Source organism: Prorops nasuta, unplaced genomic scaffold (assembly GCF_024137725.1).
Source record: "Prorops nasuta isolate Cenicafe-Biocafe unplaced genomic scaffold, Cenicafe_Pnas_1.2 PNAS00010, whole genome shotgun sequence".
NCBI classification, from domain to species: domain Eukaryota; kingdom Metazoa; phylum Arthropoda; class Insecta; order Hymenoptera; family Bethylidae; genus Prorops; species Prorops nasuta.
Genome location: NW_027116807.1, coordinates 6,409,888 through 6,554,066, shown reverse-complemented (window position 1 = coordinate 6,554,066; position 144,179 = coordinate 6,409,888). Strand labels below are relative to the sequence as shown.

Genomic DNA, 144,179 nt, shown 5'->3' with positions numbered 1-144,179 from the left:
ATATAATTAATACTTGTTTTCATTGAGCGTAACATTTATTTACCTGATTAATCGCTGGTGGCTCGATCAATCATCCCGAATATCTCTCGATATCGTTGAATCTGAAAATAAAAATATTTCTCCATCGATCTTATTAGCGCCGAGTAATAAAGAGGAAATAAACTATCGATCGGGTGACTAAGGGAAAATCTCTCGTCTGCTAGAATCTCCATGCTACTGCGCATATATATATATATAGCGCTGCGAAGATTCGCGCGCCTTTTAACGTTAATAGAAATTTAGCTCGGGCGAAATATAATTGGCTGAAACAATCAGTGTATACATATATATATATATATACACTGATTACATAGCTTAGAATTAATCAAAATTTCCAGCTGCACCGATAGCCAAATTTATCCGCCCGATAATCGCACACGTGCACGAGAAGTTAGAAAAAAAATCGGTAGATGAAATCGTGGGTCCGTTATTCTTTCAATGCGCAAACTGGTTATCCCTGTGATTTGTAAATCGTAATAAATTTTATTTATACTCGATATCTCTCCGAAAAACGTGATTGAGGAACATTATAATAGGAAATTGCTTTATTAGAGCCGCACTTTGTTTTACTCGAGTGAATATCAATCTACAGGGGTATAACGAGTTCGATACGACATTGATTTGCGACCGATCTGCCAAAACTGGATTGCGTTTGACACAAGGACATAAGGGAAACGAGCGATTTGAATATTATTCGATCCTTTTGCACGGTGAGACTATTGGAAAGGAGCGATAATAACGAGCATAAAGACGATAATGAGCGAAAGAATGGGAGGGTTCTAGCAGTGGAACGATAGAAAGGCAAATATTGGCAGAAATACTTGCAAAAATATTTGCTGAAATTTTTATCGCTCGCGTGTTATCGCTGAGAAGCTTCGAAAGCATCTAATCGTCTTACGTAACGAATAGTTGAATTCATAGTTGTTGCCATCAGCTATATACACATCCAACGATTGTATCTCATTTAAAGTATCTTCTGTCGATAAAAGCTTCCGATAGCCTCTCGATCTCGAGCCACGATACGGATACGATTGGAAATAAAAATAACCTTGAGATAAGCGACCGAATCACTGGCGATTAAAGCGTCAGCGTCAAGTCTGCTGGGGAGCGATTTGCATTGCGGAATGGCTATATGTTCTTATACCCAACAACGTTATTCTCTCTGAAAGAGTATTAAAGTATATATATACGCGTTAAGATGGGATTCGCGGTTATGTACGCTTGATAGGGTAACAGCTTCTTTGGAAAGAGAGAGTTGCTGATGCATATAGCGTATGTGTATACACACGGTTGTATATATATATATATATATATATATATATATATATATAACAATAGCTTATTCCAATCAAGTGGAAAAGATTGCGTGCTCGCAGCGGAAGATAAATAATAATTAGCCGGGGTAAGACAAATATAAGCCAGAGTCTCGTGCATTAGAATAATTTCTGATTAAAATCCAAGTTTGACGTCTGTTGGACCAGCAGGGAGCCTAAGGGTCAGGATGGACTAGACACACGCAAGGGCTATATAGGTGGAACGTGAAAGCTGGATGGTTTTCTAAAGGTAGAGAGAGAGAGAGAGAGAGAGAGAATCGGTGTAGAGAAGGGTGGTTTAGGGGTGGCGAGGAGGGGTGCGCGCGGTACGGAGAAGAGAGAGCGGCCCTGTGGCGGGGGGGGGGGGGGGGGAAGGGGAAGGGTGTGCGCGAGAGGGGCTTGCAGTTCCTGGGACAAGGAGGAGGCGAGCGAGGGTCAGTGGGGCGCCAGGGGGTGCGTTAAGCCACACCCGCAAAAACAGCCCCCTGCAACGCCGGCAGCGACCGAGCGCATCGACCGACTGGCTTCGCCCTCCTCCCCTCCCCCCTCCTCACCCACCCACCATCGCCAACCATCGCATCGCCACCGCACACACCACGCAAGCGACAAGTTCGACTCGCGCCACTGCAAAACCCCAAGCAAAAGCCTCTCAGATACACACCTCCACCCCCCCCCCCACCCCCTCCACCTTCATCCACCGCGCCCATCCTCCTCGATCAGATCTGCGTTAATTCCATTCCACTTTACTCTCTCATCCTGCATCTACTATATATATATATATATATATATATATAGGTACGCGACGCGATTATCGCTAGCTGAAACGACCAAAACGCACCGCGCTTTTCTCCTTCGAACTCTCTCGCGAATCTTCGCCAGTGTATACATACGCTTCTTCTACTTTCTCTACCATTTCTCTTGTTTTTTTTCATATGCCATATATCGTCTCTTCTTGGCGTGACTGATGCTTTTCTCTCAATCTTCTCTCCTCGTCATTCCCAATGGTATACACACACACACACACACACACATATATATATATATATATATATATATATATACAAACCGATACTATCAATCCACGTTCTTACACGCTCGAACGGCTCCGAAAACAACACGGTCCTACCGCTATAGCCGGATCAGCTTAATGCGAGTGAACAGGGGAGCTTTGCCGTATTCCCGATTCATTTAACGTTATTTATTATATATGTATACAGCTATATCTCCGTTCGGAGCTTAATCGCTTCTCCTTCGTGATTTCGCGCCCACTCTCAATACAAGTGTATATATATGTATGCATGTAAATACCCAGGATACACTTATCTCATTGCCATCTCGACTCGCTGAACCCTTAACGCGGGAAATCTTTTTACGCGCACTCGTATCGCGATGAAAAACTTTTCCCTTGGACAAAAACAAAGCCACCGTCAGAGAGCGCGTGTCTGTTTACGCTCGATGGACTACCACGGCTTTTCTCCAAAGACTCCTGCTGTATATATATACGAGGCAAAAAATTAAATGGCGCAAAAATTCTACGAGATCGATCGTGTAACTGCAAAAAATTATTGGTGCAGTCGAATCGATCAGCTTGTGGAATAAGTGAGAGAGGAATTATGTTAAACTTGCAGAAATTACGAATTATTGCATAATTTTGTTTATATAGTTAATTTGTTATTATTATACAAAAGGCAAAATTTCTTTTCTTTGGCAAATGAAACGATAGATTTCATCAAAAAATATGACTAATGGGGCGAGAGATCAGAAAGTAGACAAAGAGTACCCTGCAGTAATGGGAAAAGCCATTCCCTAAAATGTTCTCGCTGAAGATAGTTAGCAAAAAGTATACGAAGGAGAAAAATAAAGGATTATACGTAGAACCGAGCAAAAAAGTGATAGAAGGGCTGCAAAATTCTACTGGCTTAGAATAATAATTTTCTTACGAAATTCCAAATCGAATACGAGTGATAACATTGATATTCTGAATTAGAACTAAAATTATTAATAAACAATGATTGAAGCGACTGTTTAGACGTTTCGTTTCGTAGTGGATCTACGTTAAATTCGCAGACATTTCTTGATCGCAGGACCAAAGTTTTTGTCTTTAACAAAAACCTTGACACTATCCTTGTAACAAATTATTGCAATCGCTGAATGTAGGAATTTTTTCGATATTTCTAAAACCTTGCAAACTATTGGAGGGTCCAAAAGTTAATATAAAAAATACCGCTAAAGGAAAGCATAAAAATTGTAAGAATAAAACTATAAGATCCCAATGGAGTAAAATAGACGTGGAGTAATATTTTCAAGATGGCTGAGAAAAGTGACAAGTTTTTGGGTAGATCGAGGTGGGGCATCGCAGCTAGGCTTATGCGAAGTTGCAAGGGTCAAACAAAAGGGTAGGGGGAGAGGGGAGAGGTTTAATTAAGGCAAGTGGAGGAAAGAAAAATCCAGGGAGAATTTATAGAAGTCGGCAGGCGGGTCTGCCGGCGTATAAGGGACCGAATGAAATGAAACGGGGGTCGACTCTAAACTGGAAGGATCGGACCAAGGCAATTTAGACCTTCGGAATGTTCCTGTCAGACGAGAGGGCCTAAATGCCTTAATGCTAGGCCAAGAATGCTACATTAATTTCCTTCCTCGATTAAAATACATCTGCAGTATTAAAATACGTACGTACATATATATATATATATGCATGAAAGATAAGCCGGTGCAGTTGAATAAATGTATAGGATACCACTGTGTCTTATCGCCAAAGCATTTATGGAGCAACTATCTTCTCGACAAATTCCGACGTTGACCCTTTAATTACATCGATGCTGATAAAACGACTGGCAATCGGAGAAACGAAGGAAAAGATATTCTTTATAGGAAAGCGATATAAGTGGGAGTTTGCGTATTTATGTTACATTTCCGGCACGCGTAAAATCCCGGCTCGTTGAAAAATTCGAGTTCTCTCAGTCGTGTACAGAGAACGAGAAGGATATGTGGGAGTGGGAGAACCGATAAAAAGCCCAGCATCAGCAGGAATGGGCAATTGAACACGAGCCCCTTGCCTATTGAGTATAGCAACAATAATTTTTCTCACCTCCCTTTCAACACAGAGAGACATTTTTTTATATTCACCTCTAAACTCTAAACTCTTCCATCGCCAACCGTATATATTTCCCTCGACTCTTCGATATACGTGTTTTTCCTATCTTACTATATATATATATATATATATGTATATAGATTATCCGATTCACCAATCCAACTATCAACCTCTCAAAACAATAAGCAAAAGTTGCTTCGAATTTTCTCATTTCTTCGAATAACGAAACCTATATATATATATATATTTTCTTCAATAATTCTCACATTTCGACAGAAATAGTAACCAAGATGGATTTGTCTTTAAGGATTACATGCTTATATGGAGAGTCATTCTTTTAACTTTCAAGCAACGATGCAAAAATTCCTGTTGGACCAGGTATGCCGCTTGATATGGAGCGATTAAGCGTTGATTAAACGCAGGCTGAGTTGCAGTCAAAAATATCGATCCTCCAGCTTGTCTCAGCAAGCATATATATAGGCGACCCCCCTGCACCTTTCCACCGCTGCACTCTGTGTATACGTGTGCTCCCCTATCTACCAGCCTCATGCTTCGCAATCACGACTCTCCAGACAATCTTACAATGTTTGGTAGACGAAATCGTGGTGGCCAACTATACTCTATGCTGTTTCATATTGTAAACACGAAATTCTTGAATTATTTATCATCGACGTAAAACGAAGTCCACTTGTCAATAAAGATTCGCAAAGGAACCGAGCGATTGGAACGTACGTCGTGATTCACCAGCTTTAATCGATGTGTCGTCGGTATTTCATTATCACGCAGTGACTTACGATTGATCCCTTATTATTGTTTATTTTGAAAACAAATGCGTGAGATCGACCGAGATTCGGATATATTTAATGAACGATTCCTTGAGAAAAAAGAAATGGTATATATATGAACTTGTATATATAGGACGAATTATTGAATTATCGCTATGCTTCATATGCGTGAGACATTATCGCGTTGAGAATTCTTTCCAATTCTCCGTCCTTCTCTCGTCCACTTATCTCGCGCACGCACATCACTTTCATGTACGAAGATAGTGAAACATTATTATAACACGAACAAGCATATGTTATATATGTATTGATTTATTTGTGGAATTTGATTGCAACCTCGATACCGGCCAGAGAAAATGAAAGTGGACACATTATTGACTCTGTGAAAACGATAATGAGTTTCGAAAAACTTTTCAATGAATGATGAAAGCGGTGTTGCGCGAACCGCAGTGGTATTACGCTTCGTCAACGAACTGCCCTTCGAAAAAATAAAGCCCTAAATTTAAAGAAGAGAAGAGAATCGAAGAAGAATTAATAACATTTTATGAGGGAATTTAATAAAAATTCGACACAGTTTTTTAGTACTTATTAACGTGTAAATTATTTCTTCCATTGTGTTGTTACACTGTTTCCAAAAATGTTCTCAAAATTAATACATTTCTCTCGTGAATTATATAATATTTTTAAATTGCAAATTGCACTTTTTTGTACGCATTACGTGCTTTCAAATCTCGCGATTATACGCATAGGCATCAACAGTATTAACAAATTTCTAATAAATATTATCGTTACAATCTGCATTTTTATCACCCGAACTTTAAGAGATTTTTTTCTCTCAACGACAGAATTTATTCTTAAATTTCCATTTAAGGTCTCAATCAATCTTTCACGTTATTTTCATTTTTGAGCTCAATCCCTTTAATATGGAACACTTTATTAGAAAAGAGCTGCTACCATATAAAAATCTCTGTATTTCCTCTTAATTTTATAGCGATCAGAATTTTCCCCGATTCGAGAGAGCATTGCAAAGTACCAGAAAAAAATGTCTAATATTTTTTATCGACAAGTCCCTTATTCAACTATCTTGAAGAATTCGCGATGAATCTTCGTGATAAGATTAATGTATGAATGATGGAGTCCTTATTGTTACACGATAATAGAAAATTGTTTAAGGGTTTTTCGCTAAGAGAGAAAGAAAATAGAAGAAGAAGAATACTGCATAGTATATATACGATGACAATTTTCCAACGACAAGAAAGAAGAACCTGACGAGCGAGAGGAAAGGTTCTCCACAATTATTACATCAAAACGGGACGCACGGATGGTCGGAATAGATCGATACCAGTGAAGTGATATCGTATCGCAGGTTGCACGAGAGTCGCATCGAGGAAGATATACATATGGCGCTGTACCGAGCGCGCGCACTAATATATACATACCTATATATATATATATATATATATAATATTTAGGTATATTTGTGCAGGGCCGTGTCGTTCGTGTAGGTGCATGTCCGTGCAAAGAAGTGGACAGCCTGGCCCTGACACTCAGAAGCACCATCAGTTATACAGAGGTCGGGTAGACTGGATCGCGAGGGAATGGAAGGGGAGGGGGGACGTTCACACACGCGGAGGAAGAAAGTTGTGTTAGAATTCAGAGATAGAGAGAGAGGGGGGGACACACGATGAAGCACGGATTGTTGTATACAGGGCCATAAGAGGACCGTGGGTGGTTGCATTTTTAAATCTAGCCATCGAGAGGATCCATCCTGGGCTGCAGGCTGAATGGCCGCGCACGCCGAAACCGATCTAACGCGCGACCGTATTTGTTAACCCCATCCAGAAACCCTCGGAACATCCGCAAACACACATCCACCGAGCTCTCTTCTCCAAATTCAATTACCGCCCATTCTTCCGGTCCCGTTTTCACGCGCGCAACACCTGCCTCGCAAGATTGCTACATCGTCGATGTCGTTTCTTGCACGATGCGCACCTTCCGAGACGAATAATCCACGTCGCTGACACGTTCCACGCTGGTGCGCGAAAAAAGGAGCGTGTGCCGGAGGCAGAATCGATCGAGTTTCGCGAAATTAACGACGTTAATATAGTTTAACTCGGTTATGGCTTAATTCCCAGCAGTCGACCGTGCAGAATTTGCATGGGGTCGCGCGAATCCCATTTCTGATTCTCCCGATTGCTTTTCGGCTATCTTCGCGCGTGAGAGGGGGTGGAGAGTGGCCGGGGCTTGGATTTTATTCATTAATGTTTGATAAAAGGCCGCGAGTCGGGTAGTTCCTCGCTGTAATGGAGGTCCTGCTGTTTTTAGTTAGGTTTTAGCGCTCTTTCTTCCCCATCCTCCTCTTTTCGCGAGAAGCCACATTTTTCAGGTTAATCGAGAGTCGATCAACCACACAACGCTCGACTACTGCCATTGTTCATACGCCGATTGGTAGATGCGATTGAAATTTTCATCGCGCTTTCCTTTTTTCCACGATTCTTTTCACGATGCCGCTTATACGTTCATATATATATATATATATATATATATGTGCGCAGGTATACAACGCATACCATATGTATATAAAATAAAAACCCAGCGATATGAAAGCTCTACAAGCTTCCATCAATGAAAATTTATTTAAAAGGCATCATATCCGCGGTACGCGCGCACAAATAGTATGCCTAGTGCAGAATTTCCCTAAAACTGGGGGGAGGGGGGTAAAGAGCAAATTTCATTTTAATCCTTGTCCAATAAAAAAAATACAATATTTATGTACAGCCAGATATACGCGGTTCTCGGAAAAATATAATAATGTGGGCTTGGAAAATCACGCACGCTGCAATGTCAATGTCATAACGTTGCGCTTGTGTGGCGGAGGTTGAATTTCGCAGGAATAAAGCGAAAGATCGTTCACACGTATCTTACGTTTTAAGTCTGCCTTTTGAGTCCGCGGTTGTTTTAATTTCGCACGCCCGTCGAGAGAGAGAGAGAGAGAGAGAGAGAGAGGCTGCTGCTGCAGAAAAACTGGTAGAAAGTGTAATACACCGCAAGAGAAGCTGGGCAACAGGTGGAGGAGTTTTTCCAGCTCGGCCGAGAGAAAGAAGTGGATTTCTTGGAGATTCGAGAGACGCGAGGAGCGAGAGGAAGGATTTATCTTCTCCCATCGTTCATCTTTTCCTCGGTAAATACTTATCGATCGATCGGAAATGTATAGGAATAAACACTCGAATGGCAAGAATGTTCTATTTACTCGAGAAGCAACTCGATAAAAACTTGCCGGCTCCACTATCGTAACAATTGCAAAACACAATGTAAAGTCGATTGTTCGCCAAGTGCTCTTTATCGGGATTATCCGAAAGGGATATTAGATACAAAGTCAGTATCTTTGTAAAAATTAGATCGTTGATCAATTTTCATTATTGATGTAATCGTTACAAGCGACTTTTGTATGCATGCACACTGCGAATGGTTGTTGTGTGTGTGTGGAAAAAGGAACTGCGTTGTGTATATGCGCAATGTACGTATCACGCGTTCTATTTGCTAATTGTTTCGCATAAAATAATCGCGTCAATTATTTATGAGGAAAGGAAAGATAAAGAGAGAAAAGAAAAGAGAAAAATACTTTGTTAATAAAGTATCTAGCGAGTAGGACGGGGAGGGTGGGGTGGGCGAATTCTAGACTACTTGTAAAGTGAAAAATGTGCGACGGAAAAAAAGAGTGGTCGAATTTCAAAGCTGCTTTTTGCTTTATTTCCTGAATCAATCTTCGGACCAGATTTTTTTCTCCACCAATAAAAAATAGTTTATGTCCACGGCGCTTTTAATGAAAATACATACCTGGCAAATACCCCTCCTTTTTAAAGCATTTGCCAGCCAGCCAGCTACAATTGGCTTTCGTTTTCGAAACTGTGAAAGTATTGTTATCCCATATAAATACTGATAATTTTCATTTATCGTTGGCTAATAAATCCATTTATGCCCTCATAAAATTCGACCCAGTATTATTTGCGGCTTGTAAAATAGTACGCCGAATTGGCAAACAAACAAAGTCGCATAATTGAATCACTTTCGCGTTACAAGTCCATCGATTTTGAATAATTCTAGCCTCTGTGGGTGGCCCGCTGTCATTAGGACAAACTCGTTGAGAAATAAGTCTGCCGAGTGATTTTCATGACTGGTGCGGCCCATCTATAATCATTATCCCATCGACAATTATTGCCAGAGTAATTATTTATCCTCCTGTATCGTTCATTTAAGGTCAATGTTTACTCGCGACTTTGAGAATAATTTTGCAATTTTTACCCTTGAAAATAATATCCATCGGATATGCGCCAGTAATTATCGTCCAATCAATAATTTATCAAAGTACCATAAATTTTCGCGTCAACGTTCAACGTTGGTTTTTAGAGCCGTAGAAAAAGCTTTATCCCTATCTCGACTCAATCGTGTACGAAATTGATAAACATCATCGATGGATTTTCATTTTTCCTTCAGTGTATTAAAACTTGTTTACTATCACGTGCACTCGAGCAAAGATAAATAAAGAAAATAGTATATACGCAAGAAGAATTATCAGAGAGTCGAAGCTAATTGATATATTCTCTTGCTTAATTTATGAAAGTCGTGTCACACCGAGGGATCGACACCTGGATCATCATTACTACATATCGATAAGAGCTATTCTTTCTCTCCTCGACTATTCCACAATTTCCCTGCTTTCTCTCTCGCTCGTACATCCTTGAGAATATTCACCGATGATCCTCCTCGTGGGATAGTTTTCTTACTACCCAATTCCTCCAATATGATTCGACAAATTCAAGGGTGTGGAGGCTGGACGAGTAAGAAAAAAAGGATGAAGAAGAAGGTGTGTATAGTTCTAAAGAAGAAAAGAGTGTAGTTTACGTGCGTGAGCGTTGGTTGGTACGAGTGAGAGTAAAAGAGAGAGAGAGAGAGAGAGAGAGAGAGAAGGGGGCGCCTGGCAACGAAACCGGCCGGGGCTTGGCGCAATGACTTTCGGAATCATTTTTCAAAATGTCTGCTGCTGCCTCGAGGGGAGTCCGGCCGAGCGAGCGGGCAGTGGGCGTGGGGGTGGTCGACCCCCGTTGCGTAGGGTGGCAAGATGGCGCCGTACGGTAAATCGATGGAGGCTAGTCACTGCAGGCGCGCCTCGCTTTCACAAGCCCCAAACTCACCCCTAGGCCACCCTTCTCATTTTCGAGCTTTACGCAAGCGCTCGCAATACACCCGAGATGTTTCCTCGTCTTTCCCCAATATCCGAATGCCCTCTCCTATTAGGTAGCTCTGCGTATATCTATACACTACATCTCGAGTATACACGTACATCTGCACTGTCTAGGATAGTCGAAAACCAACAACACCCCCCTCCCCTTCCTTATTTTCCAGAGGAAATTGAAAGTTATAAAGTGTTTTTTTTTTTTTTTTTTTTTTTTAAATACGCAATTTTCTTCTCTTCCGTCTTCCTCCTCCAGTTTGACCTTTTCTCGCCAGAATTCGTGAAAGCTCGGTCTTGTTTTACACGCACACAGAGGCGATTTTTAAACGTCTGCGATAATTGAGGAATATCGGCCGATATTTCACGCTATAGGTATATATATATATATTTATCAGATGCGTGCCGGGCCGATATCAATCGCTGCTGATTATTCAACTGCTGTTTGACATTGGTTCCCCAATGACAACACAACGGGATTAGCGGACAAAAGTGCGGTCGTCTCTACAGGCAATTTTTAACCCCCGGTCGTGATGGCAAACCTATAACCTCTATCCATGCTACGTATATACGGCTGCTCCTATTTAATTCGAGCCGATGCTAATTGAAATATATCACACGTATATATATGTATATACGATAAACCTACATTTCTGTCCAACGATCGCGCGCACGATCCGGTCTTTACAACTCGAAGTTTTCTTCTTCGAAATGGGGCCCATCGGTTATATTCTTATCTCGAGATAATTATTTTTTGCTCGTAACGATAAAATCATTCTTCTTCTTCTTCTTCTTCATCATCCTCTTCATCCTCGTCTATCCGAATTCTTGGGAGATTGGATTTTTATTTTACCAATCGAGGCACGATCTCGGGAGATTATCAGCCAATTGAGACCAGTCACGCCCTGTTGCAAATATGATCCTTTTATCTTATCGACTAGAGTATTCGAATCGAATGCTTTATAAGCCGGGAGCACACTGCTCTTCGCAGCACTCGGCACGACAATAGCTTAACGCGGTAGCTCGACGAATATGAGGCTCCACTTTCTAATTGGCTTCCTGCTCGTCTGCTTAGCAGCTGGTAAATAATACAAAAACACGCGTACTCTGTTAGCTCGAAGAAAACTCACCGTTGCCCTCGCGTTTCTCTTTCCGAAAAAGTTCATTGACCCCACTCTCCATTCTAACGTTTAACGATAATTACAGGTCTGCCAGTGGATACGGAGGAGCCTAATGGGATCCTGACAGCTGCGGATTTCGACTACTTCGCCGATAAGGAGTTTGCAGTTTACGACGACAATGGCAATTTGGTTACGGATACCCTGGATGCCGGAAGCTTCGAGCTCCTGACGCAAGAAGACTACGCCGAGGAGATCATCGACAGGAACATGGAGAAACGTATAATGTTCTTGCTGTACACCGATAAGAACAAGGACGAGGCTCAACCCTTGTACCTCAACAACGACGAGGTCCTCCTCAAGTCGAACTTTGACCCCTCCAAGCCAACCAGGCTAGTCACCCACGGATGGATGAACTCGAGGAAGAGTGCTGCCTGCACTCTGATTCGCGATGGTAAGAAAATCACCATCGGATGATTCGCAGCGAACCATCTTTGTCGGTTTAGTTGTATCAGTGCAGACTTGGCGTTGGAGAACATTTGGAGAACCAAGTGGAGGTTGCGGAAGAAAATTAAGAAGTTATTTTTTGATCCCGCAGGATATTTGAGAGTCGGTGGTTACAACGTTATAGTAGTGGACTGGAGCAAGATCAGCTGCAGGGGTTACGTATACGCCTCGTCGCGGGTTCAGCAAGTCGGAATCTTCGTGTCGCGTTTCATCAACTTCCTGGCTCGACACGGGATGGACATCAGTGACACTACGCTGATCGGACACTCTTTGGGTGCCCATGTCATGGGCATGGCTGGATATTACTCCAATCACACGGTTAACTACATTTACGGTAAGCACGAACCTCCAGCGTTCCATTATATTATTATGGTTGTAACACGTGCATGTATATGTATATGCATGCTGACGATACGTGTCGAGGCTCTATTCGAGTTGTTGGAGCGATATCGCTGAAAAAGAAGGGAGGGAGCGTTCTATAACAGACTGTACTTTTCTGACAATCTTGTTAAAAAGTTTCACCTTTTTCTAAATACATATATATATATATATATATATAGGACTGGACCCAGCTTTACCTGGTTTCCTCACGGCCCGTCAAGGTTCCCGTATCTCTCGAGGAGACGCTCACCACGTGGAGATCATCCACACGAACGCTGGTCTCTTGGGCTACTTCGCCGCCATCGGTGACATCGACTTTTACCCCAACGGTGGATCCAGACAATACGGTTGTCTCATCGACCCTGGTGGTGCCTGCTCCCACGCCAGATCCTACGAGTTCTTCGCCGAGTCCATCAACAGCAAAACCGGCTTCTACGGCAGGAGTTGTTATAACTTCATCCAGTACACTTTGGGACTGTGCAAGAGGAAGGAACTCTATTTAATGGGAGGTCGAAAGGTCACCATAGAGAAGCACGGGACTTTCTACCTGACCACGACATCCAAAAACCCCTACGCCAAGGGTATCGTTTAATTTTCGAGAACCACACTATGCACCAATTCTGGTCCGCAGCCCTCGACGACCATCATCCGATCCTCCATGTCTTCTCTTCGAGTATATATAACAAACCTTTACCCTGTCATCGTTCACGGCATTGGAGATGACGAAGATCCATGCGAGAAGCTGCTGCCAGCCAGTATATCACCGGAGACTATGAACAGTATTAAAATCTTTGTCTGTTTCTCTTTATGACTTGACAGCTTCAACGCTAATCCGGAATATAAAGAAATTCGTAAAATCAGTTAAATTCTTAGCGATTCGCGCCATTTTTCGTCAATCAGAGATACCAGATGTGTAAATAATTAGATTAATTGGTTTTTTTTTAAGATTTTCGTAAAGTTCCATTGTATACGGATCAACTGCGAATAATTGGCTGTTATGAAAATTTCTATCTAATCGCGTTACTATATCTATGTTTGTTATGCTCTGTATTTTTGTTTTATTGAAAAATATACGACACATTATGTTAATTGCATTTCACGATTCCTGCCTTCATTCTGCCTCTGGTCAATGTTTGTTCTTCTTCTTGGAGTCCTCCCACGCACGAATCATACGTGCTGCTGCTGTTTTAGACTTTTCAAAATAAAGATAATCAAAAGCCATTCTTAATTCTACCGCGAAACACAATCCATACACACACACACACACACACACACACAAATTTCTCTATATATACTACAGTGCTTCCTTCTTATTCTTTGCATGCAGTAGTGTGCGATATATATGTGTACTATAAACGCTATATATCACCACCTTTGTCATTTTTGGGGGACGTTTGTATACATATACATATATATATAAAATTACACGTTTTCACTCGATCATCTTTCTAATATTGAAACGTACGGAGAACGAATGGCAATGAGTCGTTGATCTGGACGATCGATCTACTCCTCCCCCAAACGAGCATCAATCCTGTAATTAAAATTATCACGTATTATTTATTATTTTTGCAAATTAGCACATGGGATGGCACATACTCACACCATGAAAAGTCTCGCGTGCCTCTTTAGCCGATTGACGCGCAGCGTGAAAAAAATTGTTTACAATAGGATTAGGGTGTCTGTACGAGGAGGGTGGAGGGTTTCACAGGGACTCGAGGAGAGAGCCAACCTGACCCGAAAGGAGCTATCGAACGGATTTACAGTGTTCAATAATGCAAGGCCGATACGTGTTATACATGTTATACGTCGAACCAATGGATATTTTAGCTCGTTTGTTGGTACACTTAATTTCCAAATGTATATAAATATATATACACATATAAATTCCATCAAAGTTATAAGAAGTAACCACGGTAAAATGTCTCCTTTTCTATTTGAGCAGATTCGCAAGTGTCGCGAGTGGTGCCTATGCATGCAGAGATGATGTAGATCATCTAGGAAAAATTGGGCACAAGCTAGGTGGAGTTTATGCGCGCTGGCAAAGTTGGCGATAATTCTTTCGTCCGTTCGACGCGTGCTGGCGCTCGCAGGTCAAGATTAAAATCCGAAATTGATGCCGAGGGAAAAATTAAAGTTGTAAAGTTTCGCGTATCTATCAACTGGAGACGGGTCCATGCATCAACGAATGGCCTCTACTTTCTATCCGCTGGACGGCGAAACTATTGACCGTCGGTGAATAAATATTTAAGAGCCGTCGAGTGGACAATAATTTAGCCGGCCAGCCCACCCAGCCTGCGATTTATTCTTCTGATGGGAGAATTGATGTCGAACCAAGTCTCCCGTTTTGCCCTCCTATTACAGACGAGTCTTTGCTCATTCACACTTCAATGGAAGCAGCTTATTTTATCGCATATTTTTCTCTTTATTTCTATCCTTCCGCGTATTTTCCTTTCTTCCTTCCTCGCAATTATTGCTCGTCGCCTGCAAAATAAATCAATTGCTTCTCGATCCGTACGTGCCCATTCATCGAGCAGTCCTTGCGATATCGCACATTTTCTTGGTCTTATTATTTGCTCCCATTTTTTCCTATAACTTATATAGTTGCACGAGGAGCGAAAGCAAAATCAAAATTTGCCCCCAACTAATTTTTCCTTTCTTCCTTCCTCGCAAATATTGCTCGTCGCCTGCAAAATAAATAAATCGTGCCATTCACCGAGACTCATTGCGACATCACACATTTTCTTGGTCTTTGCTCGCTTCTATTTTTTTTTCTAACTTATAGTTTTTCGAGGAGTCACAGCAAAATCAAAGTTTGACCCTAACCAATTTTTCCCTTCTTCTTTCCTCGCAAATATTAATTGCTCGTCGCCTGCAAAATAAATCAACTATGCCATTCAGCGCGAGACTCCTTGCTATGCCAGACATTTTCTTACCCCCCCCCCAGTGTTTTCCATTCTTTTCCAACGTATAGTTGCACGAAAAGTCACACCACGATGAAAATCTATCAATTAATTATTACCATCGGAAAGACTGGAAGCTTTTCTCGGCGCGTGTCCGATCGCAATCGAGCAAATCGTTCAATTTTTGCTTGGTTCGACGTGCCAGCACAAGTACATATATCATTTACATTCTATGCATATATGCATGAAATTTCACTAGTACATTTTCAAACAGTTTTTCCCTCTTTCCTCTTTCTTCCCTATATTACTATAGACGAACACCATTTTTTCGTCAACGTCATTGAATCATGTTTGGTACATATGCTAAAGTAAAGAAAACGTCAGGGAGCAACGAACGGACGGAAATCCGATATCTCGACAGTTTCACCATATACCAAGTTTTATATCATATAATAAGATACGACCGTTCTAAATCGAAATTAACAGATGTTTCGCTTCAGCTATCTCGAGTTACCTATATATTTACAATCGACCACTTTTTAAGACTCGAGGAGCCAGCCCTTTTCAAACAAATCAACTAAACGACGAGCCATCTCGTTAAGAAACTTATCAGTATATTATCGCATCTACTTAATGAGAAATTCATACATGCATATATATATATATATATATACGAGAGAGCATAACGAAGGGGAAGGCTAAAGTTCCGTAGGCGTAAACAAAAAACGTCCGATGAACGACGAGTGAAATTGAAATAAAATTTCTTTGACAGTTTTGCGTTGTCGATGCTTGAAAAGGAGAAATCGAGAGAAAAGCGCATGCAGGGAGGGTGGTTTGTCTTAAAGGTCAAATATTGACCTATCATTTATCAAGCGACCAAGGCTTCGTTCGGCTCACGCTAATTAGCTTTCCTTCCCATTATTTCTCGAATTCAGCTTCCGTGACGCGCCTATTATGCCTGTAACCGGAGAAAGCGAATACCGCTCCTTTATTTATCGCGCGTCTATCCGATCGCGCTACCGCGCGTCACTCTCTCATTCGAAGAATTAACATTCTAAAGATAATATCTCATAATTCTTATCGGAGAGCTACGTGAAAAATTTCTATTAACCTCTTGCTCTATGCAAATCTGCCGCTCTTTATCTATTTACTAATATATAAATCTAGGTATTTATGTGAAATAAAACTTGGAAAATATTATATTAATTAAGCAGTATCCTTGGTAATTTATGGTGGAGATCAAATTGTGATTTGAAAGCTCTATTTTTAGAGGACGAGGGAAATAAAGAGTTTGCGGATGAAGAACGATCTTATTCTTCGACTTTTCACGACTTTTCCTTGTATAGAAAAATAGAAAATAGTGTCATAATAAAGTTCGTCTCAAGCTTTCGGTCCAAAAGCTGCCGAAACTGATCCTACATCACACTTTTCGAACGTTTAAGAACGAGTGTGTCGGTGGAAAAAAATTGCGCAATCGCCATAAATTTTCATAGAGTTATTCGATGAGGAAAACACATTTCTTTAATACGGAATGAAAAATAGCCAGTTTGAGCGAGCCATGCATAGCATACACATATGTATATATATATACTGTTATTGGTTTTTATACTTTTAGACGCACCGATTCGAACCTATCGCAATTAGATTTTAATTAGAATTACTGAACGGTTGCAGGACCGTTGGAGAATGCAGGTATGGATCGAGGGAAATGGAATTATCTTCTTATGAGACAAAAATCAGTGCAATTGCTGCCTCTCTCTCTCTCCTCTATGCGGAACTATGCAGAATGCTGTCAAGTAATCGGTCAGGAGTACGTAGGGGATAAATAAAGGAAAGAGTTTTAAAAAGAGGAGCAAAGAAGGACGAGGCAGGGAAAGTAGAAGGGGCGCTTCTGCTCGAGAGTGACGGTTCCATTTTAATTGAAAACTCAAGTGCTCTCGCGATCTTAATTAAGGGTTGAAAATTTGCAGCTCGATCGATCGGATAAGCGAGAGCGACTGGTATCTATCGACTACCGCCACCCCCCCCCCCCCCTTCACGTTCAATGCTCACTTGTACTTAATCCCGTCTATTTTATTCCACTAATGTAAGTCAGCGTCAATTATTTGTTCTATTCCCTGTATGCAATCCCATGACTCGAACCCTTCGAACTATCTACGATACTCGCGTTAATGAAGAATTCTTCCCCCTAATATAGGTCTCTTCGTGGTGTAACGCAAAACTCTTTATACGTTAGCCTTAAAACTTATTAACTCCACACGCGAGTTTCATCATTTTATAATCTCGTGTCAAAATTCGTTGCTATTTATCAATTTCTACGTAAAATAATCATTTTTTATATCAAATCTATATTTTACAGTGCAATATTTCTTGTAGGAAAATTAATAATCATAATTATTTTCCACTTGACAAAGACGCGAGAATTTTGTGAACGATTGCTACACTTTTGGAATTAATTTCGAATTCTCGATTAGCTCGTTGCATTCATTAATAGCTCGTTCGTTTCCGGGGGTCTTCGTCCGCGTGCGACGACGCGAAGGAAAAAAGTAAAATGAAAACAAAAAAAAAAGAAAAAAGAATGATATTGATCTTGTCAGAGATCCTCGTTATCGACCATTCGGCTTTTCAGTAGAGAGATTCTCTCTCTTTTTCCATCGCTCTGCGCGCGCAGGCTTGGCTACTTGTCGGTTCGTCCGCATGGCAATAGATGGCAGCAGTCGCCTGCTTAAAACGTGGCCAAACTATTGGCCCTTGATTCACGCAATCCCGAAGCATCGGAAAGCTTTTGTCCATCCATTTTTTTTTCGATAAAAAACGCTATTGCAGAAAAAATCCGAGAAATTCGAAACTAAAAAATTTCGAGAATCGTATAAATCGGTCGACATTATTATTAGCCATTAAATATATCATTAATATGTCTTTCCCCTGCAATCGCTACATGCATACGTTATATATTACATATGCATGCATGTTATTAGCGATCCATTTAACGAAACGTAACATGATCTAAGTTTACCGATAGAGTTGTAATTTTAAATCTCGAACAGGTAGCAATACGAGTGTGTGTGTGTGTGTGTGTGGGACGGTGATTTTTGATATTATCTCAATTGATAATGCAGAGAAGACATATATATACTCGTTATATTGAAAAGAATGGTTTTAACAAGACTGAGAGAAATTTTAGAAAATTATATTATTTAAACTCAAATTAAAAAATAGAAAAAAATTGAATATTGATTAATTACTCGAATTGACAAAAGACAGAAAAACATTTGTCTTGCCAATATATATATATATATATATATATATATATAGTACATTTGGAAATGAGTAAGAACGAAGGGAGTGCAGTACAAGAAGAAGGTCCTGACTCTGGAACGAGGGTGCATTGATCCAGAGAGTTCCACCCTCTATCTTTTTCAGAGCTAATGAATTCTGCGTAACGTCGCTTCGCTGTGTTACTCCACACACTCGCCCACGATGAGTTTTATACAAATACAAACATCGTGTGCGCGGAGAATCAACAATTTCCACGGATCATACTCCCCAATGCACTATTTAATATTTTTTTGCAATACGAGCCCTGCATGGCGATAATCGTTTATTCCATCATGAACGAAATAGTGAAAAATTGTTTAAAAGAAAAGAAAAGGAGAGATAGAGAGCGAGAGAGAAAGCAAAAAGTACGAAGTAGCGCATGCAGAGTGCATTATGTAAAGCCAGTCATGGATGAACACTTCCTCCATTTGTCGAGATCATTAATAATCCAGAAGTCTTTAGTGGACATCAGAGCACTTTGTAGCTCATATCCAGGACATTTCTGGACTTTTGAGCGCGGAATAAAATATGTGCAGGAAATTGGCAGGAAATGGCTGGATCGACACTGGTCATTTTCCAGAATAATTCAAAGTTAGGGCTTTGAAAAAGATTTCGCTGGAAATACAGGGGGCGGAAGCTTCTTCGAGAGGAAAGCATGCTTTTATATCGACGCGCGGTGGCTGGGATATATCCCTTGGAGGTGGGGGAGGGACATTATTGCAGCAATGCCAGTTACAGTTACGTTTTATACACGATCGAGGTAAGACAATAAAGGCGGGATTGTACGAGAGGAGAGATATCCTCTCTCCGTCTCTCTCGGCCCATACAAAGTTACTTCTTTTCGCCGGTTGTTTCACTCGGAACTCGATCCGATTCTTTTTATCGCTCGGAGGTTATTACCATCCGGCACCTCGACTTATGCCACTTGCTAACCTCGCTTTAACGCCTTCTCTCCGCGCCAAACTTCTGCCATAAAACATTTCACGGCGCGATCCAACTCGATGCTCGGCATTATCAAAAATGGACAAAAATCGTACGATAAAAAGTCTCTTCTTGGCTCACCGCGACTACGCGTAGTATCGAATTTTTTTTTCTTCCCACTCAAGGTGCTCCACTTTTATATACTCGCGCGTTATAAAAAAAGTCAACGTGCCGCGCCGCGAGTTTTCTTAGCGGCGGGGCTTCGCTCTTGCCCGTCGTATCCGGATCTCAGGATGTTTGCGGGGGATCAATTTACAGTAAAACAAGGGAGCTATAAAAGGGGGGAGTCTCAGAGAGAGAGAGAGAGAGAGAGAGAGAGAGAGAGAGCAACGCGGCGGGACTTTGAAAAGGAAGTGGAGCGAGGCCCGCGCGAAACGACGTGCTGTACACACTGGTATAACTACAAAACGAAAAGGCGTCCCGGAAATAATGCGAATAAAGCGAAACTTTATCCGACGACGTCACTTTTCCATCCCTCTTCCAGAGGTTTTACTATCGGACTCGCGTTCTCCTTCGGGAAACGGCCAATTGTGGGGTTGCCACCGCTGTTGCTTTTTTTTCATCCCCCCATCTCAGCTTTGACTCCGCGACTCTGCGGCCAGCCATCTCTCGGCGCGCTGCTGCCGTTGCCGCTGTGCGGGAGAATCGTAGGAGGATAGCGCGACGCGCATAAATACGGTGCTGAAGCCGCGATGTACGGCCACTGCGAGTCGAGATCTTTTTTTAACGACCCTCGCTGCGACAGAGCCATGCCGGAATAAAATCTTGTCGCTTTATCCGTTCCTCTCACACCGACCACCCCACACCTCGTTCCTTATATGTATATATATATATATATATATATATATATATATATATATATGTGGTAGAACAAACTTGCTCCATGGAACACTTTAATTGCACAGCAATCTTGTATATATATATATATATAGCCCATTTTCGACTGTTCCTTGATCGTCCAATAACTCGATAGCTCATCCATCTTCGATATTGAATCATTATCATTAATTTTGTACAGCCTTTAATATTTTCTATGCCAATTATAAGTAATTAGGTTTCTATATTTGTATAATGGTAAGGATGCGGTGGTAATTTGCTAGTATAGGTTGATTTATCTATCCTTGTGCAGTGGGAGGGAGAAATTGAGAAAAAGAGTAGTTTTTAATGGGGATAAGAGGTGGGGGAGGGGATCCTTTGACGAGGAGGACCCGCTTCTCTTGCAAATACTCGTTCGTTTCTTTTTCTCACTTATTCCTGTCTTTCGTTACACGGTCATTTTAAAAAGTTGAAAAAGTTTGCTGAAAAGTACCATCGAGCACGTGGCTAATCTTCGTATTTGAATTCGAGCTATTTAACTCTTATCAGTAGTATATATATGTACGGCTTGACATCTTATCAAATTAATATAGCACGCAGAAAGACATTTTATTTTCAAATGGTATATATACACACGCGGAAAGAAATTTCTTGTAAAATTCAGCGTGCTAATTAAATTTAGTTTAATTATTCGAAATTTTTTAAGAGTAAGTTTTTTTTTTTCATAAAATTCCTCTCTGTGCATATGTATATGTTTTGGTGACTGGTGGGTTAACTAGTCGACAAATATTATTCGTTACAACATAGCTTGCGTAAGAGTGCGCGAGATATGTCATCATGCTCATCCTTATCGATTAATTTATTCTTTTAACGACTCTGATATATAAATTTATCGCTAGAATTGATACGTACTACATTTCAATCTGTAGAAATATAAGAGTAAGAGCGAGGGAAGAAACGGCATCAGATATTATTACTGCGTAATATCGAGCGATAGGTGGACTGACGAAAAAACATTATTTCGTCCAATCAGATTTGACCACAATGCGTAAGCATTATCCCTTACCTGCGAATTTTTAAATGCACGAATTTTTTTAGAAAGAGCGACAAAGATAACGCACTCGATAAACTGAGATCGTTAGGATTACTCATTACGAATTAAAAGTCAGAATATTAAAATATAAAATTTCGCGGTATCTCTAAATTTAAGCTTACGGATTCCAAATGGTGATTACGTATTAATTATTTAATACATTTTCCATTTTGTTACTGTTATAAGCCTGTACATAGTTTAAAAAAAAAATGATGAAAAATTCTTTCTGATAACAAAAAATATTATGTATTAGCGAAGCCAAAAAATCTCGAGTATTAAAATTCGACAGAATCTGAAAGAATTTTACTCTTTCATTCCTTACTTTGAATTTTCAAATATTTACTTCGTTATCATAATCAATCACACATCAAACCCTTCGAATAAAGTTTCCCAACTATAATTTCACTACTCTCACGATACATTCTTAAGGATATAAACTTAAACTCGCGCAACGACAATAAGCGGTTTCATTCAAAATCAAGGATAGAAAATATTAGAACAGTTACATACTCGAGATAACAAGTACTTTGATTGATCGATTTAAATGAAAAATTAATTACAACGAATAAACAACTTTATCGTCCACACAATTCAACAGAAAATTGATTTAGTCTCGAATAGGATCACAGTATAAGAGTATACATATATTACAAGTAGGTCGTAAAACACAGTCTAGTCGTTGAGGTTAGGCGTTGTTTAAGTTAATTCGCGCGCGGGATGAGAGAAGACGTTGGGCGAAGGCATAGGGGGGGAGGAGGTGGTCGCAGCAACTGAGAAGAGACACAGCTTGGCTGGGTCGGGGTCGGGTGGCCTTGCGGTGTTCCTCGCTGGTCGGTCAGCCCTACCCTCCGGCTTTCGTAAATCACGACACTGTCGCAGATCCAATTATCTAATTGTCCGGCACTTTAGTCTTAGTCTAGTCCGTCTAGTCGGTGAGGCGCGAGCGAGGCAGCCGCGCGCACTCGACAACTACGCCGACAAACAATGATACAGCCTCGCTCGGCGTAGACGGTTCAGACGCTTCTGAGACGAGTTCCCGTTCCTACCACTCCACTCTTCAGCCTCGCGGTTGGTTCGCACAAAACAATGAAGAACAAGGTTCACTCGAAAAGCATAATATACAACGATAACCAAGATTTGTGAAATATAAAGTTGAATCTTGAATATATAGCTGTACACACGAGTTTATCGATGTTCGCAGCGAGAATTAGGTAAGAAGAGTACACGTGACGTAGGGAACTATATAGGATCACTATATAGTGTGCTTACTTGGAGGAATCCCGGAAGCCTCGCGGTTGGTTGGAACGATTGAAGAAGAAGGTTGATTCGGAAAGCACGATACAAAACAATAACCAAGATTTGTCAAATATAAAGTTGAACCTTGTATATATAGAGCTGTATACACGAGTTTATCGACGTTCGTAGCGAGAAATAGGTAAGAAGAGTGCACGTGACGTAGGGAAGTATATAGCGTCACTATATATATATATATATATAGCGTGTTCACTCGGGGGAATCCCGGAAGCTTCCGAAGAGCGCCAATCTGCACCGCAGCTAACAACTAAGGGAGCGGAGCGATAGATCCTGCTGGGCAAAACCGCGAAAGACAGGAGGACGTTAGCAGCAAAGATTTATCACTTGGATACCACGGGCCAGGCTAGCCAATATCCCTCGAGACCCACGTGTCTCGCTCCTTCCACCAAACTTTCGGATAACAATTTGCCTTGCCAGTGATCTAGACGAGCTAACTTAACACCAATCGGACGCCAATTACATATATATATATATATAGTATAAATTGTCTGAATTATTCGTCACTTCTCTGTCGAGAGCAATAAATTCGTTAAACCTTGTAGTGCATTTTTTTCTCTCCTCTTGCCCTTTCTCTCTCTCTCTCTCTTTCAGCAGGAGACTCGCACGTTGCTGTAATTGAACAGTTAGCGGCCTAATGTAAACCGGACGTGCGTGTTGTGCAAGTTTCCGTGTTATTTCTAGAGGGTAACACGCGTCACACCACTGTACACTCTCTATCGATGCACGCGACCCTTACCTGCAAGACAGAATGATGAAGGAGCTGAGGTGATTTAATGCGATATGACAGAATGGACCCAAGTAAAAGTTGGACGAAAAACCAGTAAAATTAATTGAGAAATATAGTGATTTTATAATAGTTTGCATACTAGGTAACGCTTCTCAGAAATGTAAAGAAAAAAAATGTATCTTAATGGTTTGCAGAAATTTAAGAAAATGAGATTTTTCTTTTCACTTTTTATCGTTTACTCCGGAGAAAACTCGAGATACGCGTTTTACACGGAGAACAACAAAGTATTTTCACGGAATTTGGTATAATCGGTCCGATAAGCGAGAAAGAGATTCAGTTTTTTGTAAGGTTAAAAGAAATTGCTCGTCAATTTTTTAGATATTACTTTTATGAAATCATGTAAAAATAATTGAGGTTTCAGAACTTTAAAAAACTGTAGCTTATTGAATTATCGACTGATTTGCACTGATTTCAGCGAATATTATAACAATATACCTATTCTTTTACCAGTGACCAAATATGCACCTCTTATCTTGATTAATTAAAAAAAGAAATAAAGAATTTTTAAAACTGACCTCTTTCATATCATTTTAATTAATAGATAAAAAGCTCTTTTGGCACATTAGTGAATAATATGCCAACTAGCAAATGGACTAAAGTAAACCCCTACGATTATAATCTTAATAATTGTTTTTCTCTATATTTAAGTATATACTCCTAACGATACGATGCTTCCTAATTATACTTTTGTGTTACCAGCTGGGACGTTCCTCTTCTTCCAGCTTGAAACCCTGATCGAGCTTGCTGAAAATATATCGTTATCGAAAACTGAATCAGCAAATAATGATTTTAAAGCTTGGACAGCGATTACTGGGAATAAAAATCAATTTAACAGTTGGGAAGATTTTAATGAGAAAAGTGAGAGATGATTGAAATATTGCAAATGCAGTTAAAAAGTATTTTTATCGTTTCGCTTTGTTTTCTAATAAAGAGTAAAAAAAAAAAAATACTATTAATGTACTTCCCGGAGTAATTATCAGGAGTATCCAAACACCTCTCGTAAACATCTCTTGTCTCCGAGATAACCTCGCGTTTCCAATAACTCTATCGCTCGGCACGTATGGATATATAAGTCAAGGTATAAAAATATTGTGCAATGACTCAGAATGGAAATACCACTCGAGCTACCAGCTCTCTATCCGTAACTGATTAAGCAAACCGAGGGATTGATGAAGTTTGCTACAAAGATGGAAAATTGGTAGATTACGTCAAATGAAAAAGAGAGAAAAGCGAAGACCAACGGATGAGCGAAATTGAAGGTGCATTAACCAATTAATTGAATAATTCACGTACCTTTGGTTATCGTAATTCATCCTGATATGTTAGTTTATAGAAACGGAACGAGTTTCGAAATGAAATGAAAATTTCAATCGGCCTGATTTTATTTGTCAATCATCGATGGCAAATTCGATCAATTATTTCATTGAAATGTATTATGTAATTTAATACAGCTATAGCGTTGGTTTTGAATCGAGCTTAATTCCGTTCAATTTCAGCACTGTATCGGCTCCGCGGTGGATTGGATCAGAAAGTATCGTATGTGCGAAATAAACGACCGAACGCTAAATAACCGATTGGCGAACCGCAATTATTGTCGCGATTCACGAAATTAGGAGCTATATGTATGGCTTTTTGCATTTTACTCACAGTACCCCCTGCAGCCTTCGAAACAGTGACAACTTTCTTAACATTATCCAAATGTCGATAGTATAGGCAGGTCATCGCACCGTAGAGGAAACCTCTCTGACTTTAAGCTTAGGGGAGCCGGCCAGCTTTAAATTCAATCTCGCCTATACTCGTCGATTACAACTGAGCAATCTGCATTAATTATCGCAATCGAACAATTTTATAACGATTTTTTATCTAATATATCACGAGACGGACTTTATTTTCAAAATAATAACTTTGTATTTTGGGTAATTGCTGTATTTTCTCTTTTCGTAGGGTGAGGCATTTCCTAAGAAAAATTCATGAACAATTTATCTAGGTGTTTGAGACGTTCAGGAACATAAAAGTAAGAAAACATTTCTCATCGTAACTATAACAGATATATCAAAGTTTATACAGGACCTTTACAAAACTCTTTTCCATTTGCATTCTGTGGTCATATGAAAAATCGATTTCTTTTCTATATATAGTTACTGAAATGAACAAATTTTTATATCCCAACTTTGGTGGTCTGAAAAATTGTTCACCTTAGATAAATCATTTGATGCTCGCCAAATAAAATGACACTGAGTAGAAATCTAACACTGCTTCGTTGTTAAGAATAAGAAGAATGAAAATATGCAAAGATATATAGGAGAGGCGAGAGCATTTCTTTCCTTGTCACTCTTATCATCGAGCAGGATAACAGATTAAAACAGAGAATGAAATAATTGAAAAACCGTATGTGAGAGATAGGAAAGTTCCTTTTTCCGCTTCCTTACCTCGAATCAATTAAATAGTAATCCGACAGAAGTTGTATATATAACTATTCCGAATGAAAGTGGTTTAACGAAAGAAACAATTGAAGGTCTCAGATGGCGTCTGTTTGGAAGGAATCACGGTGTAAACCGAATCGATTATTTGCGGTCTTCTTTAAAGATTACCGATGCAAGGGAGAAAGAGCAATTTCCATCACGGTCGATGGCTTGCCAAAAATATCCGGATGAGGAGGATTCTCTCTCTCTCTTTCCCTTCGCCTCTCCTCCCTTTCCCCTCCGCTCACCTATTGCTCTCCACATTCTCTCTCTCTCTCTCTCTCTCTCTCTCTCCCTCGCCCCCACCGAGGGCTCTAACGACAATTGAATCAATTCAGAGAGCGGTTTTGATAGGCTGAATGACACGTGAGCGTGTTATACGCTAGGTGTTCCGATACATAACGCGCGTGCGACGCCAATTATCGTCGACGTCATGCAGGAAGTACAATGAACCATTATTAGCTCGCAGTAACCACGATTTCCGGAAATATGAGCGAGGATAAAAATTTTGCAAAGTCTCTTTAATTTTAAGAATTACCAAAACTTGATAATATTCTGCTTGCGTGTATATCCAGCGTGTTCTTCTCTCCCATATGGCCCGAAGCAGAATTAACACAAAAGCCTCGTTGAACCGTCGGACCATTGGGATTTTGCGAAAATTAGTGGCCTTATGCGAATGTCAAAAAATTTAATACTATATTTCTTTTATGTTGCTTTAATAAAATTACTAGGAGATTCTTCGGTGGTTCGAATGTTAACAATGTGCTCCTTCTTCCGTAATTTTTCGGTAGTTTAATTACTTACAGTTTTTCGTTTCGCGTTCTTTCAATTTTCCGGAGAAATGGTTAAATAAAATATTATATGCACTTTGAAAGAGTTTGCGTGCATGCGTTTGCTGGAATAATCCGGCTGCGGCCGACGTTACCTATTTTAGTAAATCATACTTGACCTCGTATGATATATATATATATATATATATATATATTGTCGAATGTTGCTCGAAAATTAATTAAAATATCTGTTAATCAGAATTATATCTCTGGCAGTGATTATCTGCGGAGCACTAAATTTTGTTTCGGTCACCATCTGATCGGCAGTCTTTAATATAAAAGCCGTTCCATTCACATTTTTGACAAATTAGTTTCATATCTTCAGCGCGGTACACGAGCTCCAGAGATCGGTAAGTGAAGATCAATTTCTTCAATTTGTATAGGAGTTGTTATAAAAAGGTTGATTGTCCGTGAGAGTAAAAGTTCTTTTTGGTACAAGAAATATATATTTACAGCTTTTGGCATCTTGGTACATACAGCTATACGTTAACTATAGGACATTGCAGTATTTTTATTATTAAAGAAATTACTGAGACACTTTTTGTCTACTAAAACAGCATTTTCTTCGATCTTATTAATACGACCTTGAATAGAAGTATCTTAAAGTCACACGAAGAGGATCTTGAGTTTTTCAAATTGGACCATCGATTATTTTATCGTATATAAATATTCGTTCTTGTAGAAAATCTGACAAACTTTCCAAAACCCAGTATTAATTTATCATTATCATCCGACTCTTCATTGGATATTTCGATTTGAAATTAAAAGTATGTGAGCAACTCTGCGCATATACACATAACGACCCCGCACCCTGCTCCAGCCAAACCCACAGCATATGCAAATTCAAACCGAAATATCTAGCGAACGATGGAACGAAATGATAAATTAAAATGGGCTTTTGAAAAGCTCTCGAGATAATCTGCAAGAATATAGAATAAAAAATAGGGCCGAATACTATTTATACAAAAAATCGCTGTGATCTTTGTAAGATCTTCAAGATACTTTTCAAGGTCATATAAATACATATAATCACGAGATAACAATTTTAAATTCCTTAACAGTTGTCTAATTTGCTTATTACGAAATCTTATCAACCATAAATTAAGTTGATTTTTGGCGAACCACGTGTTTACTGTGTGGACTGTTAGGTACGAGAGCTGCAAAAGAGTTCTGGATATTTCTTTTTTTCTAAGTAGATGCTCCGTAATAGAATTTGCAATATTTTTCTGTCAACGCGTGAATAACTATATTCAAAGACTACACATATAAATTTTATAACTGAAATGCACATTGAAGAAGGAATCGTTTCATTGGATTTTTATCGACCTGTCCAATTTTCTTTTATCGTATAGAGCAAAGATAAAAATAATTTACACCGAGCAACACAGCAGCATATCACCAGCCAGTTTACATAATGAAATGACACGCTTTCTTCCAGATTATCTCTTCGTAATGTGCAAAATAATTTTATTCGTTTGCATTTTGATGATCTCCATGAGTCTAATTGTGGCAGTTCCCTCTCCCAATCATTTCTCCGCGCAAGATATTATTTGCAGTCGTGAATACACTCCCGTAAGTATGTTATGATAAATGCGTTAACGTCGACCAAAAATGAATATAATTATAATTTGCTTGAAAATTAAAATGTTTCTCCACGTGTGCCTTTAGTGCGATAATGACTTCGACTGCTGCAGTCCGTTCACGTGCGATTCGCTTCTCAAGGTGTGCGTGGCCTAACCCTGAAGAGAAGAGGATGAAACAGGACCGGAAACTTGGCCGAAAAACTTGTACATAATTCTTATTAATTCTATTATTCAATGTGTCATAACAAATACATTCAAATTTTATACAACAAGAGCTATAAATTTATTCCTAGAGATAAGAATATTTTCGTTGGTATCCGGTTTTCTCGAACAGAACCTATACCTATGCAAATATATCACTCGATTAAGCAGGGATAAAAGAAAAACTGCGAATTTTCATCGTTCTTTAATTGCAGAAAGTGAAAAATATTTGTTATGGATGATAGTCACGTGTTATTAAGACGGCACGATTGTTTAAAATTCTCGCACGTTTCTTAATTCAACGATGCTTTCTTGGACATCCCATCGAGTCTCGTCAGCCTCTTCCGAGAAAGTCCTTCTTCTTGCGAAACCCCACGAAAATTCTACAATCCCTATATTTATCCATAATTATTACGTAAAATGTTTACCGCGATAAACCTCCGGTGCAACGATTAACCTTGATAAACGATAAAATTCAATAGCGATCTTTTCAAAATACATAGTCAAGGTGCAAAAACACGATCGCAGTGGAAAATTATCGATAGATCATAGTATAAATAGTGGACTCGCTGGAGAGAAAAGGCAGAAACTCAACGAGAGAACAAAGGCGAATAACATAAGCAATAAGTTCGGGTATTTGCAAAGGTAATTAGAAGAAATTTATTGCGAGAAAACAATTAGTAATGTTACCTGTAAGAGCGCGAGCATTTGTACAAATCATTGATAATTTTTCTTTCGTTTTTTCCCATTGTTTAGAAGAGAAAAGAAGAAAAATGGCAAAACTGTTGTTTTACGTTTGCATCGCTCTATTGGTGATCAGCTGCGTGATGGCTTGCAACCCACCAGGCTTCCCAGTGAGTACACACAGTCGATGCTCGCGCGTACTCTACTATTAACAGCTGATAATAAATTCCGATAAAATTATAACGCCATTTATTTCGTTAATTGCCGTTTGATCAATGGAAAAAAGTCCATTATGCAAACGCGTAACAGGTGTTACATTATTTAGCCAGGGCGAATTAAAACATAACCCCACATTCATGAGTCAATGCCTACCGGTGTCTCGTTGTGTGCACGCGTGTCCGTGTGTGTGTGTGTGTGTGTGTGTGTGTATAGTGATATTGATTCACAGGTCATTTTTGTGTAATTACGAGAGATAGCCTTGTTAAACACGTGGTTACTGGCGTCTGGTTTTGCGGCCTGTTGCGTTAATTAATCGAGCCTTCTTTACATCAGTAAAATATTTTCATTTACCAGTGCGTCAGTGATGATCAATGCTGCCTGAACTTCATCTGCAATCCCTGGGCTTCGCGTTGCACCAAGGCACCGACCACTCCTCCTGCCACGGGACCAGGATCCGGTCTGGAGGATGCCTGATCGACCCTTACGACGATGGACCAATGTACCTATGTTTTATGGACCCAAAATTTATCGATTCTTTAATAATGCACTTCTTGATCTTGAGACGATCTTCTTGCCATGTACGATGAATTTGTTAGATAGGTTATAAAGATTTATCGCAAAATAATTATTTTTTTATTCGTACCCGAACCCAAGCCAACCATATTCCAAGTGAACTGTGTAACCAAAATTTTTGGGAAGTTTGTTCGATCGAAAACATTAATTAAAAAGTCAAACGGTTCTTTTTTTCTCATAACCATTATAGCATCGTACTATATGGTAAATAAGCCAATAGCGCACGATGGACGAAAATTCATTAAAACTCTTATCGTTCGAAGCTTGAACTATTTAAGACTGTAGAGATGTAAATTTGATAAACTTCAAATGCATCGATTGCTCAAATAAAAATAGTTTCATCCGTATCTTCCTATATGTTTAATGTAACGCAATATTAATCTTTAAAGTTGGCTTCTTCGAGTGTAGAGCATATGTGGACTCGAGTTGGCACCTGAAATTCGATATTTGCGAAATATACAAATTTGAAACTTTTTATTAACTTTTCAGGCTGGAAAATTGAACATTTTATGACACGACAAAGACTGCGATTTCCATGAAGAGAGTTTTCTCTTTTTTCAACTTGATATTTCCAATTACACGCGATAATAACGCGAAAAGTAACATCATATTGTAAAGTTTAATTTATCAGGTGTGCCGGTGCAATGTAATCATTGTAAATTGATTCATAGGTTTTTTCTATTGGTATACATATAGATAATGATCATCAATAAAAATCTTACGTTTAATATTTGTAGATGACGTATGAGCATATCTGTCTCGACACTTGTAGGCATCGAACTAGTTGACAGCTATCCGCACGATGGTATATAAATACTGGATTGTCATCATTTCTCATCAGTCGTTCACTAATACAGATTCCAATTCATTCTTAAGCAATAAAAGTGAGTAGCTATAAAGTAACACCAATTTTTCTAGGTTCTTCTTCAACCTAGAGTCAATTCTGAATACTTGCCTCGTTTGCTGTGTCATATATATATATATATATATTAAAATTTCTATTATTTTTCACGAATAGGCAAAATTTACAAAATGGTTAAGATTATCGCATTGTGTTTCGTCGCCTTGATTGCGTTGGTTGCTGCCAGGCCACAGAAAGAAGCGGTGCCAGCAACAGCCTGCAGCCCTCCTGGTCGTTATGTTAGTACTACTTTAAAATAATTAATTTTTATTTAGTAATTAAAAATGCCATAAATTTATACTTGCTATAAGTGTTAAAGAATCGATGCTAAGATTTTATTAATTTTTTTAGTGTAGAACCACATCTGATTGTTGTCCTGGTTTCCATTGTTTAACCTACGCTGCAAAGTGTGTGACCGGATCCCCAATTCATCCAGCAACCATTCATGATTCGGACACGTATACCCTCGAAGCAGAAGAAACAGTCGAATAATGCCTGTATATTTGCATCATTCAATTTCCCCACCAATTTAAATAAGATCATCGTGTTTTAAGAACCATTTTTGACTAAAATTATATGACTCTATAGTTGTATTTTGTTTTACAAATTTCATAAATGAAATAAACTTTTTCAAACCAAATTATCATGTCTTGTGCTTAAATTTCCACAAGGGCTCTCTATAATAAATGGTTTATACCTATTATATATAGGTATGTACGTAGAATTATACTTTTTGAATGCCTTGATCATAGACAATCATAATCAAAAGGTTTTATGGTAAAGAAAAACTTTGCCACATTTTTATCTTAATACACTGAGAGATATAGTTTAGTTTAAGAACAGTGTTTCGATCATCGGGATGATATCTTTATTTCTTACAATATTGTAAGCATTTTTAAACTCAAAACCGTTAGAAATCTTGCATTTTCTAAAATTTACAAATTTTCTAAAGAATTATAAGATGCTCTAAAAATGTATACGCAAGTGTCTTTCGATAAGTCCTAAATAGTAAAAAAACTTTCAGGAAAATTAAAAAATGATTGGATCCGTGGACTCGGTAGTTAGATATAGAATGCTCAATACAGACGGTCAGATGCTTAAAACGACCCAGATCATAGATATAAAATTCTGTTTATCTTCGTAACTATAAAAGAGATATCAACTTTTTCTATAAGACCTTTTTATGAGTGCAACTCGAAAGACGCTTCAAGGTTTTATACAAAAAATTGATATCTGTTATGGTTACAAAGTAAAACAGAATTTTATGTCCATGGTATGGGTCATTTAATATGGCGACCCTGTACATAAAATTTAGTTTTTTTTTCGAGTAAAATGATGTAATCACACGTGGCTAACATTGTACATATATTTAATTACATTAAGTATGAGCTAATTAAAATGGTATAATATTTTATGAAAGTAAGGAAAAAGTTAATTAAATCAACTGAATAAACGATTTCTTCGATTTACTAAGTCATTTATTTATCCAGAAATTAATAGATATTATAAACCAAATTATCAAATGAGCAAAAATAATAAGATGTTTAAATTAATCAAATTAATTGAATAAAAGGAATATCGAATTATAAAAGGCATAGAAATATTCAGTTCATTTTTAATGGCAATATTGGTTTTAACAGAAGAAATATTTATTAATTGAAATTAATAGTTAATTTTTTTTATCCATGTAACTTTATTTATTTTTAAAGATATTTCGTGGATTCAAAGAAATGTTTTCTTATTAGAAAATAATGTTTGGTTATAATTCAAATAAATGCTTTAATTTGATTTATTTCTATTTATTTTTTGAAAAATAAGTAAACTATATTCCTTGAATGTTAATGAATAATTCAGACGAGGTTTCCTTCGTCCAACGAAATCAAGCTTCAGGTGATTCCCCTCACTATATCCAAATACCATAATAATTTACAGAATCGACCTTGACACGTTGACTAGGCAAAATCGGTTCAGCGATCAAATTAAAAAAGGACAAGTTTGATTAGGTTTGAGCAAGTATTTAGCTGTGAGGACTAAATTTTAATAACAAGAAAGACATTCATGTAAGACGTGATACAACAATGGCAAATGATTTCATCATTGATCACTATAGCGAACGTGGGAATAAGATGAAATACAAATATTATTATAATCAATAAAACATTGAAAGACACATATATCCACACAATATTAATTACAGTATAGCAAATATTATCATTGTTACAGTACATAATTTTAATTCAATTAAATAAATACGATTAATAGGATTAATTGCAATAATCGATTGCAGGAATGCTCTGGTTATCATATCTTTCTTTGCATCAATAAAATAATTCGATCAGAAAAAAATAACTAATCTATTTAATCAGTTAAATAAAATTTTTCTTAAAATAATATGTGATGGTTTTCGTTTAACTAACATTTTTTTCCATTCTAATCTACCAATTGCCTTTTTCGAAGAGTCAAAGTAACTCGTTATTTCTTTTAAACGAACAATCAATATTTACTCACAATGATGAAATAATTTAGTTAATTTGACGAAATTTTTCGATTGAGCGAAATTTACTTAAATAGACTTATTTATTCAATGAATTCATTAATCATTTCTTTCAGTGTATATCACATTTCGTCGAGTCAATAATATAAATACAATTGGAAAAACTAATTATGAACTCAATTAAATGCATTTAGATGACGTTTAAACCATATCTTATTCTCAGATTAGGTGCATAAATGCACAATGTAATCTATTGTAACACAATTCGTAGTTTTTTCCGTTGATATCCATTGATAATCATCATCAATAAAAATCTTGCGTACAATATTTGCGAATGACGTATAACGGTATCTGTATCAACACTTGTAGGCATCAAACTATTGGACAGCTATCTGCACGATGGTATATAAATACTGGATTGCCATCATTTCTCATCAGTCGTTCACTAATACAGATTCCAATTCATTCTTAAGCAATAAAGTGAGTAGCTACATATAGTAACACAAATTTTTCTAGACTCTGTTTCAGTCCTGAGTCACTTTTAAATATTTACCTTGCTCTCTGCTATGCTATATAATAACATTATTATTATTTTTTTACTAAAATAGGCCAAATTTACAAAATGGTTAAGATTATCGTATTATGTTTGATCGCCTTGATCGCGGTGGTTGCTGCCAGGCCACAGGAAGAAGTGAAACTAACATCTTGCAGTATATCTGGTCAATATGTAAGTACACACACAAATCCAAAATTCTTATTAATTTCTATAGACTATTTATATATATATATATATATATATATACTATATAAAAATTTCTATTGACCAAAAGCCAAAGAATCGATATTATTTTTGTATTAATTTTTTTAGTGTCTTACTACATCTGATTGTTGTCCTGGTTACCACTGCTTGTCCTACGCTGCAAAATGTGTACTTGGATCTCCAATTCGTCCAATGGTGATACATGCTTTGGACTCGAATACCCTAGAAGCAGAAGAAACACTCGAATAATTCCTGTTTTCATGCATCAATCTGTTTCCCATCAGCTTAAATAAGTTCATCATATTTTAAGAAGAGCGTTTTTGACTGAGATAACACGACTTTATGATTGTATGTTTTGCTTCACGAACAACATAAAAGAAATAAAAATTGTTAAGTATATTATTTTCTTGTAATTAGTTTTTAACAAGGTACCTTTATAGTATATAGTAGTAATTAATTAATAGATATACGCCCCAGGCTTGAGATTACTTTGTGATCTTCTTTATTATAGAGATAGTCTAAACTAGATGATCTAACTTGAAGGAAAAATTCTCTGCATCTTATCTTAGTAGTTACATGTATATCTTTAATCAATTACAGTGATAAATTGAAGTATAAGGGTTTCTACATTTTTTTCCAATTGATTTTAATATGGGTGAATGCTTTAAAATGTGCATCAGAGTATATGTATGTTAAAAATTAGTTTTCAAACTACTAAGTTTGGCGAAAATAGCAAAGTATGAAAACAGTTGTTAGATTTTAAAAAAAAATTGTAACAAAACATACTGTTTTTCGATTCACACACTATCGACTACCACATATATTTCTCTGTATTTGCCAGCAATTTATGCATTCAACAAAATTTATTTTATGTCTCAACACAGCTTTACCTTTTAAACATGACAATTATTTAGATTTATTTGATGATATCGTTGTTTTTCTCAACTGATTTAAATCAAAATCTCTCATGGTAAATCCAGATTTCTTTAAATACATGTAGAAAATCATACAGTTATTGCACAAAAATTATAGTTTCTTATCTAACTGTCGTTTTCGTGAGCTACTAAAAATTATAAAAAATGACGCAATTTTGCTGTAAAATAGATAATGATAAGGAAGGCCACACTGTCAACGTGTGGAGGAAAGAAAATGATTAGACAGTAAAAGGAAAAAGGAAAAAGCCAATAAAGAGAAGAAAGTGAATTGTCGTGGTACAAATTAGTGTGTGTGTGTGTGTGTGTGTGTGTGTAATGAGAAATAAATAAATATTAATTAGAAGGAAAGAAATAAGTGCACTAAGACAAAATAATGATTCATTTGTAAACGTGTCAGATATGTGAGTCATGCGAGACAACGGAGCAATTCTCACAATGTCCGTTTTTATAACTTGTCGGAATTTAAACGTTAACTACGATTGGTCAATTGTGCGTGAGTGAAATCTCATCTTCGTATAAATGTCTCGCAGCAGCAAGACATGCCAGTACGCTCTTAACCGTTCAGAAGGTCAAGACAGTCAGTATATACGCGTTTTCACTTCTATCCAATCCAGTGAGTAATAAAGAACCAGCGATAATAGTACAAAGAGCTGTGAATAAAAGCAAACGAGACTATTAGATCAATTTAAAAGTAAATCTTGAGAAGTAAAAAGTGTTTAGAATTTAAATCTAATTTTACCATAACAGTGCATCCCAACGAATTGAATTAATATTCCTTAAAATTAAAATTAAATTATAAAATATGCCTGTACAGTGTTTTATTAACACAAGTTTAAACAATTACCGCAGATTGATAGATACGTCCAATTTTAAGTGTGGCCCTTCGTATTTAAATTCTTACCGTTCGCAGTAATTACTTTACTCGCATTAGAGGAGCGTTATTAATTATTGCGTGAATTCGTTTTTGCTTTTTCAGATTAAAAACAACAGAAAAATGAAGTTTCTCGTATTGGTACTTTCCGTCATGCTGATGACGACTCTTATCTTGGCTGACTCGAATAACAAACGAAGCTGCGGTCGGCACGGTGACCCCGTGAGTCGATTTAATACTCAATAATATCCAATAAGACGCAATTAATTGTTTAAAGATTCGTTAAGCCTCCTGCTGTGTCTCTTATCGTCGAATTAAATGACTTATTGCGTTATTTTCAGTGCGTCTCTGATTCGGAGTGTTGCCAATCGATCAAGTGTCACAGGTATGCGAATCGTTGCCAAGTTCAGATTACACCGGAGGAGCTAATGGCCCAGCGTGAAAAGATTTTGAAGCGAAAGGGCAAAGATTATTAGGCTCCAGTTGCCATGTGCTGATGATGATGCTCAGAATCTACTCCACTATCCTCAACAACGATGACGTCCATATTATATCCATCTGAAAAAATCATTCATAGCTTTAAGTCTCTATAAAAGCCCTGTAGTTCAAACTTCAACTTTATAAAATTTTATTCGCGAACAAAACTTATTATGTTCTCTTTATACACGATCAACTTGAATTATGAGACGAATCTCTTTTTTTCTAAAATTACATTTACACGAAAAAACAACTGGTATTGTTAACTCTCTTATGACCTTCTTTTTCATCGCCTCGTAGTTGCAGTAAAAGCTGCAGCAGGGAAAAATAATTTTAATACTTTGAAAAAAGACTTGTGGGATCCGCGAAGTTTCAAAATTCAAGGCTTAAAATGAAATCGAACGATCAACTTGAATTGTGAGACAAATCTCTTTTTCTCTAAAATTACATTCCCCCCCCCCCCCCCCCCCAAAAAAGATGGTATTGTTAACTCTCTTATAACCTTCTTCATCGCCTCATATTCGCAGTAAAAACTGCAGCAGAAAAAATATTTTTAGTAATTTGAAAGAAGACTTTTAGGATGCGCAAAGTTTCGAGATTCAAGGCTTAAAATCGAATCGATAAAACGTACGAAGGACAGTATACGCGTGATACGCGAGAAAGGAAGCGAGAATCTCTTTGGGTGACACACGTATCGCTGTACGACAGGTGCGAGGGTGTTTTAATTACACCGACTTATCTACACCGATAAGCCTTCAACGAACCCTGCCATATGGCACAATCAAAATTGTTCGTGAGATATTCTTTATTTCTGCTCTCTCTCTCTCTCTCTCTCTCTCTCTCTCTCTCTCTCTCTCTCTCTCTCTCTCTCTCTCTCTCTCTCAGATCCCTCCACGATAACCTAATGATACTGTCGCTACATACACCTTCGCTATTACTTTTATCGCGATGATTCCTCGCGCGAATCTCAAGGCAAACAAGCCTCGCCCAAGTAAGCCCCTAATCATTTAACAAATATCTTTTTATATCAGTCGCTTGTTGTTGGATCGTTCAATCGACCCAAGCGAGAGGCAAGAATACGATTTACCGCAGGATCATTTGTTCCTCGACCTACACACACATTCGCACGAGCTGATAATATAAATAATACCGCGATACAAGGACGCTTTTCCGCTAGAAAATAGTCGATACGAGTTTCGATTAGCTGGCTTTTGGAACGTCGAGCATGGATTCTCGCGTTTGCTCCTGCACGACGAGGGTTCTCGTTCCAAGTGGATTTTTCAAAATTAGCGTACTGCACTATATATATATATATATATATATAGGTAGACGCGCGCGCGCGTGGTGAGATAGGACCGATGGAAAGCGTCAGCAATGCCGAAAAAAATTCGCTAGCTGCTTCTTCCGAGCAGGGCAAGTGGTGCCTGCTAAATCCTGACGTCCTGACGTGGCAATCCGGCCTGCAGGATTGAGAGAAGACACGGAAAATTGAGGGGGGTTGGAGGGGCACGGGCTAATCTCGGCACATTGCTGTGTGCCCAGCGGCTTACATCCGATAATGTTTTCATATTGTGCCCACTTGCTGCCAGCGTTTACCGTTTCTGCATTACCATCTTTTGCTTCCTTCAAAAATCCCTAACCCACCCCACTCTGTACTCCACGTACACACACTCTCAGCACCAATCCCAGTCCACCCATCGAGGCCTTGGGTGAGATAAACGTCATCTTCCAACTTCTCTTCTACTTCATCAGTTATCAGCTTTTCTTCGCGCTCTCCTACCAAGCCTCAGCCAACATTAACGCACCTGCTTAAAACCTTCCAATCACGAACCTTGTCACGTGCCACGTTTTCGTTTAAGCTTGTCGTCCACTATTTTCAATGATAATTCAAAATATAGATAATCGTGGTACGAAGAATCCGTCCGACAGAGTTTCTATCTTAATTATATTCATTAATTAATCTTGTCTAATAATTTCCGGATCAACTTGCAATTCATTTTCTCTGTGACTCTTAAACAGTACTTGTGAAATATGTTGAGAAAAAATTTATAACGTTTATAATTAAAGATTCCGTATTCGACTGTGTAAAATAATCTTTTATTATCGTTTGCAATGTTTTTAGATTAATTCTGAATTTTTATTCAGAATCTCTTTCTCCATATAAAGGGCAAATTAAGAAAAAATAGGAAACAATATAGTTCTTAATAATTTATAAATTTGCAATCAATTGTTTTTTACTTGGTTGTATGGAACTCTTCAGAATGATTCTCTGTACAATGTAAAATAAACTTGAAATAATTTTATGAAAAAGCTGTATTAGAATACCTCTATTAAAGACTTATTCTTTTATAGAAGTCACACAAGAGGTAAAGGTATAATATATGTATATTTTAGATAAATATAAACAGCTACAGATTATTCACAGTAACGAAATTAAATTACGTCACGAAGACTGAAAATTTTTCCATCTACTGTAGAATTTAAATTTTATATTACATATAACCAAAAAATACCACTGTAACATATCTTATTAGTAATTTGCCGTTGTCTAACAAAAGAAGCACTCTGCCCTTGCTATCTTTATATTAGGATAGAACCTAACCTGTGCACACGACTCACTTGTGATTCGAGTTTTCAATTGTCATCGAGTTATCTCGCTAAATTTCTGAGTACTCTCCGCAATCATAATGCATTTTATCGAGAATTTGGTGTATCAGTCGTTAAGTCGAGTTAGGGCTTCCTTTATCGTTCGAATTTTACGTGACTGTGTCCCCTTTTATTGTGTGCTGACCCTCATTGTCAGAGCTGCCTTCCCCTTTGTGTCGTAAGATTTAACGTTACGCAGTGGAGTTGCTGTTTAGGTTAGAGATTTTTGCGGAGAGCCAAGTTGGATCTTTTTTCTTCACTTTCGTTTATATTTTCACGTCTTTTTAATTATAGATCTCTGAATATTAAAAAAATAAATACCGCATATATATACAGAAGCTAATAACAAAAACAGAACATTTTATCTCGTTTCATATTAAAATTAATCGTTATCTCGAATAAAAATCAAAGTTAAATCTCTTGTGTTCCAATTTTTCATTTGATACCACGTAAAAGAGCCACGTAACAAACTATTGCTTCACTCGATCTCACGATTCCTAATATTATACCTTACCGGATCAAATTCTTCATCAACGTCTCTCAACGTCCTCTCTTTATCGGAATGAAAAGAACCATTCTGCCTTACTTACTTAAAAGCAACGAAACAAAAGCTTGCAGTAGAATAAGGTACCGCGCATTACACGTCACAGCGAGGCATCGAGAGTACTTAGAACATATGGTACTTCGAGTAGAAGTAGATAAGACAAGCTCGACAAATATTTGTATCTCATTGCCTATATCTACACGTACGTTTTACTTTTACATATATAGTCCATTTATGCTTGCTCGTCGTCTTTTCACTCAAGATTTTTATTATTTCGTATATATACATATATATATATATATATATATATACATATACAGGAGATATAACGACTCCGGGAGACGAAACGACTGGCCAGTGGTCAAGTAACGCGAGGCAAAAGAGTCGGGTATAAGCCGTCGCTAATGAGACTGTGCGCTGAAACGGTTGCTGTAATTTTGCGTAACGATCGGAAGAAGCTTTCGCTCTTTGACTCTCGGAGAGTCCGGCAGCTACTTTCAAAAATTCCAAAGGCTCTTAGCGACGAATCCCGTACAACTCCTTTCAATAAGACAACGAAAAATAACAAGGTGTGAGGGGGGGGGGCAACTTTCCACCCCTTTGGGCTTACGACGAGCGAGGTAAACTTCTAACGAAGCTTTTGCGACGAGCCAAAAAAGTGGGAGAGAAGAAACGATAAGAATGAATAGTGTGATGAATATAAGGTGAAAGCGGTAACAGGGCAAAAATGGAATATATAGCCATTTGGGACAGAGACTGTAATATACCACACACACACACACACACACATATAGTATATAGAATACGTTGGCTCACGCGACGCGACAGATCTTATCGGAGACCGTCTGGGCACAAGCTCGGTCGCCTACGGTAGCTACATTAACCATCCTTCTACCACCATCACCACTCAAAAATTCATTTCTCACCAATCGTTATTTTTCCTTCGAAGCATTTGCACGATTATTATCAGGCACGCTATGCGAGAATCTCGTCGTTATACCGCTGAAACAGGAGAGATAGTACATACATACATGTACGCTTATGCAGTGTATACTACACAGCATATATACATATATATATATATATATATAGGTGTGTACAGAGCGCAGGGTATAACTGGTCGCTGGACGGGTTTTTGGCAAAAGCGAGCAAAGTTCTGGGTCAATCAAAAGTTTCGCGGGAGATGGTTAGCAGTTGGCGAGATTCCTTGGGTAACTCGGACGCGCGGTGCTTAGGGCGATGGGTATATGTATAGGTGTATATATATATATATATATGTACATTGTGGACGCAGAGTATCCTTGGGAGAGGGGGGCGGTGGGTTGGGGTCTTGGGAGTATCTCGCGTCGAACTTAACAGTCGGTTAAGTCCGTGCGGATAGTTGCAGGAGGGGGGAGGCCGTTTGGCTAGTCCGTTTCAGTCCCGGGGCATGGAGAATCGTATAAGCCACTGGCCGGAAGGCGCCCTTGCAACAGAGACTCACCGGTCTTATCTCGATTTGCATAAATTCATAGTTTGCCTCCTCCGAGCGCCTTGAACGCTAAGGACCTCGCCAACTTTCCGTCTCGCTGCCCATTACGCGAGATCCACCTCATCCTCTCCGTCCATAATACGTGATCCCCTTACAAAAGCCGCGCCGCTGCTCTCGCTGGTTCACCTTGCGCGCCATTCCCCGCCAACAATTTCCCCGCGCGACGCAAGGAATTTTATTTCACTCCCTGCGCACCTTCGCTATACGTCGATAGATATATGTATATACGCTCCGACACGCGAGCCGTTAAGTGCTGCTGCTGCTGCTGCTGCGACTTTATGGAATTGATAAAATATTAACGCTAGGCGCGCCACACACTGACATACGGACAGTGGTACGCGAGAAAGTAAGGCATATTCTAATAACGACGAGGCACGCCACCTTGTGTGTTGTCTCCACCGCGCTCGTACGTGACTCCTATCGCGAAATCGGATCGGAAAATGCCGCGCTCCGAGCGATATAAATAAGATAAATAATTTAAACTCACCTTGTGCCTCGTGGCAGCGCGCGCGCGCAAGGCGCGGAACTCTCGCGAAACTTTCAAAGTCGCGTGATGCACGCTTTTTGTCGCGGTTGAAAAAAATGGGCTCCGATATGGGACTGCGGCTTCTGTGGATTCGTGGAGGAGCGGCACTCGAAGGTCGTTTGCCGATAGAGTTCTATATATATATATATAGAGTGCTGCAAGGGGGGAGGTGGACATTTTCGTAATCGAGGTCCGAACGTAATAATAAGGCAGGATTGTTTTTATGTCCATCAGTCGCGCGGGGGCTGCCTGAGAGGAGAGTATGGGAGCGGAGGGTATGGGGGATCCGTGGGGGATTCAAGGGGTGTCCAGTGACGATCGGTCTCCATGGCAACCGACTGTGCCGCTTCGCAGTCCCCCTCCCCGCAGGCTTGCATACCCCCGGCTGCAATTTGAGTTTGCGAGCGAAACTGCATCCTGCGGATAAAGGCGGACGTAGAAGGGGGAGGGGGATGAATTTCGCTGGATAAGTGAGGGTCGTGCGCGCTTCGCGGAAGGGCGGCCAACAGACAGTCCTACGAACTATATACTACCTATACCTATACCTTCCCACTTGTACTGATTATCGCGCGCGTATCCACAGATTACCAAGAACCCCGACCCCTTCTCTTCACCACTATTGCTTTTCTCCCGCCAATTTTGATGAAACGAAAACCTCGAAACCCGCGACTCGTTTTCAATCGCGCGTGCAGCAGTTTATTTTTCAAAACTGCTCTCTCTCTCTCTCTCTCTCTCTCTACCAGAGATCAATTTTGTCTTCCATCTTTCTTTTGTCGGCTCTAAAATAGCCGGTGTTTCACGGTTTTTTTCATTCGTGAAAGAAAAGTTGTCGCGCGCGAAGATAGACTCGCTTATCTCGGCACGCGAGACAACGGTTTGACTGCGATAAAAGGAATTGACAAGAGATCTAGTCCAATTGATTCGACGAAAGTGTAAAAAGTGTAAATCGACGTGCGAAATGTACGAAGCGACCGAGCGCAGCTCGTCTTCGATCGATTCTGCACAGTTTTGTATTTTTAAAATTAATCCGGCTAAGTAGACTTTGCCAATGAATCTCGCGCCAGCGATCGATTTGTCATTACGCGGCAATATACATATATGTATAAATATATTGTTGATCGGAGGTGTGTTGGTGCGAGCGAGGTCCGGGATTCTCGAGCCGCTTCGCTCCAACGCGTTTTCCTTACTCTGTTCCACACTACATACTTTGGCTGATCGTCTCCAGATGGCCGCCTCGCGGAGCTTTCTCGCTAGTCAAAACTTACCAGGCAGTATTTCAGCATGGTCGAACCGCACCTTGGTCGGTTTTCTCTTGACATTATCCGTGCAGTTGGGGGATCCTGTTCTCCTATTTTTCTCTCTTCGTAAAGTGCTCGTACCATAGGACTACAGGACCCTGCTCCTTTAACTTTTACAATAATCCATCTACGTATTCCACTTTGGTTGCGCAATCTTCTTCCCTTCCTTTTCCCAACTTCCCCAATTCTACTTAAATTTACTCAGGAATATCATACCGGGTCAAATATCTCACAAGTGTGTATATATATATATATATATATATATATTTGCATGCCTCGTCTACTCGAGTCGCTTATACATGGGAGAGGAAGAAAAGAGAGATAAAAAGCTTATCCCACAGGATACAGCGTTCGGAGAATATGTTCGGTGACGAGTTTTCGGCAAGGCTCGATTGAACAGAGGGAGCGTCACGATCGATTATGAAACGGTGGTGCGTTCTCCTAGCCGATCGAATGGTTCGGGCTGTGCTTTTAAAGAGGGGGGGGGGGGGCAAGGGTAAACCGGGGCGACTGACCCCTTTGAACGTGGAGTCGAGTCGAACGGACAATCGTCCCGGTGGCACAGTGACCTTGCCTCTCTCCGCAGTCCGTCCACAGGTGGGCCGACACGCGCGAGCCGCCGCGAAAACCCGTCGATACCGATCAGATTGCCAAGACTCCCTGGAGCGCGCGATCCCCGAATGCCTCTCGTCGTTCCTGCGACGGGACCCTCGGCCGCCACCGCACCGCGCGTTCCCGCGGCTGCGATGCCAAGTCTCTCCAGCCACGCTGTTCCACGGTGCAACCCTCGTGCACCCCCATATTTCCAGCAATATTTATTTTTTATTTCCAAAATTCACCGAGCTAACTCTGTAAATACTCGAATCAGTCTCTCCTCGAGTTACGCGAGCACCAATCGTGTCTCCAGCTTCTTGCCACAGTTCGGGGAGGATCGATCGGCTCTTCGGAACTCGACGCTTACGTTACGTTCGAGCTGGGAGCTAATGAAGCACGCGCTGCTGTTTCGCAATCCTGTATATACGTGCTGCATATATATATATATATATATGATATAGATATAGAAAGCATAGGAGCGCCAGGCGCATTTTGCCTTGGGTAAACGTGCGCGTGAAATCCGTGCGTAGGACTGCCTACGCGCTTAGCGCGAAGCGTACGTCCACACCCCCCCCCCCCCCTCTCTTCCCCCCGCGCGGTCATACCAGTGCACCCGCACCGGACGGCGGACCGGCTGCGATCCCATGTTTATTTCCACAATCAGCCGAGTCATAATGCTATTATCAGAGGGTGGAGGACCATAGGGTTGCATCCCCCACTACCCCTCGTCATGAATGCGTTCGACCCACTGATACGTTGACCCTGTTAAGTCTGCACATATATATATATATATACGTATGATCCTATATATAAGCGCGTTCCGCATCGCCGCACCGGAGACTCGTCATCGTCAGGATTCGCTACGGGATTCGCCAGTTTCCTCATTTTTCTCCTTCCGGGTCCTCGAACCGCGTCCACACATATCGACCGAGACTTTGGTGGATATAGAAAAATACGTATACTGGCGCGCGCAAACACACTCGGCTAATAGCGGAGTTATCTTATCGAACCTTGTAAATATATAGTCCGGTAAAAACCGTTGAGGAAAGTGTCGGAAGGCGAAGCAGCGCACGAGCGCCGTGTCCGATAAAGAGCAACCGTCTTTGGAGATAATCATCGAGCGAGACCAAGGTATGCAGTGGTGAGAGGTAAGAAAATCGTTAAGAAAACGATCGGAGCGTGACCAGAAGTGTAGGCTACGTCTATCTCTCTCTCTCTCACTCTTGGAGAATTATCGCAGCGAGGCGAGCCTCCTTGTGTACGAGCGATATTAATCGTGGGGACCACGCGTGTGCACCTGTAGGGGGCCGGCCCCCACTCGAACCGGAAGTCCTGCGTATTTTAACGGACGCGTATAATTTGTTCACGACGCACGGTTATTTAAACTCCTTACCGGTTCTCTCGTCTGATTTCTTTTTTCTCTAAATGCTCTTATGCAGGGCTCGGAATTTTTTGCACATTTCGGTAGTTTACTATAGTCGCTAATTATAGGGATTTCTTAGTAGTGACTATAGTAAACAACTGAAATGTGCAAATAATTCCGAGTTCCGCTCTTATATATAGTTAAGACATTCTATTATTGTTTTTATTTTTATTCATGCGAGTTTCTCTTTTTTGCTACTCGCTGGTTTACTTCTTTGCAGAATAATTAAGCTTCTGGCGATGATTGTAGTATATATTTCAGCAATCGAACGGTTAACTGGCTGGACTGGTCATGACAGGAGTATTAGAATTTCCGGTCGAGCCCGCAAACTTTGGATTTCGAGTGTCGAATAATGGAAGGAATGAGAGTACAATATAATAGATATAGCATATGTTAATTGGAAAAGCCAAAGAAAAAGTTGCAGTGTCAAGCGAGGTTATGATCGATCGATCGCGATTGAGGCTTGAAAAGGTTTTTGTTTTTTTCTTTTTGCAAGCAGAATTATCGATCCGGCAAATGTGGGAATGTGCGGTGTGTATTGCCAGAGTGTGGAGTCGAGTTCCGGTCGGAGGCTGTGTAAATTTTGCTAAAAGTCGTCCATAGACGGCGACACTCTCGGGCGGGAAGTTTGCGGCTTCTATAGACGCGAATTGCGGCTGTCATGAAAGCTTTTAGAATAGGCACTGGGTTTGCCATATTAGGGTGCAGTTAGATTTTAGTTTAATGATTTCCGGCGGACAATGCCAGCAGTAATGGCGTCCGAATCCTGCCCACCTTGTTTTGCCCTGGTACTATTCTGCGCGAATGCTTCCTGCCCTACGAACTCATAACACTTTCCTCCTCTCTGCTCCTGCATTTCTATATTCGGATCGAGCGTTTTCAGCTTAGAATGCACTCGGAGAGTCTACTCTGAATATATTGCGCTCGAGAATGTTCTTAATATCCTACCCCCCTCCCCCCCTCCTCCTCCTCCTCCTCCTCCTCCTCCTCCTCTTTTTCCCCTGCCAATTGTCTCATTTTATTTGCATCTGTATCGACACAGTCACTGGACGATTCGTCTAATTTACTATGAGAAATTTTAATAAAGCTCCGATTAGAATTCAGCCGAGGAGGAGAATATTTTCATTAGGAATTAATTAACAGCTAGCATTAACAACTGCTAATCACCGTTCGCTTACGGCGCGATCAATGAATAACGAGATGTACTACAAATTGGTGATCTATCGGCACGAACAGTGATCGAATGGGAGACAACTAATTAGTCGAATACACAAGCGGAGCGGTATCACAGACACGAATTCCACATGGCGATAGCTATGCAAATTGAAGATTCTCATAGAAACGCTGGACTTGCCGTATACGATGTGGAAGCTGCGCTGTCCCAATCGCAGGAGCCACGCGCCGGTATCAATTTAAATAAGAGAAAGGAGAGAGAGAGAGAGAGAGAGAGGATAAAACGGAGCGAGAGAGCGAGCAAATTACAAAGGAGGACCAAAGGATAATGAGTCGGAGTAATTTTCAACGCGAGGTAAGGAAGAGTCGTTTGGTCCAAGTTTGTTGCGAGGGGGTGGGGGGGGGGTGGAGGGTCGAGGCTCGTGAGTCGGTGTAGGGGGACGGGACAATTGGAAGAAAAGGTTTGTGGCGAGAGAAGCGAAATAAAGCTGAACGAGGCCGAGCGTGCCGGACGGACGGACGGACGGGCACCTCCGAAAAAGAGGCAAAAAGCCGGAAAAAATAGTGAAACGCTGAAGCTCGTTGCTCTCTTTCCACTTTCTGCTGTGGTGTGGCGTGGCGGGGGTCGAGAGAGGGAATGAAATCGACAGGGCGTCCACCTATCGGTCCGATGCCACGCAAACGCACACCGCTCCGCACATTCCTTTGTCAATGAGTGTCTCGATACGGGGTAGGGTGCCACACTCTCTCACGCACCAACACGGCCACATCCACGTGTGTGTCGATCGCATATACGCCGACATAACTAAACAAGCAACAAGTGACCTTAAAATCTGCGAATAAAAATACCGGCTACTGATTCGATATCCCAGCTGCATCCCCTTCTCCTCTCCCTCTCGTCTTTTATCGCGTCCATCAGCAAACCCTCTTAAACACCCAAACTGCTTCCCGCTCTAATATATACCAATCTTATCCACGCACTTTGGGAAGGCGTGCTATTTCGTTGTAACGACTCGACGTTCATTAGGACTAATTTTTTTGCTAAACTAATCGCGTTTTATTCTTAGGAGCAGTTTGAGAGATTTTTTTTTAAATTGTGTGCTGGAGAAAAAATAGTTGCGAGTTATTCGACTGGACTCTGGAGAAACTTGGTTTTTTTCTGATTTGTATAGATCGATGAATAAAGGATACGTGTGGGTTGGAAGGAAGGTTGATCAGCCAAGACGTTAGTTCGGATGCTAGCCGTCTAAGCAAGAGATCGCCACTGTCCAGCCACCCTCTCGCCAATACCCCAAGAACCCCTCCCCGGACACCCTCCCAAGGCCAGTCGAACGTTTCAAGCTCAGCAACGATATACCTCGAGGCTAAAACTGACTCATCCCAATATCGCTGAATAAGTCGAAAGTGCAATCCATCAGCAATAAGAGATGCACATTGAAATTAATAAACACTGATGATGTTCCACACAATTGAGAGAGTTTCGCAGAAAATCCTCGGCGTTAAATTCCTACAGGAACATGGAGAATTTTGAGAGATTGCGAGAGAAGATGGAAACATTGCAATATCCTCGTTCATCCCTCGTAATTTAAAAGTTATAAAGATCGCTTGATTGTAGCGTTGCTCGATCCACGTAGATCGCAGCATCCTGATGGATCCATCGATGGAACGAGACTCGAATGAAAATATTTGATCCACGATGACTCTTTAACGAGGACCAAAGTTTCTATATACACACAGCGAGTAACACGGTCAATAAATTGTTTTCACATTCGAGACAAATGGAGCATACTCCATTTATTAGCTGCGTATTTACAAGGCTGATGGTTAACGAGATAAAAATTTGTATAGACGGTATGCGCGTTCCTCGAAAGCTGATTACTACTCCGAACGATTACGACGGTGAGTAATAAGATTTTCAGTGGTTATATACTTGTATCCGCGTATTAAGCGAGGGATGCAGTTTTCGCGCTTGTGTGTGCGTGCGTGTGGAAGATCGTGGTGTGCTATTGGTAGATCGCGGGCTGTCCGTTGTAGGTAGTATTGTCCTGTTGCGCGCGATTGAAGCTCGTCGATCAGCCGTTCGTGCAAGCTCTTCGACCAGGGTGCGCGGTTTTTTTCACTCGACGCGCGGCATCCTCGGCGCTCGGTCGAGTTCGGGCGGGCTCGTGTGTCCGGTGGTCCTCGCGTTTCCTGCCGGCTGCTTCCTCCCAGATCCCGACTCTTTCCCCTCGCCACATTAGCCCGAGCGCCGACAACGTTTCCGTCGCGAGCATCTAACATCGTTGCTCCACTTTCCTTCGATTCGCATCAAACAAAGTTCCTAAATTTTTACCAATTTACACTTTCAACTCTCAGTGCCGATCGACGAGTGCTCCTCGGAGAGAACCCCATCCTCTCTCCAGACTTTTTATTAACCATCGAACTTCTTCGGCCCAAGGTGAATGCATTTCTACATGTATTTGTAGTGGTGATTTTTTTCGGAGCTTTTTATCGTTCGGTTCTATCGATGGTCCTCGAGAGGATTTCTAATTTGTGATACTTTGTGAACATCAAGTTTTCCTCCTTGAGCAATCGTGTAACCTGTGTACGCGTTTCTTACCAGGTGTTGTGTCGATTTCGGATTTATACGCTATAGGAGAGTCGATGCGCGTTAATTGTCTCTGCTTGTAGGCACACACACATATATATATATATATATATATATATACCATAAGCAGACGTTTGTATAGTCTCGATAGAGGGATCGAGTAAAGCCAAGTGTAAAAGCGACAAAGTCGTGGAGATTGAAAACTCGTCAGCTATAATAACTTCGTTCGAAGAAGTGAAACAGGTAGTTTCGTGTCAGACTCGTTGACCAAGAAAAACTCCATCGATTCGTACTCTTCTATTCTTGCTCAAATCTTTACAAATATACTAATACGCGAGAAATACTCAAATTTCGTTAGATTCTCATAAAGACGACTGGATCCAAAAATCATATATAGCTATAAATTAAATCTTGAAAAGAAAAAAAATTCCACTTTCCTCCTTCTTAAGAATCACTTGCTACCAGTAGAGCCTCTCGATCGCTCGAATTCTCCGAAAAACAGTACCGTCGCGCGTGATATTCCTCGAAAAGAGAAATTACCTTGATTCGCGAACAAACAAAGACAAAGGAAAAGGATCGCTCGAAATATATCCAAGAATTTGTATTGTTATAGAGGAAAAAAAAAAATATTACGCAATAATAGCTGGAACATAGAAGGGAGGAAGGTGATCGAGAGCCATGGGTCGCGGCTCCGTCGCGTCGTTTTAGTTCGGGTTGCAGGAGAGTCTGTTGGCTGATGGCGCCACCGTCCGGAGCACCGTGTTTCTCATTCTCCGCGTGCTCGTACGGACGGAGCCAGAGACGAGGCTCGCGCTGAGTTGAGAGCATATAGGGGGGGGGGGGGGGGGAGCATCTAGTAGTTACGTCGCGCTCGGTCGGGTGTCTCGTGGGGTTGGCGCGTCGAGTCGCTGCGCCTGCCCGGCCGGCGCCGTCGGCGGCTCGACGGCTGCGTCGTCGCGCGACTCTCTCGCTCCTCGCAGCATCCGCGAGCTTCGGGAGCTTCTCTCTCTCCGCCTACGCGGAGCGAGTGTGCCGTGTGCGCCAGTGCGCCCGCAAGCCCGCAAGTTCGCGCTCCACCACGCACCAAGCTCTACCGCGCCGATCGTGCCACGTTCGTCCAGCGGGCCGCCCGCAACTACGGCCGCCCGCACGCGAGGTCACCCAGGACCACTCGAGTATCTCTCTGAGCACAAAAGCACCGAAAAAAATCATCCGTCAGTTTTTACCCGACACCCCTTCTCTCTCTTCCCCTCCCCCCCTACACCCCCTCATCATCCTATCGACGAACGAACATCATCGACAGCGACGACGGACACTCCACGACCGACACCACGTAGTATATATACCACTGGACGAAAATACCTGACCTACCCCCCTTCTCTACTAAACCCTACGCTCTCTGCAAACTTTCTCTAATAAGGATTATATATATATATATATATATATATATGTGTGTGTGTGTGTGTGTGTATAGGCTTGTACATGGACTCTCTCTCTCTTTATCTATATATATATATATATATATATATATATCATCTTTTTTCGGGCTTTTGTAACAGTGCGTCAAGTTTACCGGTGAGATCCAATAAAAAACGTCGCTTTTTTGGATAGGAGACTAAACTAATCGCCTCGCTCGACCATTTGGACTTGTTCTTCTTCTTCTTCTTCTTCTTGTGATAGTGCCCGCATCGCCCTTGTCCTGGACCTCGTTATCCTGGGATAGGCGTGACACGGAGGTGAGTCCCGGTGAATTGTGATAATCTTTCTCTTTGCTTTCTTCCAGTTTTCCTTCTTGGTTTTTCGCTTTTTCCAAGTTTAGTGATTTAAAGCACGTACAACCTTTTCTCCTTCTTTTTCCGTTCTCCTGTTATGAACGCACGACACTGCGTCGTTAACGTTATTTTTTCTTCCACACCCGGTTGTTCTTTCTCATGAATCTTGTTCTCAGGTTATCAGCTTTTCCAACCTTTGATCGCGTCCGTTGCTTTGGGTATTTCGAACCACAACTGCATGTAAATGGTCCTGTTTCATCTCAGAGGTAGCTGCTTTGTACGTTTCACGGTTTCCTAAAATGAAAATTAAAAATCAAACGGAATTTTCAGAGACATGTAGCAAAGTTTTAGTTTATCAATGGGTGCCATCTGTCGCAGAGATATATTTTTCTCCTCTTGAAAATAATATTTTACAAATTTGATGAAAACGAGTCGCGCCGGTCACGCGAACACGGCTGTGTCAGCACGGTTTCACTCACTTATTTTCAACTTTGACCTTTTTTGGCAGTCAATTAGTCCGCTAAACATATTATTAATTTTATAAAAATTGTACTCGAGTAACACGTTGCATGTGCATTTTCATTTTCTACCTTGTGCCAAAACCGTTTCCCGCTGCTTGATTTCTGCTTATCGCTGTGTATAGTATCCTGCCCCTCTAGAGATAAAAGAGCATTTGTGCCAATATTTTGATCATTTGATTTCTTTTTGTTTCTGGAACGAGACACTTGTTCCTTTCATCCCTTTCGACTGGCTACGACCAGTTTAGCTGAAGCTTGTGTGTCGAATCGTGTTCAGTGGTGACTCGAATAGTGATGGTGTGTAACAGTGGTGCTGGTGATTATTCCTAGAAAATTTTCGAGAAATTCAGAATTTCCCAACTAAATAACATCGGACGCTCTTGTGGCAAGTGTTGATACCCTGACGAAATTGTGAAGCCCCACTCGTGTGATCCAACGAGCTTTAAAACCGTAAAACTTTACGATGGAACCTTTCGATTAGTCTAAATTTCAAAAATCATGCTGAACACCCAAACGAGAAATTCTTCGATAAAAGCGGCTCAGACTCAACGACTCGCTCGTTATAATCGTATCGAAAGCACACGAGAGCAAATTTTGACCGAACGATGCAAGACCGAAGCACTAAAAGTGTCCATCAAGAAAATCATGCTAATAAAATAGATTGTTAGAGCAGAGAGAAGACTGCACTTGGCAATTGTCCAATTCTGTTCTGGAAAAAAAGAGAGTTCGGTTAAATTGTTGAATTTAAATGTAAAAGAAGAAAATATTGAAAATACAAAGAGGGAGGGGGGCACTCGAGCAATCGCAACGATCAGATTTTTGTTGAATTTCAAGGGTCGAACGGGTTTTTGATGAAGGAGAGCAGAGTGAATTGGGGTCCGACGGCATTCACGCAAAAGGGAAGGCCTGCGCGTACTCGTCACTAGCAAACTATGAAATAACAAGTAATTTCCTCTCGATGATCAAACGAATAATGAAATTTCTTCGAGCCTTATAGCTTCCGATCGATACACTATTCTAATAAATCTGCATTCTGCAATGTTACATTGGAATGGCTGCTCTTTCACTTTCCAACAAAAATCCATCGATACCCAACGCTTAAAAGTATTAATTATATCAACCAGTGAAGTCTGCTCTCTTTCAATTTAACGTAAATGACAGCTATTCAAATCACTGTACTAATATTTAACCTAGCAATGCGAGCTTTGTGATGGATCGAAGCACGAAAACTATTATCAACCTCTGTTTATCAATGATGATAAATTCAAATCACTCTCAAGGTTCTTGTTGAAATCCTTACATTTCAGTTGACAGGTCAACATGATATTAACATGGTAGCGAACGTATTTCTGGCCTAACGATGCACTTTGCACAGTGATTCGTTTAAAATCGACGGGGCATGCATCGTGACGAAAGAGCATCAAAGGCACACGCTTAACCAATTAACGGAAAGAATTAAATCAAGTAAAATTCTAAAGGAAAAAATAGGAAGAATCGCAAGGACAGTTTTGGAGCTATTGATAAAATTGCTGGACACTTTTAGATGTTGAGCGTGCAATCGTTCGAGTTGTACTAAAGAGTAACGTTGTCCAGACGCGAGGGAGATTGGACTATAACCAGTTTCTCCGGCTCGGTAGAAGGGAAGAAGCGTCCAAGAGGGTGAGAAACGGGAGAAACTCGATCCGTATCACCATTGTCGTGCCTCTTGGCGAGTTTTGCTTCGGCCGTACGAACGATAGTCCCGGCATGAATAACTCGTGATCGAACAAACAGTGTCATAAACATTTCTGAGGCTAATAGTAAATGAAAGAGAGAGAGAGAGGGAGAGTGGTAGGGAGTGGGGCAGTTTGGTCGGAAAAAATAAGGGTCTAGGGGGGGGGGGGGTGGTGGTGAGAGTAAAAACAATTATAGATCGATGAAGGGACACACACACATTGATCAGAGGGGAAGGGGGAGCTGAAAAAATTGTTACGATCAACAATTTTGCAAATATCGTTCATCCCCATTTCTTACGTCACACCAAATTTCTCCACTGTTCTTGATAAGAATTACAGCTCGCTTCGATCATCGTCGCTGAAAGTCTTTATGCTTTCGGAAGTCCTTCTAATAAAACGTACATTTCCAGATCGTCCCATTTCGATACGTGATTTAGCCATACTCTCAGCTGGGTTTATCAAAGTCTTTCAATGATTATATATTTCCTGAGGAGCGGAAACGGTATCAATCGGTTCTTTCTTAGCCGACTACCTGACTCGATCACAGTCGTTATCGCGTAGTGATGAACTTGAAATAAATTCAGTGTTGTCCAGAGAATTATCGAGAGAAAAGCAGTCAATTAATTTGATTCGACTCGACTGTGATGCGATTCATTCTTACGGGATGCTCGCGCACGGTGTAGCACACTTTCCTTTCACTCGTGTATATTCATCTGTCAAGAGACTCGTGACAAATTCAGCGGCAAGAAGCTTTTGGGGAGCTGGCAGGCGAATTATCATAAAATTAAAGGCGACTGCGATGATGAAAGTTATCCAGCAATTCCCCACATTGTGCATGGGGAGAAGTGTCCCAGGTAGAATTGGAGCAAATAAATTTTGCCACTTACTTAGGAGTGGAGAGAGCCAAGCAGCTATGCACGTAATAATTGATTTACCCTCCAACTTGATATTCGTACCTCGTGGAGAATCTTCCACGCGAGGCTTATTGGTTGCGCGTCAGCTGAAAATATCCGATACGTGGAAAATGATGAATTCGTCACAGCTCATTGGAGGATAATTATCCCAACAGGTGTGCCATCGCGAAGAAACTTATAAAAATAGAGCAATCCACGTGACACAACATTCATCCCCTCATTTTCTCTTCAACGGCCTATAAATTCAACATTCTTTGCGCACCTGCCACTATAATGCCCTTCCTCGCGCTTCGCGTCCTAATATAATTTCCCTTATTTCACCTTTAAAGGCGCAAACCGTCTAAATATATCTTATCGATAGTCGCGAAATTTCACTTGACCTTTCGACGTTCGCTCGTCGTAAAGATCAAATCTGCGTCTGTTTTTGATCAATCGTGCGTAAAAATTTAAAGAGAAACAAAAACGAAAGAATCCTTGAGATTCGGGACAATTTTGTGGGTGAGAAATATGCTGTGCAGAATTTACAGGTATTAGACACGATAGGAGCGTAAGAAGAAAAGACGTTGGTGAAAATTTCGAAAGTTTTCAAGTAACCGTGTCAAGAGAGAGAGAGAGAGAGGGAAAAAAAAGAAGGGCTGTCAAAATAAATTTTACAAAACACTCGCGAAGCGTATCGATCGCGTTATTTTTAGGGGAATTAAAATTCGCTGATAGGGAAATTTCGTAGGGAAGCTGTAATGAGACGGATGTAATATATAGCCAGAGATGAATCTGAAAAAAAAAAAAAGAAAAGAAAATCGCAGAAGAGTGTAGATTTAAAATGAAGAAAAATGCGGGAAACGGGAAAAGAAAACGCGACGCCAGAGGAAGATTATTGAGATAATTAGAGTATGGATATGTAGGAATTGTCGGGGTAGATAGAAGGACACATCGGGGGTTGATGACCCCTCGAGGGGTTGATGCAATTTTTAGCGGACGAAAGAATATTTGGGAAATTGTTAGGATGGTCGGAAGCGGAGCATTAGGCCTTGAACGGCGAGGGGTATGGTGGGTATAATTGTCGCGCGGTGAGAGGGTGGGGGAGGTTGATTGTACGTTGACGCCCCGATGAATGTTTACGTAACAGCGTCAAACAGTTTTAAGCGTTACGTTATCGCGCGAACAAAAAGGTCGGCAGGGTTGAAGGTTAGCGAAAAAATCGAAAGTACCGCAGCCGGTGGTGGTGTTTTCTAGGGAGTGGGGAGGCAAAGAAAGTGGAGAAAGTAAGTAGAGAAAAAGGGGAGAAGAAGCGGAGGAAGAAGGAAGGTGGGAAGGAGGCGAAAGAGAGGGTAGTGGTTCCCGTGAAATGGCTTTTTGAAGAGGTGGAGGAGGGGGAGGAGGCGAGGAGTAGAAAGGAGGAGGTGGAGGAGGAGAGTTTGTGGCAGGGATACTTTAAAGTGGGAGAGAGAGAGAGAGAGAGTAGGAGGAAGAGTGGGGGAGGAGAAGAACAAAAAGTTCGAGAGGGAGGAAAAGGGGTGGAAAAGCTGGAGGAATTGGCTGGGGGATGGAGCAGGCAAGGAGAAGGGATTTAAAGTGAACTCTCTCGAGAAGGGAAACTGGAACGTGGGGGTAGAAGGGTGGGGGAGAGAGAATGAACGGGTTAACTGGAAAATCCGATCGGGGGTCGGTGTTTTTATCTTAAGACGGCGCTGCGGCGGTTCCCGCAGGGTGGAAGGAAGACGATAAGGGTGGTAGCGCGCGCGAGATGGTTCGGGAGTAGGGACTCGTTAGAGGGGAGTAGCATACGTATGGGAGAAGAGGGAGAGAGAAAGTCGAGGTCTCCCACCTCTTCGTACGACTATTTCGTGGGGGGTGGTTTTGTTTCTAGCAAGTGTCGGAGGGGATAAGACTACCCTCGGAGGCAGAGTGCGTTTGCGCCGCCGCCGTGGAGGTGGCATCGTGGCTAAGGGTTGCTTATTCGGCCGCCCGAGGGGTAGCCCGTCGCCGGGGGTGGGGGCAGAGTGCCTCGGTGCAGGGTTAGGGTGGTCTTTTCGTTCGTCAGTAGCAAAGCGGCGGCCTCGTCATACGGAGCTGCCCGGCTGACCAGCCAGGCTATTACCACTTAAGACGCGAACTCCTTGTAATTATCGCCACTGCCGTTTCGCGCCTGCTCCTCTCCCCCACCCCATCCGCCCCCCTCATCACCGTTTCTCTTGCTCTCCTCTCCGCGCAACGCCCTTCTGACCGTTGAACAACGCCAACAGTGGGAATACCAGCAACAACAACAACACAACAACCACGGATCATCGCCGCCGTACCGTTCGTCCCTGCGCGATCCCCCCTTACACACGTGCGTCCACACGGACGGACCCGCACACACTCTCGCACCAGAGGCGCGCGCGCGCGTCCACGCACACACGCACACACACACGGACGCGCGCGCAACAGAGTGAACACGGAGAGAAATTCGGCTGCGTGGAGCAGCAGCGATAATCGGGAGTGTCTCGGTGTCCTGCGGCGGGAACGCGGTTGAGGGGCCGCGGGAGCAGCAGCAGCAGCAGCGGTGAGACTCGCGAGCGCGCGCGCTCTCCTTTTTTTCCGAGCGCGCAGGGGACCCAAGGAGGCCTCCGCAAGTGCGCCCTTCGCTGCGTGGGACCTGTGGAATTTGGGAATGGGGAGGACACGGAGAGCCAGGAGGGACTGGGCAAGAAAAGGGATGGCTCCTTCGCCCTCGGGATCAGTGGCCGTTTAGTCCTCGTCGAAGATGCTTCCGACCTCCGACACGCACGCTTCTTCTTGCCCTTGCTTCCACTCGTCCCCTCTCAACCATCTTCGAACTGTTGTTGTGCTCGCTCAGTGATAATAATCGCGGATATTTTTCGCATTCGTGCAAGTGTCTCTGCTATATACCTTGTGCCGTTGGATTTCCTACGAGATTTTACGCCCCCCCCCCCCCCCCCCACCCCCACGCCTCCCTCTCGACGATACTCGAACTATCAATGTGTGATTACCGAGATAACAACGAACGGGAGTGAACTATTTCTCTCTTCGAGGCTTTTCAGAAACGTTTCATCGTGGAAAGGTGCTACTCTAGACACGTTTTAACGCGTGACTGTCGTCTCCCTCAAACTTGGAACAAACTGGACGGTACGTGCATGTGCCGTGAATTACCAACCGCTGCACCACACTGTTGAGATTATCATTCACCTTCACGAGTGACGACGTTAGTTGTTTTGGAAATTTTACGCTTTGTCTCGATGATTTTTCTACTCTTGCCATATTTTCCGTTATTATTTATTTCTCGTTTATTTTGTGTTTTTCAGTTGCGGCATAACTCGCGCGACCATTATTTGCTTTCGCTATATGGACACCGATTCGTAAACAAAGTTTTTGCTCCGGCTGTGTCAAGGCGTTTGTGTATACTTGGCTTTGTCATTGTTCGACCTTCCTCTGTCTTTCCCCTTTTCTCTTTCAGCTGCGAGTTTTTGTCTCACGGGCGTCGATATAGATTTGCTTGGATCGCGAGTCGAAGCTTCGAACAGTTCGACCGAGATTTCTTTCTTTCCGGTTCGCGTGTGCGTAGCGGTCACCTTGACAGCAATCATTTATTCTCTTATCTAATCCGGACGATTATTTAACGTGGATACACCCCTTCCTCGTCTATATATACAAATTATTGTCATTTCACTCTTATTGCATCTCCCATCCTTCTTATCCAACACTTATCGACGTTCAGTCCATTTATTTCCCACTTATCATCTACAAAAAGCGCACAATATTTCACTTGGACGCACGATTTTTTTATTCGCGCAAAACTCTTCTTTTCTATTCGAGTCAGTTTGATCGATACGTCTCAAGAAGATTCGATAGCCATGTTCTCCTTCGAGCACCGAATTAAGATCGACCTTTATTTTTGTATTTTATTTTGACAAATAAAGACTGCGGATTTTTTTCTTTGCTTTATTTCAAGAACCCATTTTGTTTCAGCATGTGTAATAATTGGTATGCGAGCGCAAGGAGTATTCTGAGAGAGTAAATATCTGTAGCTCTCTTATATTTTGCCAGATGTCGCGTATCGTTCGTTAGGTCAATGTTGCTTTTATATATACGTATAGTGTTGCTTTTGTTGCGTTTGGACGCTCGAGGAGCTTTTCAGTTTGTCGAACGTTCGGAATCGCTGTAAGCGTAAAGTAGTGACGATGGGGCGATTAGGGTCAGGCGCATGATTAACGATAACTTCTCAACAGACTACCGCTAGTTTATGGCAATCTATACTGCATTGTGCGGCAACGCCATTAATAGTCAGCAAGACAAACTCTCGCCAATTGCTCAAGGCACTCCCGTCGCGAGTTTAACCTTGGATAGCCGTGAATACCTTATGAGAAAGTGTAGTTGGAAATTTGCTAAACAATTATTGTTCGATTCTTCGGTTCTGTCGAAGGCGTCGAACATTTTTTTAAACGAGTACTGCCTCGATTGTGACCTGCCGCTAAAATACTCGAGTATGCGAGAGAGATTTGTAAATATTTTACGGGTATATGTGTGATTCGTTTTTTTATATACACGTAAAAAAAAAAAACGAATAAAACGTATTAGGCATGAAAATGGAATATCGTTCTATATGGTGTATAAATAGCGTGGAAGAGTTTTCGAATTGAATCGAGTGTCCACTCCTCTCAAAATATATATATATATATATTGCTTCTTCGGAAGAAGGGCGCGCAAGGAGCTTGTAAATATTTTGCAGGTATACGCGTGGTTCGGTTGTTTATATACGCGTAGAAGAAACGAATAGAACGTATTAAATATGAAAATGAAAAATATCCTATATAAGTAGCGTAGAAGAGAGTTTTCGAATTGAACCGAGTGTCCATTTCTCTCAAAATATATATATATTGCTTCTTCGGAAGAAGGGCGCGCAAGGAGCTTGTAAATATTTTGCAGGTATACGCGTGGTTCGGTTGTTTATATACGCGTAGAAGAAACGAATAGAACGTATTAAATATGAAAATGAAAAATATCCTATATAAGTAGCGTAGAAGAGAGTTTTCGAATTGAACCGAGTGTCCATTTCTCTCAAAATATATATATATAGTTTCTTCGGAAGAAGGGTGCGCAAGGAGCTTGTAAATATTTTAAGGGTGTACGTGTGACTCGGTTGTTTATATACACGTATAGAAGAAACGTATGATACTTGTAAATGGAATATCGTCGCATGTCGTATGTAAATAACGTAGAAGAGAGTTTTCGAATTGAGAACCGAGTGTCCACTCCTCTCAAAATATATATATATATATATATAGCTTCTTCGGAAGAAGGACGCGCGAAGGACGCAAGGAGCCACTGCGCGTTAAAACGAGAGATTGACCAAGTTTGATAAAAATGCTAATGACGATCATCCTTGAAAGAATAATCCGCTCCCTGGATGTCCTTTGGTTGATTCGCCTTTCGTAATAATATCGTTGCTCGCATCTCGTTTCACGCATAGGAATAAATCTTGTCGAAATTTCTAAACGATACAACGTATAAAAATCCTGTCTCTATATACATAAGCAATCTTCCATAGCAGATCCTCCAGTAACCCTCAGAGCCACGCTAATTCAAAGCATCCAACAACGATTGGCTCGCACGGCAAGAATGAATTTCGCGTGTCGTCTAGAGCAGGAGAATTAATTATAGCGAGAAAATGGAAGATTGCCCGGAGACGAGCGATACTTTTTCGGACACGATACGCCACCGTGTCTCTACAGTCGTATCAGATCGGATGAAATATCTTATTAGGAGTTTTGATTAATTTCCCGGGAAGCAATTAGGCGGCGGGGATAAAGCGGGGCTTGTGAAAGGCGTTGTTGGACTTGGGAGAGGCGCGTGCGCCCGCGATTCCCCGCAATTCCAAGGCAAACTTCTCATCCCGCGTGAAAGTTGCGGCTGGCGAAACTTTCAAGCTCGCTCGTGTGTAACGTGAGGAAATGTCGGGAGATTTGCGGGGATCTCCGCTTCTCGCCCCCTCTGCCCTTTTGTCCCTCGAGTCTCCCGGCCGAGGGAACTCTCGACGCGAGTCCCGGCGTCGCACTGCCAGGAAGACGCTCGAGTTTTCCCGTTCGCCACTTCCCTCTATACGCATCCTGCGAGATTATCAATTAATTCGTGCCAACTCAATTTCGCGTTGCATCGATCCGTTTACGTTCGCGCTGCGACTCCAGTCTACAAATGTCACTCTCTTCGGGAATGTATAAGACACCAACTGTCCAAAACACGCACGTTCGGTCTCAGCCCCAACTTTATCATTATTACACAGGATCTGCTTAATTTCGAGACAGACTCGCCTCGAAGATGCGATAAGACGCGGGCGAATCGACTTTCTGCCGGATTTGCATTCGTGCCTTATATTTTCCCGTGAGATTCCCAAGGACGATACAACGCCGCAAACTTTCGACTCGTGAGCGTTATATAACGCGCGGGACGTCGCGAGCAATGATGACGAAGAGTCTCGTGACGAGTCGAGAACTCGACACGAGTCTGACAAGGAGGCACCGCTTGGGAATCCGTACGTATCAATCCCTCTCTCGCGCACCTCGCGCCTTACAAAATCATCTCTCTCCTATATATATATATATATATATATATATAGCTCTCAGTTCATGTATCCCCTACCTCCTTATTCCCTGAAAATTAATAACAGAGAACTCGCACTCTCGCAAAGTACCCACTCTAATCATTCGATCTACCATCGATCACATAATAACTGTTTTACGTTCTCTGAAAAACTCTGCGCGCAATTATCCTCTTGTCGCTCGACAGAGTCCCGTGTATAATGAAAATGGCGATGCTACGATGAATTTTGTACCATGAAGAATGTTTTTTCGCGAGAATTAGTGGGTGGTCGCGAGATGGGACCAATGTCAATAATTTCTTTTTGTCTAGCGAGGTTTATCGCTTTGCTACATACATATATATATATATATTATTATTTAGGGTGTTACAAACGCAGGAGAAGTCTATAGCGGGAAATTCGTTGCGTTGTGCAGCAGCAGCGGCGTTTGATAATGTCAATAATTGGCCGTGGATGTGCTGAACTTGAAAGCAGGTCACCGCCTGGCAATCAGATTAATTAACGAAATCAAATGAAAATATTCATTCGAATTTTCGAACGCGTCACGCTTTGTCGTTGTGTGTGGGTGAGACAGCGCGCGTGCGTTCTTGTCGAGTGCTATGCACGTGCGGTAGAGGGGGGATTGCTCATTATGCAAAAGTTTCTGGCTTTGCCGCAATTTCGATAATCCGACCTTTCGAAAAGTGTACATTTAGAATATATATGTATGTGTACGTGTATAGGTGTAGGTGCAGAGTGTGTACATCGACACGCTGAACCGTGACATTGACCCAAATCGGGTCGTTGGAACCCTCCCCCCCCCCCCCTTTGCTCGAGGTTCGTCGAACCTAACCCATCGACCTACCCCGTTCATAAATTTCCAATTGCCGGATCGATAATACACGCTAAATTTTAATTACCACGCATTTTCATTCGTCCTTTTTCATTGAAATTTTTCACGAGTCACCACACTCGTTCCGCGAAACGAGGACTCGCTGCGACGAACCACCCACCCCTACATACATATATATACCTACTCCGCAAAAGTAAATTCTTCAAGGACACAATATTTAACCTTCTATCCTTCGACTTCCGGTTCTTCCCAGCAATTGAGTCAATGCAACGACGCTTTACGGGAATAACGCAGAAACGACCAACAAGTTACATCGAGTACATCTACTTAACGTAACAGGAAGAATGTTTGCAAACGTTTAAATCGAGTATATATATACCTCGAGTCGAGATCCATCCTTAGGTTCTTATTAACCCAAGGATCCGAATGCTCGAATTTCCACTGAACAAACGCGTTGCTCATTAACGAGTTTGAGCAGCGATCAATTAGCTCGCTCTCGAGTGAGGAAAGAATCTTGGAGAGTGAAGGAGAAGAAGAAAGTGCGTTGATTGGACGCTCGCGTTGTTGCATATGGGAGAGAGCAGCAGAGGAATATACAGCAGTGGCATATAGACACCGAGGACGCTAATTACGATCGACATTGTCGCGGTATGTGCTAATTACTTCTCGAAGAAAAACTCTTTTGCAGTGTCCCAGATCAATGAAGCGTCGCTTTCTTTAGTGGCACAAAAGCCTTTGGCTGGCCTTGCGTGTCTTAATCCCCCACATGGTCTTGTCTCTCTTTCGAGCTTTAAGCCCTTTTTCAATAGCGTCCCACGTATGCCAGAGCATTTAATCTCATTCACCACGGTGTTTTCTTTCTTCCTATCAATGGTGAGTCTGCGTGCATGGGGTACTTGCTAAAATTAACCCGATATGGTCGGCTCCCCTTAATTGCTACACTTTGCCCGGCCTCTTCCTCCTTTCTCTCCGGACAAATCGACGCAATGTGGAAAAAGTGTATCGTGGCACGAGCGAAACGCGTCTCTTCCACCTGATTCATTTGTGTCTGCCATGTACTGTATATATATATATATATATAACGATCACTTTTAGAGCTTTTGATCAAGAAGAGTAGAAGCTTCGTTGCGAAAGGTTTTTCATTTTTCTCAATTAGAATAGGTCGTGGAATGTGTAAATACGTTACAGTCATAGCTAAGAAATCAATCTGGGTTTTTACGATAGGAGTCTCCGTGGAACGCAAGGTGTTTTTCTATTGGCGTTCGACATTATTTGTCCATGTAGTCTATTTACAAGAATTTACAGCAATTTTATCAAATTTTCAACATCTTCTTCAATTCAATTATCACTACAGCTCTCACACAAACGGTCAACTGCAAATATTTCAGCTATCTCGCACTATACAAGTTTGACCCAATCGTGCAGTGTTCGAATGACAATGCTACCATCATCCAGAGTGCAAAGAAGGAAACTCTCAATAAGTTGAATCAGAAATCCCTAGGATATCTGAATCGAGATCCGGATCTGGTCGGTCCCAGGGTACAGTTAAATTCCAAGTACCTCGTGGTTGAACGAGCAAGGCGAACCCTGGCTGTTTGTTTCCTATTCGCTTTGGTCGAGCAGACGACATATGTGTGTCTTTATGAGGAACGCATCTGAAGTAGACAAGTGCATTAAAACCTCTGGCGTTAGTCGAAGCTTTAAGAGGGAAGGACGTTGGATTGGTGTAGGAGGAGGAGGAGGAGGAGGAGGGGGAGGGGGGCTTGATGGAGGGCTCAACTCAGGGAGATGCACAAAGGAATGCAAAGTAAGAACCTCCCCCACTCTCCTCCTCCCGCTCAGGCACTACCCAGTACCCACTTCCCGCACCATTCCCATCTTCCGTCAGATGACACCCGTATAGCTTCTACGTGCTCGCTCTTCCGCTGTCCGTCCCCCCCCCCCCCCCTCCTCCTTTATCGCATAATTCTCCGCCTGCAGACGGAGGTTACAACGCATTATCATACAAGGCGACCACCCCTTCCTCCACCTTCACCCCGCGACTTCTCTTAATTGCAGACTGCAGTCTCCGCATCAACGCGTACGTCGCGTCTCTCCCGCACAAATTTTTTCTTCCCTCGACGAACGAGACTCGCGCGAGGCCGCACCGTTCTTCCCATTCCTCTTCGGGAAAATAACGATCCGTCACCCCCCTCCCCCCCCACTCTTCCGGAAAAATTTCACGATTCCTCCGATCGAGCGACTAATGTCTCAAGTTATACATCCGCGTCCCTCATCGCGACATTATCGACACCTGTTTAAAACGAGGGGACCGTCGCAGCCCCGATTGACCCTCGCCCCCCACCATTCAACGATCCTCAAAGTGTCGTTAGGAGGACGCCTTAATCGCGAGGATCTCAAACTTGCATTACGTCTCCGCGGCTGGACCAACAATCCCCGGGATCTTAAACTTTTCGTCCATATATATATATATATATATATATATATGTCATTGAGCAAGGATCGAAAGGCAGTAATTGAAAAGGAAAAAGATGGAGATATCGCGGAGCAGTGTAGAGATGGTTCGCCTACGGTTTGCGTGGCCTTCGTCGATGTTGCGGCCGGAACTTCGCCGACTGCCTCCGAGCAACGCGATTGGCTGCCGATGCGTCCGCTGTGAATCGCCACCTCCGCCAATGGGTAATCGCGATCCATCGGATAAAGAATCTCGTCGAGCATCGCGTAATTTCCATCCTCGCGTATTATTACGTCATCCCGTGTCTTTACATTCCAGCTTTGTATATAGTTTTAGTCCGCACGTACAGCGAGGAAGAAACATCGTGCGGTTTCGTGGACCAACGTTCATCGCTATATCTATATATATATATATATATATATATATATAGGCATCTCGACAAAGTGCGTCGATTATAATATTAACAATGACGAGGCTGAAAGTATAAAGAGGGGGGGGGGGGGGGGGGGAGTCAAGTACGTAGAATGGAGTGAATCTTGTAAGATAGTGCTGGTCTTATCATCCGACGATATTTCCGGTTCCTGTTTCAAGAAGCCTGCTGGCCGTGATAATTATTTATCTCTTCTACTACTCACGCGATTTCCACACAAGCTTCGTCACAAAGACCTTTGTAAGAAACTCGAAGAGAGTGTCTCCTCCGGAACAACGTACACGCGTTATTGGTAATTTTTAAATGCTGAGAAACAGGTCGAAGGGTTCGAAGAGAAAATAGGAAGCAGAGGAGCAAAGGCAGCTCGGGGAATGGAACGAGCGAAATTCACAGTGGAGACTGCTGATGGCTTCTGACGAGTCGCGGTATATAAAACAATATTGATTGGGTCGAGTGGCTGGAGGATTATGGGGTGACCGCTCCGCAGAATGGAACACGGTGCGCGCATTGTGCGCCCGTTGCGTCCGGTCAAACTTTTCATGCAGTCCCCCTCCCACACATCTAGTTTTCCCTATTAAATCTTGCATTTTCTCCTCGCTCCTCCTTCGATCAATAAAATCGACATTTTTATTTTCTTGCTCGATGCACGAGCAGGCCATATTGGTTCTGTGTATTTGAAAAATAATTACGTTGGAGAGAGAAGTTTTGGTCAAACCACGCAGCTTCTTCGTGGATTTTGCACGCGCTAAAAGAGCCAGTTGATTTTTCGATCAATTATTAAAGGCGCGTTTAAGTGCTGCCGTGAATTCGACAGTTTTACCTCTGGCGCGAGTTTTTTCGTGGATAAAAAACTCCGGTGAAAACTCCGGATGGAAAATCGGAGTCATCCCAGCAACGTTCCGGTTGGCCAGCATCGTTCCGGATGCGCGCGGGCCGGGGGTAGCTGCTGGTCCGGCCTGCACCCAGGAGAGAAGTCCCTCTTGCGAAATCCGCAACTCCAAATATATATATATATATATATTTTCAAATTTTTGCAACATCGTCGATCACAGATTTGGACTATTGCACCTCGTGCTTGAGCAAATCTCTTGCACTTTCTTCTCGTCTCGAGTTGGATTTGTTGAACGAGGATAAATCCTTTGGAAAATTTGCAGGATTTTCATAAAGAAAATTAGTTATATATATATATATACACATAGTGCAGCGGTGAGCGTCTGTCTTCCTTCGCGGACTTTGCCAATTTGTTTCTTGCAGCCGAGCTCGATCTCTTCGAGTGGTTCCATGGCCGGCGACGAATGACGAGGGTGCCCAGCTAATTTTGCTAGACGCCAACTATTTCCAAATCGATTAAACTAGAGCCAGGAAACACTAATTACAGCAGCGTGCTTTTCCCACACTCATCCGAAAGTTTCTCGCAAGAATATCCAGGCCCTCTGTCTCTCGCGATCTCGATGAAAACGTTCGAAATGGAAAAAGTGCAGGAGAGAGCTCAGCCTACGTATATATACATAGTACGACATCCGGGAGTGGCGTTGATAAAAATCTGCTTGCATGGAAATGAAGTAATGAGGGAGGGAGGGAGGGGGGGGGGGGGGGGGGGGGATTGAGGGCGAGTACAGCGACGATTACCAAGGAAATTGGATTGTTCGAAATCAAAGAGTTAGAAAGCTGCTGCTTGAATTCGGAAAATTCGCGGTAGATAAATGAAATTAAAAAAAAGCATGCGTGCACCTATACGTAGAGACTCACTAACACAGAGAGAGAGAGAGAGAGAGAGGGGGTGCGCGAGCGGGACCTAGGTGTCCATCGTGGTATTTCCACAAACACGTGCATTTATACGGGAAGAGAAGGGGTTTGCCCGTGATACCAATACACACGCACAGCTTGGAATAGGGATAGGCCACACACACACACACAAGTGGAGCCGCAAATGGGAGATTTTAGTGCAGACAGAGAGACGGGATGGGATCCCGGCAGTTGTATTTCGCGCTTGCTCGTCAAATTTGCACATTTATTCGTTTAGCGTCATACAATCGCGCTTAAAATTCGCGCATGGCCAGCTATGCGTCTGTGCAGGCGAATATTTGTGCGTGCACGGTCGCGAATATTGAAAATTCTCGTTTCTCCGCGGTGGTGTGCGTGCGCGCGTGCGTGCATCGTATAGGGAGAGGAGAGGAGTAGGCGGGGCGCGCGCACACACCATCTCATCCCTTATTCATAGCCCCTCGAAGGGTTCGATGGAGCTCCGAGGCTTAGAAAACATGGTACGGGATTTTTCCATCTCTCTCTCTCTCTCTCTCTCTGCTGCTTTTTTTCGTTTCAATTCATCCTTTTGTTTTGCCTACCGACCAGGGAATTGCCCGCTGCATTTCCGACGCGGATTCATCCTCCAACGAATTTTTGTGCTTCTAAATGCAATGCGCTTTAAGTTTACAGCCATTTTTACTCCCTCCCCTCCCCCCCCCCCCCCCCTTAACCCCACTCCGCCCGCCAAGCAAGCTGCAAATTTTAAGAAATTATCTCTCGATTCGCTCCATCATTCTTCATTCCTTATCAAAGTATATACTATATATATATGTATACAGGCTGCAGAGGTCTAGTGCATTAATTGATCCAAGCTCAGGACAGGGGATGGCGAAAAGCAGAAGAAAAGAACGCGTGCGAATAAATGCGGCCGGGTATACGAAGGTGTCCGCCTAGATGGCTGAAAATTGCACATCGTTAACGTGGAGGGTTTTGCGTCCGCTTCCGCGTAATTTCCTCGTGACGCCAATTTTCCTCTAGCGTCCAACCCCTTGGGGTTCCGTTAGAGCGCCCTCTGGGAAAACAAAGGTGTCACTTCTTCAAAGAGCTCTTCACGGAACTGTACCTACACCTCCTCTTCCTATTGTGCTCAAGACTTACGGCCCTCTCCACTCAAACTCCGTCCCACACCCCGGCCACCGAACTTGAGGAAATATTTTCCGTCCAATATTCGCGCCAAAGCCTCGCCTGCGAGCCCACCTCAGCCACGTACTCCCAAAATTCATATTCATTCACCCGCGATTAATCTTCCGCTCTCTTCCCAACCTTTTATTCCCAATAATAGTGGTGCGGTCGGTAGCCAGTAGAGTACGTCGATGAAAGGAGAGACCGTAAGATCGTGGCAAAATTATGTAATACTCGGAAGACCCGGGATATATGCACAAGCACGTACGTCGAGTTTGTGCAAGAGAGGGTCGCGCGAGTGCACGGAAGAAAAGACAGAAAAGCCCGCGCGGATCCCGCTGTCCCTTTTCCACCTCTTTCCCGGAGGGCCAGTCTTTTTTTCTCCCCCGGCTTCTATACTCCATGGCCGAGCACACGGAAATTAAGAGACCTCTTCGTGGTGTGGTCGTCTCAACCCCTCTCCTTTTCTTTCCTTTTCCTTCGACTCGTCTCGCTCGTGCGTGCGCGCCTGGCCGTTCACCAACATTGCCACATTCGTTACGCACGCACGCGATCATTGTGCACCCCGGACACCTGTGGACTCAACCGACTACTTTCCCGTTCCCGAAAAACCTCTTACTTTGTAACCTTGTGTGCGAAAGAAAAAAGGACAGGCCTCGATGTTTATTCTGCGATATTCATATCGCACCTTCGTTCTCATTGCGTTATATATCTCGATCCTCCTTTTTCGGGACTTTTCATCGTTTGCTAGCTTCGGAAAGGATCCTCCAAACACACGTATCGATCCATCGGGAAATTTCTATGAAACTATACTGATTTTCCACAAGCGGAAAACACGTATATACACCCGCGATATCCTTTTATAAATAAAATCTTTAGGATCACGAATAACTGGACGCTAAAAGGTCTTTTCGCTGGAAATAACTGGCGAGAAGCACACGCGATTCGTTATATTTTTACCGCTTGACAATTGCTGGTTAGACCGCCGCTGCTAATCAAGAAAAGCGAAGCTCCGACAATTTTTATAACCGTTCGATGAGAGATGTGGAAAAACACTTGAATCACAGCCTCGAGCACTTTTTCCGTCGTGGATGAGTCTTCGCTCGCTTCTGCATGGCTGTGTACCACCGAAATAGTTCAATATTAATCGAATAATTATCGCAGCTGAGATATCTCGTCAGGATGGGCCAATATTATTTATTTTTAAGGATCGAACGGGGGGGGGGGGGGAAGGGGCGTTAATTCCGATGCTGATCTGCATTCAGACGAGTTACAGCGACGCGCTATGTAAATCTATGCTCGCGCGGTTAGCTGGCTCTTATCCTCCTTACGATTTTTATCCTAATTATACGCCGAGCGCTATACTGGATTTAACCTCGCGGATCGGTTAAAATCATCGACCTATTCAACTCGACGATTATCATCGCGAGGTAAGCGATCGAGTTTCGCGTTTAATCTATATAGTGCGCGCGATGAATGCACTCGGCTGAACTACGAGATGATTTTGTCGCAACGTCATTTTGTCGATGAAATGTTTTTATATCGCTCCAGCTGGCTGGATATCAAAAGAAGGCGTGGAAAAGATAACATTCAAGCTGTGGTGCGTTTGTTGAAAAATATTCTAATTTCGCTTTAAATTCAGACTTTGGATGTGTATGCGCGTGTATATCCATCCACTCGTTGAAGAAAGGTTTGCTGACGAGATCTCGTCGAGCGAAACGAAGTAACTTTTCTCGAGAATAAAACTAGATTTGGCGAGAGAAAATTTATCTTTTCTTAGTAGTGAGAGAAAAAGTTATCGTTTGGCCGATGGTTTCCGTCGGGGCTCGTGTTGGGAGAAGCCATAAAACGCCAACCCTCTTGAACGCCAACTAAGAAAGCGGTTTATCTTGTCCCGAGGGGATGGTTCAACAGGTTACAAGACGTTGCCTGTTTGAGTTTTCTCCTTCAAGAAAGTAATCCTCCCACTATCTCGCACCAAAATGTTCCCTCAGCCCGATAGAGGCTTTCCGGACAATGGCGTGTCTCTTCAAAGATTCGAGCACGCGAATCAACCAATTTCCCGTCGAACGGATCAACCTCTTATTCTATTGCAAATTGATTTAATATTATCAAAGAAATTTATCATTTTTCCTAAAAGCACTTTTGCAATTTTTGCAAATTATTTGGACTACTTCGGAATTTAAATAATTGATTCAGAAAGGGGTTGCAAAGAAATTATAAGTTTTTTATAAAAAAAAAAAAAAACAAAACAAAACAAAACTTAAAGAATTACTATTAATAACTATATAAATGAGACAACCGCTTGTTCAAATATTGATTTAAAGTGAAATTTCCATGTTTTTCTTAAAAATTTATTCTTTAATTTAATCTGCTATTTGGGCAAAAAAAAAATGCATAATAGCAATCTTATAAATATGTTTTATGATACGTGTAATTCTTCTTAAATATTTATCAAAAAGAAAGATTGAATAAATTTATTCACAGAGCAATTGGTAGACGTGAGATATTAAAACAGATTAAACAAATGATTGCATGTAAGAAAATTTTACGTTAGTAAAATTCATCAAAATTAAATCCATTTAGAGAGAATATGTAACGAAGAATTTCTTCCTCGTTTCAAATTTACCAAACGCACGATAATCAAAATTTCTTTCCTAAACACTATTACAACAGATATTGCACAAGACCTTTGACTGTTGGTGAACGAAATTTTGCACAGTAGAGACCTAATATACTATACACACATGACATAACCAAAGAGTATCGTCCGTGCAGCAATCGATCGAGGCTCGACTCTAGATTCTAAATTACTTATTTATAAACGCATCGCGTATGAAATTAGTTATTTAAGAATGATATAGGGGAATGAAAGGCAGGGGGAAAAAATCTGTAGGCGCGAAAGTATAGAGGGTGCGAAGTTTCTAAGCAAGTAATTTTACTGCGGCTGAGGGACAGGGAACACTTGTTGAGCAAGCACCGAGCTAAGATTCTCCGATCTAAGAAGCCACTTGTTGCTTCTGCCACCTCGCAAGAAATCCAAAGGGGTCCCGTTATAGAATCTTAAGGAAGATAGACAAGCTGTGCATTCGAGGAGATGATCCTCCAGCCAGAGAAGGCCTGCTTTAAAAGACTAATCCACCCAAAAGCCATTTCTCGAACCGATCAAAATTATATATATATATATATATATATATATAGCAACGTTTCATCCAATTGAAATAAAATCAACCATTCGGCTCAAAGAACCGAACAAGGCTGATGATTGACCCAGAAGAGAGAGAGAGAGAGACAACGATCTTTTCCCTTATCGAAGTTGAGAACTCGTGGGTGTTTCATTTCGTGGCTATATCTGGGTTATTTGAGCTTCCTTATGACGGGGCTCGCACACAAGGGGGTCACGTGATCAACTAATCGTCGCTATAGAAGAGTTGAAAATGGCCTCCCCTCGAGTTTTATGCAGTTTATCATTTCATCTGGTGGGGAATATCTGATCGATGATGGACGCGGAGTAGGAAGGGGCCAGCCGAAGATAAAAAGACGAGGTTCTCGAGTGGTTATGAAGGGAGAGCCAATGTGGAGGGGATAGAGGGGGGCAAGAGGGGAAGATAGACATCTGGTGCGCGCTGCGAGGCCTGCGGATGCTCCTTTACCGATAGAAATAGAAAACAGACAAGTTGGAAAATAATCAATAAAGTGCTTTCCTCGAGAGCGATGTACAAATGTCAAGGAAATATGAAAATTGCCTGAATTTCGTGTAGCAACCAACGAACGCTTTTCGTGTGCGTCGAGACAATACACGCGCGAGTTCTCCAAATGCAACTTTGGCTTCGCTCGCAAGTGTGCTCGTACATAATACATACATACATGCGTGGAATATTACTTGACTTTTCCCTTAATAAAGGGATGTGGTTTATTTTATATCACTGCGATACATATATATATATATATATATACACACAGTAGCCTTCGTTTGTTTTATCGCGGGTACATTTTCGATTGGCAAGCCGTATAACAGGGAGCAGAGCGATCGGGGAAACGAGCATTGAACGAAACGCGTTAAATCAACGGATAATTTGTCGAATTAATTATTTGCACCAGCGATTCATTTATGTCAGGCTGGCGAAGTCTGCTTCTTGACTGTATGAATAATAGAATCGATAAACAGTTTAGTCATTGTTGTATATATATCGTATGACGATAGTCTTATCCGCACTATCAGGCTTTTTTATCCATTTTGTTTAACGAGGAGCGCCACTTGCCAAGTTCCCACATGCCGAGGTGGCGAAACGAAGCCCTCTTAGAAAAGAGCGTACACGACAGATGGTCTTTGCGCGCGCGTAAAATGCCCGATTGCGATTGCCTCCGAGGCCTCGCGTAACTCGATATATAATTTCTAGATGCGTCACATACTTTTCTTCGCGTCTTTCCCGCACCCTCCTCCACTTGCCCCTCGCATAGACCTTAAAAATTAAATCTCTCTCTATTCGAGCGGCACCCTCGCTCTCGCTCGACTCCTCCCGCACCACAGATCCAATTTCTGCCGCTTTTATCATCCCATAAAATCTCTCGTAACGTCCACTCGACTCGATCGCTGCTCTTTCCAAAATTTCCCTCGGATTTTCTCAACATCGCACCGAGTGCCGTCAGGGTCTCGGTGCACGGCGTCGCAAGGTCGTGCCGCGTTGGGCGAAGTTGCAGGTTGCGGCGGACAATGAGACTTGATCGATTTTAATCGCATCCTCGGGGTGGCGCGAATCGAGGAAGAGCCGAACGAAACTGGCCAGGGCCAGATAGAGTCTGCTGGCCGGTATCTGAGAGATTTGCGGCTACCCGGCAAGATTTAACAAATAGGCAAAGTTTCTTGGGGGATGCCGGAGAATCCGGACGGCGCAGCCACGACGACATCCTCCCGCCTCTTTGTTCCTAAGTTTCTGATGTATTATAGCTGCAGCCACTCCCCCCCCCCCCCCTCCTCCCATCCTCTGCTCCAAACCGAAGCTTTGCCAAAGCCTCGCTCCGCCACCGCGCGTCGCCGTTCTGCCGGGCCCGTATACGACGAGTGGGAGAGTTTTCCTTTAGGGCGGCTCGCTAGTTTACGCGACATCGTTTAAGACACAGCGACCAACCAAGCGTGATAACCTGCTTTAACCAACCGTTCTTCCCCTGTGCTTCGTCCCCACCTACCCCCTCGAAACTCAGCTCTGTGTATACACAGCCGCTCGATCTGGTTCACGGAGAAAATAATACCAAAATGTATATGTACTATGTAAATATGCGAATTCCGAGGGGGTTTATTCTTGAATAATCGACTTATTACTCTGTTCTTCATGTACACAAGTTTGCCGAAGAAATTTTCCAAGGACCTCGTTTAATCGATTTTCCCGTAAATTTTCCGAGGAACATCGATACCGACCGAAGAGAGAAAATAGTTTTCTTGCCAATCGATCGTAGGCTGTCTGTCGCGTCGCACATCTGTCTCTCGATATGTACGGTCGATGTTTGGTGGGGCGGGGGTGGGTCGGGGAGAAGAGGGGGGCTTTATTGTGGCGACAGCGTCGCCTTGGGCTGCATCGTCGAATCGCTGATGCAAATTTCGTGCAAGACACCCTTTTCCCCTTCCACGCCCCTTTTGCATTCCCCTCCCACCCCCTGCCATCCACGGGAGTCGAACCCTATACTCCTACACAGTTGCTTCTCAGGAAAATCGAGACTCGAACATTTGCCATGTACCTTCGATACACCAAATTTCACCAGGAACCATAACAATCGACTAAAAATCATTTTCTTTTGTTCCAGGGGACAGCATCTTTCAAATCCACGTGGCAACGTAAACCGTAAGTACACGAGTTAAAATACTGTTTATCTGTGCGAGAGAGATATATATATATATAGATAGTGCGAAGCAAATAGCGAGGGCCAGATAAGCGCGGTGCACGTGAATATTCGAAGAAAATAATCCGTTCGAGCGAGCGTTCAGAGACAAAGCCAAACAGCCCGGAAACTTTCGGTTTGCCTTTCGAACCGTACAAAAAGCGAGAGGAGAAGCTATATAGACTTTCCGCAGCCCGCGTGCCTCTACATGTAGATATATACATATATATGCCAGTGTATCCTGCTCGTCCAGGTTCCTCTCCTCCTCCAGGAGTCTGGTATATACGTGCAGCACACGCGTTCCTGCGCGAGAGAGGTTGAAGAGAGGGAGAGAGGAAAACTCCAGGGGTAAATAGGCACAAGACGAGAGTTCTTCAGGAAGAAAATCTCAATGAAAGAAAACTATACTCTCGCTGCATCTGTTACGCTTTTTACCATTGTTTGACTCGCCACTCTCCTACACTCCTACGCTCGTACACGAATACAGGACTCCGATACCAACACCGGTCGTTGAAACAGGCGCTCGCATCGGTTATATATCTCACGAAATAGACCAAGTTTTTTTTTTCTCGTGAAAATTGAAGAATCGAAACGTCGCGAAGGGAATCGGGAGCAAGCGTGAAACTAATTTTGTTCGATGAAGAAATTTGGGAGACGAGGCGCGTTGTATGCATAAGAACGCGAGGTAGGGCGCAAGGGGGGGGGAGGGAGAGGAAGAAGCGCGCGCGCGCGGAAGGAAATGAAAGAAAAGTCTGAGCATCTGTCAGAGTGAGTTTTTCCGATTGTTCGGCTTGCTGCGCCAATGCGGCCATGTATGCTTGACAATGCGAGAGGTTAGGTAGGGGGGGGGGGGGAGGATGTTGGGCGAGGAGAGAGGATGACGATGTGCCGTGGGTGACGGTCGAGAGAGAGAGAGAGAGAGACGTGCGCGCGGAGGGGCAAGATCGAATGGGGGCGGAGGGGGTGGAAGGGGTTGGCTGGCTGGGGCTGCTCTAAGGTACATAATCATGCTTGCTGATTCCTTCCCTAATAAAAGTCTCACTGTCAACCTCGTTTCACCCCTTTCCCCGCGCGCTCCGCCAGTCTCCCACCGGCGGAGCCAAGTCCGTTGTGTGCTGCACGTCGAGGAAAGAGATAAAAAAAGTGCATGTGCCTGCAGCGAGCTAGTCCGGATGTGCCGTGCACCCTTGCAAAGCTCCCTCTGCTCCCCCTAAGACAAAGGCAGAAATGCTTGGCGCTGCAGTCGCGGAAATTGCAAGCTTTCTCCGTCTCGTCTCCTCCGATTGTTTACTCCTGCAGCCAAGATTTATCCCACCGTCATCGATCTCTCGTCCTGCCGAAATATCGGGTGCATATATATATATATATATATATGTGTGTGTGCGTTTCGCGTACCTCGCATTTCGAAATTATTCCAGAGTGTCCTTCGGGCACCGATGATCGAGACGAAAGTGCCCTGCGCCACCCGCGACAACAGGTATATCCCGCCTCGCCACCATCACTTCCGTTTTGGGCCTTTAAAGGGCCTCGACCCAAGGAGTCCTTCGGCTCTCAAGGTGCACGCGCGTCGAGAGACTTACAGTCGGCTTTAAAGAGCCTCATCCGAGCCATCTGGCCAGAACCTACCTCACCCTCTCTATCTTACGCCCACGTGCCCGTTAACCGTCGAGGAGCCTCCAAATCCATTCCACACCCGTTTCGCTCCGCTTCTCACCCCGACACCTTTTCCCATTTTCACCCTTTCGCGACCACTCTCTCACGGATACAACCAGAAATTTTCACGAAGGAAGAACTATCAAAAATTCGCACCTTCTTCGTCAATCTCTTCAAGAACGATATCCATTAAAACCACTGAAGTGGTCGATGGATCAAATTCCGTCCAAAACCTATACAAGATATTCACTTTTTTTCTCGACAAACGCATTAGTTGCACGTTGATCATTTCTTCCTGCGTTTAGCATCTCGAGACTAACGACGCCTTCCAAACAGATAAAAGTCATGAAATTGGTGGAAAAGTCTTCTGTAACTGTTTTTCTTCTTTTTTTTTTTTTTGGTTTGTTGAGAGAATGGCGGACGAGTAGTTTGGAAGAAGGGGAAGGGGGACCGGGGCAAGCGTGCACTACCTGAGCAGCTGCGCGTGTGTCCAAGGGGGCCCCTCCCTCCCCTTCCCTCCTATCCGTTCACTTTACATTGCCTTATAGGTATACCTTATGGAGTTTAAGTTGGAGAAGGAAGGTGAGGAGGGATGGATAGGTTATAGAGGGGGGGTAAACGACGCCACGGCACCCAGGAACCCTATGGGCAAACGTCACGCTTCGGAGGGAGTCCCATCTGCCCCCTAACGAGTGTGTGACGTCAGGTGTGACGACGTGTGCTCCACCAAGACTCGCTTTTCTTTCTCTTTCTCTCAACTGCTCTCTCTCTCTCTCTCTCTCTCTCTCTCTCTCTCTATTTAACTCATGCACACCGCAATGAATCTCCTTCTTGCTTCACCCCCCCCCCCCCCCTTCTCACTTTCGTCCCCATCTCGAGATAATTACAGGCCCTGCGCGCCCCTTCACACGAGTACTCGCTGTGCTCGCTTTCACTACTCGCAGAATTCCTCAGAATTAACTCACTCGATCATTCCTCTTCACCAGAAAACAGAGCGAAACTCGGCTAAAAAAACACTATATACCCTAGTACCGCAAACTAACCCGTTGCTCCTCCATAGAATTACTCTTCTGTGAAACAAGATTTTCCAAGGTGGAAAATTCAAGAAAATGCAGGAAACCAACAGTCTACCATATATATATATATATATATATATATAGTTACGGATCATTGTCGAAGATTGGGTTTGACGATTGGGAAATTGTCGAGAGACGTTGGATAGCGCGAGAAGAACGTCCATCTGCTCTTTGTAAAAGCGAAAGAATGCGCGGGGACATGTGGCGATTTTACGCGAGCAACAGGGACACTTGTGCGCGACTAGCGTATCTCTAGAAGCCGCCCAACGCGATAGCGCGCCAAGCTCGGCCGATAAGTAACGATTTAACGGTCTTTCGCTGAAGATACGAAATACGCCTACCACGATAAAAGTGAGGCTCGCGACCAGCGACCTTCCACTCGACACAAAACACGCAATCTTCGCGTTCATACACCGCACTGTTGCCCGATATAAGAAAACTGAAATCGCGATAACTGTTTCATCGCATATACGATTTTTTACTCGGACGATCTGGACGGTGGGATGAACACGTGGGGGAAGCTTCGAGAGGGGGGGGGGGGGTATTTGGCGATGGAAGAATAAAGAACACAAATAGGTGGATGATTCGGAGACGTAAGAATGACGCATTATGCATTTCGCACGTGCGTGGTAAAGTAAAAGTGTACAAATAAGTAAGAGAGACGAAGGAGAGAGAGAGAGAGAGAGAGAGAGGTTGGAATGGAAAAGCAAGGGGCACGCATGGCGGGAACATCTGCCATGGTCGCGTGGCCCCCACTTGGTGCCCCAAAGAGCACCGACCGACCAGCAGAAGAGGAAGGGTCCTTTGAGACAAAGAAAAAGCATGACGTACAGGCAGCTGCTAAGGCACCCCTCCCGCTCCCCTAACCCATACTTCGTTTTCAGCTATCCCGATCACCTTGGCCCCCCTTATTTCTCTCCCTCCCTTCTTCCCTCTATCGCAGACTTTGCTCTTCTCCCCACAAGATTTACCGTACCCTTCTCCCCCCCCCCCCCCCCTCTCTCCTTTTTCCCTGAAACCTTACCTATAACCATCCAGAGACTTTACGATTGTAATTGAAACGCTCCGTACTCGAAACACCGAGTCTTCTTCCCATAAATTCAAGGCGAAGATCGATCGACAATTTACATAAATCAACTTCGGCATATATCGGTCTTATTTGTAAGTCAACTTTGGTATATGAATTTTCTTGAAAAACATTCGTCACAATGTTATTCTTTTAATTTCATGATCCTCGAGCTTCCTCGGTTTGCGGAAAAAACGACCATGCAGAGTCTGAGAAAAGTCAATGCAAGCATTTTGGACGAGAGTATAGCTTTCCACGGGTAATGGTTTCGGTTAAGAGATCTTATTATGGTATAGGTTTCCGCAGGCTTATAGCTAAGGTTAGCACGCTTCATCCGCCCCCTCCTGTATATCGTGTCTGGCATCTGGCGCGGTGCACGAATCGGCCCTATATATGGTCGTGTTCCGAGACACTAAATAGTAAATTGGAGGCGTCTTATTGATGGGAAACTAAGCGTTCTCATTGATATATCCTTATACAGATTAGGAGGGATGATGAGTTATCGATTCAATGGAACAGACTCTCTCTCTCTCTCTCTCTCTCTGATGGTTTTCCTGGAACATCTCGAATAATAATCTGGACAGTGAGCAAGCCAGGCGAGCATATATTAGGCCTGATGCAACGTTGCTGAAAGAAATTATTCGTGTGATAAATCGAAATGCGTCGGAGAGATCCAAGGGATTCGAAGGAGGCTGCAAAGGCGAGCGGAAAGATCGAATTTCACGAAACTGGAAGAATCGCCAAGTGGTGCATTTGCATTTCCACCTGGCAGTTTCTTCAAAGACGCGAGTTGCGAGAGACCAGCAATGGAGAATCGCGCATTGTGCGTGGGCAGATGCGTCGATATCGAAGAAAAGAGGGAATTTCGAGCAGAAATAATCTCGAAAGGGTTTTCCACGACACCCTCCTCCTCCATTCTCGAACGGTGGAAACCCTTTGATTTGCATCTGCCCGTGCACCTATATATATATATACGTATACAGTCGGAAAGGGTTTGCCAAAATACAGATGTCATCGAAATTTCCTGCCACTCGAGCCTCCAATAATGGACCGAAAATCCGACGTTTCTTCAGCTTCGAATTTCTCAAAATTCACCACAGTCCCTGCATGCAACTACGACGTTCCACGAATCCTCGAGAAAGATTTCACTTGCAGATTTATTCTCGAGGAACGCGAGTATAATTCTCCCACTGACAGAGGAGACGCGTTTGAGCACCGCAGTATCTATATATATATATATATATATATATATATATCTTAGCTGGAATACATATTTTGAGAAGCGTAATGGAAGTCTCTCGGGAGATTGGCGAATATTTCGCGGAGAATTTGCGAGAGGTGGTAGCAAATTCCGCGAGCTCCGCTAGCCACCCCTCCCGATTTTTTATTCGAGCCCGCGTCGCTACTCGGACGGCTCGGCGATCAATGAGTTGAAGCGTCCATCCTTTTTTTGGTCAGCGGCTCCCATCTCTCCTCTTTCATCTCGCGTTGCTATCTCCCCCCCCCCCCCCCCCCTCCCCTCCCTCCATCCCTCTCTCTGTCTTTGCAAAGCACCCCTCCACCACCTCGAGAGAGTACCTACCCTCCACGGCCTCTCTCGTCGCTCTCCTTCTCTCTCTCTCTCTCTCTCTTACGTGTACGCAGCCTGCACGCACGCATACCTGGAAACCTTTTCCCCTCTCTCTTCATCTTTTCACTGCAACTGCTGCATTTCCGTCTCTCGCAATCGAGTTTTCCATTGCAGTCTCGCTTTCTCCATTAAGCTGGGGTGGGAGAGAGAGAGAGAGAGAGAGAGAGAGAATTGGTTCTCCTTCCTATGTATATATATATATATATATATATAGCTGGTCACCCTCTGGCAATCGGACCTCTCTTTATCTGGCCATCTCGTTTTACCTCACCTCCAGGTCCAGGGTCTGACGGGAGTGGGAGGGGACATGCGGATCGACGAGAGATCGAGCGCGGGGCAAGCGGACTTTCCACCCCTTTCTCTCTCTCTCTCCCCCGTGCCGTACTCTCGCCACCCACTGGCGAGCCCACGCCCAGCCACCCCCCAACCACCCTCATCCTCCACCTCGTCGTCGACCATCTCGCTATTGCGCGCTCGAGGGAAACGGACTGGAAGCTGCTCCTCTCTCTTTTTCTCCGTATTAGCCTCTCGGATTTTTCTACCACCTCCTCATCTCCCTCCCCTATACCCACACCGCGTACACCCCCTCTTTCCCCGTGTATACGTGGAATCACCACTGGACGGGTCTGCTGCTCGCACTGACGGGAGTACACACAGGCGGACACCAGCGAACGTTGCACATATGCACTTTTACGTCGCGTTTAATGATCTCACATCGCCGGATACGTTTCCGCATGCGCACCACCGCAACGCTGCAATTTTTTCCTTTGCTCCACGTACGCTTCCCTCCTCTCGCCTTCTTTTCTCCTCTCTTCCAACCGGATACGAAATTTTCACCGTGCTCTCTGCTCTCTCCCCCTTTCATTTCTCATCTTTCGTCAAAGATCACAGAAGACCGATCAGCTTATATATATATATATATATATATATATATGTGTGTGTGTGTGTGTATCACTCTCGTTGCCCCGCAGTTTCGAAATTGCGTAAAACGCTGCGGTATCACGCGAGGTCGCGATACGGTATAATTTATAATAATATCCGTATAATACTACGAGAGACTATCATTGCGTATACAACTTCCTGTGTCCTACGAGCTAGCGCGTATTTTCAGGCGATCCAGCAATGAGCCTCGATGAATTCCTCCAACCAAAAAAGCCAATAATCTGCAGTTTCTATCCTCGTCCGTTCCCTCGAATAGTTCGTGTATATATATGCACACATACCGTTTGCTATATAGTATAGGTGCACTATTTATAGACGTACTACTAGACAATTGGCCATCGATATTTAACGCGGAATCGTCTCTCTGATTATTTCGATCAAGATTATTTAAACGTGCCACTGCTGCACCTTGGCTCCTTTTTTTTTTGTTGCTCGTACTATGCATACCCTATATACATATATATATATATATATATATATACCAACCCTCCTCTACACGTTCGCTACAATGCCGGTGCTTGCAGCGCGCCGTAAGTTTATTCATTATCCCGAGCGGACAGTGCAGTGGACCGGGCTACCCTCCACGATGACTCCCCAGCAACAAATAAAATCGTATTTCATCCCTTTGCCGGCGGAAATTTTGTCTGCCCCTCTTTCCGCCTTTTTCCCTCCTTCTCCGATTCCGCGGCGCAAACTCGTACATCAAAGCTCCACGGTTCGTCTTCCTCCTCGAATCCGCTGCAATTGCCTCGAAAGCCCCGCTTCCCTCCCGCGACTTCATTTCCCCTCGACCAAACTCTCCCCCTGCTCCCTCCGACTAAGCAGCGCCTCTCTCTCTCTCTCTCTCTCTCTCTCTCTCTCTTTGCCCATACTCCACTCCAAAACTCATAAACTTGTCTGTGCAACTACCGAGATTTCCTATATAGACGTGCACAACTATTACCTTTGTGTGTTCCAACTTAAGTGCACCTTCAACGAAACCTAAGAAATTACTATAAGAGGACGCGTGAGGGGAAAAGAAAAAAATTGTTATCTTCTTTTAAAACTCGAGGAAAGAATTAGAGTGCGTCCTTTTTGTATGTTCGAACAATAACAATTTAATAACCGGTAATTAAATTGGCGAACGAATTATATGGAAAGAGAGGGAGAGAGGGAGAGAGGGAGAGAGAGAGAGAGAGAGAGAGAGAGAGAGAACTAATCGAGTTACAGGATGAGAGCCACTGGCGGTCGATCGGCCAACTTCGGCCCTGTTCTCCGAGTAATCCTGTAAAATCGGAACGCATAAAGACTCTCCCTCCATGTCCTCCGATATCTCGTTAGAACGCTCCACTCTCATCGCGAAGGATGAAATATTGTTGAAGAGTACACGGGGAATATCGGGAAATTTAACGTTAAACTCTGAGCAAGTTAAAGGAAGAATCAGGCTGCAATATTATTAGGAGAGTGGTCGAGAATAGACGCGAAGAAAGGCCAGTGCAGTATTTCGAACGGCACATCGCATCTATCTTGGTCGTATAGCTGCCATAGGCGCCTAATGGACTTGCATCGGTGTCCCGCGCAATCGATCGAACGGAAGTTAATTTCTGCCAGCGCGCTGCTTACGGACCACAATGAAATTTTCCGCCAATAACCGAGCTGCAGAAACGTTGGAGGCCCGCGCGCGCGTTCGTTCGCCGGCTGCCGCGTTGAAAACTCAAAAATGCCGGAGAACAAAGTAGCACTCGACGTAAACGGTTCCGACGAGCATCCACTCACGAAAGAAACCGGAAGCCTTTAGCTCGGATAAAATTATCACCGTTTATTCCATTCTCACGTGTTTTTCCAATCGATCCCTCGCTCTGCCTACTCCGCACATGCCACTCGCTCGCTCTTCGAAACGAATTATAGTGGAGCAAAGAGGAAGAGGCACGAAGAGCCTGTGCGCGATCAGAGTGAAACTGCATCCCAGCTGATGTTCCTCGTAACACGTGGGAATTTTATCATTTTTTCTTAGTCGAGAGAACGAGGTGCTTTCATCCTTGCTGTTGTGTCATGATTTTAATTGGACAACTGTCATTCGACAAATTGGACCATTTGGCACGTGACTGTCAAGTATGGGGGATCCCGTTGGAAAGGTTGGGTAGCTAGGAACCGTTGGGGCTGTGCGCCTTCTCCTCCCGGAGGCGTATAATGACAGGTGTTGCCTGCGCTAATTACAGTGCAAGTTTTTAAGCTCCTCGACGCGATCCTGTCGATTAAATATCTTCGACCGATCCGAAAAAACTTTGCCGATCGTCCAACTGGCAAACCTAACCTCTTTTCCCCCAAATTATCCCCAAATAGGATCTACGCACCAACGAGTAATTACGTTGAGTATATAATGGAGAGGCTAGAGCAAACTTGACAGACTTTTCGAAATATGATTTCATTTCCATGAGAAACGAATAAGGAGTTTTCCGAACGATGGTCCGAAAGTTTCACGAGTCGAATGGGTGGTTGAAGAGTGTCGGGACGACAACAGCGAGGAATATATTATTTAGGAGCACACGCGCGACTCTTCGTTAAAACGTAATGGAGCGAAAGGATTGAACAGAAAAACACTGGACAAGGGAAGAAATAAATATTTAGGTATATATATATATATATATATATAGCGTTGGGAATAGAACGATCGTCGGAAAATTTTGGAAAAAGGGAAGAACGAGAGAGAAGATGTTGATCGAGCCGAAAATGCATGAAAGAGTGGCGAGAAATGGGAAGGATTGAACGCATTGGTAGGGCGGGATTATAAATTATTATAGAAGAGTGGATTTTCGCAGTGCGGATGTCTTTTTCGCGAACGCGGCGCGTCACCAGGCATTTTTAACAAAGTCCATCGGCACAAATCCTTCGTGAATCTCGCATGAGGCAGCCGCCATTTCTAAAAAGGCAAAAATCATCCGACGAAATTCTCCCCCATTAAATCCAGCTCTCCCGATCCACCGTTAAAACTGCTTCCCGTCGATAATGCGATTTCTCACAACGTAAAATAAAAATCCGTCGCGGCGCTAATGGCTATCGCCGCCTCCTGCCTCTGAATTAATGTACTTGACGGCCTTGCGGAATATTGTCCTATCATTTATTAGTGATTTTTTTCTCCTTTCCCCCTCCCCTCCCCCTCCCCCCCCCCCCCCGCTCCCCCGAAATTCGATAATCGCCATTAAATGCCGCAGCCACCCCCACCCCCACCCCCTCTGCAAAAATCTCTTCTCCGTACGGAGTAGGAGCATCAAATTTTCATGGTCCCCCCCTCCCCCACCCCCGTTCCCATCTCATTTACACACCACCCGTATTATCAGCATCATTTATTCACCAGAGTTAAGCGTTCTTTGATTATCTCTACCTTCGAGTGTCTTGCACTCTTCTCAATTATTCCGTCGTTGAGCAATAGCCGTTCGCCAATATATCAGCCAAATATCACGGATATAAGAGACGCGACGTGGTTTTCCGTGTTACGGATTAAACTTCCTATATACCCACACCTATATACCTGCATATTCCGCCACTCATCGACGTATCCCATCCACGACAGAACTTGTCAAAATACTCGAATGTAAATCCAATCGAATCTGCGCGTTTCTACCCAGCAAATTTCTTATATGTTTCATTCATTCGACTCGCTATCGCGAGAGAGACGATTCATTGGCGATCGATTCATTATTGAGAGACGCGATAAACAAAATTCCACATTAATCTTGCCTGCAAATCAATTTAGCTTTAATACCTACGATGCCAATATGTTGCTATATGTATCGAAGCTTTAAATATGGCACTCTTTATATATATATATATATATATATATATATATATATATTATAATGAAAAGACATTGGATATTTATCGGCTAACCACCCGAGGATCGATCCATTCGCATTGGTCGCTTAGTTTCAGAGTCATTATTGTTATTGGAATAAAAACGTGTGGCGATTGGACGAAATTTATTAAGCGGAAACGTTGCCTCTTCTAAATTAAATATTTTTGCGAGTCTATGAAAAAGTAATGTAACCCGATGGCCACTGGTCATATAGCAGCTGTGTGTACCAAATATACATATAATAATAGATATAGGCAATGTATGGTTAAAGGCAGCCTCGAAATTTGGCAATTTCCATTGCAGCGTTCGACCGCGTTTTTCCTCCGCGGAAAACTAAATTTAATTAGCCCCGAACCGCGACGCGCTCTGCGGCGGCCGACTGCTGATGGGTATAGTGGTAGTGGTCGCCGACGACGAGGACCACCAAAAATATATATATGTATATCCACAGCTGCGCCGATTAAGGCAGGCGTGGCGTTGCGCTGCGGCTGGAAAAATTGACCGACGAGCAAAGGACGATATATATATATATGCGATGTGGGATGAAAAAATGGACGACGCAACGTTGGGGGGGAGGGAGTCGAAGGATGAAACGAAGCAGCGCGTCTGGGACGAGCGCGAGGCGTAATTTAAGAGGAGCCTCCACCATAATAGTGTGGCCGCTGCACGGTGGAATTATATAGCGAACGCGCGAGGATTAGCGTCGGCATATTTTTGCCGGAACAAGATAATGCAAAAAGCTAGTAGTGCGTCGCCCGGCACGGCTGATGCTGGCGTCGCGGACGCGGGTGCTGTACGGGATGTGGGGGAGGAGGGGGGGGGGGGGTTGCGACAGGTAACGGCCAGCGTCGGAGGATTTCGGTGTGCGGTAGAGGGGTGGGCTGGGCATTCTGGGAGGAGAGGTGATAAGGGCGAGGGGGTGGTTGCTGGGTGTGCGATGGTGTAGGTGCTCCGTTGTACGTGTACGGGGGCCTCGCGGGGGTTGCCTCGGGGGTGGAGGGCGTGGCCAAGCGCCCTCTGCCGGCTTGCGAACCATAAAGAGAAAAAGACCGAACGAAATGCTTTTCCGATTCTCACCAGCTATACCATATATGTATGTGTGTGTGTGTGTAGAGAATCGAGAGAAACGCTCCTGTCCCGGAAAAAGTGGTCCGCGAAAACTCAACGGAAGAGTTCCGAGAAACTATAACCACTGGACGTGTACACGCGCGTATACTTATTTATGAAACGAGACGCGATGGAATCGAACGTCTTATTGAAACGATCGAGGAACGCGAACGTTCGAGACTCTAATGGACGAACGAATAAACCAATAGATCGGAGGTTTAGGCTGCAGGCGCGTAATATCGTCCGCGATCGCAGCTTTGACCGAGCGCGAGGACAAAGGGAGCTTTATAGGAAAATAAATAAATCCCTAGATGAAAATTGGCATGTGGCAGCAGGTTGGGGGGGGGGGGGGGGACTTCGCGACTGTGGAATATACATGTGCGCGCGTGGACGGAGAGAAAGTTTGCAGGCGGCAGCTGAGAGAAGGTACCGAGGGCGCGGGAGGCTCGTGTACGCGTCCGTGTGTGCGAGAGGGTAGCTGGGGGGGGGGGGGGGGTGGCGAAGGGCGAGGGGGAGATGCGTGGGGTAAAAAGGGGTAAAAATCATTGCGCGGTCCAGCCTCGGGGCTGATCGATGGTTGCCGCAGACTCAGGCTGCACCCCCGAACCACCCCTAACCGAGCGCACATTCACTGATCCCTGGGACTCACTGACTGGCCAGACAAAAAATGGCCGGTTCGAAACCCATCCGCCTCTGCCAGCAGGCTGACGTCCGTGTTTGATGACCTCGAGGGGTGGTCGGAGGGGTGGCCAGAGGGGCTGCGGGATATGCAGCGCGGGGGATGGGTGGGTGGTGGCTGAGTGCACCGGAGAGAGCCAAAGGGTGCGGAGCGCGGCGTGGAGAGAACTGGACCGACCGGCTGGCCGGCACTGACGAGCCGCCGGGGGTGGGAAGGTGGCGGACCCCTCCTCCTCCTCCTCCTCCTCCCACGTCGAGGGGTTCGCAGGGCGCACTTTGCGGAGGACGATGGCCGGAAAATCAAGCCCCGTTCCGTTCTGTTCCGTTCCACCTGCTCCCACCCTCCCCTATTCGTCCAAAGCACGCGTAACATGGACCATGGACGGAATCGATGACGGTGCGGATGATTTTACGTGCGCGCACACATACATACGAATAAACTCCACACACATCCCTATATTCCCTCGCTGCACCCCTTACACTTATCCGATTCCGCGCAGTTGCGGATACCTTTCTCCAACGCTACGATACACGCTTTAATCCTTTTAATTTCCAACTGTCTATATATATATATATATATATATAAACGTTAGAGAAGCGAGCAAGAAGAGAATGTGAAACTAGGAAGAATATGTTGAATTGGCGTGTCAAGCGCGACAAAAGTGTGTATACCCGCGCTAGCATTAATAGTATGGGCTATCCCGATGTGTAGTACACATATACATATATATATATATATATATAGGTGTCTGCGGCTGGAGAGAAAAGATGGAAGGTGAAAAAAAGGCGAAGCCCGAGGGTGAGAGAAAGGAAATCGAGGGGGTGACAGGTGGTTGGTGGGCCGTTAATGACGCGCGACGATCTTTAGGCGCGTCGCGTCGCGTCGCGTCCTGTCTCATCTCTGCCGCGCGTACTACTTGATGCGCCCTGGTGAGACAAGAGAATCGCTCGCGGGAGCCAGAGGCTCGCTCCTAAGCGGATATGTGCGCGACAGATTTTCTTCCGTCATTAAGAAAGCCTTACAATGTGTGCGACGGATTTCTAAGCGGCCAACGAACAACTTTCGACCGGCCTGAAACGTCTGGCCTGAAACGCTCGAGCCCTGAAAGGCACGCGGAAGTATTTCAAGCACGAGGACAATATTTCTGCGCCCGAGTCTGCATGGACGAGGAGAGAGCAGTTGCTTTCGCGTGTCGCATCCATTGAAGGAAAAGGTCGCGCGGATTCGTACAAAATATCTCGCACTTCACGCTCCAGATTCTACCTTCTTTCCACCCCCGCCACTCTGCACGGGCATACCCTTTCCCTCCCACCACAATTTTCCCTCCCAATGCACCCTGAGGAGAGTTTACGCGCTCTTTAACGTCGCGCGTTAAATCTCTCTCTCTCTCTTCAGCATTGCGATCCCTGTCCTTGGTATACCACGTAGGATGTTCCGGAGACATTCTCGGTATGTCCACTGCGGGACCGGGGATGTCCTCGGAATGTTCCAAAGATGTTTGCGTCATCGGGAGCTGGGACTGGTAGAATTGTCGTTGCTGAGGAATCAGCGTTGATCGTCGCTCGACTACTTTTCAAAGTGACTCTACATATATATATATGGTAGATATACCATGATCGACCGGAAGTGACCATCGGGATACATGCACCCGCGAGGATAATGACTTTCCTTCGAGTGTACCGATCGTCATAGGGCTGTGTTGGAGCCTGGAGCTGGGGTTTCAATGTTCGGAGCATTAGCGCAGGATGATGGGCTTAATGGGTACTATATATAGAGAGGGATCATCGAAAAAGAAGAAAGAAAAAAAAATGGAACGCTTTGGCGATCCTGCAGAGCGGTAGACTGGCAGATGAACAAGTTAGCCTGGCTCTGCGTGGACATTGAATGGACGTGGAAAAGGGAGTAAAAATCATTGAAATGACTCCGAAGCTGCCTGACGCAGTCAGAGTGGATCATGAAATGACTAGGGCTGACCCCTCTTAACCCCTTCCACCTAGAATTGTCCCGACTCCGCTCCAGGCGAATCCTCCTCTCCCGCTTTTCATGATTCCTACTGGAAATTAGCCAACTGGCCGACGACCAAACGGGAGATTCTCCGCTCGCGCACTTTCCACCTTCCTCCACCTTCTCTTTTTTCCTGTATTTTCACCAACAGCCCTAGCAAACACTCGCCGCTTCGATCCATAACGACACTCGGGGCTCCGGCTAATTCCAAGTCCCTCCTGTACAAATCTCTTTACCAGATCCAATCCGTCCTCTTCACATCCTTCGCGTCACTTCCGGTCATGGTCCATCGACTTTCGAAGGAGTAGGTGCAGGACACAGGACTCTGGCATTGACCCAGAACAATTCCTGCGCCTGGTCCTAGCCACCGTTACACACACCAATACATATATATTTATATATATATATATGGCATTATCCGGTGGAGAAATATCGGAGATAGAGCGCGATCCACGCCAGGCGCTTGGAATGTAGTTTAAAGGTGGAAGGCGAAAGGTGGGACGAGACTAAGGGAAGAAAAGTTTTCGCCCATCGCGCCGCGCCGCACCGCGCCGTTCGTGATAGAATGATAGACGTTTGTTCGGAAAAGAAAAATGCAAGATTCGCTGCAGTCACGAAATGGCAAATTGGAGTTGTAACTTCCGTTGGCTCGCATGGGTTTGCAGGGCAGGTTCGGTCGAGGCATCATGCCGCGCCGAACCTTGCGACCACTCCTACCACCGACATATATACATATATATACAATCAGCAGCTTCGATTAATTCGCAAAGAGGGAGAAGCCGAAATACATTGTCCACCAGCCGCAATAATTATCCTTCCCTCGCAAAATTCAAACGACCTCTTCTTGGAAGAATTTGGAGAACCAGTTGCAATTATAAAAACGATATTTTTCCATCGCGGTGGAAACATTATAGAAATTTTGCGTAGAATTTTTCCCGCAATTTTAGACAATTTAAAGGGAGGCATTTTGCGATGAGTATCGGTGCTCTCTCGTATGTGGAAAACTTTACGAATGGATGAGCGGGGGAGGGGTAAAAGCAGGTGCGCCGAATTGTCGAGTCAACGCGTAACCTTTAAAAAATCTTAATGCGCTTCCAGGCCTCGGTAGGGGCAAAGTTTAAATTGCATCAATGCGAGAGAGGAAGATAGCGCTAAGGGCTGTGAGGGGGCCGAGAGGGGGGGGGGTGGAGGGGTGGATTCGAAGATATAGCGAGCGTAGGTCGAAGGGGACGGGCCGTGCGTGCAAAACCCCGAACGGAACACATGCAAGCTTTGATAAGCTTTCGGAACACATATACTCGAGAATCAACCGCGTTTTCGGAATTTTCAACCCGACATAAATTATGCAGATAGCTGATGTACGTTTTCTTCTCTTCAGGTATAGACCATGTCTTATTTTGCTGGTTCTCCATTGCACCTCTCTCTCTCTCTCTCTCTCTCTCTCTCTCTCTCTCTCTCTCTCTCTCGTGTCTTCCATGATGAATCAAAAAATCCCTCGTCCTTCCAAACTTTAATATTTCAAGCTAAATGTAATTTTACAAAAATCCTTCGTTATAAATTATTCACTTTGAAAGTTAAGCTCGTACACAAGAGAGAGAGAGAGAGAAACCAGTGTATTCCGGTGGGCTACAAGTGGCGAACTCGATTCTACGCGGAGTATACCGTATCCAGATGGAAGATAAGAGTTTTCTTTAGTCCGTACTTAGAGTTGCCCGGTGTTCTCGTGGGTTAAATAAACCCCTTGTGCCGTCGGTGAAAATAAGGGCTGGATCGGACAAATAAGGCGTGCGGGTAGGAGGAAGAGGAGAACGGGGTAAGGGGGAGGGCAAAAGGGGCGGAATCCAAGGGGAATATAAAACTAAAGCCTACCCGCGTGCGGTAACCCTTCGAGTCCTTCAAGACAAGAATTTCATTCCTTATTTATTTCGCGTCCGACTATTATCATCCGTTTATTACGAAGCTCTTCTATCCTTTCTGCTTTTTTTCCTCCTCGTCCAAGAAACTCCTCCAACACCTTTCATTATTTATCTACCTTCGTCGTTATTAGCATCCGTTACCGAGACGGACTCTTTTTCCTCTGTTCACACTTTTTCCGATTCGTGTTTATCTCTTTATTATTGCGAGTTCACTCACCGCGCGACAGTTTTTCCCATTCAGTTTTCTTATCGCTTCGACCATTGTTACGTTTATTTCTGTTGGCTCGTTCCCTTTTTTCTCCGTTGCTTTATTCTATCACCACTCAGTGCTATATATATATATATATATATATAGCATATCCGAGCTTTCTTATTAAATACTTTCATCCGATCGTTATCCAAGATATAGGCTTCTAGTTACATTGCCAATTTTTTTTTCGTTGTTTTCGTCTTCCGCTCCTTATTCCTTCGCCCGAAATTCTCATTCACCGTTCTCGTTCGCCACTTGAAACTTCGTTTCACGCCACTTTAAAAACATTCGAGAAACATCGGCAGTTGAGATTTTTCCGAGCGATACTCACAGCCTAGTTTCCACTCTTCTCTCTCCCTCTTTTTTCTTTCTTTTTTCTATCGACTGCTTCACGCAGGCGTATACGTAGCGCGTTTACATATATATATATATATATATATATAGCACGTCGAAAAGTCTTGAGAGTTAAACTCGCAAGTTTTCTAGCACGCGCTGATATTACGCTGGAGCGGGCAACAAAAAAAAGGGTGCATATGTTGCTGCTGTGCGCGAACAAAAAATACATTTTTCCCCAAATAAGTTTCGAAGGTCCTCGAGGAGGGGCCACGCGTAGATTTGCCAAATTGCCGTGTAAAAAAGTTCCCTTCTAACGAACAGAGACGGCCACTTTGGCGTTTGGCAAGCCACGGCTGCTCGCTCGGAACGGGAAAAACCATCGGTAAACAGAAAATAGCGTAGACTATTCGTGACTGAGACGAGACTCAAATTTATCTCCTCGGTTACCATAAATACTGCAATGTTGCATAGCGCTGTTAATCGAAGAAGAAAAATGACAAAAGAAAACAAACGAATGAATAAAGAAAAACAGGAAAACGTGTATTACGCTTGGCAAATAAACGTCCGGTACACCCAAACTGTATATCGAATAAAAACGGTATTAAGGTATTAAAAGGTTCATTAAAAAAAGTAATAAGGGCTCTAATAAAGCAGTGATATATATATATATATATATAAGGAAAGAGTTGGGAAGAAATGTCGCAGGTAGCTGACGAGGGGGTGGCTTCCATGGAGGGGGGAGAAGTATCGGTGTTAATTAATTCGGTTCTTCTGGTTTTCCGGATTATCAGTGTAAAATCTTGTAAATTAATGAAAGCACGTGACGGCGAGGCGAGGAAGGGATTTTTTTTTCTTCGGCTGGCTCCTTGAATGTTTGAAAGGGTCTCGGAGGGGTCGGTCGGGTGAGCTAGGTGGTGGCGATGATGGAGGAGCGGCGTGGGGGTGGGGTGAGGGGGGTAGACGAAGTTAGAGGATCAGAAGTCGCGAGCGAGTCGGGGGTAGGACTGGCAGTCTCGAAATCACCCCATCGAAAGCCCATCGGGGACGGCGAGCTTTAAGTCGCATTCGCCAAAGGTGGAGGGAGAGACGCCAGGATTCCTGCTAGCTGCGATGCGAGAGGGAAAAAGTCTCCGTGCCCACCCTTCTCCCCCCATCCCGACACAAGGGTCTCGGCTCTCGGGTCTCCTCCAATCAGAATTTCAGCTTTGCCGGCGAAAGAGGTTAAAGCGGCCAGAAATGCGTTTCGACGAACAATTAAGGAAACTCTAAGTAGACGAAATGGAGCTTTTCTAGCGCGCAAAAAGCTCGCGTTTGCTCGACTTGTTCCGGTGCTCCGGCAGAAGGGAGGGGGGGGGGGGGATATTTCCACATAGCCTCCATAACATATATATATATATGGACATCTTAGACCGAAGTGTATCCACTCTTCTTTCGCGCAAGTTGCATATCCGGACTGCATCCAATTCTGCTGGAGTTGCAGAGTGTCGTAAATCGATACGTGATAGGTAAAAGATTGGATGCAGGGGGAGGGGGGGGAGGGGAGATATCGCATAAGCAACACCGGGACTGAGACCGCGACCGCGTGGATTCCACGGAGCCTCGGATATTCCGATTTCTGCATGGCTGTGGAGGAAGGAAAGAGTTAAGGGAGAGTCGGAGATTCGATGAGGAGAGAGCGCAGGGTGAGGGGTCTGGCGGTGCTGCGGAGGGAAGAGAATGGATCGTGGAAGGAGAAGCAGAGCCCACGTTGCAATCATATCGATTCCAGTGCTTCTTACTAGACGCGCTCCGCTTGCCTGGGGTGGCCAACCCCTTACTTTTTATCCCTTTCCCGATCCGAGCGCCCTCCAACTTTCCTTCTTGTTCTTCAACCACCTCCAATTCTCCCCCTCCCCTTTCCACCTCTACACTCGCGATCCAGCTTTTCCGATATTTCACTCGGTTATTTCTGCACTCGCGCTGCACTCCCCCTCCATTCTCCCTTACCCTGGACACCACTATGGGACACCCATCCTCTTTCTCTCTCAGACTGTATATATATAGAGTGCAACCACGAGCAAAAGCTCGATTCGTTCGAAAGGCCAGAAAATTTCCTCGCGAAACACGCACACCCCAGGTCGCGTCTAATTCGACGTGACTCTAGACACTCGAGAATATGAATCTCGTTCTCTTTGCACAAAGAAAATTATCGTTTTGGTGCAGCAAAGAAAAGCTTTTGGAGGAAGGATTGGAAAAAGTTGCATTTGGTTCTCTTAAGAAATCAATTGAACGAGGTAAGCCTGGGGGATTCCGGTGCAGGAAGGTATTACAGTGTGGATCGTAGGGTGGGGTAGCCTCCCCTAACGTCGAGTGGACCAACGACGAAGAAAGATGGGAGCAGCATTAATCAGGAGATCTCACTCCTTACCTACACACGCAACGCTCGCCATTCCAACCGCATGTACTATGCAAGTCTGCAAATATCACTCTACCTTACTCGCTCGTACTTCCTTGACACCCCCACCTCCCCCCCCCCCCCTCCTTTCACCCTGAAATTTCGTCGCTCACTCTCTCGGATATCTTCATCTTTCATAGCTTGCTCATCAGCGACTCGACAATGAGACTCTACGCGACGAAGAATAATCCCCGAGAAGAAAGCACGCGCCACTGGACCAGCCCTAATGACAGACATCCTCCACGTTGATTCTTCGCCGAAGAGGACGTAGCTAAAGTCGCCTTCGACGGGGATGGATCTGCACTTGTTTCGATGAACCAATCCTTGTGTTTCCTCCGCATTTATATAACGCACGCTGAAAATATAAAAGAAAGGTGGGGGGGGGGGGGGGGGGGGGTGTGGGGGGAGATAAGAACGCGAATGGCAAATACGAGCCTCCGGAGCGCCAGTGCAAAATGAAATCTTTGTTTCCGGAAGCTCATCGACCGGTGAAAGAACCGCAGCAGCGACGAGGCAAAATTCAGTCGATGCGCGCTCGTTCCAAAGTGGTGGTTCTGGGTAATCGGAATACGTATATAGATATATATATATATATATATATGTGTGTGTGTGCAGGAGATTTTCCTAGAGACGAGCCAAGGAGAATGGGCCATTCATGCACGAGAGACGAGTGTCGAGGTGGTTGAAGGATTGTGTAATACGTCTCCGTGCGCGCGACTCTCGCTTCCCGCGAACTGCGGAGATTGCGAGTCGCTCCGTGTATCCCGCGGGGCTGCAATATCTTGCATTGCCCTGGTACGCCACAGCCCCGACCAACCCCCGCACCCTCCACGACATCGGCGCCTCCTCCCACTTTTGCGTCCTCGTGCAACCTTCGCGGAATCTTCCCCTCGCACCTGTCTCCCACCTTCCGTCGAGCGTTAAAGCTATAGCTTGGTGGTCCTCCTCGTTATACTTCGTCTCAGCTACTCTCGATGAAACTCTTTGCAAAGCTATATATATATATATATATATATATATATATATATAGTACTGGAATAAATGTAGAGCAAAGATAAACATGGTCGAATCTGAGAATTTTTTAGATGGAGGAATGCTAATTTGAGTGTGTATATATTGGGAGGAAGATATTGGATGCAATGAATTGTGCATTGAGACCGCAGGAGGGTGCGCCGAAGGTTCTGCGGATGAATGATAGTTTGGCCGGAGGCATCGGCGTCTTTCCCGGAGCGAGGGTGTGCGAGAAGCTTCGTCGAGGTGGAGTGGGCGCGTGCAGTCGTAGTCGACGTCGTCGGAGAAGGAATTGAAGGAGAGAGCGGGCCGGAGGAGGATGAAGGACCAAAGGGGAGTCTCGCTGCGAGAACAAAGAGTGCAAAGTACAAGGTGGATGGACGGGGTTTGCTTAGAGGGGTTGCTACGGGCCCCCCTTCCATGCCTGGTGCATATAAGATGGGAGAGCATCGTACAATGCACGAAGCTTTCGACACACTTGAAAGTTTGAAACTTCTCAAGCCACCACCACTGCCTCCGCTATCACCCCCGAGCCGGGTGTACGTGTACTGACGGTAGTAGAGAAAGAGGGGGGGGGGGGGGAGGGTAAAGATTCCGAAAATTTCCTACCGCTCGATACTGCATCCTTTCTTCTCTCTCTTCTCGCAGCAACCCCACTGGCCTTCCACCCCCTCCCACCCCCCTCCTCCACTCTTCCTCGATGCTTACTCATCGCGCTCCGTATATATAAAAATCAATACGAAAAATCCCTCCCGACGTGTGCAAAATGCGTTACACGCTGGAGATGTGTTTATATATCGTAGCTGCAGCGGTGTCTTAAATCTGGCTAGATAAAATGAAAGGTTGAATAGCGAGGGAATGGTGGGGAAGTGCGTGTAATTAATTTATCGAGAATGGGAGGAAACGATACGAGTAGGGGCTCGGAGAAACGAATGGATTTCCGTGGAGTCTTGCGAATTGAGAGAGCTCCGAGGTGAATACTGCGCGAGAGGAGAGTCGTGAGGAATAAGGGAGAGATAAAGAGGGGGATGATACGAGAGAAGCCCTTGTAAGGTGGATACACCGCGCGGCGACACTCGAGTATTCCTTGCGCGTTCTCGAGATGGGGTGGTGGTGGTTGCAGCTCAAGTGGAGTCATCGTTTGCGAGAGTGCTTAGCAGCCCAACGTCATTCTGCTGTTTCTTCAGCTCTTCCCTGAAAGCCTTATGTATCCCTAGGTCCTCCCCTTACTCCTCTCCTTCGGGAGGAAGCTGCTGCTTCTTTCGGGGAGAAGCCTAACCTACTCCGTGCACGCTGCCGCCAGCCAGAAGCAAACCTTTTTCTTATCCCACTTTGCCATAAGATTCCCTGCTGTCTGTCGAGGGCTCCGCGAACACTCGTCCACTGAAACCATCCCTTTCAAACCTTTCTCTCCTTTCTCTTCCTTTCTTCATAAAAATTCACACTTTTCCGAATGACGTTTTCTCCTCGCTGCATTAACCAAAACCTTTCTTCCTTTTAAGAAACACCACTTTGATAGAAATTGATATAACAGTAAACACGATCTTTGTCAGGCGTTCCACTTTGAAACTTCTTACTCTTTTCAAGGGAACTCTAAACTTTAAATAAAGGGACGAGGGAGTAATTAGGAATAAAAACAAAGATGAGTCCAATTGAACTTTTAACCTTTAATAATTCAATGTCAAAGTTTACAATTTTATTATCCTCTATATTTTTCTATATATATATATGTACCTACGCTGAGAGATTCGAGCGAGGAATCAAGATTCAAGAGTTTATCAATTACTCTTTTTTTTTATACAATCCAAGTGAAACGACAAATATAATCAAAATTAATCAACGAATTAAACAATGCAAAAATTGATCAAAATTTCACTCTAGTAAATATTCGTATTTTTAAGAAGCACACTGGCCAATGTGCAGCAACTCGCGCGTGCTTTCTCCATCGGCAGAGTGCTACTTAGAGAAATCAGAACGAGGCACGGTTTGTCGAGAGCTGTTTAGTTCTTAAATGGCAGCATAGGAGTTGCGTCGCGTCGCGTTGACAGTGGAGAAAGAAGCGAGAGGAGCCGCTCTTCTTGTTCTTGATACGCGTCGGACAATGGCGAGAAAACACTCGTTCTCGGCCCCAGTCGTTTCCCCAACTCCTTTCCAAACCTCTTTCATCATCCGCTGCTTTGCAATTTCAAGTAAAACGGGAAGATGACGACGACTCCACGCTTCGAGCCTTTTCTCATTACCAGTAATCTTTCGCTCGAACGCTGTGCAGCGAAACACACAGCCACCCAACTCACCCTTTCCACCGATAATTGCATCTATCGTTGGCTCCCCCCACCCCGCACCTTGCACATCTACCCCCTTGAAACGTTCACCGATATATAGCAGTCTTCCTATATATATATATACACTGTGCTGTATACACCTTGCGAAGCATTCTTCTTTTCATTTAATCAACTCATTCATTTCACTCTGCTCTCTCCACAATTTTTTATACCCATTAAACATATAATTAATTTTTCCATCCCCACCGATCCATCGATTTACCATCGCCAATTGTGGCTAATTAGTTTAATTCGCACTTTGCTCCCTCTCTACTCGATTAATTTGGAAATGATTTCCTCTATTAATGGTAGCTTTCATGTTTATATATATAGGAATGCTCTCTCTCTCTCTCTCTCTCGTTAGAATGGAAGAGAAAAGCGAGAAGACTCGGAATTTCGCTGTATCTCATCCTTTTAAGCGAAGAAGTGGCTAATAAAGTGTCGGGGCGGTGAAGCGGGGTGCGGGGTGCGGGGGTGGGGCGCGAAAAGCAAGCAAGTCGAGCCTGGCGAGCTCGAGGTTCGCGCGGAAGTAAGGTGGCGGAAGATGAAAAGAAGGGAAGACAATCGGGCCTGCTCGACACGCCGGAGCGTATTACAGTCGAGTTTACTTTTCTCTCTCTCTCTCTCTCTCTCTCTCTCTCTCTCGGCTTTTCTTCGTCCGTCCAAGCAGTGACTTCTTTCAATCCGGAGAAGTAGGTAATAGTGTTGAAAAAAAAAACTCCTCGCTTGCATAATTGAAGGAAACGCTTTCTTTTCCCTCGACCACCCTTCCCACGCATTACACACATACACACACACACGTATAAACGGACCGCAGCATCTTCGAGTCAATTCTGTGATTGGAAAGCATAAAGTTTTATCCTGTGACGTGAGGTATGCAGGAAGCACGAGGCAATTTCCATGGGCCAGCCACTCTCCACGCATACCATATACATACACACATGTATATATGACATGCTTATTCGATCGTAAGTACTTAATGACGGTAGGATTTTTTCCGCGCGAGGAGCCCTCGAAGCGCGACACATAGGAACCGGATATACGTGCGCACTGGACCAGGTATCCTTATGGAAGCTTCCACTTTCACAGAGGAAATTAGCTCCCTCTTCTTCCGTTGTCGGTAGGAAAATGCCAAGGGACGTTCATCGGACCATAATACGCGCGCCATTGCATATTTCCTACAAATTCCTCTGTCTTATATATACATATATATATATATATATATATATATATTCAATGTCCTCCCGCATTGGTACCAACTCCAATTTATCGTGGACCAACAAAAATACCTCAACTCTTCATCCTAGCCTATGAAAATCTCCGTGTCCAGCGTCCCCTCGAGATTTTAATTGCGCTAAATACAGAAATCCCAATCTCATAAACGTCATCTAAACGATACTATATATATTCTCTCTCTTCTTATCGAGCGCGTCTATGCATGCATTTCCGGCGGTCCATTATTTCACCGAGCGGCAATTACAGCGAATTTTGTTCGAGTGTATCGTTAGAGCATCGAGAGAATTACACGACGACGCGCGGCACACAGTTCCTAGGCTAGAAAATTTGTCGGAAGAGAGCAATTGTCGAAAGATGGCGTTCGCTTTCCATATATAGGCTACCTATATATATATATATATATGTGTGTGTGTGTGTGTGTGTGTGTGTTGGAGGAGGGTGATATTAGCCCGCTTGGCCGGGGATTCCCTCGATCGTTCGCCCTTGCCAACGCTAATAGCCTCGGCGCGTTGTTGGCCAGGCGGCTCTCGATAATGAATATCGAGTAGCCGTACATGTCCCGCGTCTCCAAATATTTTTAGTCCAATCGAAGAATCTCCACTCTTTTCCCCTCTTTTTTGGGGGGAAGCCCCACTCCTCCTGCTATGCCTCTTTTACGAACGAAGCAGCGATCGATCAACTTTGAAATAACATATCAAGTTTCGAAGGTGCACACTCGGACGGCGCGGCCAATGCAAAAACCCTATGGGAAGAGTTAAAATGTTTGCTTTACATTTCGCGCAGGTACCGGAGCTACAGCTACCTAGGGGGATAATATTATTATAAGGGATGAAAAATATGATAGGAGTATAAGCGAATTCCTTCTAAAAATACCACAGAGACCGGCGTAATTAGAATCGTATATGCGCCATATTATTTTCTTTTTTATCTTCGGAGGAAACGCTCGTGTCGGATAATGCATCGCAGCTGCAATTTGATTATTTGTGCCACGGTTGGCCAGACTGCTTTTGTTCGCAATACGCCAAATAATTATCGTATACGACGTAATTAAAATTCGAGAGTGTGCCAGTGTCCGAAGTAACACAAAATTTTCTTTAGCCATGAAAACGAGCAAGGAATATTTCGAGTTCTTCGTACATGCTCGATATAGAACGATTACAAAAATAGAGAATTCGAGGAACAGGGTAATCGAGTATCGAACATAGATACGAGCCTCGGTCGTAGCTCGTGGAGCAACCAGTAAATTTCTTTCACGTCCGATTCCGGACGTTCCTAACGTGTGATTTGCCGAACAATAGAAAGCTGTCATTAAGCAGGGTCAATTAAAAGTCAGCCAAGTATTTTGCGTTCCTGTAGCACGGTACACCGGGGGAGGGGGGGGGGGGGGGGAGACGGGCGACAGGAAAATTTATACTCGGACGGGGTCCTAATTAATCACGGTAGGCATAGGAAACGAGATAATGGCGGACATTTTTGTGCCGATCGCTCGAGCAACCTGCAAGTGTTCGCTCCGCGAGGCTCATCGATCCTTGCGTGCTTACGTTTCGTAATTGCTCGAACCTTTCAATTTTCATTTCAATGATACTTGCACTAAGGAAACTAGCTGCGATGGACCTACAATAGTCCAATTTCCGTTTCCGGAAGGCGGGGACTGACGATCCTCCAGCTGCAGGTCGAATTTGTTCGAAACGTCTCTTATATTCTGCTGTCGATGCAATTCGACCTTGATGACGTCCTACGTCATCGACTCGCACCTAGCGAACCAATAGGAATCGAGAACCACGATTTTCTTTCAAAGAGGAAAATTGCGAAATCTTGCAGAATTAACAGATTCCTCGAGCTAAAGTTCCAGTCCATATACATCAGGTTATATATATATATATACGTACGGATGGCTGGAGAGTTATTTCCGGTTTCCGCACGGAAGAGCGTAACGCGTTTTCCGCGACGTCCACTCGAGGCTCGATCGAGGGCTCGATCGGGCCCTCGCATCCTGGATATCGGTTCCTCCGCCGCCCGCCGATCGGACATGCCGACATCGTCGATAGGAGCGTGCGCTTTCAAAGTGGAAACCCACGGATACGTGATTCTAACAAAACAGCGGACGTCCGGACGACGGACAGTCACACAGGTATCGTTCCCTTAGCTCATGCTCTCTCTCTCTCTCTCTCTCTGCAATACACACTTCCGTCTCGCCTCGTTCCCTCCCATGTACTTATCGACACTTAAAAATCTCTCCACTATATATATATATATATATATGTGTGTGTGCGTATATGTATACTTACTTATACCGATTACTACCACAATTGACAATAAGGACGAAATAAAACAAACGACCAATCGAAGAATCAATTAAAAATAAAGCATCGTTAGGACACACACATTTTCTCATTCTCCTAGAAACTCGCCATTAGAATTATTCCTAAAGTTTACCCTCTCTCTCTCTCTCTCTCTGAGAAATTCAAGACTTTTACACGAGCAAAGACTGCAAAACACCCGCAGGTTTGGCTGTTCAGGAATTTTACGAGCGAATCGATACGGTAATCGTCGAGACTGCCTCGTAATCGAGATGAAACGTTAACCGCCATTAACGCTCGGCATTAATTCATAAAGTATAAATATTGGCAATGAAGCCCACGCGATCGAGCAACCGCTTTGAGATTTTCCAATGAATATTAAGTACAGTCCGAGCTATAGGACTTGTTTGAATTTTAATCAAATCCCGGTTAATGATCGGCGATAAAGTCAATATTAACAAAGCAGCGGCCAACTATCAGGACTTATTTACCCGGCTGAATCCTCTCCACGGTGTTGACAACGAGACGAGAATTAATAATGCACCGTACAGCCACAGGGTATATCTCGAAATAGCGACAATTTGTCTAGAGGAGTGGAAGAAGAAAAGCACACGTACAGCATTGATCATCATCCAATGAACATCCGGGATTGGGAGGATCGCGTACGCGAGAGTATAGATCGTTTTGGCGCGATGCAAAATTAACACGTGCAGATGCGAGGACTGCGAGAAGACGCGGTCGCGAGGTATCGCGCAACCTGTCACTCTCCTCATCCGATGTAAAAGGGCCGCTGTTCTTGTATAACGTCGCTTGCATAATTCAAGTGGCAGTCGCTGCTTTGCCGCAAAGCTAACGACAACTTATGCTCGTTATATTAAGCCCATCGACGTATTCCACTTTTAGCTGAATAACTTTATAGAATTAAACCCATTTACCTTTTACGTATCCCTCGAGTTTGCGAAAATGGAGCGAGAGTTCTGTTGGGATCATCGAGTTGTTCAGCGCAGGAAATAATGTAAGGAAGGAAGGAAGAATTGGGTGGTGCAGGATTGAGAGGGAGGGGGGGGGGGATAAAAGAAGGTACGTAATACAGTCCTGGTTTACCGAGGGCCACTAGGACGAGGTGGCCGCAGGGGTGGGAGGGGTAACTCAAGACGGGTCTAAGTGAGTCTTCCGGCCGACAGGCAATGATAGCCCTGAGAACTGACTCGGTCCGCGGATGTAGTGTGCCACTAGCACGCACACTGACACATCGTGTATCCGATCTGTCACAATATTATCCTCTCCTTGCGCACGCTCGTTCGGAGACTAACGAATCTGCTTAAAAATATATAATCTATAGGATTCATTTTTTTTCTCCTAGCTCTCTCTATATATATATATAATGTATATATCGTTCTTCTTCCGGTTGCCTAAAAATTTTACAGAAAAGAATAACTCTGCGTAATCCAAGAGAGAGAGAGAGAGAGAGAGAGAGAGAGAGTAAGTAATCTTAGGAAAATTACCTGTAGAAAATGACCTAGTTTGATTCGCTAATGTCACTTGACGAGTGACTCATGCATCAGCAGACACTTCGCGCTATACGTATACACATAAGCCACATATCTGAACAGCTCATTATACGTAATTTAGAAGTTGAGAGGGCAGTCGACTTGTGTGTGTGTATATATGATGCATGCAGGAATAACTGAATAGTTACCGAGCAGCTCTCTCTCTCTCTCTCTCTCTCTCGCTCTCGCTCTCCGTCCCGGCTAATTTATAAAGAGGGCAAAATCGTGTCGAGCTAGATCCCATTGATACGTAATTATTTATATGACGATTCTTCTTAGAATCTATTCGTCCCCCATTTTCTCATAGTCCATTCTAACCAGCGTAAATCGTATCGATCATTAGCGAATTATTATCGAATTTCTCTCAATGGAGGAGAATCTCGATGAATCATTCTTAAGGATGCTCGTGTCGATTTAGAGATTCAGGATCCTGGATGATGAGGAACCCGAAATCTATATATATATATATATATATAGGTAAATTATCGATCGCGCGTTTGCTGACACTTTGCACGCACGTTCTACTTGGCTGACTCCGAAGGAAACGTTCGCACGATTATTGCGCTCTGTACACGTCACGTACATACGACATGCACACACACACACATATATATATGAGAGAGTGAGAGAGATGGAGGGACGAATCACGAAAGGATGATATAAGCTCGCAATGTACGCCTCCTCGCGTCCTTCCACGCGTCAAATAATTAACTTGCCGCGCGATATCCAAGACCATCTATATACACATACAAAGAGAACGTTTATTATCTCCGGAGCACCTCTTCTGGATCCCCTCCGCGTGCAGCACGGTAAACCTTGCGAAAGAAAATTCACTTTCCTTCTGCGAATCCTCCCACTAATTCTCCATATATATGTATATATATAATTGAACGTGGATTTTCCTTCGAAAGCCAAAGTTTCGTTTCTAATTCGTTCATTGTCCGAGTGAAGGCAGCGTGTTCGCCGGATACTTTCGGCGAGTTCGTTAAAATATGTAAACTGATTACGGTCGATGGATGCGAAAGGTCTCCGCCGGAGCTGGTTATCCCGCGCTTAATCCTCTCTTAATTCGCGAGGCAAAACAGGCGAGTTGCGAGAGTTGCAAGTTGCATCATTAAGACCACTTATCGCGTCTTACTTGTGTCCTTAACGAGGCTAGCGCGTTAATGACGTCGAAAGTGCCGAGGAATCTCCGTGGCCGAGCGGAGTGTGGGGTGGGACCGGCGAACTCTTTTAGAGTTCCCGCAAAGAGCGCGGGAGGATCGGATGGTTCCGTCGTGCGCGTTCGCGTGTTGCTCGTCTTCTTCCTATCTATGTGTGTGTGTGTGTTTGCGGAATTTAATCGGCGAGGCTCGAACAATAATAATTTAAAGAACGCGAAATAAAGAGAGAGAGAGAGAGAGAGAGACGAGCGGCAATTATAGGTTGGAATAGGTCGATGGGAAGAATGGCGATGATTGAGGAGACGAGGTCCAGTGGTTACGTCGGCCACGGCTGGCTTCCGGTAAAACTCTTGTCCGGTCGATTCGCTTTCTCGACCGCTGGTCCGAGCGTCAACAGTTTCTCGGGGCCGGCGCGAGGCGTGCGGCGCGCTCACGCGACCATCCAGGTGTATCGCCTTCCGTACCATTGTCAAACAAGTTCCGGATCTCAGATAGTCCACGACGAAACTATTTGCCCGATCTTTTCACGTGGTTCGCGTATTCCTTTGTGCGCCCACGCCGGTCACTCCTTCCTATTTTTCACCTAGCCCATTTCCATCGCTTCCTCTCTCTCTCTCTCTCTCCGCCACGTTCGTCGCGTTTGCGCGTTCATTCGCCAAAGAGGAAATAATTAAATCTCCAAAGCCCCTAATTAGCCACGCACTTTACTCGTATACAAAATCTGGACGAGCCTTATTTGCGCACGTGACCAAGCGCCATTGGTCTCTGCGACAGCATCCTTCTTTTGTTTCCTAAACTTTCTTTCTATTTTTAACCCCCCTCCCCCCCCCCCCCCCCTTTTACCAGTCGTTTGGGAGGCTGAGGCTCCTGGACGTCCGAGTACCAGAGCTCGGCTGAAGAGAATACAGGATGAAGAGAAGAAGAAGAAGATGATGATGAGAGAGGGTGGAATGATTCGGTTGGAAGAAAAGAGCCTGGTTCTCCAGCCTAACGTCAGCTGCGGGCAGGGACGCGTTGTTTACCTTGCGCAAATACTAGCGTGTGCTCTCCACCAGCGGAGCATCCTGGAAACTCGATGACTGCACCATCCGCAAGAACGGCGAGCAACCCCGAGCCTCTTCTTTATACCCTCGCGAGGGCCCGCGGGAGGGGGGGGGGGGAGACGAGACGTAAAACCGAATTGTAAATACAGACGGGTGAGGACGTTTCTGGTACGTATGGTGCGCGGGCAAAATTAAAGAAGCGCATCATCCGGCAGCTCGACGCGAGAAGGTCAGGAATCGCGGATAGGAGGAAGGAAGAGAACCGGATACGCGACGCGTTACGCATGCATCATGGCTGGCCTAAACAAGCTGTTTAGACGACTTCAAGTTAACCCGAATTGACTCAATTGGATTAAGCACGACGTGGCTCACCCGACACTTGGGAACCGACCGGTACCCGCGTCACCGTCTCTCTCTCTCTCTCTCTATGTGCTATATATACATATATAGCTGTACCCGAGCGAGTCTCTTTCGCTTCTCATGCAAATATTCGCGCACTTTGACTCGTTTCCATATCTCCTCCCCCCCCCCCCCCCCCTCCTTCCCTCTCTTGACCCTTGACTATCTCGATGCCCCGGGACGCTCGCACACGTACACACGCACGCACACATCACTACCCTGACCCGCGGCGACCGGCATCCTACTCCCGCGAAGATCGACTTCCGCAGCTCTTCTTTCCCAGCCGCGAATTTGTGCTGATTAGCTGAATTGTCGCAGCATTTGGGAAAATTGCTCGCGAACTGCGGAGCGCACCCCACGTCACTTTAGAGCTACGACTCGCGAGACCTCATCGGGACCGTCTTCCCTCCCTCCCCCCCCCCCCCCCCTCCCTACCCTTATTGCGTTATAGCATACACTGTTTTCCCCTAATGAACATCGCGATGCCAGCGACTGCCCTGCGTGCGTAACGAACCACGCTCCCATTCCGATCGGACATGATCGAGTTTCGGATGAGATTTGCGAGACGCGAGCGATTCGATCGCTCTTTTAATTCGTACCGCCAATATTATTATATCGAACGAGAGAGCGAGCGAAAAGGGAAGGAGATAATTGTCATTGGAAACTATTCTATTTCGGTCGGTTATCATGGTGTACATGTATATACGTATCGAGAGGATTGCAATTGTCTCTCGTTCACACTGGTACTAAGCGTTCCTTTGTATGTGTGTGTGTGTGTCGAAGGAAAAGGAAAGCGATAGCGAATAGAGGGACATTATATATATATATATAGCTGATAAGGTAAATAAAATTGAAACGAGACAGCGAGGGAGTGAGACCAGTGTATATAGGTTTGTCGAGGGTCAGAGGGGGGGGGGGGGGGGGGGGGGACGAGTCTTTCCGTTAAGAACTCGCTGGCGCGAATTGAGAAATTACGGCTGGTTGGATCGAGAAGACACTTGGAAGTTCGATGATTCCTGGCGATCTCGACGAGTTGATGGATGAAAATTGAGCTAGGCTTATTGTCCCTTTCTGGAGTTTGTGACGCACAAGAGTCTCTCTCTCTCTCTCTCTCTGTTTCTCTCCGTGCCTGAGGCTCTCGCGATATATAGCATATACATATATGGATCGTCGGAAGTCACCTTCCTCATTATCATAGCAGTAACAGTGTAGCAGCCGACGAGTCGCTCTCGGGCAGCCTTCATCCTGTGCCCTAGTCACTTAGGCCACTCGAGGGTTCTCAACTCAAGTCCCTGTGGCTCCTCGGTTGGGCCGAAGCAGGTCCGGCCACACCGGACGTGAGAACCTTCGGCCTAGGGGACAAGACGCAAGTCCATTATGTCCAATCAGGTCGTGATTGGCTCAAACGATCGGACCATCGCTCGCCGCACGTCGCAACGCGGAGGTTTTGCGTCCCAGCATACGTCGACCCTGTCCCGACGTCAAGATTGACGATCTTCCATCTCCCTCCCTCTTCCAACGACTCTAACGCGCCTTTTCCGTTTCTGCAACCAACTTGATTCGTCGTCCGCTCGACGCTTTGGCAAAAGCAATAACGCGTACCACCATATATATATATATATATATATATATATATAGACTATAAATAGTATTACATTCACCGAACAATTATAATTGAGATTGCAGCGCGTTCTTCAGGGTTGTGCGACATCGATGTTGCACCGGTGGTGCGACGGCGGGTGAGAAAAGGCAGAACCGGAAGCGAGGAGTCTCTCGCGGTCCCCACCCCCGGGTTCGTTCGGTTTTATTGGCCCGGCTACTTGGCTTGGCGGCAGTTATGTAGATGTCAACTGCCAGCACGGCATATTGGCAAGGGAAATAAGCAAAACGAGAGTGGGCCAGTCGCTGGAAATCTTCTTATGGCGAACGGCCAATCCTCCGGAGTTTCGCCCACGAAAACTGCCGCGTCGCGAGTACCGAGATTATTTAATTTTATTCAATTGCCAAAGTTTCTCTCGCTCTCGTCCATAGCTGCTTTGGCTCAAACTTCGTCGTTGCTGGATACCGACTGCAATGGCCGCCAGTGTTGCCGATATTGTTTACGCCAGCCTGCACTACCTCCTGCTATATATCTGCTAAATCGTCTCCAGCCACGCCTTCTCTCTCTCTCTCTCTCTCTCTCACTCTTGTGCTTTTTATACCCAAAGGTCTTCCCATTAGACCCTGCAGCAGTTTAACGAACCCATCAAGAAACATCGATGCACTCGACTCGAATGCTTCGTCGCGCATTAGCCAACTCCTCGAATTCACGGATATATTCCTTCGTTCTCCGGGTTGAGGGGATCGATCGACGCGTCCTTTCGAGACCTCGTGCCTATGCTTCGAGTCCCTTCAACGCGGAAGGAAGATCCTCTCTTCTTCTATATAGATCTAGCTTTCCGGGAGTTTTCGGGAGACGTTAACTTATAATGGGGGCACATGGGTTCCCATGACTTTTCCCTCTGGGAAATGCTAACGTGCGATATTAAAAGCTACAAAAAATCCTTCCAGCGGAACAGCATCGGGGTCCCTCGAAGAAAAGAAGTCGGAATACAACGGTCCTTATTGACAGTGGCGTAGAACCTCGGTCTATGCCGACGACCCTAACGACATTCGTAAGACTCCTGATTCTCGTGTTTGTACACCACGAGGAAGACTTCGAATTTGACATTCCTAGAATTTCTGCGTACCACGAAGAAACGGTCAAGGTCGAAGTATTTTACATCAAAGGAATTTCGTATATTTGGAGACCTGCACAAGTATATACGAAGAACGCGTGGAGTATACGGGTTTAAGAAAGTTGAAGATTGTAGAGTTGGTACGCCAATGCCAAGAATAAGGGGGTCCCCTTGCACGTTCAGGTGGTTCCGCCGGCTGATGTCCCCCGATTTAAATGTCCTGCCAGGTATATACAGTGTGGAAGGATCGACTTCTGGGCGAGCTCCTCGAGAGCGTTTTCTCGGCGACGCGGCGGAGGAGGAGAAGATGGAATCAGAGTGGGGTCGTGGAATAAGGGCCTCAGGAGGGAGGGGGGGGGGGGGGACTCCTTGGGAATTCGAAGGAGCGCGTGCCAGCTGCCGTTTCGAGGCGTAACCGCCGTTTCGGCTTCTTGTTGCCATTGTCGAAGACCCACCATGGCTCCCTCCAACGTCTTAGCGCGAGGCTCCCCTTTTCTTCCTCAACGTCTTATCGCCCCCTTCAGGCCCATTCACCTTTCCTACCTTCCTACCTCGTCCTCCCCTATCGGGCACACGCCATCGGCTGATTTCGTCGGTTAGCCGAGTCACAATACTCTCGCCTCGTCAACGAAACTTGGCTTCTTCGTCGTCCTTGGCTGCTCTCGCTGCCATTCTCGCGTGCCCCTTCCACCGACGATCCTCTCCCGATAATAAAAAATTCACGCTATATGTATACACGAGTGTCAAAGAGCGCGGAGCCGAATCAATGAATATCGAAATCGAAATGTGCAAACGCGAGCGTTAAAGGTCAGGTTAATGAGGTGGCTCGAATAATATCCCGGCTCTTTTGCTGACCCATATTATTGTTTTTGAAACGTGATTAAACTCATTGAAAACGAGGCAATGTGGATTAATGACCTTTCGGCGGCTCTGGTGGTGTGCGTGGGTGAATGAAATCGGGCCAAACGGTGAAACAAATTTAACGAGCTGTGAATTATGAAAATCGGTGACAGGTCGCTCGCGCTTTTAAACGTTTCATCCTCCTCGCGCATAATTTCCCACCCCCCGGATAAAACCTCCCTCCGATCCCCATCGCACGCACGCACGCTTTTGGCCACGTGCCATTCGGTCCAAGCGCGATTCCAATGGAAAATAATAACAAAGCGTCGAGAGTCCTATTTGAATCGAGGAAGCTACGTGGCACGGGATTCGTAATTACCGCGATTAACCTCTTTAATTAATATCGCGGATGAATTAACATATTCGGTCAACTTGTTGCTGCGCATCAACGACCCTTCCTTCCCTCTCATTCTCTCTACAAATATATATATATATATTTTACACGCGCATTACACGAGTCAACAAATTGTTCGCATCTTTACTCCTCTTCAACTTTACTATATCAATATTATTATGCTGATGGAAAACTGTTAATTTTTTAATTGGAATATATATAGGTATGGGTTTGATCATCCTGTGTGTGTGTGTGACTCTGGAGGTATTTCCCTTGTAAGCCGAAGGAGGGAATGCTTGGTTATGCAGGGTCGGCGTAGATGGATATGGGCCGGTGATTATGAGCGAGTTCCCATGCACCCCCTGCGAACCCGTCGACCACATGACACCTACGCAACGAAGCAATGTGTGCAACCCCGTACAAGATACTCTCGACCACACGCACATGCCCTGCTACACGTACCCTTTCCACGATACGCCATGTGGTGTCCCATGGACTGCGTCAGAACCACCCCCCCCCCCCTTTATTTAATACTCGTCTAGAAATTCACCCATGGAACACTTCGATCTATCGTTACCCAAACTTTTTCATCACATCTGCAATTATATATATTTCTTTGCTGGCTTGGGTCGTCGCGCAAAGAAAATGGCAAAGTTTCCATTTTTTGAACTCAAAGTTCTTTGAGGCACACCTCTCCAGCAGTCCAACTACCGAGCCTCGGTTTTTAAAGAGAAATAGGAAGGGTTGGAGGAAATAATTCGGTGAAAGAGTCGCGAAGCGAGACCTTCGTCCGATAATTAGAGCCATGGCTACTTCCGAGTGCAGGAACTTCCTCCCCCTTCGTTCCTGAAGCCATTTCCGGCGGGGAGCATGGCACCTTTTCGTTCCACGCATCGAGGCACACGGGGAAGCACAGCGATCAAGGTGTGCGTTAGGAAAAACAGAAGTTCCTCTCTGACCCCCTACGAAGCCTCCTCCCCCATCCAAAGAACTGTGCAAACACGGACGCACACAGGTACGACCAGCTCGAAACGATATTTCGAATTAGGCCATATGGTGCTTTCACGCTATAACGGAACAGGCCCCTTCTACTTGGAGGGGTTCTCCGTTCGCCTCCTCAAAAATACAAACAAAAAAGCGAAGAAAATTCCACTCGAAACCCCCACAGACGATCTCGATCCCTATCATTATTTTTCCATCGATTCGAACCTCATCGATCAGAGTTTTCGATCGACGCTAACCTTGATGAAGTTGCTGTTTGTTCTCCAAGTTTGGATCCTCGGGTGGTTACGCTAAGACGATTATCATCGGGATGCTCGAGCTGTTGGGGGCACATCGATGGTGCGTAGACGACGCGACGCGAGGCATCCATCCAATATGGCATTGGACGCAGGTGCTTTAAGCTGCTCAGCTGTTGCTTCCGAACACACAAACGCCGACACGCCTGTGTTGATGCTCGGGACAAATTCTCCCTCTGTCGCGTATATATGTACGCACGCATCTCCAGTCCAGTCCTCCACCACGAACTCGCCTCCGTTTCCCCATTGATCAATCTAATTAATTCAGCTGGCTAATTCAACAATGCCTATACTCTCGGTCGCCCCTATATATATATATATATATATATATATCCTCCTGCAGAGCCGCCATTAGAATTTTCTTGCCCTCTCCCGTGCGAGCACACCCGCTCGTTGACAACCGGGAGTCTCGAAGTATATTACAAGAGACGGAAGATGAAGAGGGGTGGTAGGAACGCGCGCGAAAAAGAATAACAAATCAGGTTGGTAAGCGAGAGAGTGGCATGTGCTATATCCGTGGATGATTGGTTGGACGGGGCGAGGGAAATAGGCTCGTGTGAATATTGAGCGTGTGCTCCGATAAAATTGGAAAGCAAAAGTTGCGGGCATTTCGCGCGTAAATATAGTCACCGTGTTATCCTTGAGTTTGACCAAGCCAGATGGGTCCGGTCGCTCGCGATAGACATCAATTATTTTTCCCGCCCTTTCTTTCTCCGCGAGTATCGACCGACGACAGCGAAACGCGCCTGCTTATAAATCGAATAAGATATTCAGAGAACGGGTAATTTTCTTATAACCCCTCCACGATGATCGAGCCTTTTCTTTCTCCGCTGGATTCGCCTATATACGTATAGCTGTCGGTCTACCTAATGTTTCCTCCAATCTCCATTAGAGCCGCACTCTTCCCCACAATTTTCCTCCCGTACAGCTTTCCTCGATCGATTCTTCAACGTTCCATATATATATATATATATATTTATTCTTTTCCATCTTCTCATCGTTCGTAATTAACGTAGGAAAAAGTGTACACTTATATACATACGTAGCTTGTATATGTGTTGCTCGAGGTTGGTCCAATTCGGACGATCATCTCGCGTGCCTGTACATATTGGATTAATCGCTGGATGGGATCGTTCGAGGCCTCGCCGCGCACATGGGAGTGGTCGATGAATGGAAAAGCAGGTCTAACGTTGCACGGGCGAGAGGAGAAACGAATCGATCCGCGAAAGGTATATGGAGAACACATGTGGTTCGTCTTGCATCTGTCGATATGCGACGATGCTCGTGCCGCAGCTTTTCTAGTTTCTCGCGACACGAATCATCCCCTCTTTATGCCTCTTAAGATAGTGCTTCGCGGTGGTTGTTGGCATTTGATCAAGGATATACGGGCTTGTCGCGTCACGAGTCGTTGACACACGTTGCATCCAGTCTGTATATATATATATATATATATATGTATATGTTTGTGCTGGAGGCCGATTGTAAAAGAGTGGTTTTCGTGGAACGTGTTTCAGAAGCCAAGCGAGACAGGACTGAGAAGCTTGACTTGGAAAATCGGGACGAGGGAGCGAGGGGCAGCTAGCCCTTTGGCGAGCTCGAAGGATGCAGCTCCCAGGCGGGAGCAGGAAGATTCCACCCGCGAGGGCCCCGGTTTCCGCCCTGGTCATCATCAACGGGAGCAAGGTGAACGCTAGGTCGACCAACAGCAGGAGCTGCCAGTGGAATCATCGAGGCGGCCAATCGAGGAGAAGCGGACTGTGGAGCCCCGAGAGCGAACCGATCTGTCAAGGTCGTCCCGTGAGTGGTGCTTGCTTGTTCGCGAGGAGAGACCTTGAGGTGCTGCAGCTATTGGCACGGGGTCCGCAGCGGCGAGAGAGCCGTGGCCAGCAATAGTGAAGAGTAGAGAGGGGAGGAAAGAGAGCGAGAGAAGGACTGGAGGAGGTGGTGGTGGTGGTGGAGGAGGAGGACGACGACGAAGAAGAAGAAGAGGGAAACGAGGCAGAGGTGGAGGTGCTGGAGGAGAAGGGGCGGTGGAAGGGAAGGATAAGAGGGAAGCGCAAAGGAGGAAAGGTGGCAGAACGAAGGTCATCCTCTAGGAAGGGGGTGGCTCTTGGGCAACCTCCTCGTCGTCATCATTATCAGCGTCGTCGTCGTCGTCGCGACTGGCGGCGACGGCGGTAAGCACCGAGAACACGACTACCCTGGAGGACGGGGAGGAGGGGAAGAAGAAAAAGAAGAAGAGATAAGGAACTTAGCGAGGGAAGAGCCCGAAGCGAGGAGCGAGCGAGAGGATCGGTGCGCGGGAAGGGGAAGGAGGGGGAGGAGGGGGAGGAGGAGGAGGCGGAGGAGGTGGAGAACCTGAGGGGCTGGCGGAGGAGGGGGAGAAGAAGAAGAGGCAGAAGCGGAAGAAGAAGAAGAATAAGCGAGCGGCGTAGAAGGAGAAGGAGTCTCTCCTCGGGGAGCGAGTGGGGATAACGGCGGTGGGTGCGGAACGTCATCCGTGTATCGGCCGGAGAGAGAGAGAGAGAGAGAGAGAAGGAGGAGGGAGACGAGACGACGCGTACACGTCGCTGCTGTGCCAACGCTAGACCGACCAAGGGGCAAAAAAAGGAGTGGGAAAGAAAAGGTGGAGGCAAGTGGGAGCGAGAGAGAGAGAGAGAGAGAGAGAATTGGAAGGAAGGACAAGGAGAAGGGGACCCTCCGAGAGAGAGAGAGAGAGAGAGAGAGAGTGCAAAGCGGCAGCAGCAGCAGCAGCAGCTCGGAGCGCGCCCAGCCACGAGGGGCTATTTGAGCGAGAAGGGGAGGGGTGAGAAGAAGCCCTGGCGGGGAGGGGACGCGGAGGCCTTCGGGGGGCCGACCAACCAGACGGCCGATGATGTCATCGGAGGAGGAGACCGAGTGTTTCGCCCTCTACGGAGCACCCACGGAAAGCAAGCAACAGCAACTCCTGAAGAAGCAGAAGCGCACCAGACAGCGCGTGGACGCCGGCGAGCCGCGCAACAGCTACTCGAGCATTCCGAACTTCAGCTCACGGCCCTCCTTTCCGAGTAGCGGCCTCTACGGCTCGATATTCAGTGGAAATCGTCCTCCCACGCATCAACAGAGCAGCCAGCAACCCCAGCAGCAGCAACAGCAACATCATCAGAATCAGCAGCAGCAGCAGCAGCAGCAACAGCAACAGCAACAGCAGCAGCAGCAGCAGCAACACTTGTCCCAGCAACAGTCGGCTGGGGCCACTAGTCAAGGTCACCTGGTAACTGGAGCAACGGGTCCTACGAGCCAACAGCACTCCGGCCACGCTGCCTTCGGCTTCTTCGGGGCATCGGGCTACGGCCCCGCCAAGATGCTGAACGAACTCCTCGGCAGGCAGGTGAAGCAGGCAAGCGACGCAGGAGGCTCGCCGCCTGAGGGCGGACACGGGATGACCGGTGCCGGCATGGAAGCCGCCACCAACCTCCAGACCGGCGCCGTAGTCAATTGCGACGATCCGGCCACCGCCGAACTCACCCAGCACATGCTCCGCGACATCCTCCAGGGTCGCAAGCTCGGAGTCCTCTCCGTACCCGAGCAGCCCAACAACAACAATAGCATCCACAGCAACAACAATAACAATAACAATAATAATAACAATAACAATAACAACAACAATAACAACAACAACGGCACGACGGATCTGCTGAAGGGCCAGCAGCACCAGCAGAGTCCGCAGCACCATCATCATCAGGGCAGTGAGAGTGCGCGTAGTGGTGGTACAGTGCAGAGTGGCGGGGAGGAGAGTGGTGACGGGAACAACGTGGTGAATAATAGCAATCATAGTGAGAGGGACGCCGTGATGCCCGGGGACGCCGAGGACAGCGCCGAGGACGCCGCCTCGGCGGCCAGGGCGATGGAGGAGGCATTCGCGGAGGCCGGCATGGAGCCCGGTGCGAACCTCGACGGCTCCGACTGCGAGCAGAGCCTGCCGCCGAGCCCCGCCGGACCGAGGTCCGGCTCCGTCTCCGTGAAAGAGGAGATACAGGACGGCCTCAGCATAAAGCGCAGCCCCAGCCACTCGCCGTGCCCGATCGTGCCCAAGACGGAGACCAGCTCGCCGACCACGGAGATCAAGCGGGCCAGGGTGGAGAACATCGTGTCCACCATGAGGAGCAGTCCGGCCCTGATATCGGGCACGGTGAACGGCTGCAAGAAGAGGAAGCTCTATCAGCCGCAGCAGCAGACGGTGCACCACGTGCTGCAGCACAGCGTAAGCGACAGTTTGATGGACGACGACGACGAGAACGACGAGGAGCAGGACCCGACGACCATCAGGCAGAAGCAGGAGGAGAAGGACAACCTGAAGATACAGCTGAAGCTGATGAAGGAGCAGCTGGCGATGATGCAGCAGAAGTACATGGAGCTGTCCAGCAGAATGGAGCCGGACACGAGCGAGAGCGGCGATGCACCGGCCAGCCCCCAGCATCATCCGCAGCCACCCCCGAGGCCCCCGAGGCCGCATCCGCCCCCGGCTTACAACGGCCTGCCGAGCATTCCACCGGACCATCCTCACGCGGCAGCGGCGGCCATGTACCACATGGGCCATAAGCTGTACCTGGAGCAACAGCACGCAGCCCTCGAGAGGATGAAGCAGCACCAGGAGGCGGCTGTCAGGCAGCAGCAGCAGCAGCAGCAGCAGCAGCAACAGCAACAGCAACAGCAGCAGCAACAACAGCAGCAGCAGCAGCAGCAGCAGCAACACCAGAGACAGTCGTCACCGCCGCCGAGCAGTCAGAGCCAGCAACAGAGCCAGAGCAACACTGGACCACCCACCCCCCAAACACCCCAGTTGCAGAGCGGCACGCCGCTGCAGCAGCAGCAGCAGCAGCACAAGGACTTCCAGGAGAGGTTAGGAGTGTTCCGGGGTGGTAACGCTGTGTCAGCCGGCTCCTCCGGCTCGCACATAACGGGCGCCGATCTCGAGGGACTCGCCGACATTCTCAAGACGGAGGTCACGTCGTCGGTGAACAATCTGATAGACAGTGTGGTGGCGAGGTATATGCAGCAGAGGAGGTTCCTCGGGAAGCAGAGCGAGGCCGCACAGGCAGCGGCCGAGCAGCTCAATAAGGACCTCCTGCTGGCAAGTCAACTCCTGGAGAGGAAGTCGCCGAGGACGAAGGTCGTCGATCGGGGTGCCCCGCCACAAGCCGGTGGCCCAAACGGGTCACGGGGGCCCCTCAGCAGTGGGCCCCCGCCACCGCAGCCTACGGGCTTCTCCCAAATCGCACCCATGGTTGGTCCCCATGGACCCCATTCTGGCACAGCGGAAAATAACCTTAACCAGATGAATCAGCTGCCACCTCACGTGAGGCCAGGAGTCAGCATGTTCCAGACACCCAAGGCACCTACGATATACCCTTCCATGGCGTCCATGCAACAGCAGCATCAGCAACGTGAGCAACAGCAGCGCGAGCACCAACAGAGAGATCAATATTGCGCCATGAGGACGGACGACAGGGAGAACAGGGACTCGGAGCAGAACGAGGCTCTCTCGCTCGTCATGACACCCAAGAAGAAACGCCATAAGGTGAGAATCAACCCTTCGATCGATTTTATTACGAGGCCTACTTTTCCTTCATTTTTTTTTCCTTGCATCTCTCTAACCTCTTGGATAGTCTTTCTCTCTCTCTCTCTCTCTCTCTCTATCGTTCAGTAATTTCAAAAGCATGCAAGCTCCCTATCAGAGATTTAGTTGGAAAAATTGAGAGAGAACAAAGACGTAAAAAAAAGCAACTTGTATATATATATATATATATATATACATAAGAATGATACACGAGGATCGCGAGAGTGTCCGTGAGCGGAATTTCTCTCATGTTGGAGAGAAGAGAGAAAAACGATCGTGTGAATCGTGTGACATTCTGCTGATGGACACACACAGCGCGTTTCTCCTACGAAATAAATAATGCATGCTATATATATATATATATATATATATATGTACACTAGTTGGTAAGATAAATTTTAAGGCAGAAAGTACAAGACGAATAACGTAATTTTTAATTAAGGATTGCACTTCGCAGGTGACGGACACGAGGATCACGCCGAGGACGGTGTCACGAATACTGGCGCAGGAGAGCAGTGGTTCTCAAGGTGGTAGCGACAGTTCGCCACCACCGCCGCCCCAGCGATCTTATCACGCGCCGCCGCCGATCCTGCCAGTGTCGCTGCCAACCAGCGTGGCGATACCCAATCCAAGCTTGCACGAGAGCCAGGTGTTCTCGCCGTACTCGCCGTTCTTCAATCCACACACGGGACACCCCGGCCAGATACCACCGCCGGGGGCGCACCACCTCCCAGCGAGTCCTCCGGGAGGCGGTGTGGAACTCAGGGATTCTCCTCCACTGCCCCACCCGCCTCATCCGCCAGCGATGCTTCACCCGGCACTCCTAGCGGCGGCTCAACACGGCAGCCCCGACTACGGACACCTCAGGATGGACAGCAACGACCGGGGAAGCGACTGCAACACGGGCGACATTGGCTACGACGGCATTCAGCCTACAATATCCTTTTCTAATATCATCTATGTGCGCGCACACCTCCAGTGACCCGACGTTCCACTGGTAGATCCCAACGCACCCATTCGCAACGACGAAAAATGACAACCCCTGCCAGAGATAACTTGTTGCTCGGTCGATGAACTTTTTCAGAGCTCCCTCGAAACTCGTGCTCGTCCGTTCGATCGATATACCTCGCGCACACACGCACACACACACACACCTACGTACCTATACAATTCCGAAATTGATCGAAATCGTGCAAGCTCGATGATTGCGTCACGGTCGCGAGTACGATCGATATTGCTGCAATTGGGAACCGTGGAGGATGAGGGTAGGGGGGTGGGGGATGTTGAACGAGGCGAAGAAGGAAGAAACTTTTGGAGGCCGGGAGGAGAGCAGAGGAGTCTTGTGGATTTTTTGCTCCGGCCCGGAAGAAGCGCTCTCTCACCCTCGAGTTCGAGTGCTGCTTAGCTGGTACCCGAGGAGTGGAAAAGTCCGACAAATGTTAGATTAGTTTGTGCCGCGCGGGGGGAGGGGGGGGGGGGGGTGGCACGGACGCGCATAGTCGGGCCAACGTTGGCTGCACGGTTTGTCCGGCAACAACGCGCGGCGAGACTCGACCGAAAGTTCTTTGCCTATCCGTGTGCTCCCTCGGCCAACTTTCCAGGCCAATAATCTATCCCGCAATTTCGCTATCCGCAAAACGAGGATGAGGTGCTTCGGCCAACTTGGCTGCCCCCCTCCCCACCTTACCCACTACGTTCTCCACCTCTTTACGACTTTATCCAGTGCCAATTACCGCGAACCGTTTTCCGCTAACGGAGTCTCGCTCCCACCGGTGCACCCGAAGAGTTTCCTTCTACCGCGAGATACCCGAACGAAGACCCTCCCCACTCCTTTAAAGAAAACCGAATAAATCGGCCTATATTTTCGGTGGCGTCTCGTCGATGCACCGAAGCTCCACACGTATACAAACACACACACACACACACACATATATATATATATATATATAGACGAAAGAGATAGGCTTGCTGGCAGGGTATTTATCGATCGGTCGAAGGCCTCGGACTCCGACGAAAGACGAAAGGTGCAGGTATCGTCGCGCGACAACCGCGCTTGGCGGAATTAATCGGCTTGCGCTATTGGTGTGTCGTCGAACGGCTAGAAATGCGAGAGAGAGGCGTAAAAATAGACGAGCGCGCGCGTCAACTAAGACGCGTCCTGGGAGAGCGATGATCAGCCCAGCGCGAAAAAGCGTTGGAAAGGCGATTATGACGCATGACCCACCTTCCATTTCCGAAAGAGGCTCGTGTTCTCGCGGCTAGATGGATGGGTCGCTGCAGGTTGGGGCTTGGCCGTATACAGAGAGGGGCCTTCAGGAGGGGGGAGGTGCGAGAGGCGATAGACGATAGGCGAGAGAACGGGAGATGTGCATCATCGGAACTGCATCGTCGCTCTGTCGTCTGGCCGTTCGATCGGTACACGACGTTCTTTGCCACCTTTTTAGTCGGCCTTTGATGTAAAATCAATGGCGCATTTTTTCCCCGGTAGGGTAGGTCGAGCGCATCGTGCATCGCCTCGCCGTTCAGAGTTACTCGCTATACTATATAGCTACACGAACAGCAGCAACCTGCAATCCCCAGACTCTCGCACACCGATACTCTTCTCTCTTTTTCACGCTCTCCCTCCCCCTCCATTCCCACCCCCTCTCCCATCCACCATCTCGTCCCCTTTCTTTATTTCTCCGGCTCCGTTAGCGCCAGAACCCTTTTTCTTCGACTCGACACTGCCACGCGCCTTCACTTCCGGTCTGATGCGGCGGTCCTGCACGCTTCCGGTTCTTAACGTCCCGTACCAACGCCTTTCGATATTGCCACTACGGATACTGGCGCGTGTGTGTGTGTTTGTGTGTGTGGCGATGGAAAAAGGAAAGAGAACAAAGTAGGGAAACACAGAGGTTTTATAAGAATACGATGAAACCACATGAGGAAGAGATCCTATTAGCGGTAAGGAGTGAGTAAGGCTTCCGGCAAAGATGTGGCCAATCGTAGGTTAACCTCGGTTGAAAAGGTTGGACCCCTTTGTCGCTCACCCTTCGCGGATATATCCACAGCTTGTACGATTTCTAATCCTTCACTCGATACCAAGAAAAACACGACGATCGGACTCTCCGAGATATTCGCCTTTCGACGCGCGTTACTCTCTCTCTCTCTCTCTCTCTCTCTATATATATATATATATATATATATAGGTATAACATATTCCACAGTGTCTTTCTTTCTCCCCATGTCCGCTCTAATCCAAGAAAAACGAAAAAAAAAAACTAGTATTTCCTTAACCACGGTGAACTCGTCGACGTTGTCGCCGATGCATCTGAGGAAGGCGAAGCTGATGTTCTTCTGGGTGAGGTACCCGTCCTCCAACACCCTCAAGATGTACTTCCCCGACATAAAATTCAACAAGAACAACACCGCACAATTGGTCAAGTGGTTCTCCAATTTCCGGTAAGTTTCAAAAATCCTTTCTTCCATTATTTATTTATCATCTCTCCAGAAAACCATACGCGTATCACGACTCGCTCGGTTTTCCAAGAGCGTTCTCGACGCCGAGGGACGTACGTACATGCATGTGGAAATTGTTGAAATGAATTTTAATGAAACAAGCTTGCACGAAGAGCGTTACATCGCAGCGAGATTGATTCGGCCTCAGAATAGAAGAGAGAGAGAGAGAGAGAGAGAGAGAGAGAGAGTGGGGGAGAGAAGGAGGGGGTGGGGATGGAGATAAAAAAGGAAAAAGAGCCCACCTAACCCGTAGAGGATCGAAGGACCATTGGAGTGTCAGTTAATTAGAAATCCACCCGTTCAGTCAATTTAACTGGACTCGACCAATCAAGCATCGGCACTCGTGCGATTCGAATCTTCCGGGTATAAATCGATCTGGCTCTGGCAATTTCCAATGACCAGCGCTCCAGTCGTGTTCTACTTACAATGACCAGTTTTCGACTCTACTCCCCTCACCCCCTCGCCCCCCAACGGAAAACGGAGGAGCGAGACACACGTATCGGTTCGGTTTATGCAAACGAGAAGGGTGTTTTCGTGAAAGATGTAGAATGACCACTCCCTTCTGGCAAAAGTGAGAAGCGGTCAGAGCCCAAGAGAGTCACGCTGGGTGTGTCCGAATCTTAATTACCATAGCGGAGTAGCCGGATAAGTAACGCGGCCTCGCGCAGGTGGAAGCCGAAGAGGCCAACGGGCATTAGCTTGATTATAATTAGCCTGAGTACAGTAGAGATGCCGAGATATATAAGAACGCCCGGCTTTTCTTATCGCCACGAGTGTGACCGGCAGCTTTCGTGCTCGTCCCTACCAATGAGCGTTCACTCGCACCCCGTTCAACCTTCCGCCCAACCACCCTGTACATTATATTTTTCAACAAGGAATACCACCGAGACTCGAAAGACTCGACGTGTCCATCATCGACCTTATTATCGTCATTCCCAAAACTGCCTGTATATATATATATATATATATATATAGTTAGCACCGAACGAAACATCATCAACACCGCTATCTCAGCACACATGCGAGCCTCGCGAGTACAATAAACTTTCCTCCTCGTGGCGAAAAGTTCCTCCTCCGTTCAACCTGGAATCCTCCCCGTGCGTTTGATCGTGGCTAATTACGGACGAAAATCACCTCGTTGTTCGTCGTGTAGCCCCGAGGCCTCTCCTCCCGTTTCATATATTTATATACACTTTGTCATGCAAACGAGTCGGAGGAGAGCTTCCCAAGACGTCGCTTTCATCTCGTCCTCTGGACGTCCTGGCGTCAGGAACGACTCTGGTGAAACTGAAAAGTGGAGCGAAAGAAATCCGATGAGAGAGTGGAATTGAAGGAGGAGAATAAGCGAATAATTGGGCAAGGTGGAATAAAGTGTTTGGGTAAAATGGAACGATGGCGGTGCTGCACGTACAGCGAGGGGTGATTATATCGGGCGAAATAAAAATCGTTCGTTGGTTTTCTTGGGGCGCGTGGGTGGATAATCACGTAAAGGTTTTGTCGTTGGGTGTATTTGCGGCTGGGCGTCCCCTGCAGTGGTAGCTGAGCGAGCGTGCCAGATCAGATAGGCTAATGCACGGTTTCCTATGCGGAAATAGCGCGTCGCATTATTCTACGCTGTCTTTTTCTCGCGCTTCGATCGGAACGCCGCTTCTACTTTTCGCTAGTGGACTCGCGTCGATAGAGTCTCTTTCCCGAATCTCCGATGATCCTTCGTTCCAACGACAAACTCGTCAGACACATTCTCTATATATGTACGTGTATACTGACTCGACGAGGAGAATTCTTCTCCACCCTTTGACGATAATCGGATATTTTACAGAGAAACGGGAATTCGTGACGTTGCTCTGATTACCCATGCAGAGTAGCGACGACGAAGAGATAGTTTTTAGCGATTTGCCTAAAAATATATAATAATTCCGATATAGGGGAGTTCTCCACAGGACGATACGTGGGATCGGGGAAAGGGGTTAAGAGATAAAAGGGGCGGGAAAAGAGGTGGGTGGCAGAGGGTTATCAGATCCCTGCACGGTAGGACACGCGACTGAGGTAGCGAAAGATCCTATCGGTCGGGATGGAAGAAATTTTATGTCGTATAATGGACGAGCGACGCAGAGGCGAACGTGTACACATCGTGGTAGAAACGACTGACCGACGAATCCACTTCTCACGGAAGCCATCAACCCTTGTTTTCCAAACCTATAAAAATCTCCCACAGCGATTGGCGACAATTAAAAAGAAACTCTCTCTCTCTCTCTCTCTCCCTCTCTCGTTACCAAAACCCTGCACTATATACATACAGTTCTCTATACTATAAAAATCATTAATCATCATCCCCTCTCCTTTCCAATACTCGAAACACTCGGACCACCTAAAAAAATCGCCGAAGAAACAAATATCTCTCCAACGCGATAAATACGACAGAAAATTAAGAAAAGGGGTATATATACATATATATATGTATGGGGCAAAGGTAGCGGTGGTGGAAAGCTGGGTAATATCGTGAGTCACGCTTCGGAGGAGTCGCTTATCTTTCGTGGATCTTCGATAATGGTCGGGAAGGACGAGCAGCACAGTTATTCTTCGTCTTCGGTCATATCGGGCCATTTGGCGGATGGACGTTGTACATGGACGCTCCGTGTGTGCCGCGCCGCGCCAGCCAGGGGGGTGTATAACGACAAGGTAATTTTCTAAAGGCAAATTTCCTTTTCCACCCCTTATCGCTTCGTCGGACACGTGACCGCGCACCGCGCTCGTTAATGTTCCCGCCTCGGCTTCTTCGTGTCGAGGCCAGACTCGAGCCACCGACTGTCCACGCGTTCTTAGTTGGCCAAGCGCGAGGAAAGGAGAACCACTGATAATCGCACGCACTGCACACTCTCTACCTCCAATGGAAAAACGTGTCACGATTGCCTCCAGCCCGTATATATATATATATATATATATACCTGCACGCACTTCCGATTAGAATTTCCGCCTCCACTCGTCCTCTCCCTTAGCAAAACGTTTCAATTTCCAGGATTACACGCGAGTTATCGATGCTTCGTCCAACAACAATTATTCCTACAAAATTCCTAAAGCCTAATTCACGCAAATTGCCGAGCAAAGGAATAAAACATAGGTATATATAGACTTTCACAGGGATCGCGGTGAAATTAATTGCTGGACGATCGAGCTTAAACGACGCGTTAACAGAGCCACTACGAGCCAGCCGTCTAATCCGCGTTGATTAACGCTAGGAAAAGTGTCCTGCAATTAAGGGACGCTCCAATAGGATGGTTTCAGCCGGGAGATCTCGAGAGCGAGAGAGAGAGAGAAATAATCTGCACAGCGTGTATTCTTCTTGGTTTTAATCCCGGAAGATTGTGCATGTCCAGGAGCCTCGCGTGCCTCTTTTGCCTCCGGGCTATCATTCGTGGGCTGGGGCTTGATGGAGGAGAGTCCTCAAAAGCCTCGGCTAAACGCGAGTGCCATTTAGCCAGAAGAGACCAGAGGCGAGCGTTTGCTGCCGGGACGTGCGTGCTTCTCCGCCGAACAAAGACATTCTGCGATAAAACAAAGACGTCCTCTGCTCGTAAACAAGGACAATCCGGCCTATACAAAGATATGGTTCGCGTGTGGCGAGGAGAAGAAAGACAGAGGGAAGCGAGTAGGTATATATAGTGCATGCGTGGTTAGAAAGTGACGTAGTAAGAGGGGGGGGGGGGGTAAATAGAGAGAGGGAGAGATATCTAGGCAGAGAGACAAAAAGTACACACCGATCCAGGTCTTCTTTTGTGACGACAAGGGGGCCGGTTGGATTGCTCGAGAAAAAAATTTAGCCACCCCCCAACCCTGTCGCTGTAATTCCCACGCGTCGCGGCCTACGAGACTGCGGAGAGAGACCGTTGAGAGGCTGCAGTCTCGCGCGCGGCCCACATATTATCCACTCGCTCACGGTCCCCAGGGACCAACTTCCGCCCATCTCCCGGAAGTATTCCTCAATTACGCTACTCTTGCCTCCTTGCTCCTCCCCCTTGCTTCTCTCTCTCTCTCTCTCTCTCTCTCTCTCTCGGCTCTTCCAACTTTTCTCTCCTTCCACGCCGAATCTTCGCTATATCCATGTAATTTTGTTTATCAATTTTGTTCGCGAGCTTTTAGTCGGCTCTCCTCCGCTCCATTTATTCTTGCATTATACACGGTGAGACGTTCTCGCTCGTTAATTCGGTATTTACCGGAACGAGGGATTTTCGTGGGTATATGCATCGTGAGTGATTCGTGAATATATATTTATATATAGCATTTTATTTAAAGTTATGAATTCGTTGGATGAATTTTCGCGAGATGCATTGAATGCTCGACGCAGGAGGGGAATGGCGGAGGGGGGGGGGTGCACGCAAGCCTTTTTGAAGAAATCCTCCGCAGGGCGATAACGCTGGAGGCGGACGTTGCTTTACGCGCCAGTTTCTTCTTTTCCGTGGCAAGGGGAAAAGGGGAGACCGACTACTGGACCAACTGCAAGAATAAACACGGCCCTAGAGTCAAAGACCAAACTTTCCTCCTTTTCATTAGAGGGTCCGGCAACCAACTCGCGATGTACTCTCCCTCTCTCTTTTCAATCTCTCTCGCTCCCTCGAAATTTTTCAAGCAATAATTGGAGCCTAAAATACAAATTGGATCCGCGCATCGCAAAACATGTACGAACACTGGCAGAGAGCTTTGATTCGAGCTAAACTCGTACGTGTGTGTGTGCTTATATAAATAGATAAAATAGATCGATGCAGAAAAAAGGGGGGAAAAAAGTGTTGATTTCTTATAGGCAATGGGTAGAGATGGGGATCGGAGGTTGGGATGAAACGGATAAAAGCGAAGCTACCAAGCCTCGGCAGGCTTTATAAAATCGTAAGCGGATATGGCGCACCGTGCAAGTTTCCATATCCGTGCTGCGTGGTGGTTGTGCGCGCATAAACGGCAGTCACTTAATTAAAAATTACTTAATTACGTTCTTGGCACTAATTAGTGGCGCTTGGCTCTCTCTTGCCTCGACTGCCTGCGTCTCCACCCCCGTCGACCCCTCCGAGATCCCTCGTCCTTACCCCGGTACACACACACACACACGCGCGCGCGCGCGCAAAGCTTTTTACCCCATCTCCCACTACGACTTTTTTCCTCCACCCCCCCTCCCACCCCCTCCTTGCGGCCTTACCTCACCGCACAACCACGCAAAATCTCTGTCTTCGTTGCATTCTTCTTTTCCTTGTTTGCGCCCCAAGCCTCTCCCCCCCCCTTCCCTTCCAGTCCTCGCTACACGTACACTGCCTACCCTCCCCCCCCCCCCGTCCCACATCTTTGTTCGCAAGCTTCTTTGCTCGCGCGAAATCACACATTGCCAACTTGCTTGTTTAATCTTCTCAACGACCCGAATAAAAATCCCCCGGCAGAAATCTCCCTTAACCACCACTAACAATCTCCCCCTCTAGTCCAAGAATACATACACATCGACTTTAAAAAAATTCCCGCACACATCTCGTTCCCGTGTTTAAACCTCGCGAGTTTTCTTGACACGAATTCTCAGGTATATTTCGGTCGGTGGTATTTTTGCTTTTACCGCGACGACGATGCTAACGAAGGAACAGCGGCGAACGTCAGGGTGGAAATTGCCAGTGCAACTAAGCGGGAGTGCATGCAATCTTTGGAATGGCGGAGCCAGGCGACTCTTATATGGTGGAAAGCGCGATAGGCCCGCATATCTCTGGGATATTGTTCCGGGGACTCTCTCTAAGAAATATCGGGAATAGTTAGCCGATACGCCAAGGAAACAGTTGGCTGGCTGCCTGCTTGCTCGGCGCTCGCAGCTACCAACTCTATCTCTCATTCAAGCTTTTCTCCCGATGCGCCACTTGCAATTCACTATATATATATATACATGGTATATATACCTGGAGCTAAACAATGAGAGCAGAGAATCTCGCAAACTTGCAACGATCTAACCTAGTCTCTCTCTCTCTCTCTCTCTCTCTCTCTCTCTCTCTCTCTCACACAGCCTTTGTTCGACGGATTTTCATAAGCCAGCGTTCTAAGTAATTTTCTTGAAAAGCGACAAGAGCGAGAGACAATTGGTCCGGAGAAGAAACGAGCGATGTGCCGCGCGTTTGATTTCGATGGTAGTCGGGCGGTTCATTGGGATTATCGAGGTAAGAAGGCGCGCGATAGTTCGGTCGCTGAGAGCAATCAGAGTTTTGCGAGGTCAACGAACCGGTAGGCTCGGCAAGTACGAGAAAAGGACTGGCCCGGCTTCGGTGGAATAAGGTCGGAGGGGTTTGCGGGAGGTTGAAAAGGTTCCTTTGGCAGGAAACGTAGGATGATCATGCTGCAAGTAGCTCATAGCGGCGGATTAGCCTTGCAGTGTCGATGCTTACATCCCCTGTAATACCCCCACCCACCCCTTCGGCCCTACGCCACTTTCTTCTTTTCGCGATAACCCTGCGGCCAACACATTGTCTCAGCCTCGGCCAATAACCGCCAACCTCTGTTTTTTCTTCTCCATCCCTCACCCCCTGCGCCATCCATCCCTCCCCACCCCTCGTATCGAGGAAGTCGCAAAGAAAACTCGCGATGACTCTTCTCTCGGTGCTGCACATTTTCTCCTGGCTAATTCTACATTCTCTCTCTCATATATATATATATATAGAAATTTACTCGAAGATTTCAATATTCGCCCAGTCGTTACCCCCCCCCCCCCCTATATTCCTTTTATCCTCTCTTTCACATAAGTACAGCAAAGTTTAGATCCTCAAAAATTGTTGCCTTTTCCCATCGCTCGACTCTTCTGATCTCGAGTGAGAAACTTTCGCCGTAACTCGCACCATGCAGTTTTCGAAAAGGTTCTCCGCGAATAGGTGGGAAAATGTGAAATGATAATGTTCTCGGTGTTTCGGTCTAATCGGCTTTGTAGCTGCTATGACGGACCGATGATGAGGGAGCGAGGCTACTGATGGTCGAAACTTGGGGAGAGAGGGATGAAGCCGCGCTATATATGTATATGCGGAGGATTTAATTTACATTCAGCGAACGAAAAACGCGGAAAACAGTTTATCAAAAAAAAGTTGCAGCGTTGGCTCGCTCGGTGAAAGAGAGAAAGAGAGAAAGAGAGAGAGAGAGGAACGGTTTTAGCTTCGTTTCTCGGTGTATTCCTGTGCAAGAGAGAGAGAGAGAGAGAGAGAGGGAGGAAAAAAGAGGGATGATACGAGGGGTTGAAGCCGACTGAAATGAAATTGTCCGTGCATGGATTATCGCTGACTTCGTTATGTCCTCGCATTATTCACCCGTTTACCCCTTGCCCAGATGCTTCCTTCTTCCTCCTCGTGCACTTTCCAGATTTTTTCCTTCCCTCTCTCCCCCTCTCTTTTGTTTTTTACTGGAAAAAACCTCTTATCTCGTCTGAGTGCATTCTCGTCAAATTTATTATCCTCTCGGCGAACTTTGCCTTATATACTCGAGGTCTCCCGTGTCTCGAGATAACCGATAATTTCCCAACAGCCTTTATCACCCCCCCCCCTCTCGTTCTCCCTCTTTCCCTCCAAAAATCTTGGCAAAATTTCAAACACAAAATTAATAGCAATATTATTTCGAAGAAAGAGATTTTCGCAAGATTCGAGGCTCGATTAATTTATTTCGTTAGTTTTTTTGGAAAAGGAAAAAGAGGTGGACAAAAAGATGGCGGAGAGGCTTTTTATGTCTGCGCGCGTAACTAGCGGAGATTCGACTCGATACTTTTCGTCCCGTGACATTTAGTGCGCTGCGCGGAAATCGGAAGCTGCAGGGGCTAGGCGTGAAATTACTGTTCCGGCCAACATTTACCCGGCGCGGGAGCGCGAAAGAGGGGGTAACGTTCGACTGGACAGTCGGAGTCTGAATTGATTCCGTTTGAACCCCCTCGGCGTCCCTCGGCCCCCCTCGCCAGCCCCGGTCCACCCCTTTTTCCTCCCATCTCGTTTTATACTCTCTCTCTCTCTCTCTCTCTCAGCCTCTTCCACCCTTCCAGGCTTCCACCTTCCATTCCAGACCCACGCCATGTCCCTTTTTCAATATTATCCCTCGACTCCGACCGCGCAAACCTGAAATTTCATCTCCCATTATTTCCTAAAATCAAAAAAAAAAATGCATTAATTCCCTAGACTCTGTCCAAATATTTTCCTCCCCTTCCCTGCGTGCAGAGCAGCCGCACAGTCTTCGCTCGCTCTTTGTGTCACGCCAAGCAGCAGAGATAAAGCGATCGGGGGATAAATTAATATTTATATGTTGGGGAGGAGAGGGCGGCTAGGCCGGGGGTGGGAGTGGGGGTGGAGGACGAAGCGTATTAGGGGGCAGCGAACAAATAGCCGTCAGGATTTTCGATGAGGAAAGAAAGAAAAAGCTGTGGACGTATGGCTGGCTATAGCCCCGTGGAACGTTATTCGATATATTTGTCAGTAAAACGATAGCGAGCAAATTGCATCTGTCCTTTACAAGCTGTGGCGCCAAGCTAGATCAAACGTTATTACTCGCCAGGTATTTCTCTCGCAACAGAGGAGAGAATCAGCCTCGCCTCTTCCACTCGTGCAATTTCTCTCTTTCCTCGCCATATTGGCCGCGACGAAAACTTCATTTTCCATCATTACGCCTATTCTTCTTCGACCACCCCCCACCCCCACCCATTCTCATTACGCATCTCATCGGACCAGGAATCTATTTTGAGAAAAGACCAAGTCACACCACTCTGTATATATAGACTTTCTTACTCGGTGTAATTTGGATTATTACGGTGGAACGTGTGTGGGAGCTCGTTGAACCAGAACTGGCACTTGAGCAAAACGGTCCTAGACCCCTAGCCGACGACGACGACGGTGAACGGTACAGTTACAGCAATGTCGTATGTAAATCGCCCATATGCCAAGTCAATTTCTAAGTATAGTAAAAATATGCGGGCAAGAGAAGCGAGCAAAGTGCTACTATCTTACGGCTCGTCGTACAATACGGGTCATAAGTAGGACGTTGAAATTCACTGCAAAGGTCCCTCCTCGCATTCTCTTTTCTTACACGTGGAAAATTTAATACTTATATCGCAACTGTGATTCCTCGTCCTTAAATCGTTTTTGCCTCGTCGAAGGATCGATCGATCGATCGAGAGTTCCAGTGGGGGGATTGTGCAGATTGCAGGCTTTTTTTAGAAAGATCGAAGATTGGCTGGGAAAAAAAGTGTACGTCGATGGAAAATGTAGAAGCTGTGTGCCAGTCACCTCTAACCTAGTGGCCAAATAGCACGTGTCTCGACCCGAAAGCTTCCCTATCTTCCCACCCCCTCTCCTTCTTCAGCCACCCCAATCCAACGTCCCTCGTCGGATTCTCGTCATCCCCGCATCTTTCATCCAACTCTTCCAACGGTTTCTCTCCTCTCCCCTCCCCCCCCCTTCCTCCTCGTCCCTCAAACGCAACATAGTCCCACGAGAATTTTAACCCCTCCTCCGCGGAAAGAGCCTCGTATCGGGTTGAGCATTATTCAATCTAGTGGACGTAAACCCAAAACCAACAAGTGCTACCAATCTCGTTTAACCGTGCCAATGAAAATAATATGGACAAAATTTGCTTGAGAAAACAGTTTCGGTCAGAGACGTGCAATTACGATGAAGAAATCAACTGTTTCCCGGAGAAAGGTCTTTGAAAGCTGACAAGATCCTTACTGATGGAAGAGCAGCAATAAATATCGAGAAAATCCGGCTTTACTATCGAGAGATAATATTTAGATTCGAGGTTGTGTCTAAATGTTTGCAGACGAAGACTAAAAAGTCGGCGGAAAATCTTCTTAATACGTCGAAGAGAATACAAGGGTAAGGGAGAAGATTGCAAAGCTGTGCAGAGAGGAGAAGGTAGAGGGATTAGGGAGGAGAAGAGGTACAAAGAGTTTAGCAATATCGATCAAGTGGTCGCGGCGCGCGTGGGTTTTGCGAATATTTCAGGTCTCGTGGGTCTTGAAGATCCGCTCTCGGGAGTCTGTCTGGTGAATCGTGAAAGATCGATTCCTTACGGTTCCTCCTCCCGCCTTCCGCAAACATACGGACCACTCGTGCGATGTGTATGCGTGTGCCCGGACTTTTCCAGCGGCCGGTTCTGGTAGGACGGCCCGTAATGTGGTTTAGCTTGCTATGACAGGAGGTAAACTTGACAACAAAGAATTATTGATTTTTTCTCAGGTCGAGAGAGAGAGAGAGAGAGAGAGAGAGAGTTGAACGAGTTGCCGGGCGGTTGAGCGTCCCGCTAGGGTATTCGACAAAGGATGTTTTTCAGGTCCCTAACCTAGGCAACCCTTCTCCGACATATCGTACGCGTTTTTTTGAGCCTCGATATGTGCTCTCATCGTGGGTGGATGCGCCCGTGTATGCAAACTCCTCCCCTTTCACCCTCAACCCCCTCCTCGATCTTCCTACGTACTTTCTCGCGACGCAACGAGTTCTTAAAGTTGACCGCGGATCAACGAATGTGAATTATGTATATATTCGACCTTGCCAAACGTCCTTGGTCTCTCTCGCTAAGGGAAATTATTAGCTGGATGAATTTTACTTGTTTTCGGCCATAGAGTGGCTAAGCTGCATTGATCGAGCAGGGAAAAAGAGGTCTGCAGCGGGAAGTGCACCTCTTGGGTAGGAAGGCAGGCAGGCAGAGAAAATCGATCGATTAAAAAAATGCTTGGCCAATGCCGAAGTGCAACGAGGACGCGAATCACGGGGCTGATGTTGGCAAGGGTGGCCAAAGGAGGGAGGCTGCAGAAGAAGGGATGGTCCGGGTCCATTGAAGAGTAAAACCGCTCAAAGCAGCTGCCCCCCACCTCCCCCCCTTTTCTCTCTCTCTCTCTCTCTCTCGCCCTCCATCTACCCTAACTCTTCTCCTTCTCCTACTCCTCATTTCGGCTCTCCTATGTAGCACGGACTGCGCCAACCCCAAGAACCCGTTGCATCCACACACAACCTTCTCTCTTCTTTACAGTTTACCCTCGCCAACCAACCCCGTGCAAACCTTCCACACGCACTATATATATATATATATATATATATATATATATATGTATCGCGTCTCGCAAAAATTCTCGAGAAAGCCCGTGTGGAAGAGAGAAGATAACAGCTTGATTAAGGAAACTCGTCTTGTAGCGATAATCCAAGTCCGATGGTTCGATATTTGCACAGTTGGCAGTTCTTGCAGTGGTAGAGGCACGAGTTTATGAATTGGCGCGTGTGGAGAGAGACGACTATTGCATGTGCCAAGGGAGACAGAGGGTGAGAAGGGGAGGGGAGGGGAGGAAACTAGCTTGGAGAGAGCCAGGCCAGCTTTAAGGCAGCCAGATGTAAAAAAGAGAGAGGGAGAAAGAAAGGAGAAAGAAGGGAGACGAAAGGCGCAAGGGGGCATTTGGAAAAGTGTGCATTGTAGGTTAGGCGCGTGCGGCCGAGCCATCAGCTAGTTCGAAGGGGGCCACAGCGTCTCTCCCGTTCTCGCTCTTAGCCTGCAAGTCTCTCCCTCCTTTGTAAAGAGAGAGAGAGAGAAAGAGACCCCCCGTCTCATTGTCCGAGGCACATCTGCTCCGTGATCGCGGGCCCCGATGTATATTGTCTCGTCAACTTTGCCAAGTTGCTCCTGGACAAAAAAAGCTGGCTTAAGAGCGCGTGATCCTGGACACGCGTTCCAACCCTCCAGCCAGACATCAGCGTCCTTCCTCCTTTTCTATCAACCGCGAAAAATGATGCTATCCAGCCGGTTCCCCTACTCTGTAATCTACATATATATATATATATATAGCTTCCATCGAGAAGAAATTCGGCCAAAGATGGCGGACAATAATTAGCGCTAGCCGTGCCTGCGATGCTTAAAGAAGAGGAGAGAGAGAGAGAGAGAGCGAATTGTAAAGAGTGGAAAGTTTCTTCGGGAAGTAGCGGGGCTTGAAACGCGATAATTGCCGGTGGAGAATAACGTAATCACTTGGTAACGTGTGGTTTAATTACGTGATTTGCCGGGCAGGCGGGTGTTCTCCATCTTGCCCGGGGGTGGATCAACGCGGTGCGGTGCGCCGGAGCGCGGCGTCGCGTCGCGACGTCGACGTTTCCAACGGCGCGTCCTTGTTAATTACTAATTAAGGAGGGTGCGAGCGTGAAGACCGACACCTTTTTCAGCGAGTCTCAATGGACGCTCGCGCCTCGCTCCGGAGCAACCGAGCGCGTTCCGACACCTTACGCCAGGATACGTCCATGCGTGCGGGATCCAAAGCTCTGGAGAACCTGAGTTCCACGAGAGAGAGAGAGAGTTACTCCACTCGCGTTACACGCACTTTCACGCCTCCTCTGCCAACCTCCCTCTCACCACCACCACCCCCATAAAAAAAAATCTTCCCACCCTTGTTAAAGCACCTACCCTACCACCCTTAACGAGAACCGACATTAACTAGCCTTACGTTTCATCTCAAAGTTAAAAACCGCGCTCCAATCTCGGATTCTCTTCTATAATTCTCGCCTCCAGACTATAAAACTATGTTAGACAACCTTTGGATTTTTCTTCTAATATTATTCTCGCTTTACAGTAATTTTCTTATTCCTCCGTTTCCGGTTCTATTTTTCTTCATCGATACACCTTAACATTGAGTCGAATACGTGATATAGTTTTGTAAATTAAATATTTCTATTAAATGCAGCTATATATACTGAGAGCAAAATTACGTCATATAGGTAAAAGGAAAAGAAACGGTTATGCCAAAGATAATGAGCAAAGCTGTAATTTATCTGTATGAGAGTGTTGTACTATAGATATATACTTGGAAAGCTTTTGCTGGGTTAGTAGAAGCCGGTGCGCGGCAAGAGACGAAGCGGGTTCCCTTCTTGGGGTAAGTCGTGGGAAAAGACTTTGGCAAGAATGCAAAAGGCAGTCGCGTCAGAGGAGGCATATCGTCCAAGTCGTGCCTCGATCGTGTCGGGGTTGGCCAAAGTGTCGAAGGTTAGTCGACTCGGCGAAACCGTTGAAAGAAGGAGGGGGACAGCCTCGAGGAGATCGCAAACGTTGAATGGGAAGAAAGAAAGCAAGGAATGGAAGAAAGGAGGGGGTGGGGGGAGCCACAAAACTTGCCAAGGCGAGAACATTCAAACTTTCGCCAACCCCAACTGCCACTTCATCCATCCCCCTTCCATCCTTTAAGATCGCAATCTTAGCCGACCATCCCCCCTCCTTGGACACCCAAGAAAATCCCTATTCTCGACCAACACGCCCAAAACCACTGACAGCATTCAACAAACCAACACTTGGCGTACATAAATCTTGCACGACTTCCTTTCCTCAAAATTCTAATTAAAAAACTTCCCGAAGAATAGCGAATTCAAGGACAAGGGGGACAGGGAAGATTTAAGCGAAATTGAAGAGTATTTTGCAACGGGATACACACACGAGATGTGGCATAATTAATAAGTTCTCGAGTGTTTGACGGTAATCAAAATGGAGTGCAACGGCGAAGAGAGGAAGACGCGGGGAATCTGGGCAATCGAAGGTGCATGCTGGATAGGGTGAGAAAAAAGGAGAATAATGGAGAGATAAGGAGACACCTGGATGGGCATGCAGGGACGTGAAGTGATTTAAGAGGGATCGATAAAGTCAAGTTGGCGAAGATTTTCCTCTCCTCGTTCCCCTCATCTTTAATTAGATGCTAATAATCAGCAACCTCGGCAGGTCTGGCCTGCTCGCTCCGGCCTGGTCTCTTCTGTTCTGTCACTTCTCGCTGACGGTTGCCAGGCATCCCCATTTCCAACGATCCGCAAGAATCCCCCAAGAGAGCCTCCAAGAGCGTATTATTATCCTAATTATAGAATAGGATGAATGCGCCAGTCCACAGAGCGAGTCTCTCTCTCTCTCTCTCTCTCTCTCGTGCAGAAGCACCATATATATGTGCACCTCCAACGAGAGACTCGCCCTCGTTTTCTCCCCGTATCTTTCTTCCCAGCCAACACCCCCCCCCCCCCCTCCCCCTCCTCCCACTCCCTCGATGCTCATCTCTTCTGCACTTGATGGTCGAAGAGTGGCAATTCTAGCACCAGGGCTTTTTTGTCAATCAGACTATACGAAACTACTGCTTTCTCCCTTGCACTCGTTATCACGACACTCGCGTATCTCTTCTTCCTCTAACTCGGTCTGTCTGTTTTAATTAGGCACTTGGAGAATACCTGGGGCACGCACCAACCAGTATTAGCACCTACATATGCACACCGACTTTCAACCGGTATTGAATAAGCTTGATGGCTGGTTGGTTAAGGATTATAGGCAAGGGCGACGCGTTCGCGATAGAAGAGTTTCCTCGAGAGTGCATGGATAAGCAGAGAGAGAGAGAGAGAGAGAGAAAAGTGGTTCTCTCTTTCGATCTTTGGTCCAGAATAGTAGTCTTCCTTCACTCTTCGCGAGAGCACGAGCAATTGTCTCGATTTATAGGGGAGCTAATCCGAGCCCCATCGAAAACACTCCTGATTAACCATATAGTATCCAGATCTTATATTGGTCCTGTCGACCTAAACTCTCATCTCAACCTGTTTAAACGATATTTCGCGAGGAACGAGACAAAAGAATGATGATAATTTCACGAAGAGAGGATCTAGAACCTAAATTGAGATTTGTGGCTACTAAACCGATGCAGCAAGAAGGACAGTAGAGTTTTAGAGAGAGAGAGAGAGAGAGAGAGAGAGAGGATGGCTTAAAGGGAATTTTCAGGGAAAGAAAACGGCAATGTCTCGCTCCCGGAGGAGAAGCTTGAAAGCTGCATTCTCCCCAAGCTCGAAGCTTTCATTTCTTTCTCAAGTTGGTGCGCGAGAACGTCGACACCCACCCCTCGCGTTGCCCACCCTCGCACTGCCAGACACAGGCCACTATTGCCATACTAATTACCTACCAATTAGTGACTTATGTTTGTTTAACTGCGTTAATTAATGAACGTCAACATTAAACCCGGCACAGGCGCTCGATTTTTTCCCCTCCAACGGGAGAAGAAAACGGTTTTTCTCTTCAACCGGATGCGGCTTACTCTTTGGGGATGTTTGCGCCTATGTGCGTTCACCAGCGTTCTTCCACGTCCGCACGACTCGACGCCGCACACGTTCTTGGCTGGCCGCGATCTTGAAGAGTCCCTTTGAAGTCGCCCAGAATTTTCCACTCAATTTTTAAGTTATCCAAACTTGGTTGGTCCAACCTCGGACTATATATATATATATGTATATCGATTCCTCGTCGATTAATTATCGGCACCAGCATATTTCGAGTTTACTCAACGATTTTTGTCATTGTATAAGAAATTTTTCAACTTTTCCCTCTTCTAACAAATTTTTCTCTTTATTTTGCAGAGAGTTCTACTATATCCAAATGGAAAAATACGCGAGACAGGCGGTTTCTGAGGGCGTTAAGAATGCCGAAGACCTGAGAGTCGAGGATGACTCGGAAATCTATCGGGTACTCAACGTTCATTACAACCGCAACAACCACATTGAGGTATGGGGTCCTAAGGTGCGCAACACTAACACGCCCACGATAAATTTTCTTTTAATTTGACGTTATATGATTTTCTATAGTTCGTATATATATATGTGTGTGTGTACGGTTGAAGAGGATTTATATATATATATATATATATATATGCTACTGCTATAGTTGGCAGTCTCGTAATGCATAATATGGTACCGGAGCACCGTGGTCCCAACTAATAACACTGGCGATGATTGTAGGTGCCGAGCAACTTCAGGTTCGTCGTTGAGCAGACGCTGAAGGAGTTCTTCAAGGCCATCCAGGGTGGCAAGGACTCGGAGCAAAGCTGGAAGAAGTCGATTTACAAGGTGATCTCGAGGCTGGACGATCCCGTGCCGGAGTACTTCAAGACGCCAAACTTCCTCCAGCAGCTCGAATGAATTAGGAGACTCGGCGGCACTTGCTCTTTGTGGTGAAGTGGCGGGTAAGCGGGAGCTCTTCCGCTTCCGACCGGGGAACCTCGCCGAAGGGGGCCAGGGGGGCCGAGTCCCCTGGCGAAGCACAGCCAGGTATCCTTCTTGATACAAAACTAACATATCGCAAAACAAACGAACGAAAGAACGAACAATCGCGAGAAGAGGATGGAAATCTCAGTCGAGAGCCAGAAATAAAGAAAGAGAGCGAGAGAGAGAGAGAGAGAGCTCCTATAGAGGGGCAGCAACGACAGAGGAGCGAGTAGCTTCATCAAGGTGTCTCGCAATCTCCGAATACAAAAAAAGGATTTGCCGACAGGATCAGGCTGTGACGCATTGACGAACGAGGATTACAAGGAAGCCTTCTAAGCAAAGCCAAAAAAAAAATAAATAAATGAAGAAGAAGAAGAGGAAGAAGAAGAAAAGACGTGACCGGAGGAGAGGATGAAGAGAAAAAATACCAGAGGGTTTCTTTACACGATAGATCGCGAGTCAAAGTTTGAAGAATCGAGTCTAAGATGAACGATGGATAGGAGCATTAATAGGAGATAGGGGAGGATCGTCATTATCAATCATCATCATCATCATCATCATCGACGTCGTCGTCGTCAGCAGCAACAGCAGCAGCAGCAGGAAAAGGCTTCCGGCGTTGTCAATACCACTTTGTTTATCGCTCTGTTTGTTACTTATAGAGTATTGATTCGTTACCGCCTAATTTTAAGGGACGGGTACGAAGAGAGAAGGCCGATAGGATACTACGCAGGGTGGCCCTCTCTCTTCGTCTCGCGGGGAACGAGTTGGTTAGGCTACTATATACATATAGATCGTGCGCTAGAGGGAGCTGCGCTTGCAGATCGTGCCCAGTTCCAACTGTCGTTGAGCAGAGTTTGGATCGGACGAGACGAAAGTTCTGCCGAGCGAGCCCGATCTTCGGCTGACCTTGCGTTCATCGAGCATTCCCCGACACTACCCTCCCCTCCGCTTACAAAATGGAGGATTGTAAAGAGAAGAGGACCTCGGGCTCTTTCGGCAGATGTCGCGGAAGAGCCCGAGATCGTCGCGGGGAATCTCTTGTACAAAAGTCAAGAAAATTGTCATAATAAAATAAAGAGAAGAGAGTACTACGTGGAAGCGCCTTTTGGTTATCTCGAGCACGGTGTCGATGTGTCCTAGAAGGATCGCTCGCAGGACGAGTGTTCTTTGGCGCTTCCGGGCCTTTAAGAACATCTCCGAGTCGAGGCGAGGCGACCTTGGCCGCGACCCGCGAAACCTCCGGCCAGGGCCGCCTCCGTCCCCAACCTGCCACGGTCAGCTAAATCGTGATTTTTGACCAAGCAACCTCTGGTAACCATTGTACAAAAAATTTCTACGTAGCTTAATATTAAAAGCGAGTTCAAAAATGAGAGAGTACAAGTTTCGATAATTACCTCTGCAAGCGCAACGCCATCTATACAAAGGTTAAACCTTCTATAAGCTATAGTTCTTCTTCTTCTCGAATCCCTATGATTTATATCCCGAGGATTCCGGAGCCTGGATAGGGCCTCGAGACGCGCCGCTTAACGTGCGGTCGTCGTGGTCCTTTCCCAGTCTTCCGAGAGTCCGAGAAAACTACTCGATCGCAATGACCCAAAGTCGACCCCTTCCCCGTAACATAACCTATATATATATATATATATATATATATATATATATAGGTGTAATCCTGTGCATTCGCATCATTACCGTTGATCGGCTCCCCGCGAGAGCCGCATTACCCCCCACCTATATTCTTATTATTAGTATATCTAATATTATTATTACTATTATTACCTATTGCAAAGAGCAGTAAGTTTCTGGATGTGTTGAATCGCTCCTCTCATCAGCGATTTTTTCACGCTCGGACGCACACGTGTACTCTCGATAGCTCTGTCTGTGTGGGGTCGGAATGACGAAGGCGATTGAGAGAGAGAGAGAGAGAGAGGAAAGATCATGGACTCTCTCTCTCTCTCTCTCTCGAGGATGTGCGGAAGAGATAAGAGAATGCGTGCGTGCCTCGCACAGTCAGTTTCTCGAGTAGACCCGTTGCGTCGCGAGCTGCAAAGTCCAACGATATTCTTCTATAACCCCCCCCCCCCCGGGCCTTCTATCCGTGAGAAAACGAGAAATACAGAAAGAGAGAGAGATGGAGAAACACGAGGACGCGTCTGAATATCCTAGTAATAATTAGCGGCTTTTAAATCTATCGATTTTAAATTAATGATTAACGGGATCGAGCTAGTCGTTTTACGGACGTACGAGTTATCGTACGAGGAAAAATTAAACTACTAGATGTACTAAAGAAAAAGTTTAAAGGAAAAAGCGAATCGGCGTGGAGCGCGAGGGAAAATCACAAAGCATCGCGCATGACGAGTGAAAAAAGCCGAGATCCACGAGTCCTAGTGATCTTTTCGCGAGAGAAAAATTTGTATTTAAGTGCTAATAACTATTTACGCCGGTGCGTATTTCTATATTACGGTAAATTATATCAAAGATATATATATATATAAAAATAAACGGATTATTATATATATATAAATATATATACATATAGAAATATTAGAGTTTTAAAGTGTCGACGACGGATCGTACTCCGGTGAAAAAAATGACGAAGAGTAATGAGAAAATGGAAAACAAACAAGAACAGCACAGTACACGTCATTCTTTTTCATGTGTGTTTCTTCTGCTTGAACAATAAATAAAAGTATCGCTTGCCCAAAGACGTATTTATCGTAATATTAGGATCTGATTAGAGTGGTCGAGAGAGAAAGAGAAAGAGAGAGAGAGAGAGAGAGAGAGAGAGAGAGAAACGGTGTCAGAAGAAAATAAGGCACTTTTCCACTGAATTATGTATAGATAGACTTTTCCTGCGACGAAAAACTAAACGTTTCTTATCCAAATTCTCTTTTATTTTCGATCAGCGCGAGTTCTCATCCCGCTTACTCGCATCGCTACCGCTATTACGTGCACTATTATTATCTTTATTGTAACCTTGTATCGCTATCATTATTATTATTATTATATATTATTAGTTTATAATTATTACTCACACTCGACAAACTACACTATATTATTGCCTTTAATATCGTAATTGCCAACACAGGGCAAGATAAGCCATCGTGAACAATTTAGTTTATTTTAATTAAGTCTGTTACTTTAATTTCACGCAACCTCCCCCCCCCCCCCTCTTTCCCCCTCCCAGCCTCAATTTCCCAACTACCCAATATTCTCATTTTTAACTAGCCTTTCACGTTACACAACCTTGCCTACGTTCCCTGCAATGATTCCTCTCATCGAGTCATGTCTCGAGCATCTTTTCTTCTTTTTGCAAACATTGAAGAGGAAGGCTCTTTCGGAGATTCGATGGAGGAAAAAGTTGCAGTATTTCGCATAACGATTTTAAAGAATCAATTTCGCAATCCTATCCTTCGGCACTGCAATTTAGTTTCTACTTTTAGTTTTTACGAGATTAATTTGACGAAAGACAGTTGTATCGGTATATAATTACACGTAGTGCGCATAATTTTCTTTAAGCGGTGAGTTTTAACCTAGTCACGAGTCATTATTTTTAATTAATTGAATATCGATTTATTAATTATTATTTTATTTATTAATCACAAGAATAAAATGAAACATTCAAGTTACTCTCGGTTCATGTTTCTTTTGATTTACCTCCCAATTTTTCACACCGTTCTCCCATCTTGCTTTACTAGTGTCTGTGTTTTTTTTTTTCTACGTCACATCGTGCAAATACATTTCTTTTGGATCCAAGATCGCTGCTGATCGAGCTGAGGGATCGTGAGATTGACGAGTCGTGGGAGTAAAAAAAAAAAAAGTGGTAATAATTTTTAGTGACACTTTAAAATTGTTATTTTGTGAATGATAGACCACTTTTAAAAATCAAGAATTCCGAGTAACTTTGGCCTAACTCTTGTGATCCTCTTGTGGCCGTGGCCTAAAACTTAGATAAATTATCGCTTAGCTCTATACGGAAGGATGATGAAAATTAAAAACAGACTCGCAATCTCAAGTCTTGTCAGCTTCGGGCGCATTGCCTCTGACATTCTAAAAAAAACAAAAAAAAAAACCATATCAGCAGGGTGATCGAAGATATTTCCCCATAATTTCCGTCGAAGATACTCATGGTCTATCTAGAGGAAAAATTTCGACTCGAGAATACTCGGCTAACGCAAAGTAACACATGTAAATCCCGCCGATTCGTAAAATGATGAAAAATCTAAAGATTTGTAAACAAAAAGACATTTTTTTTTTTTTTAACAAAAAATCAAGGCAAATTTCAGAAATCAGCAATATGGAAAATCTGAGGAGAGAAGTATAATTTATTCTGCAAGAATTGAGAGGAGAGGGAAATCTAGGAAGGAAGACTGTGCAAAATTAATACTCGTTTTCGTCGCCGCGGAATTTAGGAGAATCCGCGGAGGCACTTGGGGAATAATAATAATAATAATAATAATAATAGAGTAACAATGATAAGACGTATATGTATGCACGGCATATACGAATACTATATTTACTCTGGCGAATGGATATTTTTTCTGAAAATTGCAGAAAAAGTCATTCGGAGGAGAGGCACCCAGGCACCCGAATGAATATGTCAACGAATTCTTTCCTGCTGCGAGGACGACATCTCACTTTCGGACGGAATGTGATTCCAGTGTTCACGGGCACGTTCAAGTACAAAAATACAAAGTGTTTGGCAGAGAAGAGAGGAGAAGCTGTGTGAAAATGGACGCGCGCTGAAGAGGAAATAAAAAAAGAAGAAGAGTGAGAGAGATGAATGGAGAGAAGAGGGAAAAATGCAGGATGTGAAATGGCCGGACTGCCGAGACGCAAAACTTACCTCAGGCCTGATTAGGTGAATGGGCATTTTCTTATAGGCAAAGGTCTTTTTCATTCCCCGTAGTTAATTAGCGGATACAGCGCGATAGTACCGGAACAAAGAAGAAGGAGAAACAAAAGATTAAGAAAAAGAGAAACACGGCTGTCGCGTACTCTCCGTTTTCCTTCTTGGCGGAACACGAAGGGTAAGAAGAGTCTTTAAAGAGCCAGCGGGCAGAAATTCCCGAAAGGAGAAACTCTGCGATCCAATTGTGCGGAACTGAAAGCTAAGGAGCTTTTTCCGAGGTTCTTGAGATTAAAATGCTGAAACACGAGTGTGTAGCTTTGGGAAGTATGGAGAGCGAGAGAGAGAGAGAGAGAGAGAGAGAGAGGAGAAAAAGAGAGGGGGTGGGGAGACATTGCAGACGACTCTTTGTCAAGGCCCCAACAATTAGCTAGGAATAATCTCGATATGTGCAATGGTAAAAGACAAATTCCTGACTTGGTGCGATGATATTACACTCACACATACGCTTACACACGATCGCACAAACATATACAGATAGATATACGCACACACACACACACAGAACACAGAAACACAAGGAACGCAAAAAGTTTGATGGCCAATGGGCCAAGTGTATACACGCAGGATAAAGCGAAAGATATCGAAGAAAGATCGAAGGGAAGGAAATTCTATGAATACGTACCATAAACGCGTAAGATTTAAGCTGTAAAACTGAATTAAGTAATAGTATCTATAACGTTAAAAACTTGCAAGCTAATTATTAATTATATTAACGAGTAATTAACGATATAAAGATAAAGAGTGCGGAAGGCCGTATCACACACTGCAGAGAGGGAAGTTTATCTATGTTTAACGATAAAGGGGGGAGAAACAAAAACCAATACACGCACACGAGACGACCGAGAGCCGGGCACACACGTAAGAAATCTAATTAACTGTATAATTCTATGATTATTATTATCATTATTCATTATTATTATATTATTAGAGTTATCAATATCGAGTTCGACATTAGGTATATAGCTCGCGAGGTGGGATAAAATAGAGTGCGCGCGAGAGAGAGAGAGAGAGAGAGTCAAGGAAAATGTGTGCATGTGTGCGAGAATCGAACGGATGGATGGACAAATGTTTAGAAAAAAAAAAGCGAGAGAACTTCGCGTAAAAGCACATGTTTATTGGGAAAGAAATTGTTTCTCAAACTATTAGCGGTATAATTAGAATTATATATCATTATATTATTATTATTATTATTACTATTAAAAAAATGGAAAAATTACTATAGAACACCCAGGGAGATCGAATTACGAGCAAATTCGAGGAGTTGGTTCTCCAATTTCGTCTTGTAACTCTTCAAAGTAGCATCTTCCGATAATCGTGTACGCGTGTGCGCGCGTGACAAAAGCGAACGCGCGAAATTTCGCTTTTAGCCGAGAGAGTTCAGGGGGAGAGAGAGAGAGAGAGAGAGAGAGAAAGGGGGGTAGCCGGCGAAAGTAAAGCGCGATCGTGCATGGGGAATATTCGTTCGCCAACGCGAAATAAACTTTTGGCATCGAGCGAGATAGCAAAATAATTTTCAGTGTGATAATCCCTCGTTAGACGTATAGCTTTGTTAGTTAAAACGGAGAATAATCGAGTGCTAGGAAATGTACTTGGCATTGCAGATTTTAGAGTTCCGAGAGGCCTGGTGACATTCGAGGAATGCACGACTTTTCATTCAGCAGCTTACTTCGCTCCTATGTACTCAATTTTTGCTGTATTTCTTCAGCAAAGTTCCAATATTAGTAGCACTCTTGAAGAACTCTTTTTCGTTACAGAAAATCGCGCGATCCGTCGACGACTCCGGCGCGCGATATTCCTCTCACTCGTTCATTTTCATTCCCACTAAGCATCGAATGAGTTCACGATAAGAATCGGTTGGATTCGGAAAATTTTCACAGACTTTTTTCCTTTCGCAAGAACTCCAATTACGGGAAACTAACGCACTCTAACGTTAGGCCGACCAGTACGAAATTTCCGCGACAAGAAACAATTGTACATAAAATTCTCTCATATCACTCTCCTCGCCAGGCACTAGACAGTTTCTCGCAGTTGGACATTAACGCAAAAGATCCAGTATTGATTTACAGCTATTATCACGAGGAATCGTTTATCTCACAGACCGTTCGACGCGCTGTTGATACTCCAGGCGTCGAAAATCAATTTTCAATCGTCCACACACGAAGAGTGCTCGATCCTCATCGCACTCTAAGATTTTCCACGAATTTTCCGAATCCCCCGAAAATTATCGACGAATTTCCGCGAAAGCAGCCGATGAATGACGAGTCTTTCGCGAGTTCGAGTGTAGCAGCAGGTGTTATTTTAGGTAGGGGGTAGCGGAGACCGAAGGTGCTCGATCCTGAGGGAGGGTTAGTTGGGTTAGTTGAAGGTTTTATGAGTCCTAGGAAATTACGGATGGTGAGAAGCGCGTTGGGAGCCAAGTGTCCTTGATGCGACCGTCGTTTTAGCCAGGGAAACCTCGCGATCTCGAGTCGGCGGATACCAAAATGGCGCTCACCGCGAGGTTCGAGCGAACTTTTGGCATTTCGGAGCCATGGACATGAGACGTTCGGCGCAAACCGATCCTATAGAGAGATAAATCTTAGGTAACCACACAGATGGAACGAACGCTGGCGAAAGAGACGCGGAATGGATGGGAGAGTGCGAGAGTGTGAATGTTTCAAAAAACGTACAAATTTTCTGCGTGATCCGTTGACCTGCTTCATCAGGAGATTTATCCATTTTAATCTCCAATATTCGGTGCAGAAACTGTACGTGCTATCTAGGCAAGATTTAGAAGAATTAGCGTGAATGTGGGAAAGTCGAAAAGAGAAAAATTATACAGAGAGAGAAAGAGAGAGAGAGAGAGAGCTGACCTTCTTGTCTACCGGAAGGTCCGCATATATGTATTGTAAAAACAACTCTAGTCAAATGATAAATTTAAGTGAGAGAGAGAATTATTATGAACAGACTTAAATGTAAGTAGTCGTGAAATTTGCTCCCTTTATCTTTTACCTGTTCAACCTTTTTGGCAATTCTTTCGTGCTTGACAGTGAGAAAGAGAGAGAGAGAGAGAGAGAGAGAGAGAGAGAGATGCGAAGAATCTGTGAGTGACTGTATTGTTTGGTGCGAGAACGAAAGGGAGAGAGAGTGTGTGTGTGTGAGCGAATGTTCCAGGAGAATGGAAAACGTTAAAAATCAATAAAAATGGTTTGCCATTGTCCATCGTCCGACTCGGAGGAAAAAATTCAAAACCAAAACCATTTATAGAAAAAAAATGCACTAATCCAATCATTCGACTCTTGCGGTCACCATAAAAGGAAAAAAAGTAGGAAAATATTGAAAAATGTCCCCTCCGTGCTCGTTTGGTATAAATCTCACTAAAATAACAATAATTGAAAAGCAAAAAAAAATTCATGAAATTGGCATGACATTAGTTTCACGTATGGCCGAACCGGAAGCCGTAACCTGTAACGTCTCCTGTAGGAATTCTTAGACAGCTAAAAGTAACAATCCGCCTGTAACGAAGATCAACGACGATTCACGAAGAAAGTTATACGAGAAAGCCAACCAAAAATCACCGCGTTGAGTTTGAGCGAGGCCCTCGAGGATGAGACGAAACGGTGCGAGAAACGATCACTCGACGATCGGCCATCTTGGTTATTCCGTCCAGCGAACCTTTCGAAACCGCCTTTCGGAGTATAGTTCAGATTCTATATTTTATTATAGAAATTTCGAGAGTTTTTCTAATCACGTGTTTTAAACAGTTTCATACGAAAACCACCGTAGAGTCCATTACGGATGATGTGTCAAGAGCGTACAAGACATAAAAAAAAGAAAAAAAAAAAAAAAAAACGCGCGTCTACTAAACTGGTTGCGGAGGGACCAAGATGGCGAACGCCGATCACCGGAAGCGTTCGATCAGGGCGCGTTCCACTCGATCCTTCCGACTCTTTGCAACGCTCCTCGTAAGATCGAAGGGCGTAGGAAACGTTGGACCAGGACGCAGTCTCGGAGCGGAAACCGGTGAACCTTTGTCGAAGATACGACATGACGCGAGCGGATGTAATCATTTTCGATCCATCGATCGCCTCTGTCCACTTTCTTTGATCGATTTTGCAGAGAAATTACTTCCGGTTCTCCACGAGAGGACCAACGGAATCTCGCGAATTTAATTTTTCTCCACTAAACCGTACAAGGCAATCCATTCCTGAGAAAAAAAAGTCGATACGACTGAAGGTACGAAGAAAAAAAGCGCGAATGGAGGTGATATTTCTAACATATCTTAAATGATTGGATAGAGTGAAACGGTGAGAATAAATAATAGGAGGAAATTTGCTTTCGCGCGCGGACGTATCGACGTAAGTCCTTCAGCATTATCCGACGCGTCTAGTCGAAAAGAGGTTAGGTTGAACAATTAAATCGGGAAACAGAGGCCCGTGTTCAAACGAGTGGCTTTCCACCGGATGTAACGCGAGACACAAAAGACCCGGACCAGAGATTCGCACAGTTTTTGGCGAGTGCATTTTCATAACGACCACTTTTACCACACAACGTTCCTTTTCTCTTCAGCTTTTCGTCGATCGAGTTTGACCGGTCACCGGATTCGACGCGTTTCGAACTCGAGGATCGCTAGTTTCGTTGGCGCGCATATGACGTCACACAGCTCGAGGAGCGAGCGGAAAATTGGATTTTTGGGCAAACAGGAAAATTGTTGGGAAAGTAGTACGAGTCGATGCCAAGTCGGACGTTCTCCCGGAAGTCGCGACGCAAAATCTCGATGTTCGCGCAGACGCGTCTTTGCGGGCCCGCGGAAAATCTCCTGTGTACGTTGAACGGAGAGCTCTCCGCGGGACCTGCCGGACGTTCTCGCGCGGACCCTGAAGAGGCCGGTGGTGCTCGCGGGAAATTTTGCGCGCGCTTCGTCGCTTGGTTATCGAGACACGATCGGCTGCTGCGGGCGATACGACCTACGCCGATCGCCACGTGGCAGCGTACCTACACACTGACACCTGGAAAGGAGGATGCACACGAACAGTCACACACGCACACGTTACACTCGACAAGAAGAACACGCAGTTTCGGACAGTATCTAAAAGACACATCAAGGAAAAAAGTACAAGTATATCACGTTGCGCCTTAACGTTTAAAATTAAAAGTTGATCAAAAGATATGAAGGAAAAACGATGTGTATTCTTAACCAAAATCGGCCTTAGTATATACTTTTACGCGGCTCGTGTAGCTTGAGCGAGACGGGTAGCCTCGCCAAATCCAAGCCTCCCTAACCTCTCTTTTTTATATCGTATACATGCGCACGCATATATATGATATGTTATATATATATACGGATTCAAGAAGATGGACCGTCGACGGGGGAAAGTTTCGAAACCTCGCAGCTATTTAGCAAATCACTGAACCATCGAAAAAGAAGAAATTGATAAGAATTCTTGTTTCCCCCTCGACTGGCCGCTTTGGGAAACACACGCACGAGCACGATGAAATTTTCCCAAAACTGTACGTTAGATTCGAATATTCCATCCACGTCAGAGGAAGAGTCGTCAGTTGGACTCGAGGTGCAAACTTCGGCCAATCTCAATCTCGGCGAACGACGATAAGATCGAAGGAGACTGCCCGTCCGCAGTAAGGTAGCACGGCCGATCCCCCACTCCCGTTCCCGAAATAAAAATAATATTCCCCGCGAGAAGAGAGAAGAAGCTATTTAGACACGGAGACAATTCGCGTCGCGGTGAACCGTTCCGCTTACAGCCCGTGTCACAGGGACTCTCGTTTCTCTTCACAGAACGTGTAACCTCCGTAACAAGCAACCGTCTCGTCTCTACGACCTTGCAGTAAGATTGTTCTTTCGACTCGGCTACTGCATTTATCCGTATATAGCGAGAAACAACAAGAAATACCATTTAGCAATAAAGGAAAAGGGAATCCGAGTGTAAAATCGAGTACAGACGCCCAATGGACCTTGACTAAATGTCTTC

At 45.0% G+C, this 144,179-nt stretch overlaps 4 protein-coding genes and 2 long non-coding RNA genes across 11 annotated transcripts; all 6 read left to right on the top strand.

The window, feature by feature from the left end:
• Positions 1–11,391: 11,391 nt before the first annotated feature.
• On the top strand, positions 11,392–13,561 carry LOC136776897 (pancreatic triacylglycerol lipase-like). The gene is made up of 4 exons (XM_066732819.1): positions 11,392–11,542; positions 11,668–12,033; positions 12,178–12,420; positions 12,647–13,561. Exons 1-4 carry the CDS (start codon positions 11,494–11,496, stop codon positions 13,057–13,059), a joined length of 1,071 nt encoding a protein of 356 aa, XP_066588916.1. The 5' UTR covers positions 11,392–11,493; the 3' UTR covers positions 13,060–13,561.
• Positions 13,562–22,225: 8,664 nt separating this feature from the next.
• On the top strand, positions 22,226–23,431 carry LOC136776789 (uncharacterized). The gene is made up of 2 exons (XR_010823140.1): positions 22,226–23,013; positions 23,077–23,431. It is a non-coding gene; the product is annotated as an uncharacterized lncRNA (long non-coding RNA).
• Positions 23,432–29,250: 5,819 nt separating this feature from the next.
• Positions 29,251–36,922, top strand: LOC136777121 (uncharacterized). Its single transcript, XM_066733193.1, has 15 exons — positions 29,251–29,400; positions 29,512–29,609; positions 30,013–30,115; positions 30,863–30,915; positions 30,969–30,999; positions 32,308–32,405; positions 34,804–34,814; positions 34,930–35,041; positions 35,301–35,356; positions 35,399–35,441; positions 35,491–35,546; positions 35,719–35,722; positions 35,791–35,934; positions 36,298–36,414; positions 36,534–36,922. Exons 2-15 carry the CDS (start codon positions 29,529–29,531, stop codon positions 36,666–36,668), a joined length of 1,044 nt encoding a protein of 347 aa, XP_066589290.1. The 5' UTR covers positions 29,251–29,400; positions 29,512–29,528; the 3' UTR covers positions 36,669–36,922.
• On the top strand, positions 30,959–31,772 carry LOC136776844 (uncharacterized). The gene is made up of 3 exons (XM_066732729.1): positions 30,959–31,115; positions 31,250–31,371; positions 31,484–31,772. Exons 1-3 carry the CDS (start codon positions 31,034–31,036, stop codon positions 31,622–31,624), a joined length of 345 nt encoding a protein of 114 aa, XP_066588826.1. The 5' UTR covers positions 30,959–31,033; the 3' UTR covers positions 31,625–31,772.
• A 13,068-nt stretch (positions 36,923–49,990) lies between the features above and the next one.
• LOC136776716 (uncharacterized) lies at positions 49,991–109,822 on the top strand. 3 transcript variants are annotated; one of them, XR_010823127.1, is made up of 4 exons: positions 49,991–50,147; positions 50,603–50,727; positions 72,947–72,984; positions 109,733–109,822. It is a non-coding gene; the product is annotated as an uncharacterized lncRNA (long non-coding RNA). The 3 variants fall into 3 exon arrangements; XR_010823126.1 differs by having other exon boundaries at positions 49,991–50,205; positions 50,551–50,727; XR_010823125.1 differs by having other exon boundaries at positions 49,991–50,727.
• Positions 109,823–110,576: 754 nt separating this feature from the next.
• On the top strand, positions 110,577–136,927 carry pros (prospero). Of its 4 annotated transcripts, none has more exons than XM_066732472.1 (5): positions 110,577–113,778; positions 114,275–114,754; positions 117,104–117,258; positions 132,678–132,822; positions 133,056–136,927. In XM_066732472.1, exons 1-5 carry the CDS (start codon positions 111,091–111,093, stop codon positions 133,233–133,235), a joined length of 3,648 nt encoding a protein of 1,215 aa, XP_066588569.1. In that variant the 5' UTR covers positions 110,577–111,090; the 3' UTR covers positions 133,236–136,927. The 4 variants fall into 4 exon arrangements, with proteins under 4 accessions (XP_066588569.1, XP_066588567.1, XP_066588568.1 ...); XM_066732470.1 differs by having other exon boundaries at positions 132,678–132,837; XM_066732471.1 differs by having other exon boundaries at positions 114,260–114,754.
• Positions 136,928–144,179: the final 7,252 nt, after the last annotated feature.

Bases quoted from the DNA above. Each gene is read 5' to 3' on its own strand.
- LOC136777121 (XM_066733193.1), top strand. From the start codon at position 29,529: ATGGCAAAACTGTTGTTTTACGTTTGCATCGCTCTATTGGTGATCAGC. The intron at 30,916-30,968 runs GTATACATATAG...TAATATTTGTAG, and splicing joins TTCATAGGTTTTTTCTATTG to ATGACGTATGAGCATATCTG. The intron at 35,042-35,300 runs GTGAATGCTTTA...ACAATTATTTAG, and splicing joins TCCAATTGATTTTAATATGG to ATTTATTTGATGATATCGTT.
- LOC136776844 (XM_066732729.1), top strand. From the start codon at position 31,034: ATGGTATATAAATACTGGATTGTCATCATTTCTCATCAGTCGTTCACT. The intron at 31,116-31,249 runs GTGAGTAGCTAT...TTTCACGAATAG, and splicing joins TTCATTCTTAAGCAATAAAA to GCAAAATTTACAAAATGGTT. The intron at 31,372-31,483 runs GTTAGTACTACT...TAATTTTTTTAG, and splicing joins GCAGCCCTCCTGGTCGTTAT to TGTAGAACCACATCTGATTG.
- LOC136776897 (XM_066732819.1), top strand. From the start codon at position 11,494: ATGAGGCTCCACTTTCTAATTGGCTTCCTGCTCGTCTGCTTAGCAGCT. The intron at 11,543-11,667 runs GTAAATAATACA...CGATAATTACAG, and splicing joins GCTCGTCTGCTTAGCAGCTG to GTCTGCCAGTGGATACGGAG. The intron at 12,421-12,646 runs GTAAGCACGAAC...ATATATATATAG, and splicing joins CACGGTTAACTACATTTACG to GACTGGACCCAGCTTTACCT.
- pros (XM_066732469.1), top strand. From the start codon at position 111,091: ATGATGTCATCGGAGGAGGAGACCGAGTGTTTCGCCCTCTACGGAGCA. The intron at 114,755-117,103 runs ATATCCTTTTCT...ACCACGGTGAAC, and splicing joins ACGACGGCATTCAGCCTACA to TCGTCGACGTTGTCGCCGAT. The intron at 117,259-132,677 runs GTAAGTTTCAAA...TTTATTTTGCAG, and splicing joins AAGTGGTTCTCCAATTTCCG to AGAGTTCTACTATATCCAAA.